At 40.6% G+C, this 144,179-nt stretch overlaps 1 protein-coding gene and 1 long non-coding RNA gene across 5 annotated transcripts; one reads left to right on the forward strand and one right to left on the reverse strand.

Annotated features, from left to right (window-relative positions):
• Positions 1 to 45,872: 45,872 nt before the first annotated feature.
• RGS18 (regulator of G protein signaling 18) lies at positions 45,873 to 67,333 on the reverse strand. 4 transcript variants are annotated; one of them, XM_020790479.3, is made up of 5 exons: positions 66,504 to 67,333; positions 60,602 to 60,700; positions 55,599 to 55,660; positions 50,006 to 50,172; positions 45,873 to 47,338 (listed from the first exon to the last, which is right to left on the reverse strand). In XM_020790479.3, the coding sequence occupies exons 1-5, from the start codon at positions 66,617 to 66,619 to the stop codon at positions 47,081 to 47,083; spliced, it is 702 nt and encodes a 233-aa protein (XP_020646138.1). In that variant the 5' UTR covers positions 66,620 to 67,333; the 3' UTR covers positions 45,873 to 47,080. The 4 variants fall into 4 exon arrangements, with proteins under 4 accessions (XP_020646138.1, XP_020646137.1, XP_078248440.1 ...); XM_020790478.3 differs by having other exon boundaries at positions 55,599 to 55,663; XM_078392314.1 differs by lacking the exon at positions 55,599 to 55,660 and having other exon boundaries at positions 66,504 to 66,819.
• Positions 54,795 to 101,057, forward strand: LOC140706724 (uncharacterized). Its single transcript, XR_013544575.1, has 2 exons — positions 54,795 to 54,888; positions 100,747 to 101,057. It is a non-coding gene; the product is annotated as an uncharacterized LOC140706724 (long non-coding RNA).
• Positions 101,058 to 144,179: the final 43,122 nt, after the last annotated feature.

Consider the following 144,179-nt stretch of genomic DNA (forward strand, 5'->3'; position numbering starts at 1 on the left):
TAATTTGGGGATAAATTCAGTCCATGAGTCATCTCTAATTGGTCCCTCAAATATGGAGCTTGGAGGCCTTTCCCCAGAAAGCCTTTTGACATGCTGGCATGGGGCTTCTGGGATTGCAGCCATATATATATGTCTGCTGAAGGATTTCAGGTACACCAGCACTATCCCAAATCTATCCCTAAACCCCCACTTTTTCTTTGTTTGTTTTGGTTTTCCCCCTTCTTTTTTCAGAATACTTCTTAAAACCAAACATTCTAAAATTCTGGATCCCTTCTCTTCTTTGTGTGTGTGTGTGTGTGTGTGTGTGTGTGTGTGTGTGTGTGTGTGTGAGAGAGAGAGAGAGAGAGAGAGAGAGAGAGAGAGAGAGAAAGAGAAAGAGAGAGAGAGTGAGTGAGTGAGTAAGTGAGTGAGTGATACCCTTATTGTCCATGGATTTGTCTCATCTTCTTTTAAAGTTGCCCAAGTTGATTGGCATTACTACATTTAGAATCAATGTTATAAAACTGGAAATTGAAAAGAAAACATATACAAAGGAAGCAAAAGGCTTCTTGTACACACACACACACACACACACACACACACACACACACACACACACACACACACACACACACACACACACACACACACACACACACACACACACACACACACACACACACACACACACACACACACACAGAGAGTGGTACAAATATATATAGTATAAAATAAAGGCAAGCAGAAAGAAAATAGACATCATTTTTCTCTATCAATGCCCCAGTTGAGTCACAAGTGACTCATTGCCATTTAATTCCTATTTATCCATCAAAGATTACCTATATGCCCATTCTTGCTGGCCAAGACAAGAACAATTTTGTGTAGTTTTCAGAACTGATACTTGAGTTTCCTTGGGTTAAATCTAAATGCAGTGTCTGTGCATTGACAAATCACTATATGGCACACCAGAGTTCTAGGCCCAAAAAAGTAACAAGGGCTTGGAATGATAGCAATTTTTATTGGAAGGCAATATGAAGTTTCTGGATTTCAGAGAAAAGCCCCAACTCCAAAGTGGACTTAAACATAGCTGCCTAGGTTCCTCACAGCAAGTTAATCTCTGAACAAAAGAATGCCTCTCAGTTTTCAAAATGGTATCAGAATGCATGAGCGTTAGTTCTTTGACATTTCAGACATGAGCAAACTGAGGTGTTTTTTTTTAAAAAACAAACAATCGAACAACAACAAAGATAGAATCTATGTTAGCAAATGGTGAGATCCTTTTTCAGGGCTTGGCTTCTTTTACACACAGAAGGATTTCAGCTGTAACTTTCTACCCTTGTTTGCCTATGCTTCCAATTCATTTTCTTATTAATGAAATCCTGCAGATAACAACTTCTCCTAACATAGGCCATGCACCAGAACTAACTGCAGAGCTTACTTATTGCATCTTTCTAAGCCTGTCTTTATCAGAAAAATCAATATTACTCATGGAAGAGGTATTAACCAATCACTTTGGTTCAGTGACCTAATTTCAATTTGAATTTCAACTCTGTCGCTCCCCTTTACTTGACAGCATTAATTCAGAAAAAGGGAGCACAGAGGTTATTTAGGCTGTGTTCTTGGATTATAAAACATAAATGTAACTGAATTGTCCTTAAACGAATCTTGAACGTGTTTCTTTTTCTGGACAGTTACAGACATTTATCTGAAAGACAACTGGTGTGCTCTCTGAAGAAAAGGGATGGGACATTATCTTCTCGTTACACTGGTACAAGGGTGTAAAGCTGCAAATTCTTGGCAGCTCTTTCACTGTTGGAAATATTGTTTGTGGCTGAGAACTCCATTGCCTTCTTAGTCAAGAGACATTAGAAAAGAGCATGTCTATGGACAATTATACATTTAGATAAATGGGTCTCATTCATCATGGCCTCTTGTGTTAATTCACTGTTGCCAATCTTCCACTGAACTCTGGATTTTGCCAAAATGGTTTGGGTCTCAGATGGAAAATTCACATGACACGTATTTCCATTTATGAAATGAGGGAAAAATACAATGCAAGTTAGTCAGTAGGACAAGAAAAACTCCTTGTGGATTGCCTCTTTTGGGTAGACCTACTGTCTTCTATAGCAGACACCGAGTAATTGTTTCATGGGATGCATATATAGTAGATACACAAAAAATGTCAATTATTGGGTGATGAATATATGTAGATATGTGTGCCATAGAGAAGATTCACTTTGGACCCCCTTTCTAGTACCTCAAGAATTGGAATGGTTGAGTTTAAACCACGTCAAGCATAATCCCTCTTGGCTTAGACCAGAAGCCTTGTTTCACCTCCAAAAATGAAAGGCTGTATGTGACTCACTTGACTTAAGTAGGGTTATCAACATTTGTTTGTAACATTTTAGTTCTTGACAGAAATGGATGGCATTTTGGACTATAATGACTGCTTCTGACCAGACAATGCCTGGGGAGGGAGAACAAAAAGATATACAAAGGTTTTGTGCTTAGATGGGGCAGCAGGATTCTGAAAAGGGGAATAATCATATTGGGGAGGGGGGCAACATATATGAAAATATCTCCTATCATAGAGACATCCTTTGACAAGCAACCAAGAAACAAACCCAGGCTTTTAGTCTGGGATGGGCAAAATGTGGGCTGTGACCTCCAAGGTTGTATTTAGGCCCCAATGCCTCTTTTCATGGAGAACATAAAAATTATGCCCCCACTTTCATTTAGGTCACCCTTCTGGCATCATTTAATATCTACAAATCACCATTAAAAAAAAAAAGACTGGAAATTGGCTCCTAGCCACTAAACAGGGTTTCTTTTTCTCATTTTTTTACCAGAGTACATGGCTCTTGGAAGTTTCTAAGGTAGAAAAAAGTTGCCTACCCCTGATTTACTCTTAGGGGAAGGTGTTCAAGCCTTGTGGACAATTTGAAACATGCACAAAAACAAGCCCCCTTTGTTTGAAGGCAGTAAAAGGCACATATTTCATCCTATTTAGTACAACAACAACAACAACAACAACAACAACAACAACAACAACAACAACAACAACAACAACAACAACAACAACAACAACAACAACAACAACAACAACAACAAAGCAAGAAAGGCAAATGAACCCACAAGCCTACAGAAGTGAGCATGGACCAAATGTGGAAGTGGACAAGAGAAGAATGCTGAGGATGCAGATTTTATTGTTATTCATGTTGCCAATCCTGATAAGTCTAGAATTCTTCCATGAGCAATGGAGTCTTTATCCAGATACCTTTAGCATATTTGGAGGGCCTCACTCAGCCAATTAATGTGTGGCTATTCAGGATGTGGCTGGCACACACATCTTCATGGATGGGATAGTTCACGCAGGCCCACAATACAGTCATGTGTACAGTACTTTCAACATGTAATGGGTGACAAGTAGGTTGTGCTTCTATGAGGAGGTTTTGTTTTAAGAGAGTCACATGTGGGGCAGTGCATGTATTTTGTTCATCAAAGTCAAATTGCAAAATGGATGGTTGGCAATAGTCACTAGCTCATAATCTTTTCGGCAACATTACTTTTCTAATCACAAAAGCTATTTTTATAGGGCAGTTTTAGAGGCATTTTGAGTAGAAAATTTCAGCTTCTATGCCTTTCCCTTATGAAGCTTAAGTTGCTGTTGTTGTTTTCCCCTTTAAAAAGATATAGAAAACATGATGAGATACATTTAAAAAACATGTGTTATTAATGGGTAGCTAATCTGACAGCTTTGCAAGAAGATGCATAATTATTATTTTTTGTAAGAAATTAACTTTTCCAGTCTTTGATAGTGATACATTGCATCCTCATACTAAGATTTTTTAAGAACTCTGCAGTTAAATCAAGAGACTGAGAGAAAGGCTATATGTTCTTAATAAATATGTTTTACTTTTCTCATATGAGCAAATAGAAGAAGGGAGTGGTTGCCATAGGTGACATCATTACTTCTGTGCCTGAAGAAACTACCTATCAAGTACCAAGTCTTGTCCTATTGAATCCATCTTGACTTTTGATTTTAAGTCATGCTAAAGAGACACTGTGGTACATTGATAAGAATTAAGGGCATGAAAATACCATGAGCTTCAATTTGGTCCAAGTTACAGTATTTGTTTTACGTGTAGCAAACAATTTGCTTTGAGTCAATTTGTAGCCTGTCCAATTCAATTTTTATCTAAGTACTCCAAAGCATTTGCATTTATTTGATTGGGTCACAATAGTGAAACAATGAAAATGGGGAAAACAATAGCCTCTGACATTGGTCAGAGGGGTGAAAATCAGTGTCATCAACTCTTGCTCAGTCTCCAATGTGCAGGTCAAACTCCCACCTGTTTCTGTTGTTCCTTCATTAGTTCCCTCCATCCTCATCTGAAACTATGCAATTTACTCAAACTTACTCAACAAAACCATTTGTTGAAGGGGAATGAAATACCCCCAGTTATTAACTTCATTGCCTCATAGAGCACCTAATCACTGCTTTATGTGTCATGTTTGTTGGCTGGAACAGAAGCAGTGAAAAAAGAAAACAAATCCAAGGTATTGCAAAACTCAAAACCAGCAAGAGGACTTTGAAGTTCCCTCCTTCCCCCAGGAACATCAAAGATACAATAAGATCATTTGTGACACTACTTATTGCCAAAATAAGTGATGTCATTTGGCATTATCATAGATACTTGGCTTCCTGCCTTTCCCTTTATCTTAAATTTGTTCCTGCAGTAGTTCCCCTGACATTGACCATCAACGGACTCAGTGATGTGCAGTAGTTATCTTTGGAAAACATACAGGCATAAATGGTTACCAAATAAACATTCTTTGCTTATTTTCATTATTGGTTGTTGTCAGCAATGCCAAACGAGAGTTTAGAAGTAAGGTTTCTTGGAGAAGCTCATTAAATTAAAATACATTTAAAAAAAAAAAGTAAAGGCAGCCATGCCGGTTATAAGAAAAATTCCCAAATCCAGATTGCGGTAAAACCTTTAATAGGTAACTACAAGAAGGCACAAAAATGTGTGGAAGCTTAATAATGTGAGATGTTTCAATAAGCAGGATAGGTGGGGGGAGGAAAATGAAGAGAAGACTTTACAGTTGTATCTTCTGTTCACTTTGAGATGTAGTGGAAAGGAAGGATGGGCAGACTTGAACGGGATTTTCCAAATGATGGTATGACATTAGATTTCACCTAGAACAGCCTCTAAGCTTGATGGAAGTGAGGAAGGAAAAAAAAATCTCAATTCGGAAATAACCCCCTCTCCCCCACATGCACAAATTCAACAGCTCTGGCTGCAAACTCAGAACTACTTTCTTTCCATGTGAAGCAAATTTCTATATCTATGTTTCAAGTCTTGGAAATCTTATTTCTTTGGAATACAATTCCCAGAATCCCCCTAGCAGCATGGCTTCTGGCCATAACTTCAGTCCTTGTGTATCAGTCTGCTCCATGACACTGAACTGGGATTACCACCTCTTTTTTCTGTCCCTGACAGGGCTCTTATCTTTAATACTTATATGGCAGACATACACAATATAATAGTCCCTGTGCTGGGAATAGCTGTACATATGAAGTTTACTGATGGAAAATGGGGCAAATATGGTTTCAGTTAATTTTTGAAGAATATAACAACATGCTACACCTGTAGGAAGCAGAGAGCTTAAGAGCAGCAAAATTCCATCTGCAACTTTTATCAGCTTGGCATGTCTTCTGTATGTCTTGTTTTCCACTTACACTGGTGCAATAATTTCATCATTTTTGGTCCTTGTTATAAAATATTTAAAATATTAAATATGTAAAATATTTAAAATATTTAGAACCAACAGGAGAGTGTGTTTGCGAAGTTAATTTTTCATTGGGAATATGCCCTGGGAGCTAAGCTCCTAGAAAGTTAGCAAGTAATTTCTGAACTTTTTTGCCCTTTACAAGATAATTATTTATTGATCTAAAATTCAGTATGATTTTATTGTTTTGTTCTGCCTCAAACAGATAATAAACAGGTCTGGTCCTCTGGCCATTAGCCTACAAAAAGCTGCTAAAAACTATCTTCTCTAGCTGCTTAAGAACCACCTCCAATTCGCTGCATTAAGTTTGGGGTTACTATTTAAACTTATGAACAGGAACTCCTTCACTTGAATGATAAACCCAGTCTTCTCTACTACGCTGCTTGTATGGCAATGGCTCAGCTAAAGGTTGACCTTTTTAAAAGGAAGAAAGTTGTTGGTGGAATAAAGCAAAAGTTAGTCTACTTTGATGACACAACAAAAACCTATAAGAGGTCGTGCATTATGGCACTGATTAGTATTTGTGGGCATGTAATATCTTAGGACTGGATTTTGGTAAAATAATAAGACTTTGTAAACAAATGAATAGCTTTATTTAAAATAAAAAACACAAAGGAATAAAAAGTTTCAATGAACAGGTAATGTGTGTTTAGTCGTTTAGTCGTGTCCGACTCTTCGTGACCCCATGGACCAGAGCACGCCAGGCCCTCCTGTCTTCTACTGCCTCCCGGAGTTGTGTCAGGTTCATGTTGGTTGCTTCGCAGACACTGTCCAGCCATCTCATCCTTGGTCGTCCCCTTCTCCTCTTGCCATCACACCTTCCTAACATCAAGGTTTTTTCTAAGGACTCTTTTCTTCTCATGATATGGCCAAAGTACTGGAGCCTCAGCTTCAGGATCTGTCCTTCCAGTGAGCACTCAGGGTTGATTTCCTTTAGAATTGATAGGTTTGTTCTCTTTGCAGTCCAGGGGATTCTCAAGAGCCTCCTCCAGCACCACAATTCAAAGGCATCAATTCTTCAGCGGTCTGCTTTCTTTATGGTCCAGCTCTCACTTCCATACATCACGACAGGAAAAACAGGTAAACATAAACAGTAAGATTAGTGTTTCAATTGCCAGTTTCTTCAGTCATAAACATTTACTTCCTTTTAACTTTAAACACTTCCACTCTCCCATGGATAGATACTTATGTTGATATAAGTACTTGTGGCATTCACCCTTATTATGTTAAATAGTCATGCGTTATTCATGTTGAATGCTAATGTTGTTGAGAGACAGAGCCTAGAGAGGTAAAAAAGGGTGGAGCCTGAGAGTGAACAGTCAGTCAGAGTCAGGGAGAGAGAGATCAGAGTGGAGTGAGAGATAGAGTGAGATTTAGGAGATCTGGGGTGTGATTAGTCAGAAGAGGGTATAGTAACTGTAAGATCAAATAGAAGATTGTTATTGATGATTTAGAAACCTGAAGAAGATACGTATGAATTATTATAAAAACATCTGTAATCAGATGCACTCAATCTGTTTTATTTAAAATACAGTGATGAATGGACCTTCATCTTTCTTTAGAAAAGTATGTTGACTTAGTGATCAACTGGTGGCAGTGTGTGAAGAGGAGTTTGGTTTGCCTTCATGTGCTCAGTGATTGGAAGATAACCAGGGGTAACTAAGGGCAAACGCCACAGTACTGACAAGACAGCACTTTTATTCACACCTTCTTCTCACAGCCGGATCACACTCAGCTCTGACTAAGGATGTGAACCCTAACCAACACACATATCGTACAAACTCTCTCATATACCCTTAGATATAAAACAGAACCTCTTCAGCCAGGATCTATGCAGACCAACCAGCTGGCAGTTCCATTCACAAACATTATTTCACCATCGCTCCTGGCACACATCTCTTGAACTGCCAATCAACTCCAGTCATCTACCGTGCAAATAAATATAAATCTATACACAAAATATAGAGCGTGCAGAAAATCATCATATGGGATGAGTCTTTTATCTGAGAAAGCTGAAGTTAAACCCATATTGAGTTTATGGTATGCTTCTTACTGTTCTTTGGCTGTTCATCACGAAGAGAAGAATTACTGATCATTATAAGTAACATTTTCTGTCATATAAAATGCCTGTTAGTTGTTTTGATCAAGAAAGTTATAGCATGAAACTAAGTAGAAGAATATAGGCAGAAAACCTGCCATATGGAATTGGTTAGTATTTGCATATATGAAAGTTCTCACCTTGGGACTTATTCTTGAGTAGATACGTACAGAACTGAACTATATTTTGCATGCAAAAATTATATCTGGCCATACCAAGTGTGTTTTGCCCCCTCACTTTGCCCCTGGTCCCTGGTCCATCTCTCTGCCCATAGATACATCCATTGATGGAAGGTGGCCCAAGATCATTCTCAAACTGAAATAGGTAACCCTCTTTAAAAATACTTTTTAAATACTTTTTATCAGCAGATTATTAATCAGTTGTTGTTTAGTTGTTTAGTCGTGTCCAACTCTTCATGACCCCATGGACCAGAGCACTCCAGGATCTCCTGTCTTCCACTGCCACCAACAAATTCATGTTGGTTGCTTCGGTGACACTGTCCAGCCATCTCATCCTCTGTCATCCCCTTCTCCTCCTGCCTTCACACTTTCCTAACATCAGCATCTTTTCCAGGGAGTCTTCTCAGTAGTTCAATAGAAAATGATGCATCATCTCCTTCTGGCCATTGATGGGGATCAAGTGACCGCAGAAGGGCAGAGGAGTGGTGGAAGTCTTTGTCCTTTCTCTTCATACAGGATAAAGTCCTGTTAGGGTAGCTATAGGTCATACGACTTGATTACACATAACAACTACCAGCAGAATTTTTGGATGACCTTTTAAAATGCTCTTGTCTAGCATGACCACTATCAGTTGCACACAGTGCTATTTGTCCAATCTTGAATCATCAGCTCCCAAACCTGGGCCCCCAGATTTTCTAACAATTCTCTGAATCCTATTCCAGCACAGCCAGTGGTTAGGATGTTTGGGTTCTGCAGTCTAAGAACACCTGGGGCTGATATTGACAAGCTACTGCATTAGAAAGAGGAACTTCTCTTCTCCCTGCAGCCTTCCCCAAGCCAAGATATGGTCTAGGTCTTCCTCTCCCTTCAGAGAAGATTTGGTTTGGTTTGGGCATGGCCAGGGGAAGAGAAGGAAGCATTCATCACCCAGCCATTGATGAAATCTGCTCAAATGACATCAGAATGTCACCTTTCAGAGCTGTTTGCTATGCATTGCCTACTGTACACAACAGTGTTATATATGTACAGTATATGCTTATATATGTATAAATAATTTGGATTGAAATAAACTAGTTTTAAAAAGGCGTTTTCTTGCCTGTCAGTTAGAATGGCTGTTCCAGGCAATTTTAGCTGAGTTAACATTTAAAGCAAAGTATTCTGATTTAAACTGATTAAGTACTCAATTCTGGATAGTTCTGGACCATGGGTGTTACTGCTAAAGCCACCAGGGAAAGGAACCTCATTCCCGTACTGGAGCAAGGTCACTTCATTTTCACCTATATTTATCTGTCAGCAGCACACTTCAAGGATGATCACATATGCCCTTTAATCATTCCTGATAGAAAGCAGTGGAGTTTTCTGCTTGATGGTGTGCATATTTTCTGAGGAGTAATCCCAAGGAGAGATTGACAACATGTATAGAAACTCAGTGGCAAACATACCAGCCATGTTTGTGACTTTTCCTTTCTTTTCCTGCCTATGCCAAGCCAGCCTCTTGCCTTGAGCAGAAAGGGGTGAATGGAACACTTATGCGCATGAAACATATGTAGAACTCTACCTACAGTAGCAAACCTTGCTTTTTGGGGCTTGTGATGCTCCTGGCCCACTAATGGGTTGCAGGGCACTCAATCAGAGAGTTCACCAGGCTCTTATCTACCACCTTTGCACTGTGTCAAGTCCTTAGACCTCAGCGGTGCATAAGCATAAGCCCCTTTGAACAAGTCTGACCTAAAAAGAACACTTTACACTTACTTAGCACTTTGCAAGTACAGGCACATGGGCTTTGTGATTCCTTAGAACTCACAACAACTCAGTGAGGTAGGACTCTTAAATGTAGCTAGTTTGTGGCCCTCTCCCTTACTGGATTTAGCCAGACCCTGCTGTTCAAGAGACCAGTCCTCAATAAGGATTTTTAAAGGTTAATTTTTATTAGAAAAATAGAGTTTCATTAGAAAATCAGTTTATATTGCATAAGCATTAGCATTTAAGACATATTCAAAGATCATTGCAGTTAAATAAGTACCTATTTCCCTTTAAAAATAATAAACTACTAATAGCTAATCTAGGGTAGGTTACAGTGGGCTAGCCCCCCCTTCTGCTTCTTTCTGCTTTCTCGCCTTCATGGAATCAAACAACACAAAAAACCATCATCAGTTTCCATCCATCATTGGTAAGAGAGATATTCACATAACTTATCTTCCATGTTCTGCCCTCCTAACTCCTCCCTTCTTTGTGGCCTTTTCGGGCTGTTAACCAATCAACATTTTTAGAGGTCATGCCACCTCTCTCCATCCATTATTCTCACAAGAGCCCAGGTGTTGTTATCTCTTCTCCAAATAGCTTGGAATGTTGAGTCTTCCACAGGCCTCTTGGTTTGGCCTTCACGATATCTCATTCCTGGCTTTAACTGTCTCAGAAAAACATTCTCATGGTGCTAAGAAAACACAATCAAAGTCCTTCCACTCATCTCCACACACAATTATTCTGATGCTATTTTATATTTTTCTGATTACATATCCCATCACCATGAAATGCTTCTAACCACATATCCCATGATCATGACAGGACTTTCTATTGTGGGGTGCTGTCTGTGCCTACATTATTTTTTTCTCAGTGCCTTCCATGGTGATGTATGTAGGACCAACACAGGTGCCCATATTTCCCTAACATGAATTGTCATGATGACTGAACAGAACTTGTATATCCATATAGCTATGCATTACTTTAATGTTCAAATTTTCCTCAAAAGCACGTATGGTAGCCTACATGGTCTCACCCCTCTCAGTTTCATCCCCACAACAACCTTATGAAATAGGATAGACTGACAGTGAGGGACTTACTGATGATTGCCCAGGGAGTTGTTGAGTTGAGTAAGGATCAGTACTATCAAACTATTTTCAAGGTGGCTTGCTCCCATGTAACTTGTTTCAGATTCCAACATGGTAAAAGTGCGTAATTATGATTGGGTTATACCCTTAAGAAGTAGAGGAATGCTGTCTCTCCTACACACCCATTTATCTCAATAGCTGGACTCAAGCCCACCAAATGTTGTGTATGACACATAGAGATGGGAATGAACCTGGAAAGTGGTGGTTTGTGATCGTTTGTGGTTAGCCGCGAACTGTGACCAGCCACGAACCATCTGGGAAACTGAACTAGTCCCTGGTTTGGCTTTCGGTTCCTGCCTGGAGGGGGCTACCTGTTCCTGTTGCTCCACTGCTGCCATTGCCACCATAGCATCGGTGTCATGCTGTTACTGCTACCACCACCAAATATGTATACATACATACATATGTATGTGTGTAATTTCTAATTCCTTATTTTATTTTATTTCTTAATATTGTAGTGGTAATGCTCTTTTGACTGAGCAATAAACATATATCATAAAGTCAAGGGAGTACCAAACAATGCCATGAGAACATGGGTAGGTTCTGCTGTGACCGTACTCTGAATGAGAGCCATTACGGCTGATTTAGCCTTACGTTTAGTGTGTTTAGTGTGAAAGGCAAAAAGCGGTGTGATCTTCATTTTCTCCCCATTTCGTGTGCAGGAGCCACGATCATACGATGAACAATTCCAAAGAGCACCTTCTGAAGAGATGCAGGGCAACTCATTGGTGGCCTTTAGGTGACATTGTTGTGTACCTGCATTTTAATGATTTGCATTTTGCTGTCATTTTGAAGTGCATTTTAGAAAACATGGATGAATGTTAATTTGCAGCACTCCATAGCTAATTCCTCCCCCTCCCCCGCAACTCTTAGTGCCCCACTTTAGAATTCAGTCATGTTCCCTGAGACTCCCACAAAGGTGAATCTACTTCTTGTTGCTTAATAACTTTCCCTCAGTGATGCTGCTTTCTAAACAATGCTTTTTGCATTCCAAGAGCCCTTTGGTGGCTGACATTTTGCTGCATCTGTTCAGTTGCGCTACTCATTAATGCCTCAGCAAAATCATTAACATGTTTACTTGTATCAGGACTATTCAAACAGTGATATAAGGATATTCCCTCCTCCTCCATTGTCAGTTTCATGATGCCCATTGTGTGCAATGTTAAAGGCAAACAGAATCAGCTGGTTCTGATTTTCTTTAGTCACAGCCTTCTAAAGAGCGTTGCCACCATTTAATTAGAAATAAATGTGCTCATCATTCATTATATTTGAAACCATGTCTCTTATGACAACACTGTTTTACATATTGATTTCATGTACAGTAGACGTTCCACAAAGTTAGTTTTACTTTGTTTAACAGGACTTGCTACCTAGGAAGTGTGCATATCATGGTTTAAGCAAAGCCAGGCATTGGGAGTTAGATTCCCCACTGTGCCTTCTTGGCCAGGGGCTTGACTTGAAGATTCATGGGTCCCTTCCTGCTCTGCAGTTCTAAGGTGATGGTGATAAACCAAGACCAGTCTGAGGATAAACAGCAGCCTCAGCAAATAGCATCTTCAATCCACTCCCTCCAACATGATTACGTATTGTTTAAAAATAATTTACAGTGATTGTACTGTTTGTTTTATTTGTAATGCTTCTAGTTCTTGGTATAATGCTTCAGAACAAAGGGATGTTCTGCTGTTGTTAATTTTTTAAATCTAGAATCAATTTTATAAAACTGGAAATTGAAAAGAAAACATATACAAAGAACTTTAGGAAGCAAAAGGCTAAAGACATTTCCTCAAAATATGCTAAGTCAGTGAGCTCAGCCTGGCACACAAGAAAAAGCATTAGGTCACCACCCACTAAGGTTCATCCTGGTATAGCATTAAGCCATTTATTAGCTCAGATCAAAGTGCAATGGAGTCCAGAATTCTGTTTCCACAGTGCCAATCATTTGCTTATGGCAAGCTCACATATAGGCCAGGAGACATCAAAACTCTCCATTCAGGGGCATTGAAAGGCACGTATTCAACGTCGGAGGCGTCATATAATCATTGCTGCTGCTGGTGACTGATACTCTTATTGTCCATGGATTTGTTTCATCTTCTTTTAAAGTTGCCCAAGTTGGTTGGCATCACTACATCTAGAATCAATGTTATAAAACTGGAAATTGAAAAGAAAACATATACAAAGCAAGCAAAAGGCTTCTTTTATTTAATTTTTTAATTAAATTATTTTATTTAAAATAAACACATATATATGTATATGTAGATATGTATATGTGTATACACACACACACACACACACACACACACACACACACACACACACACACACAGTGGTCCATATATATATGGACAAAAGAAAAAATTGTAAAGTGGGCTAGTCTGAATTTGTCAATGTTAGGGAGAACAGCCTTATTTAAAACTTATGTATTACCAAAAAAGATTAATTTTTTCCCCAAAAAACATACTTCTACAACCAGATATATATAAAAAATAAAATTATGGCAATGAAATTTAGAAAAGTTTATTGCGGGAAAGGGAAAGAAGATAAGATTTGTAAATATGGACAAGGGGCAAAATGTGGTAAACATGGACAAGGGGCAAAAGGAGGATTAGGGATACCACATTTGCAAAAATATTATGAAGATTTACAAATAAATCAGATTACTAAATTTATACAGACAGAAGTAGTTTTTGTAGTTGTGGGTCATTCCTTCTTGATACCTGTGAGGTGCCTGGTGATTCTAATAATGTTCACTTCCATCCAAACTAGGCATGATGGGGAAAGTCTTTTTCTTTAAAACAAATAAAATCTTGCCCTGATCATTTGTGAAACAGGTTACTGATTTTGTACGCACAGAGGATCACTGGTGGCTATGTGAAGTGGAACTTCCCTTCCCTTCACCAAACCAAGTGTCCTCTGCCTCCCTCAAAAGAGGCTTATAGGGAAATGTTTTTGAAACGACAACATGTGGTGCAATAAGAGGGCGGGGGAAATCTGCTCCTCTCTACTGTGTGTTCCTTCCGGTTTCAAAGGCAGACTCTCAAAAACACTCCATTTCTAACATGTGCTCAGGGCAGACACATACATTTCAGCATGTGGCAATTCCTTTCTAAGCAGTCAGACCTAACTATTGGCTCCAGATGGCTGTTGCTCATGTTCTTATGTTCTACGTACATATTTATTCTGTATGTCCTAGACCAATAGATCACTGAATCTTTATATTATATATTTGCATCTTTCACCTCACATTGAGTGGCCTATAGGACTGAACATACGAGTCCGGTTTAGAGTAAGTCTCAAGAATATTTATATAACTAGCAATAACCCATGCAGAGTTCTTTCCAGGACAATCATATATCTCTTGAAGCAGAGGGAGCAATCAAGTGAATGATAAAATACCTATGGTAAGAGCAATGTATCCTATGTGCTAGGACAGGTTGTGGAAGGTCATCGTCTAAGGACAGATAGGTGTTTGAAAAAACATCTTTTCACAGGAGATTTGCTGGTAGGCAAATAAAAAATAAACACATGCCTCAATATAGGTCTTGTCTTGTGTAGCCAAATCCTTCTATTTGAATATTGTTTGACCTCCATATTCATATCTTTTCTCCCACTACCCCTACTTTACATAAACCTGTTGACAAACATACAAGAAGCATATGCCAAAACAATTCAGTAACCTTGCAGGCTGAAAATACATCTTTGGGAAAAGGACAGTTTATTGATTGTGACAAGCCAACCTTGAAAGTATGAAAGACAGAAAATATTCTGGGAGCATTCTAAACAGCTGGCAGATGGCGGAGACTGATCCACCAACCTGTTTTAAGCCCAAACACTTGCTGCTCAACTGATTTCTAAAATGAAACCTGGCCAAATTAAGAAATAAGACAAGAAAAATATCAATTATTGCATGATTGTGATGCCACACACATTGTAGTGGTCTAACAGAATAAGGAGAATTTGACTAGCTATGAATATCTAAGCACATTTCCATTTCTCTTTCTCCATCAATTACAGAGATTGAAAAATGTTACTGTTTGGAGTTATCATCCCCAGAATACCCCAGCAAAAAAAAAAGAAAGAAAAATTTCTTATCAATGTATTTGCGAAGGCTTTCGCGCCCAGGATCTAGTGGTTGTTGTGGGTTTTTTGGGCTCTTTGGCCATGTTCTGAAGGTTGTTCTTTCTGATGTTTTGCCAGTTTCTGTGGCCGGCATCTTCAGAGGACAGCACTCTGTGCTCTGGTGTAGTTGGCTAGAGAGTGCAATATTTATGGCTGTGAGATAGGCTTTTGTCTTTTTCTGTAGATGGGTGATTAGTGTGTCTTGTTGTGGGTGTATTGTTGTGCTAAGGAGAAGAGATTATCTGTCACTGTGGTTGATGGGTGTCATTAGCTGGTCTTTTGTGTGTAGTGATCCCTTGTCCTTGTGGCTGGGTGGGGTTTGTCGACCTTTTGCACATTGCATTCTTGAGAGCTGGGAGCCAAGCTTTGTTGAGCTTCACACTTTTCTCTTTTTTTGTTGAAGGTCTGCTGGTGCTTGTGGATTTCAATGGCTTCCCTGTGCAGTCTGACATAATGATTGCTGGTGTTGTCCAGTATTTCAGTATTTTGAAATAGAATTTCATGTCCAGTTTGTTTTAGGGCATGTTCAGCTAGTGCAGATTTTTCCGGTTGTTTTAGTCTGCAGTGTCTCTCATGTTCTTTGATTCTGGTGTGGATGCTTCGTTTTGTGGTTCTAATATATACCTGACCACAACTGCAAGGTATCTGGTATACTCCTGCAGTGGTGAGGGGGCCACATCTTTAAATGGCTCTTGAAAACACCCATGTCAAAAAAGATGTGGATTAGGATGTGAAATGCAACATTAAGTTGCCACTTTGTAATCTTCCCATCCACCCCCCAGGATTTCAGTCTATTAGGTTTTTGTTTTCAGGGTTTGTACTATATTGATAGAGCATTGCCCATGTGTTGTTCTATCTCATGCACTGAATTTGAAGGGTCAGCTCATTTTTGGCATGGATGGTCAGGTGCAGCGTGTGATGCAGGAACACTGCCCATTATTTAGATGACTACCTTTTCTGTGGTGGTAGGGACCCTGGACAGTGCATGTTTATTTTGGAAACCTTCCAGACCATGGCACATGAGTTGGGGCTGCCCTTTGAAGAAAAAACAAAGGGGCCAGCTACTTATCTTACATTTTTAGGAATTGAACTAGATATAGTGCAGCAGGCCTCTCATTTGTCAGATGATGAATTGGAAGTCCTTAGGGACCATATTGGCAGGCTTATGAGGAGTAGGAAAGTATTGTTGAAGGAGTTGCAGGAGATAATAGGTCATTTAAATTTTGCAGGTAAGGTGATTGCCCCAGGTAGGGCATTCCTGCATAAATTATGTGATGTTATGAAAGGTTTGTATCGCCCCTTCCACAGAACTCGGGTCAGAAGGGGTATGCGGCAGGACTTACAGGTCTGGAGTCAGTTCCTGGCTGATTTCAATGGGATGTCTTTTTGGAGGACCTACATCAACCTTACGGCTGATTTTCAGGTTCAGACTGATGCAGGCAGCTCCCTAGGCTTTGGAATTTATTTCAGAGGAAGATGGTGCACAGAGGGGTGGCCTGAGGAATGGCATCAGCTAGGCATTACCAGAGTTCTTACATTTTTTGAATTCTTCCCAATATTAGGTGCACTGTGGTTGTGGGCCTATGAATGGGCTAATTCCACTGTGTGTTTTTGGTGTGAGAGTCAGTTATTTGCAAAATAAACAACCACACATCGCGCTCTGAACATCTTATGGCACTGGTACATGGTTTTACCTTGAGGGCCTTTGCCTTCTGATACAGGCAAGGCATATTCCAGGCTTGGATAATACTTTAGCTGATGCCTTATCATGCCAATAGATTGTGTGGTCCAGGGAGTTGGACCCAGGAGTCAGTGAACTACCAGAGAGTCTGATTGCAGAGGTTTGGAAAATTGGCGGGATGATGCGGAATGAGAAATAGGCTTGGTTTGGCCCTGAGAATGTGGAAGGGGTATCTGGCAGTGAGTACAGAATTCCAGGAGTTTTGGAAACTAATTGGTCTGGATTTGACCTGCCCTACTCCTGTGGAACAGCTTCAATAATTCATAGTATATCTTAATGGGAAGGGTTTAATGCCAGGTTCCATTCAAGGTCGGATGTCCGCCCTAGCTTTTCATTCAAAGATTAGAGGGTATGCAGATTATACATTGGACTATTGGATCAGAAAAATGATTGAAGGTTGGAGTAAGGAAAGAGGTCGGGTTAAGGACGCTAGGGCCCCCATATATCCGGCATTGTTGGGAAAAAAATGTGCCAACAACGGATTAATCTTTGTAGGGATGAGTATGAGGCTGTGCTATTTAGGTCCATTTTCTTATTGACCTTTTTTGGTGTGTTGCAGATTAGTGAGGTTGTAGCCTCAGGTAAAGGTGATTTGACGAGAGCAGCTTTGCAATTGCACGATGTGAGGCTTGATGATGACTTGCTAAAGATTCATATTCGTTGATCGAAGGTGGATCAACAAGGTAGGGGAACTAGTCTTAGTTTGGCATCTTGCTCTCTCAAAGAACTATGTCCCTTTGGGGACAAGAACAGGGTTACTTCTTTATACATAAGGATGAGTCTAGTCTAACGAAATATCAGTTTTGGAGATTAGCAGACCTAGCTTTACAGGGCTTGAAGTTTGGGACTCACTCATTTAGAACTCTTCAACTGCAGGCACTCTTGGCTACCAGCCCGAAGACATTCAACGATTAGGGCAGTGGTCATCTACATCCTATCGCAGATATGGCCAAGCACTCCCTAATGTCTAGGCAGGTGCCTGGTATTTTGTCTTGCAAGTCCAGTGCAAAAAGCAAGAAGGCGACAGGTCATCATACTCGGCCACAGCTTTGTTTTCTGGGTGGCAAAGTATGCAGCTGCCTCTACGTGGGGGAGCAGCTTGGGGCCAGGAGCTAAATCCCAAATCAAGTGGAAAGGTATTCATGGAATGCTATGATGCCAGTTATGTCAAGCAGCAGCATTTGGTGTGCACCCCTGATGTATTGGTTATACATTTGGGTGGCAACAATTTGGCCGAGCTGGGAGGCGAGGCCTTGGTTTTGGATATTGTTCGTGATCTCGTGTATCCTGCTGTGCACATTGTTCGGTCAGCACTCATCCTGAGGATGGTGTGGCAGGATGAGCATCAGGCACAACGTGTTAGCACTTCAAGGAAAAGGGTTAACAGTGTGCAGAGTGTTCAAAATGGATCAGTTATGGGTCACCTGAACATATGGGTGAATAGGCCTGAGCTTTTTTGGCACGTTTGCATGCACTTTTCAGACATTTTGGAGATATTTCTAACAAATCTTAAGGGGGGGCTGCTTTTGGCGCTCAAGAGGCTGGATGGTAGGCATGGGACTTGGTGTTCCTAGTCCCTATGCTGTGGCGGGTAGTGCAGATACAACAGGTTTCGGTGAGTCTCATCACAAACACAGGTAACGTACAGCTAATCTGATCTCCCAGTGCTGCTGATCATGCAATTACAGTGCTTGGGGGGGGGGAGATATGCCAGGGCCACTCCCGGACCAACAGTGAATAATGAGGAGGGGGCTTGAGGTCTGGGGGGGATCAAATTTGGGCCTGTCAGGTTTTCGCTGTCTTCATGACCGCGGGAACTCGGGGCTTGGGACTCGCCCATTATTTTGGTTAGGGGTCCGTTGAGACCCCTCTGCAGAACCACAGGACCCCCCCTTTATTGAAGGCATTAATGAATTATTAATAATTAATAAATAAACAGTGGCCCATGTTTATTTCCATAATAATTGTCTCCCGTCTTTATTCTGGGTTAGGAGGGTAAAGTTCGGTCTGCTGGCAAGCCTCTTCGCCATTATCTCCCTACCTGAATTCAGCATGACTCAGTGGCCTCGTGAGAGCAACCCAGGAAGGGTGAGGAGGAATGGGTTATTTAAGGGCAGCTCCTCCCTATGCTTGTCCTCTTCACTTCTGGCTTCCCACCCTCCCACCCTATATACTAGTGTTGAGTTTTACTGGTTGCCTGTTTTGGGGGCAAGATAGGAATTTTTGACCCGCATCCTGATTGGCTTTTGGATGCGGGGATTTTTTGCCTATCCCACACTGGGAAAGGATTTGGGCATATTGTTCAAGCTTGACTGGTCACACACTGGTGGGTAGTGCGGATACAACAGGTTTCAGTGAGTCCCATAGCAACCACAGATAGGGTCTAATCTCCCTGTGCTGCCAATTGTGCTATTACAGTGCTTGGGGGGGGGGGGAAGATGCACTGGGGCTGCTCCCAGACCAGAACCTGATTCTGTACTACCACAGAAGTGGTCTTCATGACCATGAGAACTTGGGGCTCAGGATTCACCCATTATTTTGGTTTGGGGTCTGTTGAGACCCCTCTGCAAAACTTGATTCCGTACTACCGCAGGACCTCCCTTTATTGAAGGCATGAACGAATAATTAATAAAGTGTGACCCATGTTTATTTCCATAATAATTGTCTTGCATCTTTATTCCAGGGCATGGGGGTAATTGGCTTTGCTGCAGCTTGATTCCCAAATATTTTATGTTTCTATTCAGTTTCAGACATAGAGGCAGAAGATTCTTACAGAATCACTGTCCATATTGGCCCCTCGATCCATTGCAATTTGATCTGCACCACAACAAACAGCCTCTCTTCCTTTGCTCCTGTCCTCTGCTGATCCCTGTCTCTCTTTTTATGGTTCATTATAAAGTTGGCACACTATTTAAAGTGCTGAGAAGAGCATTAGAGAACAGAGACCATTTTCCAAAGTACTTCATAAAGATGTAAATATATACACATATGCTGCAGAAACATAGTAGGTTGCTGTAGCTTGGAGTTGTTTCTAGTTTATATAAATTTTTATCGCTCTCTTTTTGCATTGGGCAGAGTTGGTCTAGTACTAACTAATATATCAATACAGTGGTAAGGGATCTAACACTAAACTGGATAGTTTAAAAGAAAATAAAAATAGGAAGTGCAGGATGACTAGGAAGAAAGGCAGTGAGGTTTGGTGTTGCCACTGTCCAAAACATCACACCCAGCTTGGCCGTATCACCAGATGTTATCCACAGTTATGCTTCTCCTTTTGGAGAACAAAACAACTGAACATGCAGAAAAAACACGACATAAATTGCTCCAGCTTGGGGGAAAAAGAGAGAGAGAGAGAGAGAGAGAGATCCCCAGTGGCAGGGGAAAAAGCCTCTACTTTGGAAACAAAAAAAGCTGGGCTGATTCACTTTGGCCTCTTCAGTGTGTGATCAGTTTTTAAAAAAAATTAAAATAACCATTTTACTTCTGCAGTGAATCCCGTAATATTTACCAGTGTAGTTGCTACCTAAGAAAAGGTGTTAAAACGTCTAACTCCAAGCACAAATTTTATTTTAATGAATAAGGTCTTTGTGAGCTGCAAAGCTATTTGAGTAATATGTTAATTCCATCACCAGGTGTATGTGTTATGCAGTTCAGATGTGAATGGTGAATATTCAGTAGGATTTCATTCATTCTTCTGTTACTGCAAGATTTTCATTTCACTGACTGACCTTTTTTTTCCTGGCATAACCCCTAGAATGAAATTGTGAGGTGGGTTGATTTAGCCCCATGAATCAGTTGCCTTTGTGTGTAAGAAATTTCATACAATAGGGAGTTTTTGATGGTCCTTCAGACATCACTACACATCGTCTTGGAAAGTACATAAAGGTGAAAATTTGCAATAATTGCTACCCTTTGCACTTGCAATTAACAGATACTGTGTTCCCCATTTCGGACATGGAAAAAGTAACTGTCTGGTAACAGTTGTAGATCTTAAGAATGTACATAATTACTTGTTTTCTCATCTCTAGCCCAGTTATTCTCAGAATTGTGCAGAGCAGTGTCGGCTACCTTCACAATAATATGCCAGGTTGATATATTTACCATATTTTTGCTCCATAAGACACACCTCTCCATAAGACACACCAAATTTTTAGGAGAAGAAAACAGGAAAAAAAAATAATCTAGGAATTTCGGCTTGCTCGGCCAGCGGGGGTGAGGGTGGGGGAAGCCTCCAAAGGGTCCGAGAGTGCCTTCCAGGACACTTCAGAGGCTCCCCCCATGGGGCCAATGGGGGCAAAATCGCCAGCTTCTGGGACCCTTCTGAGGCTTCCCAAGTCCCAGTAGCATTTGACTAGGTCTTGTTGAAAGGTCTTGTAGTCTAATATATCTAGAGAACATCAGATTGAACAAGACTTCATTAAGGTTTCTTTTGTAGTTTTAGCTAAATTCCACCTCCGTTTTCTTGGGTTAGCTTTTTTTAAAAAAATTATATTAAAGCTCAGTGCTAAACAGATGTTAGTGAACAGTTTTTTCACAAGCCCTTTTTGACAGTCATAGCCATCTAAAAATTCTCACAATAAAGATAATTTATCTTTTGGTCTTTTTTTGAAGGAAAGAAAAGGGAAGTTAGGTTATTTGAGATGTATTAGGGCTATCTCTGTGTTTAATTATTAATAAAGGGCTTTTAAACATTTAATGGTAATGCTTTAGGTACTTTCTTATTGCTCTCTGGTTTGATGTTTACTACAGAAATAACAACATGCAATTTTGTAGTTGGGGGGAAAGGGCTTGCATCTGGGACCCTTCTGAGGCTTCTCAAGTCTCAGAAGGGTCCTGGAAGCTGGCGATTTTGCTGGCCCCGTGGGAGGGGTTAGCCTCCAAAGGGTCATAGGGTGCATTCCAGGACCCTTCTGAGGCTCCCCCTGCCCCCTGCGGGGCTAGCGGCAATGAAATTGCCACCTTCTGGGACTCTTTTAAGGCTTGGGAAGCCTCAGAAGAGTCCCGGAAGGTGGCGATTTCATCCCCTCTGGGCCCGCAGGGGGCAGGGTGAGCCTCCAAACGGTCCTGGAACACACCCTAGGACCCTTTGGAGGCTTACCCAGCCTCCCCTGTGGGCCAGAGGGGGTGAAATCACCACCTTCAGGGACTCTTCTGAAGCTTCCCAAGTCTTAAAAGAGCCCCTGAAGGTGGTGATTTCACTCCATAAGACACAAACACTTTTCCCCCGATGTTTTTTTGGGGGAAAAAGTGCATCTTATGGAGAGAAAAATATGATACATTTATGCCTGTGAATTGCCTCACAGGCAATGTTATTAGATAGTCATATAAATTTTGTTGAGAAATGAGTAATAAAATATAAAAATCCTTAATTGGGGTCCATCAAATTCCTGAAGGGACAGACAGTGAATACGTGATCTTTTTTGCCATATGCCCAATCTCATGTGTGATGTGAGTGTGCCGGAGTATTATGGGTAGATAATGAATTAGTACAATCATTCAAGAAGAAAGGGTAAAGAAAGGAAAAGAAACTTTTCCTTGGATGAACTCACTATGACTTCTCATTGAATTTAAGATCAGTTTTCAAATCCTAACTGCCATTATCTCCTCCAGCTGCATCTTCAGGGCCTAGGAAATCACTGCTTTGGGAAATTTTGGCAGATGTGGTTCTACAAGACTGCCAGAAGTGAGAGCCAGAGTGAAAATGATATCTCTGTTCATGTCTTCAGTCCTGGGAGTGCTGTGAGATGCTCTTCCTGAACTGCATTATGGGTGTCCTCGTCAGGACTATTACCAAAGGCAGAGTTATATGTTTCCAAACTTCTCAAGTGGGCGGTTATCCTCTCTCACATTTGTGTGCTGACCTGTATAAAGAAATGTGCTGCTTCTCAAAAGAAGTGAAGTTGTGTCATGAAAGGCATGTGAGTAAGAAATTAAAGTAATTTATAAACCACCTGTGAAAGTGCCCTGAGATGAAAACAGGTCTTCTAGATATGATGACTCCACATAATTATTTAAGAAAAGGAGAGTTTTCTTGTTTTACAATAACATCCTTTTCAGTGATAAATCCATTAAACATGACTTGTGTGTTACTTCTTAATATATTTTAATCTTATTCACGATTTCTAGTACTGTGTCTCTACTTAGGTTAATCTAGGTATATCCAATCAAGTGAAACAATAAATATAATTATGGATTCAAAATTAAAATGAGTGGGAATTAATTATATTCATGTATTCCTACCCGCCACCATATGACAAGCAATTAGCAACACATTACCATAGACAGTGAGCTCAAAAAGAAAAAAAAATGGGGTGAAGGAAAAGAAGTTAAGAGTTCAACATGCATATTAAATGCAGATGAAGGACTTCGGGTTTATTTTTTTTTTTCTTTTCCAAATTCAGTTATGAAATGTAGGATTGTGATGGTTTAACAAAACTCTGACACTGTCTCTGAAAAGAAACCCAGTGTTTTGTTATCTATGGGCCAAAATCCTGTTGCATAGCTGTGCTGGCAGAAGGGACATGCCATAACTGGCTTCAGCATGTGATTACTAATTAATGAGTTCTAGCTTCAGTTTTGAGTCAAGCAGTCACCTGACTTATGCACAATGTGCACCATGGCCACTTTGTGGCAGTTTGCCATTGCAATTTTAATTAGTTCCCTTCTGCTACTGTTAAATATGCAACAGGGTTTTGGCTATCGTGGGGGACATTTTAATTGGTGAGATCTTCCTGGTAGGCTGATCCTTTGACCACATGGGCTGAGGGGGCGGGGCTTTGGCTTTAAATTAGTGCCTGCAGAAGCTCTAAGCCCCTTTTCTGAAGAGGAAGCAGAGGCAGGAGGGAGCTGTGTTTGGGGGACATTTTAATTGGTGAGATCTTCCTGGTAGGCTGATCCTTTGACCACATGGTCTGAGGGGGTGGGGCTTTGGCTTTAAATTAGTGCCTGCAGAAATCCTCTCATTCTATTTTTTTTACTCTAATCTCCTAAATAGGATAGCCAAATAGTATTTCATACACCTGGGGGCAGGAATGTTTCAGGTGTAGGATCATACTTCCACACTATTAGGGAGCAGGCTGGGTAGGTGGGACTCGTCAGCCATGTAAGGCAGCCCATCTAGGAGCAGGAAAACTCTGGTTTCAAACCTCCACTGCCTTGTGGCTATATCCACTGATGGAAAAGGCTTCAGGAGATAACCTCGAGGCAAAATCCAGAGCCGGAGTCCTGTAGACAGTTCGTGTTGTTCTGCTAACTCCTGCGACGTCGCTGGAACCAGTTGTATTGGCTCTTGCCTCTCCATTGGACTATTTCAGTGACATGGAGAGGGGGGGATTTGCTGCTTGGGTAACAGCCTATCCTCCATATTATTCTACCCAGGCTTCGTGCTCTGGAGAGGACACTCCAGCTTTGCATACAGTGTCGAAATAACACAGGAATTAGCAGTTACTGGTTATACGTTTTGCTCGATTGGCATAGAGCATGATGCCAGGGGCTACTTCTGATGGTGGGAGAGCCGAAAAACAGATCAATAACCCTGCACCATGCAACAATCAGAAGAAAACATCTGCCCTAAAGTTGGGAACCTGGAATGTTCGGACAATGACCCCTGGCTTTTCTGACAACCTGCAGGAAATAGACGACGTGCGCAAGACAGCTGTTATCAACATTGAACTGAGTAGACTGCGGATGCACATTTTTGCCCTGCAAGAGACGAGATTGCCAGACATGGGATCTGTCAAAGAAAAAAACTTCTCATTCTTCTGGCAGGGAAAACCATTGAACGAGACCAGGTAATATGGTGTTGGCTTTGCGGTCAGAAATACTCTGCTGAGATCCATTGTTCCACCTACTGTGGGGAGTGAAAGAATCCTGTCTCTGGAGCTCCACTCATCAGTGGGAGTGGTCACCCTCATCAGTGCATATGCACCAACACTGTCATCCACAACAGAAGTCAAAGACAAATTCTATGATGATTTGGCGGCTGCTATCAAAAAAGTCCCTGAGAGAGAGCCGCTGTTCATTCTCGGAGACTTTAACGCTAGAGTGGGTGCTGATCACAACTCTTGGCCCACCTGTCTAGGCCGTTTTGGCATTGGGAAGATGAATGAAAATGGCCAACGCTTGCTGGAGTTTTGCTGTTATTATGGTCTTTGTGTCACCAACACGTTCTTTAATACGAAGCCGCAACACAAAGTTTCCTGGAGACATCCAAGATCGAAGCATTGGCATCAGCTTGATTTGATCCTCACTAGACGTTCTAGCCTATCTAGTATTACGATCACATGCAGTTACCAGAATGCTGATTGTGATACTGATCATTCCCTGGTGTGTAGCAGAATAAAACTGCAAACAAAGAGATTGTATCACACTAAAAAGGAAGGAAGACCACATATAGATATCAACAAGATTCACAGTCAAAGAAAAGTGGAGGAATTTGCCCAAGCACTTCAGGAAACCCTTCCAGGCCCGGCTGATGCGAATGCACCTGAACGATGGGAACACTTCAAGAACACTGTTTATAACACTGCCTTGTCCACATTTGGCAAGAAGATCAAAAAGACGGCTGACTGGTTCGAAGCCCATTCGGAGGAGCTGATTCCAGCCATCGAGGATAAGAGGAGAGCTCTAGCAGCATACAAAGCCTGTCCTAGTGAGTACAACTTGCAGGCTCTTCGAGCTGCTCGTAGCCAACAGATTATTGGCTTCAGCTCTGCTCTCAGATACAGACAGCAGCGGACACAGGTAACATCAAGGGAATGTATGACGGTATCAAGCAGGCTTTAGGTCCAATACAGAAGAAATCTGCTCCCTTGAAGTCTGCTACAGGTGTGGTCATCCATGACTGGGCACAGCAGATGGAATGCTGGGTGCAGCACTACTCTGAACTATATTCCAGAGAGAATGTAGTAAATGAAGAGGCATTAAATAACACTGAGTGCCTGCCTGTCTTGGAAGAGCTGGACAGTGAACCAACTTTAGCAGAAATAAAAGTGGTCTTGGATTCCCTCACCTCTGGCAAGGCACCTAGGAAAGATAAGATCCCTGTTGAAGTGCGGTAAAGAGATCACCACAAGTGAGCTGTATGAAGTCTTTTGTCTTTGCTGGAGGGAAGGTGGAGTACCACAGGACATGAAAGATGCAAACATCCTCACATTGTATAAGAGCAAAGACGACGACTGCAATAACTACTGTGACATCTCTCTTCTCAGCATTGTAGGGAAGCTGCTGGCCCGTGTTGTGCTGAAGAGGCTCCAGGTGCTTGCAGACAGAGTCTATCCAGAATCGCAGCATGAATTTCAAGCTAATAGATCCACCACCGACATGGTATTTTCCCTGACAGTTGCAGGAGAAATGTAGGGAACGACAACAGCCACTCTTTGTGGCCTTCATAGATCTCACAAAGGCCTTTGACTTGGTTAGCAGGGATGGACTTTTTAAAATACTTCCCAAGATTGGATGTCCACCTCAACTCCTTAATATCATCAGGTCCTTTCATGAGGAAATGAAGGGCACTGTAGTTTTTGATGGCTCAACATCAGATCCCTTTGACATCCGAAGCGGAGTAAAACAAGACTGTGTCCTTGCGCCGACCCTGTTTGGCATCTTCTTTGCTGTCATGCTGAAGCAGGCCTTTGGAACTGCAACAGAAGGTGTCTATCTCCGGACTAGATCAGATGGAAAGCTCTTTAATCCCACTAGATTGAGAGCGAAGACCAAAGTCCAACTGAAATGCATGTGGGACTTCCTCTTTGCTGATGATGCAGCCATTGTTGCCCACTCTGCTGAAGACCTCCAACAACTCATAAATCATTTTAGCAAGGCCTGCCAAGACTTTGGACTAACTATCAGCCTGAAGAAAACACAAGTCATGTGCCAGGGTGTGGACTCACCTTCCTCTATTACTATCTCCATGCAAGAACTGGAGGTTGTTGATGAATTTGTGTACCTTGGCTCAACAATCTCTGACACTCTCTCCCTAGATGTTGAGCTGGATAAACGCATTGGGAAAGCAGCTACCATGTTCTCTAGACTCACAAAGAGAGTATGGCTTAATAAGAAGTTGACGGCATAGACCAAAATCCAGGTCTATAGAGCCTGTGTCCTGAGCACACTCCTATACTGCAGCGAGTCCTGGACCCTTTGTGCCCGGCAGGAGAGGAAGCTGAACACCTTCCATATGCGTTGTCTCCGACGCATTTTTGGTATCACCTGGCAGGACAAAGTTCCAAATAGAGTAGTCCTAGAACGAGCTGGAATTTTCAGCATGTATACAATATTGAAACAGCGCCGTCTACGTTGGCTTGGGCACGTCGTGAGAATGGCTGATGGTCGGATTCCAAAAGATCTCCTGTATGGAGAATTACTGCAGGGAAGCCACCCCCGAGGGAGACCACAGCTGCGTTACAAGGACATCTGCAAGTGGGATCTGAAGGCCTTAGGAATGGACCTCAACAGATGGGAAACCTTGACGTCTGAGCGTTCAGCCTGGAGGCAGGCGGTGCATCATGGCCTCTCCCAATTTGAAGAGGCACTTGTACAGCAGACCGAGGCAAAGAGGCAGTCCCAAAACAAGCAAAACCAGGGAGCTGGACAGGGGACAGATTGGATTTGTCTCCAGTGTGGAAGGGATTGTCACTCTCGAATTGGCCTTCTCAGCCACACAAGACACTGTTCCAAGACCTCCATACAGAGCACGATACCATAGTCTCTTGAGACTGAAGGATGCCTACACAAAAAAGGTTTGGCACAAAGCAGCTAGCTGGAAAGATTTACTAATTTCATTTGTTGGCTGTCAGGTACCACAAGAAGCCAGTAGCATTTAATGTGATCTTATGCAATCCACAGATTTCCCTCTTGCCCCCCACCCTGACAATCATGAACATGTCTGTTTGGGGTTTTATTGAAGAAACAGACATTAGAGATAGCCCATGCTTGGAAGAGAGAATTTCTTAACTGCTGAAAACAGCTGAATGTACAGAAGGAGCCTATCTTTGTTGCTGTTAGATTACTGTGTAGCTTGGATTACTGTGATGTTGATAGGTCTGCCTTGGATTCGTATTGAAATCATTCTATCATTTTTGAGATTATATCCCATTACAGCTTTTCCCACTCTTTTGTTGACTATGAGGGCTACTCCATTCCTTCTACAGGATTCTTGCCCACAATCGTAGATATGATAATCATCTGAACTGAATTTGCCCATTCCCGTCCACTTTAATCCACTGACGCCCAGGATGTCAATATTTATTCTTGCCATCTCCTGTTTGACCACATGCAGCTTACCAAGGTTCATAGATCTTACCTTCCAGGTTCCTATGCAGTATTCTTCTTTGCAGCATCGGACTTTCCTTTCACTTCCAGGCACATCCACAGCTGAGCGTCCTTTCGGCTTTGGTCCAACCACTTCATTAGCTCTGGAGCTACTTGTACTTGTCCTCCGCTCTTCCTCAGTAGCATGTTGGACACCTTCCAACCTGAGGGGCCCCATCTTCCAGTGTCATATCTTTTAGCCTTTTGTTTCTGTTCATGGGCTTTTCTTGGCAAAGATACTGAAGTGGCATTGCCATTCCTACTCCATGTGGATTGCGTTCAGTCAGAACTCTCCACTATGACCTGTCCATCTTGGGTGTCCCTGCACGGCATAGCCCATAGCTTCTCTGAATTACTCAAGCCCCTTCGCCATGACAAGGCAGCAGTCCGTGGTTTGCAAACTAGGTAAGAGAGCCTATCTTACCTAGGTTACAAATCAGTTTGCTTTGCTTTGTGACTGCTGTTCATGATTTAAGAATAAGATTCCTTTGTGAAGTCTGAAGACATTTATAATACGTTTAAAACTCTAAACACAGGTTATTCATAATGTCTGTTTCTGCCCTTAATCTGACAGGAGTTTAGACTTCTCATTGAAACAAGCTAGTTGAACACTGTCTAGATGTGGAGAACTAAATCAATAAATAGAATCCATAGAAATAAGGATGAATCCAACTCCCTTTCACCAGCTTACTTCCCTACTGAACACAATGATGGCAAATGAATGAGGAAGCCACCATAGGTGACAGATGTTGGAGAAGATGGTGACAATGAGTGTGTTAGTGAGTTGTTCAGATAGAGTACCGTGCATGCTATGTAACCTATACTACACAGCTAGTTTGATGTCTTCTGGTATGGTAGGAAATTCTGACATTCTGCCAGTGTGGTCGCAAACTCAGCAATCACTCCAGTTGGCCTCTGTATGAATTGAAGTTGTATCATTTTGTGCTTCTGCTCACGCTGCAAAATAGGTTGGCCCAATCCTAGTATAAAGTCTGTATGCTGTCTTCTGCAGCAATCACTGTTTACTCACTACCAAATAAATGATTGCTAGCCATATGAGTTTGACTGCTGTGTTGCTCTTGTCTTGCATTATTAAGGTTAGAAATCCTAGCTCTGGCGTATCTCTGTGTAGCAGAGATGGGTTTTTTTTTGGGGGGGGGAGTTGTTTTTTGTTTTGTTTTGTTTTTGCTCCTCTGCTAGCATGTATTTCTTGCTACAGTAGCTGAAAGATGGGGATCATTTTTCTAACCTTCCACTAACAGGCACCAAACTATTAAATAATATATCTGTATTGTCTTTGTTTAGTTGTGCAGTGCTTCTTGCTGCTGTCCATTTCACATTCCTTGGAGTAAAACAGAAGCAGGTCTAGCTTCCTTTTAAAATCCTGTCTTCTCAAATATCATCCTCTGCTTATCCTCACACTTCATTCATTTTACATGATGACGATTTCAGTCCTTGTGCAGGAGTGCAGCCAGTGCTATAGTTTCCTTGGCCAAAATGTAATCTAATGTCACCCTTGTATCACGTTACTCAGCTGAGTTTCTCTTGTCTCCCTTCTGCATTAAGCAATCTATGCAAACATTGCCACACTTATTGGTGGTTTGATATGTGCTGGCCTACCTTGTGTTTGTTGCTTGTGTTCTCCAAGAGGGGCTTCTAAGTAAAGAAAGGGAAGGCCTTTCTACACATTATGCACATCCATTTCAGTGGGACGAAGCCCAATAAGCCAGATAGTTATGGCACTTCTATGGAAGAATTATAACACTGTGACTACATGGTCAAATACCACAGGATTTTTTCTGCTTATAAATTGGGTGAATTTGAAATACTTTTGTAGAGACCACATTATCATTGTTGTTTAGTCACTTAGTAGTGTCTGAATCTTCATGACCCAATGGACCAGAGCACGCCAAGCACTCCTATCTTCCACTGCCTCCCGGAGATGGGTCAAATTCATGTTGGTAGCTTTGGTGACACTGTCCGACCATCTCATCCTCTGTCGCCCCCTTCTCCTCTTGCTTCACACATTCCTAACATCAGTGTCTTTTCCAGGGAGTCTTCTCCTCTCATCAGTTGGCCAAAGCATTGGAGCCTTAGCTTCAGGATCAGTCCTTCCAGTGAGCACTCACAGTTTATTTCCTTTAGAATGGATAGGTTTGTTCTCCTTGCAGTCCAGGGGACTCTCAAGAGCCTCCTCCAGCATCACAATTCAAAAGTATCAATTCTTCGGCGGTCTGCTTTCTTTATGGTCCAGCTCTCACTTCCATACATCAATACAGGAAAAAACATAGCTTTGACTATGTGCACCTTTGTTGGCAAGGTGATGTCACTGCTTTTTAAGATGCTGTCGAGATTTGTCATCGCTTTCCTCCCAAGAAGCAGGCGTCTTTTAATTTTGTGGCTGTTGTCACCATCTGCAGTGATCATGGAGCCCAAGAAAGTAAAATCTTTCACTGCCTCCATATCTTCCCCTTCAATTTGCCAGGAGGTGATAGGACCAGTGGCCATGATCTTAGTTTTTTTGATGTTGAGTTTCAGACCTTTTTTGCACTTGCCTCTTTCACCCTCATTACAAGGTTCTTTAATTCCTCCTCACTTTCTGCCATCAGAGTTGTATCATCTGCATATCGGAGGTTGTTGATATTTCTTCCGGCAATCTTACTTCCAGTTTGGGATTCCTCCAGTCCGGCCTTTCGCATGATGTATTCTGCATATAAGTTAAATAAGCCGGGGGACAATATACAGCCTTGTTGTACTCCTTTCCCAATTTTGAACCAATCAGTTGTTCCATATCCAGTTCAAACTGTTGCTTCCTGTCCCACATATAGGTTTGTCAGGAGATAGATAAGGTGGTGAGGCACTCCCATTTCTTTAAGGACTTGCCATAGTTTGCTGTGGTCCACACAGTCAAAGGTTTTTGCATAGTCAATGAAGCAGAAATAAATGTTTCTCTGGAACTCTCTGGCTTTCTCCATAATCCAGCGCATGTTAGCAATTTGGTCTTTAGTTCCTCTGCCCCTTTGAAATCCAGCTTGTACTTCTGGGAGTTCTCAGTCCACATACTGCTGAAGCCTACCTTGGAGGATTTTGAGCATAACCTTGCTAGTGTGTAAAATGAGTGCAATTGTACAGTAGCTGGAGCATTCTTTGGCACTGCCCTTCTTTGGAAATGGGATGTAGACTGATCTTTTCCAATCCTCTGGCCACTGCTGAGTTTTCTAAACTTGCTGGCATATTGAGTGTAGCACCTTAACAGCGTCATCTTTTAAGATTTTAAATAGTTCAACTGGAATGCCATCACCTCCACTGGCCTTGTTGTTAGCCATGCTTTCTAAGGCCCACTTGACTTCACTCTCCAGGATGTCTGGCTCAAGGTCAGCAACCACATTATCTGGGTTGTCCAGGATATCCAAATCTTTCTGGTATAATTCCTCTGTGTATTCTTGCCACCTCTTCTTGATGTCTCCTGCTTCTGTGAGGTCCCTACCATTTTTCTCCTTTATCATGTCCATCTTTGCACAAAATGTTCCTTTTATATTTCCAGTTTTCCGGAACAGATCTCTGGTTTTTACTTTTCTATTATTTTCCTCTATTTCTTTCCATTTTTCATTTAAGAAGGCCCTCTTGTCTCTCCTTGCTATTCTTTGGAAGTCTGCATTCCATTTTCTGTAACTTTCCCTATCTCCTTTGCATTTTGTTTCCCTTCTCTTCTCTGCTATTTCTAAGGCCTCGTTGGACAGTCACTTTGCTTTCTTGCATTTCCTTTTCTTTGAGATGGTTTTTATTGCTGCCTCCTGTACAATGTTACAAGCCTCTATCCAAAGTTTTTCAGGCACTCTGTCTACCAAATCTAGTTCCTTAAATCTGTTCTTCACTTCCAGTGTGTATTCATAAGGGATTTGGTTTAGATTATACCTGACAAGCCCAGTGGCTTTTCCTACTCTCTTCAGTTTAAGCTTGAATTTTGCTATGAGAAGCTGATGATCAGAGCCACAATAAGCTCCAAGTCTTGTTTTTGCTGACTGTATAGAGCTTCTCCATCTTTGGCTACAGAGAATATAGTCAATCTGCTTTTTCAATCTGATTATTTTCTGCTTATAAAATGGGTGAATTAGAAATACTTTTGTAGAGGCCACATGACACACAGGCTGAATTGAATTGGTCTAGCCCTTTTTGTTCCCAAAGTGGCTTTTTTCCTTTGCTGCTAGGGTGGGGCAGGAGGGCTTCCGCTTCTTCAAGCCAAAAGGATTTGACCAGGCTTTCCCCCATGCACTTAGTTGTGATATGTTCTTGTAAAGATGGGAGTCACATCTCTAGGTGGTATTATGGTAATAAAGTCAGTTGGAGTATGATGTTCAGGCCCAAAGGGGGGACATGCCAAAGCAAAACACTGCAGTTTTAATGTGAGAAATTAGGTGCTGGTCTTGAATCCTATCAGATTGTGTGGGAAAGCCCTTTTGGTATGAAGCAAAAGCTTAGTGCTGTAAATTACTTACTTGACAGGACTGTCATTAAAATCACCTTCCCCTTCCCATCTATTACTCTTTCCCCCTTACTTTCATGTAAAACATGCAGGAATTATCTCATCTCTGTTACCAAATAGTTTTAAACTATTTGTATGATAAACTGTGACCAGAGATGAGGTAATTCTTGCATGTGTTATCTGAAAGTAAGGGAAAAGATTAATGGCTGGGAAAGGGATGATCTCTGTTATCGAATCATTCTGACATGTGAATTATAATGTATTTTGAAAAAAATATTCTTCAAACTTTTGTTCTATATTCTTACACTGTTAAGTACCTTTCCATGTTATTTTGCTGTAGAAAAAGTTTTCAGAAATGCAGTAGTCTGAAACTCTAAATGAGGAAGTATTTTCACAGCAAACCATAAAAAGATAAGCAGAGGAAAGATGAGAGGAAGGAAGGGAGGGAGGGAGGGAAGGAAGGAAGGAAGGAAGGGAGCTGTGGGTTGGAATGTGATTCATGTCCCATTCAGTATGAAGGATGAACTCCCAAAACAATCCATCACCTCTGTGTGAGTGTTGATTGTGATTTCAAATGTAATACAAGCTGCAAATCAAATGGCAGCAAAGTGCCATTTCCATTGTAGTTGCACCCTAAGTTCCTTGCATATATCTGTAAAACATAGAAAGAAAGAAAGAAAGAAAGAGAGAGAGAGAGAGAGAGAGAGAGAGAGAGAGAAAGAAAGAAAGAAAGAAAGAAAGAAAGAAAGAAAGAAAAAGATAAGAAAGATAGCATAAATATGAATCTGTCTGAAAATAATATCCACCTCCTAACATCTTCTAAATGATGATTTTGTGGTGGAGATCCTGGCATTTAGTTTCCTTTACCTAGTAATGTTTTGAGAGCTGCAGTTAGCAGAGAGTTGCTCATTATGGGGAAGGACATTAATCTTGTAAATTTCACTCTTTGAGTGTCCTCGCTAACTCAACAACTGCATCCAGGCATCATTATGCATAGTGAAACATAATGAGAAGAGGAGAGCACCACTCCTCTATCATCACTTCATGTGCCCTCCTAAGCATGGATAGCAATGAATCTGAAAAGAGAGGACTCATGTGACAGTGAGAACCCTGGGGGCAAAGGGGGTCAGGACTAGATAACTCTCCTCTTGTTCTGATCAGAATTCATAATAGTAAGTGAATAGAGTTCTAGCCCTCTTGGATAATAATTTAGGAGTAGAACTTCAATATGAATTTGCAGTGTACAATTGTTTCCTGGACATGCTGCCAACTCTGCTTTTCAAATTTCTGATGCTGCATGTTTTTTTTTATGCTACAAAAAACAGGTAGATTATTCCTACTTGCAACCTCTTCTTTTTTCTTTTGTTTTTCCAGCCAGAGTGTGTTGAATCAGGATTGTGCCATGGAGAGAAAAAGTTAATACTTTCTCTTTGGAATGTTTTCCCACTAAGGATTGCCCCCAGAGGAGTTTTTTATAGCAAAGATCATATGGGGGTTTTACTGGATGGTGCTGATTTTTACAGAGAAAACAGAACAAGGTAGAAACAGCTAATCTCCCTACTTATGCCAGTCTTCAACCAGACAGGTCTTACACCTTAATTGGTTTCAGTGAAAATGAGGGAAGAGTCTGGAAGACCGTGCTTTAGTTTAAACTCCATCCACCACTTTGTTTTCCCTTGATGATCTGATAAGCAACTTATTTATCTGCAACAGCCAGTGTAGTGGTTGTTTTACTTTGAGAGTGGAAAACTGCAGATCTTGGCAGCATCATTACTAATTGAAGGTTTGTCAATAGCTACACCTAAGTGTTATTTTCCTTCGCTTTGCAAATATTCATGACTCCATCAGTTAAAGTGGGTTGGGTACAGAATATTTAAGTGGAACTGAATAAAGTTAGAGAAAATATGTTAGCTGTGGCCTTCAGTTTAAAATCCTCTGAATGTGCTGATGTAAGAAGTCATCATGATGTCAAGGAAAAGAGGGATGAAAGTTGATTTGCAGTTGTGCTATGTAAATAATGCAGTCTTGCTGGGAAATAGCTTAAATAATCTATGTATAAAAACATAACCCTACACACATTAATATTTACCATAATATTATTTAGCATAATTTTTACCAACCCTATATGGGCTGACAATGTTTTGCCCAGAAATCTGATAATCCAGACTGAGACTGCATATCTATCATTCCTTAACTGGCTGTTATTAATGCTTTATTTTTCCATATGCCACCAGCAATGCTTGTGGTGCCTTCTGAGATAGCATAAGTGCATACAAAGAAAAAAGGAAAGAGGGAGAAAGAGAAATTTCCCCTCCCAAGACACCTAAAATCACAACAGTGGACAACGGAAAAACAAGAGAAGGTGAAAGAAAGAAAGAAAGAAAAGAAAGAAAGAAAGAAAGAAAAGAAAGAAAGAAAGAAAGAAAGAAAGAAAGAAAGAAAGAAAGAAAGAAAGAAAGAAAGAAAGAAAGAAAGAAAGAAAGAAAGAAAGAAAGAAAGAAAGAAAGAAAGAAAGAAAGAAAGAAAAAGGTAACAAGGGGAAGATATGAGCAAATAAGTTTAGGGTCAGATCACAGAATCATAGAATCATAGAAAAGTAAAGTTGGAAGGGGCCTACAAAGCCATCAAGTCCAACCCACTGCCCAATGCAGGAATACTATCAAAGCATATCTATAGACTCATAGAAAAATCAAAGGCATTATAGAAAAAATGACTTTTCACCAGGGGAGTAAAAGAGAAAGAGTTTGTGTACATTATTGTTTGGAAAAGAAACCCTACAAACAATGGTTGAGAGAGTTGGTCCAGTTTATTCCAATGAAGAGAAGACTGAGAGGCAGTACAATAGCCATATTCAAATACTCAAAAAGCTGTCACCTGAAAGATGGAGTGAGCATGTTTTCTGCAGTCATAGACGGTGAGACCTGAAGTAATGGATTTAAGTCATGTGAGCATGGAATGAAAGGAAAAAATATCTTTACCAAAAATTAGTCCTGGTGATGAAATTACCAGCTTTCTATAAGTGTAGTTAAGTCAATATACTTTCCATCATTTTTGTTATTTGCATGATTGCTGCATGTCATCTCAGCAATCTCTGTTTTTCACCTCATGCAAGAGACAGACATCTAAGCTGCTATGAGCTTATTAGAGCAAAATTGAGAATCTGCCATCTTCTCATATACAAAGGCTATTTCAGAACAGTAGCTGGTCCTTATAAAAATATCTGGGTTTTTCCCCCCTTACAGCTATCAAAATTCACCAGGCATCTCTCAGCTAGAATTCTGATAGCTTTAGAGGGGGAAAAAAACCAAAGTTCTCAGAGCAGTTAGTGTACAGCTGTGTGCTTTGGCAAGTTTCTCTCTGTAGTGACACCATGAGGCATGAAGAAAAACATAGATGGAGCTTTCTAAGTATCATGGGATCTGTGGGCATTCAGGGACTAGTGGTCTCTCTGTTCATTAAGCAATGTAGTGGATGCTAGAGATGGGGACAAATAGAAAAATGGATCAGTTTTTTCCACTAATATAGCTGATTCGTCATATATTCGTCGATCTCTATTTGTCAAATTTTAAGTAACAAAGAATATGGATCAATGAATATTTTCCCGTTTATATTTGCCCCCATACGAAAAAGCCATCCTATGGCTTTTCCATTCTGCCTACTGGCCCGCCGATCAGCTGATTGGCAGGCCGATAGGCAGCCACCCACCCCCACAGCCACCCACCCCCACAGTATACCCCCACCCCTTCCTCTCCCTACCTTAGCCCCTCTGTCCTCCCACTGACATCTCCTTACCGCAATCGTTACTGCCACCGCCAAGGTCTCCATCAGGCCTCCACAGTGGTAGAAAGGAAAACTGGTTGCCCTTTGCAAACGTGGCAGCTGCGGCTTCATTTAGAGTAGGGAAGCTGCAGCTGCCATCTTTGCAAAGGATAGCCTGGATTCCCTTAAGGCAGGCTAAGGTGTGCTTTTTTTAAAGTAACCTCCATGAATCGACAAATAAATTCATTATTTGTGAGTTCATGGGGGCAACTTAGTGCTTTGTGAGTTGTCAACTTATGAAGGACAACTCACCAAAATGGGGAGTCATCCCCATCTCTAGTGGATGCCTCTCCAAAAAAGAAAACAAAACAAAAAAAACTAGTCCCTAGTACCTTGTAGATTCGTGTCTAGAATTACCTGCTTATGGGCCTTAGAGTTTGTTTTGCTCTTTTGGATGACCATGTCTAACTTTTATTTAGTAAACAGACTGAAAAATCTACTTAAATGTTTTATGGATAATGTACTCAGATTTTCTTCCTGAATGAATTCTTTTCACTTTGACTGGCTTATAAAAGAGGCAGAAAGAGTGAAATGCAATTTCTATGCTGCACTATTGATTATACCAGTGATAGTTGTTATTAAATCCTGTCACTGCTAAATTATTGAATGAAATGTATGTTTAGTAGTTTAGGAATTATCTTGTGCTACAAGATATCCATACAAGACACCCTACAGCAGAAATTGTTGAGTAACTGATGCACACAGACTATGGGACTGGAAACATGACTTGAATGTTAAATATTTAAAGAGAGGGAATCTACTATCCCTGCTGTCAAATCTCAATAGATAGCATACTCAGCAAACATATTAATTTGAAAACTGAAGAGGTAGTCTTTCAGTGGTCTCTCAAAGCCTGAATAATTGTTGCTCAAACTCTCTTTCAAACCACCAACAATTTTATTTTATTTTCAGATTCATTGGCATAAGTATATTATCAAGACTGTGATCAAAACTGAATGGTCCTTTCTGATTCGCTGTGAAAGAATATATGAAAAGTCACCTACTGCAATCCTGTGGCATAGTACAAATACATTACTATTCATTAAAGAGTTCATTTCTTTAAAGAAACACAACTGAGAAATGAAATGAAACTAGGCCAGTCAGCTACCAGCATATGTTTTCTGTCATACATTTGATAGAAATAAAATGTAAAATGAAAAATATTTTTATTGAACATGGATAATGACCCTTATAGGGAAGCAGATTATCTAGTTTGGTTGTCTTAGACAATGGCTATCCTTGACAACTGGTAGTATTGATAATTTTAAACACCAAATACTGGGAAAAGGTATATATAAGATTAATTAAGAGAATAGAAACACTGTTTTTTGTTTAGCTTCTATGCTGGAGAACAACTTCATAATTAAAGGTTAGAAACTAAGCTAATTTCATGTTGGAGTTATAATATATTAAAAAGTAAGGAACCAGATATATCATTTACTTTATATAATTTGTTTACTGATTGTGTGTTTTTCTGTTTCTAAACTTCAGGGGAAAGTGCATGCATTTTGTAACCAACATGACAGCCCCTACACATAACTGGGGAATATTAGAAGTGCATAGGAAAGTGTATGACCAGTCAAAACAGTATTATATAAGGAATTCTTGGTAGGAAGACCGAAACCAAACCAAACAGATTGAATAGGTTTTAAAATCAGGACCACATTTATGTGAGATATTGTAAAAAGTATGGGCTTGCTCTGTGTCAAATTTGAAGAAGATTAGACAAGTATTTTTAAAGTGCTAATTGCTGTTTTTACAAAATCTTCCTATTCCTTTGTGATCACATTTTGATACAATTTTTTTCATGGCTCATAGCAAATCCGGTAGTGTGGGGATAATATTTCTAATGACTGGTAGTGGGGAAAATGCCTCTAATAACTAGACTGTCAGACTCCATGTCAGCAGTCTTTTTATTACTACCCTCACCTGGCATGCAGTTCTTATCTGTGGTTCCAAGTAGCTACACAGTGTTGAGCAGGAGCACCTCAATAAACATCACCACAGAAAAGATAAACCAAATGAAGATAAACCAATGAGCTTGCCCCTCAGGGACTTTATGGGACATATCTCAGCATAGAGAAGACAAAATAAAGGTTCCATTATGAATCAAGTGGGAATTAGGAGCAGTGGCTCAATTAATAATAGCAAAGATGCCTATACACCAAAGCAATGCCAATAATGATGACACCAGAGACAATTTTTTACAATTATCTTGTAAAAATCCTGAATACTGCTGGTAACATTCTGGTGATAATCCTTCTGAATTAGCTCATAAGACACTTGGAAAGAAGCCTCGTACCATAAACTCAGTGTAGCTTCCAGATAAAATGAGTGACTATTGACATGATCATTGCAATGTGACAGCTACAAGTGTCAAGTGAAACATGGAAAACTCTACATAATATTCTTAGATCTGACTAAAGCTCTTCACAGCGTGCAGAGGAGGTCAGTGGAAAATCATGCAGAAATCTGGATGTTCTGAGAAATTCACACATATTGTTCATGAATTTCAAGATGGAGCACAAGCTTGCATTGTTAACAGCAATATCCTCTGTGATCTCTTTCACATTACAAATGGTTCAAAAGAAGGCTATGTTCTTGCTCCAGCTCTTTTCTTTTCTTTTCTTTTTTGTATCACTCTGGGATGCTTATAGGGGGAAAATATCCTGGTCTCAACCTTTGATATTGCGTTGATGGGAAACTGTTCGATGAATGCAGGCCATAACTAAAATCTAATTTTGCACAGCACATGGACATTTATTTTTCATTGATTGTCCTTCTTAATGCACTCACACTTCTGGATATTCAACGAAGCCTTGATCTATTATCTTCTGTAACAATTTTGGCCTGAAGAGATAGTGTTGTAAAGATAGCAGTGTTGTACCTGCCTGCTCTGGGTGTATCTTCTGATGAATCAGTTCTGAAGGTATATGAAACCGCTTTTATTGCAGTGGATAAGTTTATGTATCTTGAGAGACCTGTCTCCTGCTGTTTTCTCATCAACAATGAAGAGACTTCACAGATCTCTAAAGCCAGCTCTGTCTTTAGAAGACTTCGATTTTTCTGTGTGGAAACGACATGGAATCGATCTTCCCATTAAGCTGAAGATGCACAACACTGCTGTTCTCTCCTCTCTACTTTATGGAGAGAGACTTAAACTACCTATCAACACCATGCAAGGATGTCAGACAATCATCTTCCAAACCATATTTTCTACAGAGAGCTTTTTGCAATGCTCAGTTGCATGGTCAACAAAAGAAACAATTCAAGGACATGGTTGTTGTGGGTTTTTCGGGCTCTTTGGCCGTGTTCTGAAGGTTGTTCTTCCTGACATTTTGCCAGTCTCTCTGTGGCCAGCATCTTCAGAGAAGGACACACTGAAGACAATACTGAAATAATTTACTATTGACCATGTCAGTTGGGAAGCTCTCACTCAAGACCAAAATGTATAGTGAAATACCATCAGAAAAGGGGCTGAAATGTTTGAACTGAAAAGAACCAAGAGTGCACAAAGGAAGAGAGAAAGGAGAAAGCAAGGGTGAAACGTCTTAATAGCCCAGGATCAGTTAGGCTTCCTACACTCTTTCTGTATCTTCCAAGCTTGTATTGGGCTAGTTAGTCACCTGCATGGCTGCCACTGTCTACTATTCAAATTCAAAATGGTGAGTCTGATAGAAATGACTTCAAAAATAAAAAACAATCTATATACATACCACGGCTTCCTCAAAAGGAAATGATTCCTGCCACGAGCTTTTCAAAAAAAATTGTAGTTGATATATCTTGTCATTTAGAAAATATAGGACCCAAACAAAGCTTGTTTTACATAGAGAGATTTTCATGAACTCTGGTTACACATGTCTATTGGAATATTCTGTAGTCATTGCTCAAACATCTTTCCAGTACATTAGGAAAATAATGAGTCCCACTGAGGGGTAGGGACTTTACTTCTGAGTAAAAGGGTAGATTGTGACTTCAGCCTTACCACAGGAATAAGTGTCTTTAAACAAATAAACATACAAACAGAGAAACTGAGGAGAAGGGGAGAAGAGAGAAAGCAGGAGCGCAAAGAGAGAAGAGAGTAAAGCTGAGAAAGAGGAAGACTGGCCAGAAGAAGAGAAGGTGCCAGAAGAAGGAGAGACACAGGGCAGGTACAGAGACAGATAGCAGAGCCACACAAAATGAGAGTGAAGGGTCAGGGAGAAATAGAAAGAAACAAGAAGGGGAGAGACACATAAAAAGTGAGGGCGGGCAAGACTGGAGAAAAAGGAGGAAGAGATAGGAGCCAGAGAGGCACTCAGGAGAGAAAGAGAGGATCTAACACACACAGAGAGAATGGAACACTGGAGAAGAAAAGGGAGAGTCAGAGAAAGAGGGAGGGAGGGAAGTAGAAAGAGAGGGAAATGTTGCAGAGGGAGAGAGGAGCTACAAACAGAAAGAGAAATGAGGTGCAGAGAGAGAATGAGAAAAAAAGAAGGAAGGAAGGAAGAACACAAACAGATTGAGAGAGATATCGAGTTCTAGGATCTAGTGGGAGGAATCATGAGAGAGAGAGAAAGGGAGAGAGGAGGCAGAGACAGAAAAGAGATAGAGAGGTGACAAAGAGAGAGAAGGGGCCTTGTGGAAGAGTGAGAAGAGGCAACAGAGTCAGAAAGTCAGCTCCGCCAGGCATAGCGTTGCTGTGGCAGGGATGCTTTTCCCTCCCACCCAGAGATTGGAATCACAGCATGATGATGCTTCTCTTGGGGAGGGGGGATGGACACAGCCTTCAAGAGGCAGCATCCCTCTCACCTGGCCTCTTCTTCGATTGGCTGAGCAAGAGGGAAGCCATGTGGCTCTGTAGAAGTGGTTTCACTTTCCCTGCACACAGCTGGCCTTGGGAACCCACTTTTCAGGTTGGGCAACAGCGCGGCCTGCGGTTTGAAGATTCTGGGGATTCAGGGGGGGAACAGTGAAGAAGTGGGAAGCCCTTACAAGATAAAAGAAATTAATTGGATGAATTTAAAAGAAAAGAGAGAGAAAGAGTAGGGGCAGAATTTAAATAATAATACAATTGATAGGGTGAAGGAAGGAGCAAAGTTCAGATAAGTTAGTCAGTGGATGTAGGGACTGAGTTAAACATTGGTGAGTGACATGAGGAGAGAGAGAGATAGAAGACAGGAGGGAGAGTGTGCTAAAGAGGGAATTAGGAATAAGAAATAATGTTAATATATATATAGGTTCTGGTAAGGGCAAGCAGCCTGCAAAACATAAAGCCCCTGCCAAACCACCTCCAGTAATTTCTTCATTTGAAGACGAGGAGTGGCCAGAATAAAGTGCCATACTGGCAAAGTTGCATGAATTGGAAAGAAAAAGGGGAATGGCTAGGAATGTGGCTAGTACCACTACACTGAGAAGGTTGTGTAGGGAATCCAAGGCTCACAGGATGGCAGAATTGTGACAGTTGGGTGGTGTAACATTGTTGTGTATTGCTCTTTTAGAGAAGGAGAGTACTGGTTCTGCAAGAGCATCTTCAGCGGATGGAGCAAGTTGCAGCCAGCAGATCAGCCATCCTGACATGGAAGAGGACATGAGGTTTGAGCCCCAGACCATTGAGAATACTCAGATGGTAAAGACAGTTGAAGAAGAGCAGACCCATAGAGGTGCAGGAGTGCTGGCAGTAGACAGGCTGTGGTTGACTGCGCCTCAGCAGGACCTACCCAACAAGTGTCAATGCTGCAGGGCCTGCACTGCCAGTGGAAGGTGAATTGGCATCAACATCAAACACGACACACATAGAAGGGATGTGGACTTGGGGAGAAGTTAGCCCATCGGTATTGTCTCAGATGATGGCTAGTTTAATGTCTGCCAGTATAGAAAGGGGTTCACCTACATTGGAAGTGCCTGTACCGACTTTGAAGCCTTGGACAGCACCTTATCCACAGTGGTCTATATCTGATATCAGATATTAAATGGATAAGAACAGATACTAGATCTTAGACAAAAGGCTGAGAAGAGATCCCCACAGTTGTCTTCACCTAGTCAAATGCCAGGGTTTGTTGAAGGATTGTGACAATTCAGTCACCTTACAATATGTCACATTCCCAGGGGTTTTAACAGACAAAAATCCAATAAGCCAGTCCAATGTCAGAAGTCCATTAGATGCAAAACAGATACCGAAATGCCAGAGCCAAAACACAAAACATAGTCTGAAGTCCAAAGCCGAGGGTCCAGAAAACAAAGTCCAAGATGAGCAGGAGTGTGGATATGAGCCAGAGGAATTGACTTGTTGCTTCCAAGAGCTTCCCAGCTGTCTGGGAACTGATTATATAGCAAAACAGTCATTGAACTGCTGGAAGCTTTTTCATCCTGTCAAAACTTAGGACTAGCTGACTGGATGTTTCCGCGGGCAGCATTCAGGCGATCCTCTGACCTTTGCATCATGAGTCTTTGCTGAAGTCTGGCCCTTACCCTGGCTACTGAGGAAGGAGAATCTGGTGGCGATTCAGCTGTCTGTGCTTCCAATTGCTCAGCATTCTCCTCAGCTATAGTTAACCCCTCAGGTTATACATTTCAAAGACAGTGTTTCAGATGGATGACTTACTGGTCTCCAAAGATAGGGTCTTGTTCCATCTTTGCTGGTCCAAGACTAATCAATTAGGAATAGGACAAGTTATAAGTTTAGGGTGTTGTTCCTGGTTGGGGAGTTATGCCTGGTTAGGGCCATTTCCAAATATGTTGAGATGCAGGGGACTTCAGCAGGGGATCTACTTTGCCACAGAGATTACTCACCCCTTACAAGATACCAATTTTGAACAGTTACTGCCCGGGGGCTTCTGGAAGCAGGAATAGTGGGATGGAATTTTGGCACTCAGTTTTTCGCATAGGAGCAGCATCCATAGCAGCAGCTCTAGGATATTGGGAGGAGCAGATTAAAAAGATGGGACGGTGGTCTTTGTAAATGTTCAAGACATATGTATGTTCTCTCCCACAATAGATTCTGGTGTTGTTTAGGGTTTTTTTCAGGATTCAAGTTGGTTACCTCCCAGTTGAGAGTTGTTTTGTATGGTCAGTTACATACAATGGATGGCGAAGTACACTTTGCAGACTGGTTGGGGCCATAATTTATGCCTTGGTGCACAGGCCATGTTGGAATGGAGGGGACGGAGAGATATGCTCTGGGGCAGGTTCTTCAAACTGGTGTCCTAGGGTACTCAAGATGTACCCCCTGATATATTGGTTGTTCACTTGGGAGGATATTACTTGGCTCAAACAATGGGCAAGTCACTTATACTACAGGTGATCAATGATTTACAAGCCTTTAAGGCCAGGTTTCCTGCAACAAAGTTGATTAGGTCAAACATTATACCAAGGATGGTGTGGCAGGCTGATTGTGATCCAAAGTGCATTGACCGTGCATGTTGCGGTGTTAACCATGAAGTATGCAGAGCCATAAGAGCTGGACTGGGGTCAGTGATATAAGAGTTTGTCAACCAGAGTTATATAGGAGTGATGGAGTTCACTTGTCTGATGTGGGACTGGACTTTTTTCTGCACAATCTATAAGGGGGCCCTGGGGCCAAACTTTCCGGCTGTGATGGTGGGCATGGGGCATATGAATAGCCTCTTGTCATGGTGGGTAGTGCAAGGGGAAGAGTTTTCATGACTTCCTGGAGGACACATGGTGCAGAAAAAAATATCCCATCTCCCTGTTTGGTGGAGCCAGCAGTGCTCTGAGGGGAGGTGGCATTTTATAAAGGGAGCTTCCCGGGCAGCAGTTCACCTAGGGTCATGAGGCTTGGTGGACTAAGGCAGTGGGGGGTACCCCTATCATGGGGCACCTGAACACGTGCTGGTTGGAAGACAGCATGATTCAGAAATAGGAACTCACCCTGCTTTGGAATCCGGAGGTAAAGGCTGCACTGGATTTGGATAAGTACTGCACTACATTAGGCCCCCTTGTAGATGGGGAATTGTTTAAATAGTTAATGAAGTTGTGGCCCAAGTTTTAACCCAACAACCTGTGTTGTATCTTTATTTCCGGGCAAAGTAATACAGGAAAAGAGAAAGAAGAGCCAGAGAGAGAATGGGAGACAGAAAAAAGCTTACCTGGAACATTTCTGGCTTCAGGTATCCCTTCCACCATTTCTTTCTCACTTTCTCAGGTATTTAGATAGAGGAAGCCAAGTAGCCCCATTCAGTTTAACAGCAGGAAGTCTCTTTGAGGTAAATGATGTTTAGTTCTGGGCAAGAGAGTATGTTTTGTTTTTTTTAAAAAAGCCAGGAAATTCAGTGTAGTATATTTCTTCTTTGTCCACAATTCAAAACAACAGGAAATGGTCCAACAGTGCTTTGCAATTTCATGGCTGTGTTGCCAGCAGGAAAAACGATGTAAAAATGATCCTTATCAAGAAAAATTGCCTAATTATTTGGTTCCCATGACAACATACTGCCTGCAATTTCTCTAAAAATGGATGGTCAGTTTGGCCAGGTTGAAGCACTCCTTCAGGCCCATAAACCCTCTTCTCTCCAGTCCTTCAATCTTACAAGAGCATCCCGATAAAATTTGGGACTGTCTCTTTGTAGTAAAGGAGGGCTTATTTGTGGGCAAGTGGATACCTTTTGTTTCAGAAAGCCAAACAGTTCAATCCTTTAAAAAAAAACTCTGCCTAATGAATGTGACATATACTTTCTGTGTCAACAATTTGAAACACCAGGAAACAGTATGATACTGCCTTGCAATATCATGCCTGCATTGCCAGCAGGAAAAATGATGTCAAGATTTATATTCAAAGGTCAGGCTGAATGCCGAGGATGCTAATGTCACAAGTTAAGATCGTCTACAGGATGCCCATTTATGCTCATTATTGTTCAGACAGACAAAAAGCAAGGGAAAAATCTCCAAAACCCGATTCTTTTTTGTTGCTTTTCATTAGCCCCACTCACCCAAATACAAAGCAATTGTCATGGTTGTTTTTCAACAAGTTCTCTAGGCATTGTTTGAAGCATAAAGCAATCTGAATGCATAAAAAGAAATCCTCTGTTCAAACAGGAACAAGAGAGAGAAGAAATTAATAAGAAATGCACAAAATTTAAAGAAATTTAAATTGTTGTTTGAAATTAAAAGCAAGCAAAACACTTTCTTTCAATGGGAATTCTGTGTGACCACTACCCCCATGTGACAGCACATATTTTGGGAGCAAAATTTGGTGGCACAGATTCTAAGGGACATGAGGGGTACAGAATTAGCTTTGGAGGGGTATCATGATACTTGCTACTGATATGTGTGAAAGGCTTGGATTATTTCTTCTTGGAGATGAAAGCAGTAAATTTATAGATTATTTTGCACATAAAATGCTTAAAGAGATGGGAACAATGAACTAGCTTTCGTAATGTTGGGATCACCCCACTTACTGAGGGAGTAAGAACTGCCATTTCTAAGATTTGATATTGTTTAGAAAGAGGTCACCAAAACTTTACTGGCATTTTTAAAAATACTTGTGTTTATTTAAAAACAAACAGATTGAGTAGGGATGGAAGCACAGTTTAGACGCTGCAACAAACCACCAAAATCCACGTCCAAGATTTTCAAAGCCATAATCAGCATTCTGACTACCCACCCTAAGATGTGTCCTTCTATGTCAGTTCCCAACCATGTAGGTAGCGGGATTATTACACCCTTTATTGATCATCCTATGATCAGTTCTTTCCAGCTGAGAACATTTTCCTCACATGACCCCATATCAAGATACAATTGCCTAATTATTTAGTTTCCATGACAACTTATTTTCTGCAGTCTCCTTGAGAATGGATATTTTCAGTTAAACTTGGCCAGCTAATTTGGCCAGCTTGGAGCAGTTCTTCAGACTCATCGACCATCCACCCTCAGGTTCTTCAGTCTTATCATCATCTTGTCCCTGCTACCCAAAGCAGTGTGGCCACAGTTGTACCCTACCGGTCTCTCTACTCATTCTACTACAACACTGCCAGGTTTTGCCAGAAGTCATTCCACATATGAATGCAATGCCCTTAAGACTGCAGTCACAATCTTTTCCTGGTCACATGTGGCATGCAAAGTAGGGTTTCTTCACTCATCTTTCAAAGTTGCGTATGTAGAGTATCACTGTTTTCTCTTCTGTATTTAAAAGTGTAGAGTATGAAGATTTTTGCACTCAACATGTTAATATTTTGTGCATTGGTTTATAATATGTAAGGATAGATCAACTGGCAACTTATAGATTGGATAGTAACATATGCCCACTGTCTACCATTATTTATTCAGAAATAAGTCTCCTTGAGTTCAGTGGGTATAGGACTGCAACCAAAAGTCACATATCTTATTTGGGCTTTTTATGTGACATATAAATGTACAGGTATGTATATAATGTATTTGGACATTATGGCTGACTGCACACACTCTGTGGACACAAAATTGCAGTGCCAGTTTTTTTTTGGTATCTGACCCCTCATGGCTATCAAACTACTCTCTGGAGGATAGAATTGACCTTAAAATAAAAAAGCCATCCACACAATGCACGAAAATAAAGACCTTTGAACATTATCAGATGAAATTATATACAAATCTTGAGAAACTGGTAAAGATGCACTATGTCATCCACCTCAGATTATGATCCCCCCCTTGTTGGTAAGAAGATGAACTCTGACTGGCAAAGTCAAAGAAAGACTTTTTTTTTTATAGCCAAATGGAAAAATCTGGCTGGGCATCCTTGAATTCATTGAAGGTAAAAGAGCGTGATCTCCTTCTCAGCGCAGAGTGGCCATGAGGTCTGCCATGGAGCACATCTAAGTAAAAGCTGGACCTCAGGAAGCGTGGGTAACAGTCCTGTTCCATCAGAGCATAGATTTTGGTCTGTGCAGCATCAAAGGTATGGAGTGTTGGGTGACTTATGCTCTCACTAGTACAGAGTTTGGTGTTAAAGTCAAGGTTGACCTAGAAGAAAATAAGGGGTGGGGGGAAAAGCCCAATATCTGGTAAAGTAGAACTTACTTATGGTAGTTCTCAAGATTCACACACAATTCTTGGGTTACCTACTCTCCAAATTTCCACACAGGTACTGTGGATCTAGGCCACACACAGAGATTGAGGCTTAATCTTATCTTTAAGGGTGAGATGCATTATCCCTAATTTCCTCAAAATATTCTACTTCTGAAAACAGTCTATTTACTGCCAGTTTGGAGTAGGAAAGATGCAATTTGGCCCAGATGTTCCATCTGAACTGACCATTTCCCTTCCTTAAATGTACAAGATGGCTAGTGGTTCCCTCCCATGTCTCTTTAAAAAAATGCTTTCAAAAGCTCTTCACCACTCACAATGCACTGCTTGCAGTGTTCCCAGCACCTGCTATTCATAAGTGTACAAGCAATAATTTGGAGGTAGCTTATAGTCATTATGACTAGAAGTCAGTGATGGACTTTCGTTCCATGAAATTGGACTAGGCAATATAAAGAGACTGTTACATTTTTCAGTGGTTCTTGTCAACCCCGTGGGGCAAAATAGACAAGACTATACAAGTGGGAAAGAAGAGCACAACATGTCTCACTTTGACATCCACAAGGCTACAGGAAGGTTTGACTCCATCTCATCAGTAACCTGAGAGCCACCCTTCTTACCTTCTCCAATCTCACAGAACAACTGGCAAGGAAAATGTATCTGATGATTGTTGTGGGTTTTTCCGGCTCTTTGGCCGTGTTCTGAAGGTTGTTCTTCCTGATGTTTCACCAGTCTCTGTGGCCGGCATCTTCAGAGGACAGGAGTAGGAACTCTGTCTGTGCTCTGTTGCAGTTTGTTGGATAGCTGAGTATTTATAGCTGTGGGAACAGCTTTTGTCCAAGACAAAAACAGGACAGCTATAAATACTCAACTGTCCTAAAAACTGCAACAGAGCACGGACAGAGTTCCTACTCCTGTCCTCTAAAGATGCCAACCACAGAGACTGGTGAAATGTCAGGAAGAACAACCTTCAGAACATGGCCAAAGAGCCTGAAAAACCCACAACAACCATCAGATCCCAGCCGTGAAAGCCTTTGAGAAAATGTATCTCTTTCTGGTATGTATATGATGCTTTGCAGCTGAAGCACTTGGCTTGGCTTCCAAGGGCAAACAGACCAAATGCTATACTTGGAGGTCTTTGCCCTGGGGGAATACTATCCTACCATACTTGTCAATAGATGGATGAGCCACCTCTGACAGAGACCAGATGGTGATGGTTATAGCAGAGAGTGGTGTGGTTTGTCTCTGTCAGTGCAGTATATTTTTAAATATGCAGACAACTGCCAGTTTAGCATGAGAAAAAGCTCTCTCATGTTGACTCAAGTTCCACAAAGCCAGGAAATCAGAAGGTAAGCCAGGTGATGCCTTAACAGACGCAACTAGTCATCAGGAATGATCAAGAATGCATGTTATTTTACTTAAACCTCCATGGATTCACACAGGGCTTTACAAGCCCCAGGAAAGATACCCACTTTGTCCTCTTAGTCCTCCATGCCTTATGAAGCATTTGAACCTTACTGTAGTACTAGAGGAATTATCCTTGGAGTTGACACATGCCTGCACATTGCTTATATCTGTAGCTGGGAGGATGGGTTCAAGAGCAAAAGATGTGGATCTCCTCTGACATTATTGAATTCCAATTTATTACTGTTTATAATTTATTAATTTGTTAATAAATAAATTCCAAATTAACAAAAACCTATTTGAAAACATACAGATACTCATAACATTATCCCCACATAACGTCTTTGATAGAATGATGATCACTCTGCTGATGAAAGAGAAATGAGAACCTAGATCCATACATCAGGTGTGTGACATATCACTCGTATGCTATTCTCAGTGCTGCCTCTTGGAACTAATCTTCAGTCAATCTTTTTTTTTTTTTGGCACCTTAGACTATTATGATTATTACTATGAAGCCTGTATTTAAACTTGTGATTTGTTTTATTCATTCAGTTTTATCATCTCCTCTCTTGCCAATATAACAGTCGTTGTTTTCATGTGATAGTACTTAATTATCTATTTAGTAGACTGATGAAGAGTAATTCTGATGTACCAGCATCAAAAATAGGCACATAAATACAATATCTACTTGACCATACTATAATATTTCTGGGCTGTTTTCAAATGGTAGGCTCAGTCCAGAGAAGATTAAGCAGCAAAATCCAGATGAGGTTGAACAGTCCACGTTCAATTAGAAGGAAGCCTCCCCAGGGAAGGGGACTCAAGTCACAGGACTCATTGTCAATTCTTAATTTAGTCACACTGGTGACGCGACTCGGACTCAACTTCTGTGTTTTTTTTTTCAATAACCCAGGTTTGACCTGCAACTCAGAACACACTCCCTTTTTTTCTAGGGAGGAAGCTAGTTTTTAATAGGGACTTGGACTCAGAGCTTGAGACTTGGGACCGAAGACTCAGACTCGGACTTGGTACTTGGTGCCAAAGACTTGGACTTAGACTTGGGACTCGAACCCAAAGACTTGTCAACATCCTTGAGTCTTCCTATATTGAATAGAACTTCACTCCTAATTAAGGTCGGTGTGGTGCTATGCATATGCAGAGACAAGAGAGAAGGCACAAGTGGAACCATTTTTACTGTACCTCTTTTGGAGCCTCTTTTTCAATGAACGTCTCATAGATTGTCTTTGCTTTGAGTGGGAGTTGAGACATATCGTTGCTTTTCTTGTAATCTTCACAAGCCATCCAAAACTCAATGTTCTCTTCACTAAATTCACTTTTGAGGAATGCTGTGAATGCATCTATTCCAGCTATAAAAACAGACAAAACACCATTATAATGTCAAATGTTTACAGCAAAAGTACATTTCCCTCACTATAGTTTTAACACAAACACCTATTTTCAGATTTCTTCTCAGTGGTGCCATCTTCTCAGTGGTACCAACCTATTTCATATCTCCTTAAACTTTGTTTCTTTCGTTGTATTTGTACTTGAGGAAGAGCAGATGCAGTTTGCATGGATCAAAGGAATAGGTCAAAGCATTCTGGAGTGGCTCTTCATTCTGAATAGCCATCCTGGAAAAGTTCATAGCTTATTTATTTATTTATTTATTTATTTATTTATTTATTTATTTATTTATTTATTTATTTATTTATTTATTTATTTATTTATTTATTTATTTATTTATTTATTTACATCCCGCCTATCTGGTCTTATGACCACTTTTAATAACAAGAAGGTAAATTAAGCATCCTTTCCTGTGCTGAGTACAGGAACATGTTCCACTGCATATCGAAGGACCTAAATAGTGATAAAGGTTTATTTGTGCAATATATGTATTAATAACCCACCCTTTTGCAATATTTTATGTTATAAAATATTTGTCTCCCTTGACAGATTCTGACTTCTGTCCCATAAACAAGAGTCTACCTGCCATACAGCTTATAATCTTGGCTAGAGTATGCTGATTAACAGCTTGACAGTCCCATTCCTGTATTTAAAAAAATCTTTACAGCTCTGCCTATTATCCATATCCTTGTCTCAATGTGACACCGTCATGGGAATAGAGATGAGCACTTACCGTGGTTCAGCAGTTCAGCGCACTTTGGTGAATCAGGCCCACAGGTGTTGTGTGGACACCCCAGATTCTGTGTCTTGCCTTCTCCTGCAGGAGGCGGCAGGGTGCTGCTGCTTCTGATAGGGAGGCTGTGGGAGAAGTCAGGGCACGGATTCAGAGTGCCCACACAACACCTGTGGGCCTAATTTGCCAAATCTTGCCAAACTGCCAAACCACAGTAAGTACCCATTGCTTTGTATGGGGCACTTATTTGTATTCTCTGTGCTTTGTGCTTCATCCCTAGAAGCTCACGCTGAAACAAATCTGTTAGTGTTTGAAGTGCTAGTAAATAGTTTGTCTTTGCGTTCTTTCTTTTCTCTCTTTTCTCCCATACCTTTATTTTTGCCAGTGTCCTTTCCTGTGTGTCCTCTCTCTCTCTCTCTCTCTCTCTCTCTCTCTCTCTCTCTCTCTTGCAGTGGGGAGGGACATATTTCTTCTGTGGCAGTTTTGCATGCATGCGTATGTCAATTAGTTTCTGCATTGATTTGCAAGTTTCAAAACTAAATGAACATTTGCATTTGCCTATTGTGAGGAAGATGATAGTGACACAGGTGTCCCTGTGGGTGGGCTGTCTCACCTTCTCCCTGGTTTGGGGAATTTCAAAATTCCCCAAGATTCTCTCTGGGTCAAATGGGTGCTGGGAGAACCCATGACCAAAGAACGCAAGGTGTTAGAATGGGGAACCCAGATGAAGGCCCCAGAGCAGGAGATGCTGGCTGAGGACCTGGGTGAGGAAGAGCAACCCCTGGGGGAGGAGGGGGAGGAGGGACTGTGGGAACTGCAGGATATAAATGAGGTGTTGGAGGCAGAGCAGCAGAGGGCATCAAGAGGAAAGAAGGAGAGCAAGGGGTCCAGACAGGGGACCTACTCCCAGATGTGGTGGTAGAGGAGACAGAGGAAGAATAGCTTGGGGGGACTCCCTAGAAGACCCTGATAATGTCTTCTACAGATGAATTGAAGCCACTGGGTGGCTGGGGATATATACATAAGTATGTATGAATTGGGGTCTTGGTGCAACTGAGAGTGCCAAAAGATGAGCCAGAGGGCAACTTAATTCTTGACCCCCCTCCCTGACTTCATTACTGGGGAGAATAGGAACACTGGGTAGAAAAGCACTGGGCCCAGAAACCCTGGCTGGGAGAGCCATCTGCTATCTAGCTATGACACCGAAGGGGACAGAAGCAACAGGAACAACAGTGTCAGACCTCAGAGAGAAAACAAAACCAGAGAAGCTGGGATTGTCACTGCTGCCCTCAGTGCAGGCATATAAACTCTCCTTGCTGTGGGCACTGAGGTGCTGATTGACATGGAGAACCCACCAGGAGTAAATGGACTTGAGACTTTTGCAGTGATGCTAACTGGAGGGGCCTCAGATTGGAAGTCACACCTGCAGGAGATGCGGGCAGCTAACCTGATGATTGATATGAGTGGTTTGTTTAGCTGCCCCATCCCAGTCGCAATAAACCAGTTTGTGGTGAACTACCTTTGATGCTGTCTATGGATTGAGGCATAGAGGAAGGAACCCCTGTAGGCATGGCTAGGGTCAGCAGAGCTCACACATACGTTTTTAAATCTGCATTTTCTTACAATTTACTAGTTATCATATTTTCTCTTAAAGTGTGCATTCCTAAATGTATTTTATAATACAGATTCCTATATGTTTTTAAGATCTCTTCTAAGCTGAGAAGTGTATTGTAAAAATAGAAGATCCAAAGGATAACTGCATAATAGTTCACACATTACTCTGAAAGTGGATCAGGACAACTGACTTTGAATTGCAGACCAAACAAAATCTTTCAGCTTTCTTATCATTTGATGATATCCTAGGTAAAGGCTGACATGATGCGATGATCCCAATACTATACAGAAATAATAAATGTTCCATGTTGGATAATAGAAGTTGAGAGCTTTTCTCCCAGATATCAGTTTTGGTTTGTGGAGAGAACTAGATTTTGTACAGACAGTTATTTGATTACTCGAACTCTTACATCTGAAGTTGTATAATCAGGAAACAAATTTATTCCTTCAATGAAAACTCATCCAAGTGCTAGGGATATATACTGTAAATCCAGCTTTTGATATAGGAAAATCTGGAAGAAAAGAGAAGCTACCCTTATTTTTTTGATACCTATTGCAGATTAGATTAGGCATCCTTCAGTCTTGAGAGACTATGATAATGTGCTCTGTATGGAGGACTTGGAACAGTGTCTAGTGTGGCTGAGAAGGCCAATTCGAGAGGGACAATCCCTTCCACACTGAAGACAAATACAATCTGTCCCCTGTCCAGCCCCCTGATTTTGCCGCTTTCAGGACTGCCTCTTTGCCTCAGCCTGCTGGACAAGTGTCTCTTCAAAATGGGAGAGGCCACGATGCACTGCCTGCCTCCAGGCTGAACACTCAGATGTCAAGGTTTCTCATCTGTTGAGGTTCATTCCTAAGGCCTTCAGATCCCACTTGTAGATATCCTTGTATTGCAGCTGTGGTCTCCCTCTGGGGCAATTTCCCTGCACTAATTCTCTATACAGGAGATCTTTTGGAATGCGACCATCAGCCATTCTCACTACATGCCCAAGCCAACGTAGACGTCACTGTTTCAGTAATGTATACAGCTCATTCTAGGACTACTCTATTTGGAACTTTGTCCTGCCAGGTGATACCAAAAATCTATCGCAGGCAACACATATGGAAGGTGTTCAGCTTCCTCTCCTGCCATGCACAAAGGGTCCAGGACTCACTGCAGTACAGGAGTGTGCTCAGGACACAGGTTCTATAGACCTGGATCTTGGTATGTGTCGTCAGCTTCTTATTGAGCCATACTCTCTTTGTGAGTCTAGAGAACATGGTAGCTGCTTTGCCAATGCGTTTATCCAGCTCAACATCTAGGGAGAGAGTGTCAGAGATTGTTGAGCCAAGGTACAGAAAGTCATGAACAACCTCCAATTCTTGTGTGGAGATGGAAATAGAGGGAGGTGAGTCAACACCCTGGCCCATGGCTTTTGTTTTCTTCAGGCTGATTGTTAGTCCAAAGTCTTTGCAGGTCTTGCTGAAATGATTCATGAGTTGTTGGAGGTCTTCAGCAGAGTGGGCAACAATGGCTGCATCATCTGCGAAGAGGAAGTGCCACATGCATTTCAGTTGGACTTTGGTCTTTGCTCTCAATCTAGTGAGATTAAAAAGCTTTCCATCTGATCTAGTCCGGAGATAGACACCTTCTGTTGCAGTTCCAAAGTCGTGCTTCAGCATGACAGCAAAAAAGATCCCAAACAGGGTTGGCACGAGGACATAACCCTGTTTCACGCCGCTTCAGATGTCAAAGGGATCTGATGTTGAGCCCTCAAAAACTACGGTGACCCTCATTTCCTCATGAAAGGACCTGGGGACATCCAATCTTAGGAAGTATTTTAAAAGTATTTTGAAAAGGCCATCCCTCGCCTTTGTGAGATCTATGAAGACCACAAAGAGTGGCTGTTGTTGTTCCCTACATTTCTCCTGCAACTGTCTGAGGCAGACTATCATGTCAGTGGTGGATCTATTAGCTCAAAATCCACACTAGAACATATTGCAGGAGGACAATGGAAAGTTGAGGAGAAAATGAAAAAAAAATATTGTAGCTAATTTCTACTCCGTTCACAAGTAACATTATATTGATTGCAGTACAGGTATTCACAGATTTTTTTTCCTTTCTAAAACATGAATTCATTTCTGCATGGTGATGTTGACATTTACATGCTGCCCTTAATCCAAATGTAGGCATGCATAGTAATAATATAGTTACACCACTAAATAGATTCCAACTTATGGTGATTCTTTTCTGGTTTTCTAGGTACAAAGTACTCAGAAGTAGATTGCCATTCCTTTCTCCTGTGGATGCCTTGGACTGTGCAGCTTGGGTCTTCTACTGGGATACATGGTGAGTAATCAAACTCCAACCTCTGTTTCCACAGCCAGATACATAACTCACTGAGCTATGGTGTGCACTGGTGCCAATCTGAAACCAGCATAAATGGCAATGTGCTTTCACTGTAGAGATGTCTAAAGGCACTGTAGCAGAAAAGTTTAGGACATGGTACACACCCACACAAGCCATAGGTTCCATCTTATAAGAATACAATATAAAATGCATATAATGTATGATGACTTGAATGCTCAACAGTACATAAGAACTCCACTTTAATACTCGTCTCTGAAATAACTCTGGTTCAGTTTCCATGCCATCTACCCCCAGCTCTTTATGGCCCAAGTGGTGAATACACTGAGGTGGTTGCATTTCTTTAAAATGTTCTGATGAGCCTTCACCATGCCGTGGAATGTCTGTACTTCCCTTTGACTTTGGGAAGTATAGCACATTGGATCATTTTCTGGAGTACCTCAGTAACTTTTTTAAGTTTCCAAGGTATATTTTCTGATGAGAATTCAGACAATTTCTCACAGCAATCCATTTTTCACGGGCAGTCACATTTAATAGTCTCCTTAACTTTGTACACAACTAGTCCTTCACCACAGAAGAATAGTAATGAGACATTTTGGCACAAAATGTTTCGATCCCTGGTTTGCAGAATGAAAGGAAAGACATAGACCTTCAGTAAAGCATAATGCCAGGTGAAAGGCACACATACTAACCTTTCTGTGTAATCAGGTTGTCAAAAGACTCACCCCACTTCTTAACAGTGTCAGGGGACTCCCTGCTGGTGACAGAAAAAGAGGAAGCATGCTCAGTGTGTACTTTTGAGTCTTTTCCTAACATCTGTTACCTCCTATTGCTATCAATTTGTCATATTTCACAGGGTGTTGAATTGGATTAGTTTACAAAAGAAAGTTCTCCCTCTTGAGCTTTCGAAAACAGGTGGTATCATTTTGTTGTCATTTTTCCCTATTGAATTATACAAAGAACCTCCCTCCCTGTTCAAAGAATTGAAAGGAAATATTGTCCCTTGGTTGTTTCTCTTCTATTCTTCCATCTTTCATGAAAAATTGAACTATTGTGTATGAAAGAGATCATAGGACAGTGTAGTCAGCTGTGTTTTTTCAGTGGTGAATTTTTTTTTACTAAAAATACAAAAGCTTTGGAAGCAAAAGTGAACTGCTTGCACCACAATGGGATTTCAAATAGACCCTGCCTTACCACATGCTAGTTTTAAGTATACAGGAAGCTCTCTGCTGTACACAGAAACAAAGATGTGAAAGAAATGGCCCTAAACAGCATTAACACATGATGCCTGTCATTTTGTCTACAGCAAAAACAAAACAAAACAAAAGTTTTTAAAAAATGTCATGCTTTTTTTGAAGCACAGGGTTTTATTTTACTTTATTTTGGAGGTACAGAAGATTTTTTTTAAAAAAATCAAACTATGGAATAGGTTTATTGATCTCCGGCTTTGTAGTTTATGAAAAAAAGGGAAGCAGATCTCATTCATTTTTCTGGTTCAAAGTTTGAGAAACAATCTTTTTGAATATGTCCTTGATTACTTTTTAGAGCCTTGTGGGACAATGAGCATTATAGGACAGATAGAATGACGTGAGGAGAAGATTATTATTTTTTTCGTCATCTGAAGCCAGCAAAATGAATCTGGACTGTTTGGAGCAGAGGAGACAGCAGAGAGATACTGGGGTGGGAAACAGATAGGAGCAACAAAGAGGTCACAGAGCATGGTAGGGAAAATGTGGCTTTCCCAATATTTTTTGACTTCAACTATCAATAGCCTCAAGCAGCATGCCTAATTATCAGAGATGATGGGAGTCAAATTAACAAATTGGGGGTGAAATGGGGATGCAGATTCTTCAAAATTAGAAAAAAAAACAGAGTGGATTTTTGTTTTAGATGTTTCAGCAAGATTACAATCTTCATGGAGGTCTCAAAGCTGTGTACACAAAAAATGTCCTTTTTATATAAAATGTATAACTATTGCATGTGTCCTAGCCAACCACACATAATATATATGAGAGCTAACACAATTCAAACCATAACAATACCATAAGCACAAAGAAAGAACTAAAGGTGCACAAAAATGAGAGAACAGTATGTAAGGTCAATCATAAACCATCTATGAAGAGAAATGTATTACACACATATATGTACAAGAAATGGGCATGGACCACTGTTTTGTGCCCTTCTCCGGTGTATAAGTTCATAAACACACACGCACTCTTAAGTACATAAAAGACATTTTAAAATAATATCCCTATTTTGCAAAGGGGGAACTTTAACACTAAAACGGCTCTAAAGCAGAGGTTCCCAAACTTGAGTAACCTAGATGTTATTGGATTGCAATTCCCAGAAGCCTTCAACACCAGCTATGCTTGTTAGGGTTTCTGGGAGTTGTGGCCCAAGAATACCTGAGTTACCCAAGGTTGGAAACCAGTGCTCTAAAGCAGTGGTCCCCAACCTTGGGCCTCCAGATGTTCTTAGACTACAACTCCCAGAAGCCTTCACCACCACCTCTGCTGGCCAGGATTTCTGGGAGTTGAAGTCCAAGAACATCTGGAGGCCCAAGGTTGGGGACCACTGCTCTAAAGGATAATCAGTGAAACCATGGTAGAGAATAAAGCCATATTGGAACAGAAACTGAAAACAAACATGACAAACATAGATATCACAGAGCATATCACAAAGTTTCAGTTCAAGTCATGGATATGCATGGTATGTTAAAGGAAGTAAGCTCTGAGAAAACATTTTTAATTTTTCAGGCACAACACTTTACAGAAGAAAGAGACAGGAAGACAAGAGAGCACAGAAAGGCAAAAAACCCAAAGCAGAAAGGACTTGGGAAAATGAGATGTAAGGAAGATGTGGGAGTGGAGGGAGAATTTAGTAATCAGGCCTGAATGCCTGAATCACTGAAAGGCATTTGAAGAGGAGATGGGATGTAAAAAGATCAGGCATTCAAGCAAAGAATATCAAGCAAAACTAGCACGTTGATCATAATACAATGTCTGTTCACTGGTTTGTTTGTTTAACTGTTGATATATTGCCACACAGGGTGTCAGATGTTAGAGTAGTATCCAACATCTGTGTATTGTATGATGATTTCTTTTACTGCTCTATAAAGTGATTACCTATTTTTGCATTTCTATTTTATTTTATTTGGACCACAAGGCTACCCTTATTTCAATTGAATTATCCTTATCTTAAAGAAAACATACTTGTGTTGCTCTCTGAAGTTGGTAATTCATTCCCCATCAGCCTACTTCCTGTAGTGTCCTTCCATAGATAATTGAGGAAGTACACCAGCTGGATATACAGTGGTGCCTCGCTTGACGATGTTAATCCGTTCCAGCAAAATCGTTGTAGAGCGAAATCGTCATCAAGCAAAATAAAAAAGCCCATTGAAATGCATTGAAAACCGTTCAGTGTGTTCCAGTGGGCAAAATAACTGCTTGTCCAGCAAAGAACCTCCATAGGGTGGCCATTTTCTGCTCCCTGTACAGTGAAGAATCCGTCCCTAACACAGCGGGGAGCCATTTTGAACAACGGTCAGCCATTTTGGAAACCTGACGATCAGCTGTTTTGATCATCATAAAGTGAAAAATCGGTTCCCGAAGCAGAGAACCAATCACTGTAAAGCGTTTTTTTCGTATCTAAACATTGTTTTGCAATCGCAAAAGCGATCGCAAAAAACTAATCATTAAGTGGCTTCGTTGTGGAGTAGGGTAATCATTAAGCGGGGCACCACTGTACTGTGGGAGAGCCACACAACAGTTTTTGGAGCTTTGTACTTCCTTTACTAGTTAATGTTATGGCAGTATCACAGTGCTAATTAAATGCCAATTACCACCTCCCCTTCCCATTCACTAAATTTCTTCTGCCTCTTTCCAGTCTTATAGTTCCCCACCAATATTCCTAACAGAGAGATACTTGGAAAATGTTAGAACGTAAAAGTATATGCTTACATGAGAGGCTATAAAATTTGCTTCCCCTGACTTCTAAAATATAACAACATTGATGCCATGCAAACCTCTTTGGGACAGTATTCCAGAACTGAGATACACCACTGTTAAGGAAGTCCTCCTTCCCTCTTTGTAGATTATCATCATGCTATTGATGAAAAAGAAGCATGATGAAGGGACTTATCAATGATCCACAGGTTGATAAGAGTAGGAATTCCTTTGTGAGTCATCCAGTGTGGAACAGTGGATAAAGTGTTGGCCTGGAATTCAAGACACCTGCATTCAAATCTTTGGTCAGTCACGCAAACTCACTAGAAGGTGACAAAACTCCTTAAAAATCTCACATATTGTGAAAAGCTTATGAGGGTAACCATAAGGTAACCTATAACAAAAAGAGCAAATGCTTCCAAGTAATAAAATTCAATGTCCCTACAAGAGCCGGATGTTTGCTTATGAATGTTTTTGATAGGAAAATGTCAAGGTCAAATATAGGACACTCAAACAAAGTCATGTGACTGGGCGAGAATATTGTTAAATAATTTTCATGTCTGTCTGGATATCCTGCTTTCAGTTCTTATGGATTTCATTTTATGCATATGGAATGTAGAAGCAGCTAGATAAATAAAGCCTGTAGATGTTGACAAGTTGAAGTTGGCTGGGATCATTTTTCTCTGCTTCGAAAAAGTAGAATGAATAAAATGTGGATGTCTAGGGACAACATACCTCTCCATGAGTGCAGCAATAAAAAAAACTTGTATCTTGTTACCCAGATGAACATTCAAATGATTGAAAAAGGGATCTGATCTGATCTGATCTCCCACTGGAATTAACCCTATGAGTCATAAATGTCAGCTGATGGACCACACAGGTTCCATCCGCCAAGGAAAATTATGTCTTATGTTGCTCTGAGGACTTTAAGTGTCATATATTTGATCTTGAGATATACAGTGTTTTAGAGAGAGTATCTAAATGTCTCTCCACCTCTTTTTGGCCATGAAACCATATCAAGGTTTTTCTTTAGTGATAATTTACCTGACAACGTCCATGTTTTGGCCATTAATTCTTGACCACTAATCCATCTAATGAACGAGCCTCTCATAATTTCAGGAAGAGAAGAACTCTGCTCAAGAGAAAAAAAAGTTTTTGTTCAAAACAGACTCTGTTTTGGCTCAGTTATGCTCCTCACAGCAGCTACCCCAGCTGCCAAGACCAGTGAAGGATGTCACACCTCTATAATTAAATAGAAAAGGAAACTATGATATGAAGGAAAGGTTGAGTCAGTTTTTGAAAGAAGCCATGAAGCAAGGAACAGTCTGAAGCCTATGTCTTGCTTGCAAAAAGCAATGCAGGATGCCTGTGTTGAACTGTGGTTCATTTAGCATCATGTGGCTTCATTATGTACTCCATGCTTCCCAACTACTCAGTCTCTAAATAGACAGGCATTTTAGGAACGCCATGCAGCTCATGGTAATCACTTTTCACAAGGAAACTGTTCCTACAAATCCACCCCATGGAGATTTTTTTTAATCACTCAGAAAGGCTGGAATGCAAAGCAGTGTAGGATACCTATGCCAAAGAAAAATCTGAATGGAACAAAGGTAGAGGTAGTTCTTGACTGGAAAAAAGGGCACCTGCACATTTTGGTGCAAGCCCCCCTTCCCGGTTCATGAACTGCTCCTTCATACAATTCTTCTTGGCAATTTTACTCTTTATTTTCCACCCACGTATATACTGCTTACCTTGGAGTCTTGATCAATGTCTCAAATTTGTCAAGGCTGTCATTTGGGTACAATTCAGATTTTTGCAGAAGACTTAGACGGTTCCTCTTTTCTGGATTCCTGAAAGAAATTTTAAACCACAGCATGTCATCATTGCAAAAGACTTTAAAAGACTTCCTTTTTGTCAGAGCATAACATTTTGGAAAAGCCAAACTCTTCCTTCTCACATGTGATTGCACTAATGTTGATGTTATTTCTCCCATGTTTGCTATGGAGAATAATGAATTTCTCTCTTATACGTTTGCATACATTTACATGCACAATTATCTGCAGAGGTTAAATGAAAGTCTTTTCATTTTGACACTCTTGCACATAGGCACTGTAGGCAAAAGATGTATGCAAAGGGACTGAGAGTTAACTTTAGTGAGCCTAAGGAGAGGGCTAAGATCTTCTGATGCTATTTCAAAAAAGGCAAAGCAATGTAAGGCTTTATTAATGCAAGGCAGGGCCTTTACTAAAAAAAGAAAACAGGTAACTTAACTAAAAGGAAAGCTTCTGGGCTACCAATTAAACTAGACATAGCATCAGACATGATTGTGATGTGAAAGAACCATCCCATGTCACCTCCCCTTTTCCTTTATAATGACTAATAATCCAAAATGTTTAATACTTATATTTTAAAATCCTTTGTAAGCTGCCTTTCATCTCTCTACTAGAAGAAAGATGGGGAGTAGAAAGATAGTGTGACAGGATATAATGTGATCACAACTGAAGCTCCCCTACTCCCATTATAGTTCATTATCTGTAGGCAGTAGAAATCGTACCTCCCATGATGGCATCTTGTAGCATTAAACACCAGTAGAGGAGTAGAAGGGCTGGGATTTTCAATAAGGTCTGTACAGCCATCAGAATATGTAGTTGTGGAATTAGACAAGACATTTTTCTAAACATTATCATTTTAAAAAGCCTATTGTAATGACCAGGTTTATTGTCTGAAAACCCTCAGTTTAATGCAATTAAGTCTATATAGTCCTCAAGCTATTACTGACAAGGACAAAACAAACAAATGGAAAATCAAGAACCCTACAAAGTTGGAAATTCATGTTTTTAAAATGACGAACAATAAATGAATGACCTCTTATCACATTGTTTTGTATCTTTTGCAGCTAAGATGAATGGAAGTGTGAAAATGAACACACCAATATTGCTTTTTATTATTATTTGGATGGAGGCTTGGTTATCACTAGCTCCCCACAGCATTTGGTGGTCTGATTTCAAACCAAGTTTGCTGTTATCAGCCAGTTTTCAATTAGCATGCACTGGTTGGTTATGGGAACATATATAACAAAGCTAATTATGACTGTTTGCATACATATATCTATATATCTATGTGAATTTCCTGTATTTCTGATTTTCCAAAGGATAGCCATGTTAGTTTGTTCCAATATCAGGCTGGTGCAGTCTAAATAGGGCCACCTGAGGTAAGGGGTGACATGTCATTTGGTATGATCCTTACATCCAAATGACATACTGACCTCAGGCAACAATATTTAGTCAGACTTTCTGCTTCAATTTTGTGAATTATATTATGAAATGGCTTAATAAATGAGCCACTTCAGGACAGCAAATTGGGCAAGGGAAGTGACATTGTTAGTTTTTTGCCTTTGCTAGATTATTGTTGTTGAGTTGAAACACTTAGATTACTTTTTTAAACAAAAAATTATTTGCCTTGTGTGTAGTAGCAGTTGAAAAACTGTCTAGAGCCACAGTTTCAATGAGCACTTTGCACAAACGCAAAGAAAAAAATAGTTTAAAACATTTAATCTAAGTGGTTCAGCACATCAGTGATGGTCTAGCAAAACAAATCTGTAGAGGAGCAGGGGGAGAGTTCAATTTGGCAATATCCTCAAGTGGCTTACTTTTTAAGTCACTTCACAATGTTAGAAATTGACAGTGGAAGGAGCTTTGGCAGCTTTGACACCTGCAAGCTCAAGTATGGTCCATTCTCAGAGTGCTGGAAATGGACCAAATTAGAGTGTACCTATCAGTGTGCACGCATGCACACACACACACACACACACACACACACACACACACACACACACACAGAGAGAGAGAGAGAGAGAGAGAGAGAGAGAGAGAAAGAAAGAAAGAAAGAAAGAAGTCAATGAGAAGGGCTTTAAAAGGTGTGCGTAGAGGCACTGTGGGAACACATTAGTTCGCTTTAGCTGTCAGAATGTCTGATCACTAAAATGAAAACCAACCCAGTCTCATAGCACATCAGACAACAAGATGCCCATCTGATCAAGCCCCCAGCATGAACTTTAATGAGAATCTCTCTCTTTAAAACTTGTAGTGTGCATTGCTAAGGATAGGATATGAATAAAGTGGGATGCAGAAAATGTTGTTTACACTGTCCACCAATGAAACTGATGGTTAGGGTCAATGTATCCTGACAGTAAATAAGTAAGTTAACATTACAGAAGCCTCTGTTATTTCATAATACCATAAAATGTGGAATGTGTGGCTCTCTACCTGTTGTACTTCAACTCCCTTAAGTTCCAATGGTGAGGAATGTTGGGATCTATAGTTCAACAATATCTGAAGGACTACACATCCCTTGTGTCCACACTAGCATGCCCTGCTGTCACAGGTAGTTAATGAAGATTAAACCTCAAAGATACATTGAGGTAATAGTGGTAATACAGTGGTGCCCCGTATAGCGAGGTTAATCTGTTCCGGATTAACCTTCGCTATACGAAAACATCGCTGTGCGGGCAAGGAAAGCCTATTGGAACGCATTAAACTTAGTTTAATGCGTTCCAATAAGCGTCCAAACTTACCCCTCCAGCGATGTTTTCGCGTCCGGTGGCCATTTTGGAGCCACCGATCAGCTGTTCGGCGGCTCCAAAATGGCTGCCGGACGCCCCAATCGTCGCAAAGCGAGTGCGGCGATTGGGGCAGATCCGTATAGCGATCCCCAAAAAGGGATCGCTATACGGATTCTTCGTTAAACGGTGCGCTCGTTAAGCGAGGCACCACTGTATTTGTTTAGGCCTTCTTGTCTGACTGGGTATTTAACAACAGGCGCAGCCAAAGAATGGGGACATGCAGAAGTATAGTTTGCTAGACATAACAAGAACATTGCTGGAATACAGAGGGGCAACACAGCATTCTAACTTTCAGATTTTATATATGGCTACAGCTCTGAAGGACTGTGCAGAACATTATTTCTTATACCATCCTGTGGCTTAAGAGAGGGCTGGGCCTTTGTGCTTAGAATTCCACTGCCACCCCCAAATGACTGGCTTGCCAACAGAGATGACAAAAAGGAAGTCAGATAAAAGCTCAGAGCAATAACAAAGTGGCCCTTGACTATATTTAAAAGAAGCTGTTGAAAACCTTTATGAGAGCTGGCCTTTAGGGAAGTAGAAACTACGTATTTCTCAATGAAAATATTCCTTGCTGACCTTAAACCAAAAGAGTGCCCAGGAGCCTAGAGCTTTTGGTTGGAATTCATGAGCAAATTGATTCCATCACACTTGAACCCACTCAGGACACTCTGGCATAGAGACATCTCTTAATTCTGAGAGGTTGGCAGGAAGTAACAGCTTCAAGTGGCTGCATGAGAAGGAGAAAAGGGCTCTTGCACTTTTAATAATTGAGGAAGAGGGAATTTCAGCATATATGCCTTGTCATGTGAGCTACATCTGCTAACATTTCCTCTTCTGCTGCCATTGTTAGAGATGGAGGAGCTCTATCCATGCTATTATTGCTCCTTCCATCTTCACCTTAGTAAGAACTATGATTCCTACTACCTTGCAAAGCTAAAAGCATTCTGTATCTCAAAGCTAGCATACTAATAAATACTAACTTCCTTATTTTCCTAGAGTGCTATTTAGAGGACTGAGTCCACTAGTGAACTCAAATTCAACTCACTGTGTGGCAGAACAGGCAAGGACAGAAGGAGAAGCAAGAGAGGCCAGGGGGCTCCAAACATTTTCTATAGGTCTCTTGCTATATGTGCCATGGCAAGTATCTAGAAATGTTTACTTTTCATGTTAGTCCTAACTACAGCTAGCTGATTAAGCTTTATTTGCCCTTACCTAAGTGAACTGAATACCTTATAGTAGCAGAAGGGGAGGGAAGGGGAGCCTTACTACTGTAATGTGCTCTACGTGGGGCTGCCCTTGAGATTGATGCAGAAACTACAAATGGCCCAGAACACGACCACCAGATTATTAACTGGAGTGAAAAAATATCATCACATTTTCCCCACTCTGGCAACCTTACACTGGTTGCACATTCATTTATGCATTGACTTCAAGGTGTTAATGCTTACATATAAAGCCCTAAACAGTTTAGGACCTCAACACCTGACAGAGCGCCTGCTCCCACCTAGCTCTACTCCTTGATATAGCCAGGCTTGGTGGCTGAGGGCCTTGACCCTGAGAGAGCCCCGGAAGGAGAGGACTAGAAACTGGGCCTTCTTGGCGGTGACCCCTCATCTCTGGAACACCTTGCCCCTTGAGATTCGCCTGGCACCCTCGCTGGGAGTTTTTAAGAACAAGCTGAAGACTTGGTTCTCCAGGCAGGCGTTCCCTCCCTCCATTTCTTAGTTTTCTATGTCTTACCATCTTGGACTTTGCGTATCTCTATGTTGTTTGATATTGTTGTTTTAATTTTTGTTTTATACTCAGACTGTAAACCACCCAGAGTAGATTCATTGAATCTAGATGAGCAGGGTAAAAGCCAGAAAAATAAAATAAATAAATACTTGCAATGAGTCCTATATTTAGTGTCAATATGGATGGAATCAGATGCTATAGTCAGCCTGGCATTAGAAGAAAAACACATTATGGGTTCTGCCACACTACCCTCTCTAAGTACTGCACCTGAGCAATTAGGATACACCTCAAGCAGGCATTTAGCTCCTTGTAACCAATCTCAAAACAAAACAAGCTGATTTGCAAGCTACAGTGGGGTCTTGACTTGAGAACTTAATCCATATTGGAAGGCGGTTCTCAAGTCAAAAAGTCTGTAAGTCAAGTCTCCATTGACCTACAATGCATTGAAAACCGATTAATCCCGTAACAGGCCGTTTTTGTTCCATTTTGGTTTTTTCTGGTCTGTAAGTCAAATCTCAGTCTGCAAGTCAAACCTAAATTTTGCAGCCAAAGAAGTCTGTAACTCAAAAAGTCTGTAAGTCAAGCCGTCTGTAAGTCAAGGGTCCACTGTATAGATGTTCAGCAAAATTTGTGCGATTCCAGATGGTCAACCCTTAACACTTAGGGCATTGCTCTTTCTTACAGTGTCTTCCCAGTATGGTCCAGATCAGCCTTGTGCATGTCAACTGCAATCTCCTTTGGGTTACAGTTATATAAGCCACTGCTCAGCTTGGTGCGGCTAAGCTAATTTGTTTTCAATCGAATATCCATGTCTCACTGTGGTTTGGTGTATGGCTTCCTTTAAAAATAATAATAACCTAAACCCATGTAGATATTATGGTGAAATTTCAAATCCATACACTTGACAAAGTGGGCTCCCAGTTGTGAAAGTGTATACTATAAAAAAAAAAAAACACATTGATTATCTTTTAAGCCATGTCTAGAGACTGTTATTTTAGCTACCGTAAATATGCATTCTAGTATTTTCTGAGTGTTTGGAACAAGAATATCTTGTTGTAAAGAAACAAAGTCATGATCCATCCTCTTACATCTCACTCCTTGCCACGAAAGGTCAATGAACAGCACTCCTTAATATGCACCCACCCTTCCCTCCCATTTTCAGAGTTCCAGTTCACAAGTGATTTATGATCTGAGCTGGATGTGTGAGAGAAGACACATCATGTTCAATATATTACCATTTTTCACATTTCCAAAACATGTAATATACTAATACACTGACAAGAAAAACCCCTTACCTGCTTTTCGTTTCTGTCTTTCCTCCATCTTTACTCATGGACTTCATTATTTTATACAGTGATCTTATTCTTGAAGCAGTATTTAGCTGAGGGGATAAAATCAATGGATTCTCCATTTTACTCTCGAGAGGTCTGTTGAATTCTGCCTCACACTTCTCTTTCCTCAGTTCTGCATAAGGCACCTTCAAAGCCTGGTTTCTCACCCACAAGTTCTCACTCAGTTCAGATCATTATTTGGTGTGGGTTAGAGGTCTGTTCAGTCTGGGGAAAGCAAGTCTTTTTTTTATTCCCATTGGTTCAGCTAACACAGCAAGTGATCTTTCACGGAAGTCTCTTTTTAACTGCTGTTTCCGTTTAAAGTGAAATTAGTGATAGGCCCACATTTTGCAAGTCATCCAGATAAACAGAGGGTTGCCCACAGATGTAGTTTGTGGCTAGTATGTTCAGATCATGTGCTTCAGCCCAACATTTGATAAAAAGTGTAGTGAAAACAAAAACAAAGCCCAGAAAAACAATTTCAGCCATATGGAATCACAGAGCTAGAAGAGACGACTAAGGCATTCTTTATTTATTTGCAACATATTCTTATTTTATAAATATCAGAATAGCTTAAATAGCACCTCTGAAGACTATGTTTACTTAGTTTAGCAAGGCTATGGTTTCAGAAGCTCCCCAATGAGTCAATATATTTGTATCTAGTCCCTTCTTCATCAGCTGAAGACCACGTGCATGGGATTAGGTCCTTTTCTACATGCAACAACCCAGGCTAGAATTCAGCACTGTACATCTGCTACTGGAATTGCTTTTGTCAGTGGAATCAACAGAGGATATTTCTTTCCCACTGTTTGAGGCACTCAAGAACCTCTACTGGAGATATGAGAGCTACTTTCTGAGTAGAACTGGGGGATACAGGGGGAAGAAGGGATAAAAGATATTTTCTGATACAACGGAACATTTAATCCCCTGTCTGGTAGATTAGGCTGAACCTACCTCACAGGGTAGGTAAGTTTAAGGTGGTTGAGCAAAACTGGCCTTCAGTCAGAAAACATCTTGCCTGACAGGAGATTTGAACAATACCTCCTCAGTCACCTTCCAACACTCGATATACAACTTCAGGGTGGCTTTTACTGACATTTCCTCCGATGCGCCATTGTAACACAAGGACATCAATCAACCTGACGTCCTCCTCCACCACCAACTGACATTCTGCTGGAAACACAACATTTGTATCTACAAACGTTTACAATAACTACAGACTTAGATGGGCTGGGAACTATTTAAAATCAAGCCATTTTTTGAAAAAAAAAATGGGCAAGTGAGGAATGGTGTTGTTTTTAACATCAGTTTTTGTTCTGCTGATCTTGTCTGTTTCACATCCTGAAAGTTGAACCTAGCCACAGAAACATATTTTAAAAATACTTGTCTCATCCAGAGCTGTGGTGGGGGTGAGGGGAAATCAGGTCTCCATTCATCCACCTCTTCTACATTCAATGTTGATGCTTTCTGGCTAAATATTGTATTTTTTAATTTTATTTCTCGTACTGATATTTCTCACACATTTCTGCTGTTTTCAAAGGAATAAAACATGTGCACAGTGGAACTTGTGCACTGCTATAAGAATACCTTTTACATCACTTCCCCTCTTTTATCTTTGTACAGTTCTGAGTGAGGTTTTTTCCTGTGGAAGACTTGACCTACCATTAGGCAGACTGAGGCAGCTACACCATGCAGCAGATGCACAGGAAGCAGTCATGATGCTGTAGGCCAGAACAGCATATGCCTTGCAGTCTGCTTTGTACTGCTATTACGTCTGCTACCCACAAGTGAAATGAAGAAGGATGAGTTCTTGTTCATTTTCAGGTAGAAATTCTACTTCTAGCTACCTATCTCTTTTGGAGTGCCTGTTGAAAGCTTCCAACCAGAGGTTTCATTACAGACATCAACTGCATATGGGAGGGGCTTCATTTCAGCCTTGCCCTCAGCACTGTTTGAAAAATAAACCATGTTTTCAGGGAGGATCAAAAAGGGGTAGAAAGTCATGGGGGAAAAGCAGTGGATGAAATGAGATAAGGTGAATATCATATGGAAGGTGTGGGGGAAAAATATCAGTAACATCAGTGCAGAATCTGATATTCATAAGAACAGTGTTGGGAGAGCTCTCAGAAAGAAAATAGTTGGCATTGGTTGTATGCCAATCTGGTTAAAAACCTTCACTTTAAAAATAAACTAGGTAGCCTTCCTCAGTTATTAATCCAGTTTGTAAAATCACCTCAGTAAAATTTATAAACACCAGGATGTTTACCAATGGTTGTGTCTAGCTTGCTTTCAACATTAATCTGCAATTTAAAAAACACAAACAAACCCAAACCTTGGAAAAAGTCCTTGAAATATACATTCAACATGTATGTAAATGTGTTTTCTTGCAAATTCCATGTGTAGTCTCCTCTCAAAACAAATCTCTCTCTGTATAAGTATATAAATGAATGTTTCAGTATTTATATGTGTATTTGTAGACACCGCTAAGGGCATTCTTACAACATTCGGAAAATGACACAATTTGTTGAGATATCTAGGATCCTGTCTACCCATTAGGTGGAGATTGGGTCACTTTTCAGTGTGAAGAGAGGCAACACTACTGAAGTTTGAATGAAGCAATTGAAACATAGGAACTTGCTTATACCCCCAATGAAATTCTTTGTCCCCATAACATTGGTTGCTCTGATTGGTAGTAGCTTGCCAAGCCTATGTGTAGGTTTCTTTCATATAAACTCCCCCCTACTGGACATGGCATTAAAATCAAGAATGATCTGAATGTATTGAATGATAGGTCCCTCACTTTAGGGGTGAGGTGGGCATCTGGCATCCCTAAGATCACATATATGGGCTTTGGCTTGATCTTCTAAACCCTTTGGCTTCAAGAGTGAGCTGTCCCTTCCTTTTCAGTGTAAGTGGGGATGAAGAAGGAGAAAGAATAGTAAGAGTAGATTAGCCTCAGCCGGGCTTTAGTCCTGTCTAGAGATGGATGTGTTTATATTCGAATACGAATATCCCCATGCAGCTGGACTTAATGAGTGTCCTGCCCCCGGGGCATCCACTCATGTGTCCTGCTGTGGCAACAGCCCCACTCATCCTCCCAATTGTGCCCAGAGTTCTGCTCACTTCCCGCTTGGCTAGCAACTTGGCAGCCATGCACTGAGACTCGTCTTCCCTCCCCCTGCCTGGAGTGACCACCTGAGCAGGAAGACAGTAGCACTCTGGGTATGTTTGGAAGGATGAGCGGGGCCACCACTTCAGCAGGACCCGTGAGTAAACAGGGGCCGGACCCCTGTTAAGTCCAGCTATGCAGGGATATTCGTATTTGTATACAAATACGAATACCCCCATCTCTATCCCTGTCCACCAGAATCTTTTGTCTCTGCCAGTGGTGACATGAAGTCCATTCAGATTTCTCTCAAGAAAGAACCAAAGTACTAGAAGCACACAACTGTGTTCTATTACAAAAATGTGAGGATGAATGCAAAAGGAGATTGTAACATCCAGAATATAAATATCATAGTACTGTAGTTGATGAGTACGCACTGGCCAAACATGGCTACCTCTTTTCAGTTTGAGTACTTCGAAGTTCATTGTGATTTGTTTCTGATGACATATATGTATTGAGATTGAAGGAGAAAACCGGAACAGAATATTTTTTATCTCGAAGTCCTGTTTCATATTTCTCAGTTTGATAAAGCACTTGTTTTTGTACTGAGTGTGTGACTTTCTTTTTCTGGCCAAAATCCTTTTGTGCAATTTACAGTTATGAAAGTGTGATGATATAATCATTAGGATAGAGATTTTTTCATAATTAAAGACTTCCTACTTCTGCCCTATGGCTTGTTGAACTAAAGTATAATCAGTTCTATTGTAAGCAAGCTGTGGAAACCCTGGAGCTGAAAGAGGAAGTATTTAATTACTAATAGTCTCCCTTCCAGGATTTTGGCCAGTAAACAACTGTACATTCTGAAACAGCCTTTTGCTTTTATATTTGTACTGAATATATGCCCTTATAATAGTTGGTTAAAATTGGACTTTACAATCTGTTCTTACATGCATTCTCACATTTCCTTGCTGGGTGTTTTTAAGAGTCATTTAAAGACTTGGCTCTTTAGGCAGGCCTTTCCTCCAGTCAACACTTGATTCTTTTCTTTTTAATTTTCCTTTGTCTCCATCTTGAATTTCTAAATTTGTTGATTTAATTATGTGATTGTTTTATGATGATTATATTTATGATGTTTTATAATTGTTTGTAAGCCGCCCCAAGTAGACTCTGTCTAGAGGGGTGGGGTAGAAATCAAATAATAAATAAATAAATAAATAAATAAATAAATAAATAAATAAATAAATAAATAAATAAATAAATAAATAAATAAATAAAATTTCCATAATGTAATACAGTTGTGCAGTTCTTCTTATACAGGTGTTGCCTTCCCATGTTTTGTAGACTTCACCCAGGGAAAAGACAGGTTCTGTCTCTGCTTATAGCCAGCTATAACTGCTTCTAGGGTCACAATTTCGAAAACATTTAATTCCAACTGGAAGAAATCAGTATCAGAGGTACATAGCTTGGATGAATATAACAGTACCAGAAGTCAAGGACTGGTAGTGGCTATTACAAATTAAGTAATTAATTGAGCACCATTAGTATAAATAAGACTTTAGAGAGCAAGAACACTAATACCTGAGACTATTCCCCAATGATCTTAGACTGGATTCTCTTAACTTGCAGTAGATGAGGTGAAGATTTCTGATTGGCAATTGCTTAAGGATGTGGTGGCGCTGCGGGTTAAACCGCAGAAGCCTCTGTGCTGTAAGGTCTGTAGATCTTCAGCTGTAAGATCAAATCCATGTGACAGAGTGAGCGCCCATTGCTTGTCCCAGCTCCTGCCAACCTAGCGGTTCGAAAGCATGCAAATGCAAGTAGATAAATAGGGACCACCTCGGTGGGAAGGTAACAGTGTTCCGTGTCTAAGTCGCACTGGCCATGTGACCACGGAAGATTGTCTTCAGACAAACGCTGGCTCTATGGCTTGGAAACTGGGATGAGCACCACCCCCTAGAGTCGAACACGACTGGACAAAAAAATTGTAAAGGGAAACCTTTACTTTTACCTTTAAGAGCAATTAAAAAGGGGGGAATTATTTTTCCAAATTAAGCTGTGCCAAAAAGGGGATGCTTTGTATATTTTAGTGGGTCAGAGTACCAGGAGCCAGGAATTTGAATGCTTACTGTGTTTCCTGGGAGGGAGGCCAGCTGAGACCATCCAGAGCTAGAGCTTGTGTGGTTGATGAAGTTATTTGCTCAGCCACCTGTGCAGCTTTGGGCAAGCTGAAGTCCCAGAATGCCATGAGAAGGATGGACTAAAAAAAACACTTCTAAGTATGAACCCTGAGAGGGTTCCCATAAATTGGTATCAACATGATGACATATTATTATAATTATAAATAAGAAAAGCTTATGGGAAAACAAGGAAGTAATTTCTATGAGGAAACATTGTCAACTACATTCTGGCATTTGGGACCCTGTTCCTAGGCTCTGAAACACTGTGGTCCTAAACTCAGTGGGTACAGTTGGCTGACTTTAGACATCTAATTAGAAACAAGGTAGATACCAGAATTCTTAAGTCTGCCCACTTCTGTCATCAAAACTAAATGTAAGCAGTGATGAAGGATGTGAGGGGGAGAGGAGGGGCGGGGCTTCAAACAGCGAGCAGCAAGGAATCTGAGGCTCTCCAGATTTCTGCTGTATGTCGAGAATCCAGAGCCCCCCTGAACAATTGAGGAAAGAAGGGGGGCAAGGAGATGCCCCCTTTTAGGTCGTAAGAAAGCGGAGGACTTTGGGGGTTGGGAAAGCAATCCACCCCCGCGATTTCACTCCTTCTCTAGACAAAGGATTCCGCCGACGCCATTTTATGGCGTCTCAGCTGTAAAAGCCCCGCGGCAGAGGGAGAAGCACAAGGATTTATGAAGGACTGCATCAACAGAGCCAATTAGTTTCAACGTTTGTAAGTATTGTACAAATAAACTTTAAATGACTGATTTTGAGGAGATAAGGCAATCGGAAGCGGCAAAAAAGCGTGAAACCCAAATAGACTGTTTTCAACTATTTGTGCTATGCTGAAAAGAGGAGCTGGAGCGATCAAGGACAGTGATTTTTGTTATTTACTTCCTGTCCTCGATGGGAACACACTCACAGTAACTTTAATGAACTTTTAAACCGAAGCTGGAGAAAGCTGGAGTCTGAGACAGCATAAATCATCAGCTCTGTTGAGGAACTGATGTTTACAACCTTTAAGTACTTTATGACTTTCGGCTGGGAGAAGCAAACAAACAGCAAGCTGTGTCTCTCCAAGTGAGGTCTATTTTTTGAAATTAGGGATTGGAAAGCATTTTTGTTCACCTACCTTTTATTAAGGATGGATATCATTGGGCAGATTTTAGACGCTATTCAGAATACGAAAGTGAACATTATGAACTGTATTCAAGAGCAGTTTGCGGAACTTCACATTGTTCTTTTGGATTTGAGGAAAAGAACACAGAAATGGGAATCCCCGCAGGAACAGAGTGCTGGAGCAGAAGCAGACCAGCTCACTTTGGAAGCACAGGAAGGAGAGAACTTGTTGGTTTTTGGAAAGCAGTGCAAAAGCATTAAAAAGCAGTTTAAGAAAACTGAGAGACATTGTCAGGAGGTGAACCAGAGGAATGGAAATGAAATGTGTCCTGATTTGGTGGGTGAATGTGGAAATCAGAAAAATAAAAAAAAAAGCACAAGGGGAGATGGGACGATTGCAAACTAGGCACTCCTTGGCTTCAATGGCAAGCTATGACGTTTGGGAACAATCCAAATAATCCAAATCAGAGACAAAATAGCTTAACTGGGTTCCACAGATGGCATTATAAAACTAGGAAAAAGGAATAATTGATGATGATAACAGTAAATGATTCTGATTATATTTGGAGATAAATGATGATTAAGAATTATTAATGGTGTGATCTGGTATATGTATGTTGAATATAATATTAGAAATCGAGGTTTTTTAAGGTACACTTTAAGACCTAAATTAACTATAGGTTAATAATGTTATGAGAGATCTGGATAATAGAACATGGCAGATTATTAAGCTGGATAAATATAACTTGTGACTCTGTTTATGATGAATATAATATTAGAAATTGATGACTTTAAGGCATATATTTTATAGAAATGAAGTGTAATATGTTGAAACTTAGAAGGCAAGATATTTGAGCATACCTACTCTCTGAAACATTGATACTATATGAAACCTTGATGTGGAATACATACTTGTATGGATTCTAATTCTAATTTTTCTTTCTTTTCCTGTTTTTGCTTTTTACGATGCTAGTAGGGATATTCTGAGGAATGATGGGAAGCCAAGGATGCAAGAGAAATAATTGTTATAATTTAGTACGATTTTTTAGGATGGATCACATTTGGAATGTCTATAGAATAATTAGGTTGATGCAGCCAGATTCTTAAGAATGGAAATTTTGTATGGAATGCCTCTCCCCTGCCAAAACATGTGGGGTTTTGTTTTTGTTTTTTGTTTTTGTTTTTGTTTCTGATTTTGTTAGTATTGCTTTGTCTTGTTTTTTTTCTTTCTTTTTTAATTTTTTTTATTTATAACTATAACAAAAACAAATCATATACATAAAACATATACACTTACAACACAATAACAGTGTTCCCCACCACCATATACGGGACCTCTTGCCATATTCTTCTTTTTTTCTTCTTCTCATTCTTCTTCTTCTATTGTCCTCCTCTCCAGAACTGCATAGATTCTTGATTTGGAGCTTTCCCTTTCCCCCTTATTAGCACATATTCCAAAAATTTGCCCCATATTACATAAAAATTGTTCTTTTTCAACTCTCCTTTCTTCATCTTTAAATTACAAGTTAATTTATCATTTAATGCTATATTCCATATTTCTTTATACCATTCTTCAATTTGTAATTCAGTCTTTAATTTCCATTGTCTAGCAATAATCAATCTAGCTGCTGTTATTAGATTAGTTATCAATTCTTTAATCATTTTGTCATATTCCACGTTCTCATATATTGATAACAAAGCAATCTCAGCCTTACATTCTATATCTTTTCCACAGATACAACTTAATTCTTTGAAAATTTGTTTCCAAAATCTTTGTACCTTTTCACATTCATACCACATATGAAAGTATGTACCAACTTCTTTCTCACATTTCCAACAGACATTCGGATGACTGGTGTTAATTTTGTTGAATTTTACCGGTGTTAAATACCATCTTAAACAAAGTTTTAAAATTTTTTCCTTTATTCTTACTGACATAAATCTTAAAACCCTCATTTTCCATATCCTCCTCCATTCTTCTTCATTTATTCTTTTCCCAATATCTTGTTCCCACACCAATTTCAATCCTTCTTTCTCACTTTCTTCTTCCTCTAAATTAAGAAGTGAATAAATTTTACTCACTGTACCTTTTACTGAGTCAGTCATCTGAATGTCCTCATATGAGAATAGAAATTGCTCAAATTTTGTGTGTTCTCTACCTTTATTATATTTATTTGCCCATTCCTTAGTCCATCTTTCCAGTTGTACATAGTTCAGCCATGAGATAGTCTTGTTTTGAAATACTTGTTTCATTTGGTCTATCAATCTCATTTTATACAGCCAATCTTTCAGTCTAATCACTTTTTCTTCTTTAAATAAATCCATATACACCTTCATATTGGTAGGAAAATCTTCTATTTCTGTCACTAATCCAAATGGAGAGTATGATGAACATAAATTCTTTTTATACTTATACCATATATTTAACAGTGTCTTTAAAAAAGGATTATTAACTTGACTTATTTTGTCTTTCTTACCTTTAGTAAATAAATATTTTTCTATATTTCCTTGTAATTCTGATGATTCCATTTCCCACCAAATTAACCTTTCCGGATTATATATAATTTCACCAATAAACCTGAGTTGGTTAGCTAAATAATAGTTTCTTATATTTGGTAAACCTATACCACCTTTTTTTGTTGTTTTATACCAATACTTTTTATTTATTCTAGATTTCTTCCCTTCATTACAATATTTGTTAACTATTCCTTGCCAATATTTCAAATCATCCTCTGTTAACTGCATTGGTAACATTCTGAATAGAAAATTAATTTTTGGTAAAATTTTCATTTTTACCAATGCAATCTTTCCAAACCAAGATAACTTGAACTTATCATATTCTTGTAGTTTCTTATTAATTACTTCCTTTAGTTTGTTATAATTATAATCCTTTATCTTTTGAATATTTTTTGCTAAATCTATTCCTAAGTATTTAATTGTTTTACATATTTTAAAATCGTGTTTTTCGGCAAATTTTTCTTGTTCTATTCTACTATAATTAAACAACATTAAGTCAGATTTTTGCCAGTTTATGTTTAATCCGGTTATTTTTCCAAATTTTTCTAAGTGTGTTTTAATTTTATCTATACATTCTAACGGGTTTTTCACTGACAATAAGGAATCATCCGCAAATAAATTAATCTTTGTCTTCTTTTCTCCTATACCTTCAATTAAGTCATCATTCCTAATTACATTTGCCAACATTTCAATAACCAGGCAAAACAGAACTGGAGAGAGAGGGCAACCTTGCCTAGTACCTCGGCCAAGAACTATTTGATCTGTCATCCCATCATTAACTATTACTACAGAGGTATTCTCTAAATATAATTGATCTATTATCCCCCTAAACTTTTTTCCAAAACCCCAACCCTTTAACAAAGTCTTTAATGTTGGCCATTCCACACAATCAAATGCTTTAAATATATCTAATGATAAAATGCCTGCCTTCAGTTTATTTTTTCAATATTGTGTATAATATTCAAAACCCTCCTAGTCAAGTTTTCCATTTGCCTACCTTTCAAAAAACCATTCTGATCCTCTTTGATATATTTTATAGTAAATTTATTAATTCTATTTGCAAGTATTGCTGTAAATATCTTTGCGTCCTGATTTAGTAAAGAAATAGGCCTATATGAACTTGGGTCTGTTAGATCTTTATTAGGTTTTGGGATAAGAGTTATCAATGAATGTTTCCATGAATCTGGTATTCTCTCTCCTTCCAAGATTTCATTATAAAGCACTTTTAATTTAGGGATCAATATTGATTTAAAGGTTTTATAGTATTCCGAACCTAATCCATCAAAACCTGGGGTTTTACCATATTTTAGTTTATTAATTATCTCTATAATCTCTTCCTCTTTTATTTCTTTATCTAAGTCTTTTTTATCGTTCTCTGATATTTCACTCTTAACATTTTCTTTAATATAAGTTTCTATATCTTCTTTTGATGCACTATTACTTTTATATAAATTTTGATAAAAATCTTGTATAATCTTTAATTTTTCTTTCATTAAACTGCAGTTTTTTCCTGTTTTATCTTTAATCACACCAATGATAGTTTTTGTTCTTTTGGTATGAACCATTCTAGCTAAAAGTTTTGAATTTTTATTACTATGTTCAAAAAAATTCCTTTTAGTGTATATCAGGTCCCTCTGCACTTTTTCTAATTCTAAGCTTTCCAATTCCTTTCTTTTAGCTTGTATCTCTAATAATTGTTCATTATCTCTATCTATAAAATATTTAGTTTCTAAATCCTTTAATGATTCTTCAATCCTTTTTACATTTTCTTCTCTCAATCTTTTTAATCTACAAGATTCTCTTATAGCAATTCCTCTTATAACAGATTTCATGGTGTCCCATAACACGCCTATTTTGTTCCCACCCGCTTCATTAAATGACCATATTTCCAACCATTCTTTCTTGACTTTGTCTATCACCTCTGTATGTTGAAGAATATTGGAGTCTATCCTCCATCTCCTAGCTTCTCTATAATCTTTCTTCACTTTTATTTCCATCACCATCAATGCATGGTCTGTTATCTTCATCACATTAATATTTGTGTCTACTACTTTTGAAATTAAATTTTGTGATATAAACATAAAATCTATTCTAGAGTAACTTTTATGTACCGCAGAATAATATGTAAACCTTCTTTCATCTCCCTTCAATTCTCTCCATCTATCTTTCAGATCGGTAGTATTTATTATCTTAGTTAGCGGGGGTATCCCTTTTATGCAATTCGTCTTTTTTATGTGTAGATTTATCTTTCAACTTATCTAAGACTATGTTGAAATCTCCTGCCATAATCACATATCCTTTCCTAACCTTTTCCATTTCTTTAATGACATGTTTGTAAAATTCTCCTTGGTTCATATTCGGTGCATACACATTTACTAATGTGTATTCTTCTTCCCCCATTTGTCCTTGGATTATCAAATATCTGCCATTACTATCTTTTATTACTTCTTTTACTACAAATTCACAATGTTTAGATATTAATATTGCTACCCCTCTAGATTTGGATGTCCCAAATGTTTTTTCATATATATGTATATTTTGCAATTTCAATTCATTGACTCCATCCTTTAATTGATGTGTCTCTTGTAGATAGATAATGTCAACTCTACTTTTTTTTAATAATAGTTCTATTTTCCTTCTCTTTAATACAGCTCCTAGGCCTTTCACATTTAAAGTCGCTACTCTTATGTTTTTCCCCATGTCTGTTCAGTCTTTTGCTTCTTAGTCGGTCCCTTTGTGCAATTCCCAAAACATAAACAAAAACAACTAAAAAAATTAAATTCACCTCTTTCTAATTCTCTATCCCTACCCTTCTTCCCTACATATAAACATTTTTCCTCCCTCCAGTTTCCCCGCGTCTCACTAATGTTGGACGCGCGATCTGGGAGGGGGGGAGATGCCACTCCCACCAGTCCAGACCCCAGCTGAACCTCCACCTCCTTTCCACCCCACATCATATATTTATTCACATATATATATCCGAATGCCTTCCCTTTTAACTTTAAACATATTTTCTTCTTCTTCTTTTCTTCTCATTTATTTATTTATTTATTCAACCCCATCTTAATCGAATAATCCAAAACAATAACAAAAAAACAAACCAATGACAAAAACCAAAAGTTCCCCCCTTTCTTATTTTTTTCTTTCTTTATGAGTGTATGTCTTTGTATGTAGTAAAAAAAATAAAAAAATAAAAAAAAAGGATGTGAGGGAGAGACATGAGAAAACACATGAAGCTTATGTCAGAAATACCACAGAGTGTTAACTTCAGGAAGGAAGGGACAGGTAACCTCCATGCTGAACTGGTGAGTCAGAATTAACAAAGTAGGCTCTTCAAAAAGGGTAAAAAAGTAACTAAGAATCTCTGAATCTCTGAATCCCAGAGATTAAGTCCTCTTTCACAGAAATCAGGAAAGCAAAATCTGTTAGGGTCAAAATTAGACTGTATATTTGACTACCTATCAAGTGACTCAGTACAATTTATTACCTGGCAGTCACATGATATATGGGGCATTGCACTCCAGCCTGACCCCAGTCCATGCCCAGGACATACCGTTTTGGTCAAGCTGCATAGTTACTACTTTTGGGGTCCAGGCTGGAAATATTTCCTGACAGAAGGAAAGGTCCCTTTAAGGGAGATCACACCTTGCATGGCAGCTCTTTCCGGTGCAACCAGGCACGTGCTTTTTATGCTGTCTGATCGCCCCCTTGCACATCCTTGCATCTCAAAAGACAGTACTGTATTTTCCCTCCTTCATGTAAGCATCATCATTTTGTATGTCACAGAGGGCTTCCCCTTCTCAGCCTCTAATTTGCTTGAATGAAGCAAAAGCCTACTTCAGTAGCCCTTCCTGAATAACTGTAATCCCTGAATCATGATATTAGCTGCTCTCTGCTTGCATCCTATTATACCATTTGTAGACTACAAGGCCTTTCACCATTATCTCACTTAATGAAAACATCACCAAAGAATGCCCAAAATGAAGAATATCTCCACACATGCAGGTCTAATAATAGTTGATAGATAAATCTGTCTGTTTATCTTGCGTCCTGTCCATTTGTCATTTTGAATGAAGAAAACATGGATTGTAAAGGGCCCTTAAAAAAAACTAAACTAAACCAGGAACTAATAGCATCTCACCTGCTCATTTGTTGATACTATCATCGTCGTTTATTCGTTTAGTCATGTCCAACTCTTCGTGACCCAATGGACCAGAGCACGCCAGGCCCTCCTATCTTTCACTGCCTCCCAGAGTTGTGTCAAATTCATGTTGGTGGCTTCGATGACACTGTCCAACCATCTCATCCTATCATCCCCTTCTCCTCTTGCCTTCACACTTTCCCAACATCAGGGTCTTTTCCAGGGGGTCTTCTCTTCTCATCATATGGCCAAAGTATTGGAGCCTCAGCTTCAGGATCTGTCCTTCCAGTGAGCACTTGAGCTTGATTTCCTTTAGAATTGATAGGTTTGTTCTCCTTGCAGTCCAGGGGACTCTCAAGAATCTCCTCCAGCACCACAATTCAAAAGCATCAATTCTTTGGCGGTCAGCTTTCTTTAGGGTCCAGTTCTCTCTTCCATACATCACTACAGGAAAAACCATAGCTTTGACTATTCGGACTTTTGTTGGCAAGGTGATGTCTCTGCTTTTTAAGATGCTGTCAAGGTTTGTCATCGCTTTCCTCCCAAGAAGTAGGCGTCTTTTAATTTCGTGGCTGCTGTCTCCATCTGCAGTGATCATGGAACCCAAGAAAGTAAAATCTGTCACTGCCTCCATATCTTCCCCTTCTATTTGCCAGGAGGTGATGGGACCAGTGGCCATGATCTTAGCTCTTTTTGATGCTGAGTTTCAGACCATTTTTTGCACTCTCCTCTTTCACCCTCATTTTGAGGTTCTTTAATTCCTCCTCACTTTCTGCCATCAGAGTGGTAATACCTGCATATGTGAGGTTGTTGATATTTCTTCCAGCAGTCTTAATTCCGGCTTGGGATTCCTCCAGTCCAGCCTTCCACATGATGTATTCTGCATATGTTAAATAAGCTGGGGGACAATATACAGCCTTGACGTACTCCTTTCCCAATTTTGAACCAATCAGTTGTTCCATATCCAGTTCTAACTGTTGCTTCCTGTTCCACGTATAGGTTTCTCAGGAGATAGATAAGGTGGTCAGGCACTCCCATTTCTTTAAGGACTTGCCATAGTTTGCTGTGGTCCACACAGTCAAAGGCTTTTGCATAGTCAATGAAGCAGAAGTAGATATTTTTCTGGAACTCTCTGGCTTTCTCCATAATCCAGTGCATGTGAGCAATTTGGTCTCTATCTACTCTGCCCCTTCAGAATCCAGCTTGTACTTTTGGGAGTTCTCGGTCAACATACTGCTGAAGCCTAGCCTGGAGGATTTTGAGCATAACCTTGCTAGCGTGTGAAATGAGTGCAACTGTACGGTAGTTGGAGCATTCTTCGGCACTGCCCTTCTTTGGGATTGGGATGTAGACTGATCTTTTCCAGTCCTCTGACCACTGTTGAGTTTTCCAAATTTGCTGGCATATTGAATGTAGCACCTTAACAGCATCATCTTTTAAGATATTAAATAGTTCCACTGGAATGCCATCACCTCCACTGGCCTTGTTGTTAGCCATGCTTTCTAAGGCCCACTTGACTTCACTCTCCAGGATGTCTGGCTCAAGTTCAGTAACCACATTATCTGGGTTGTCCGGGATATCCAAATCTTTCTGATATAATTCCTCTGTGTATTCTTGCCACCTCTTCTTGATGTCTTCTGCTTCTGTGAGGTCCCTTCCATTTTTGTCCTTTATCATGTCCATCCTTGCACAAAATGTTCCTCTAATATCTCCAGTTTTCCAGAACAGATCTCTGGTTTTTCCTTTTCTATTATTTTCCTCTATTTCTTTGCATTGTTCATTTAAGAAGGCCCTCTTGTCTCTCCTTGCTATTCTTTGGAAGTCTGCATTCCATTTTCTGTAGCTTTCCCTATCTCCCTTGCATTTTGTTTCCCTTCTTTTCTCTGCTATTTGTAAGGCCTTGTTGGACAGCCACTTTGCTTTTTTGCATTTCCTTTTCTTTGGAATGGTTTTTGCTGCTGCCTCCTGTACAATGTTACGAGCCTCTGTCCAAAGTTCTTCAGGCACTCTGTCCACCAAATCGAGTTCCTTAGATCTGTTCTTCACTTCCACTGTGTATTCGTAAGGGATTTGGTTTAGGTTATACCTGAGTAGCCCAGTGGTTTTTCCTACTCTCTTCAGCCTAAGCTTGAATTTTGCTATGAGAAGCTAATGATGAGAGCCACAATCAGCTCCAGGTCTTGTTTTTGCTGACTGTATAGAGCTTCTCCATCTTTGGCTGCAGAGAATATAATCAATCTGATTTCAATATTGCCCATCTGGTGATTTCCATGTATAGAGTCTCCTCTTGTGTCTTTGGAAAAGACTGTTTGTGAAGACCAGCTTGTTTTCTTGACAAAAACCTATTAGCCTTTGCTTTGCTTTGTTTTGAACTCCAACGCCAAACTTACCTGTTGTTCCTTTTATCTCTTGACTCCCTACTTTAGTATTCCAGTTCCCTATAATGAGAAGAATATCTTTCTTTGGTGTCAGTTCTAGAAGATGTTGTAAGTATTTGTAGAATTGGCCAATTTCAGCCTCTTCAGCATTGGTGGTTGATGCATAAACTTGGATTACTGTGATATTGAATGGTCTGCCTTGGCTTCGCATTGACATCATTCTATCATTTTTGAGATTATATCCCATTACAGCTTTCCCCCCTCTTTTTTTGACTATGAGGGCTACTCCATTCCTTCTACGGGATTCTTGCCCGCAATAGTAGATATGATAATCATCTGAGTTGAATTCACTCATTCCTGTCCATTTTAGTTCACTGACACCCAGGATGTCAATGTTTATTCTTGCCATCTCCTGTTTGACACATCCAGCTTACCAAGATTCATAGATCTTATATTCCAAGTTCCCATGCAGTATTTTTCTTTACAGCATCAGACTTTCCTTTCATTTCCAGGCACGTCCACAGCTGAGCGTCCTTTCGGCTTTGGCCCAACCACTTTATTAGCTCAAACCCCTTCACCACAACAAATCAGCAATCCATGAAGGGGTGTTGATACTATGGAACATACTTTATCACATCTTAGAACCAGCCTTACCCACTATCTGTACATAGCACTAATGAAGAGATTAGTGATCACATTTCTTACAAAATGAAATACCAGCTAGTCAGTAGACCTTCACTGTCACCAGCATGGAAGGGAGATTTTAGCTTTTCTTTCTCAGTTGTAATATCAGTAATAAATAAATAAATCCCCATCCCATTATAATAGCTATGAAAGCAACATACAGAGCCAAGCAAACTCCAAGACAAATCAATGAGAGGTTGTTTCCTAAGATTAATGAGTGAATGGCAACATTTACAAGAAGTGCAAAAAAGGGACACATGTTGCTTGGATTCAGAGAAGGATTTGGAAACATGGCAGTCAGGAACTGAGGGGTGCCTCACCCCCAAAAATTCAGAGGCAAATACACCTCCTGCCTTGACCATGAAACACTCTTGATGGAAGCACTGTTCTGCATACATATATTTGGAGGCAGATGTAATGGCATGAATGTGGACATGTACAATTGTATTATGAGAGCCTTTGATGCAATCCAGCATGGCAAACTGATAGAGCTGTTGATTTGAATCCTTAAATATCCATGTCTAAATAACAGCACACAAATCAGGATCAAGTTCACCTTTTGCCCTTTTTGGCATGCTCCTATCTGAGCCATATCTGTGTCTACACTGGCATCTCTGTGTTACCAAATCTCCGGGAAAACAAAAACAAACCTTCATGCTACATGAATGGTGAAATGCAAAGTACTATAACTTGCACGACGGGACGTGGTGGCACTGCGGACTAAACCGCAGAAGCCTGTGCTGCAGGGTCAGAAGCCCAAGCAGTCGTAAGATCGAATCCACGCGACGGAGTGAGCGCCCGTTGCTTGTCCCAGCTCCCGCCAACCTAGCGGTTCGAAAGCATGCAAATGCAAGTAGATAAATAGGGACCACCTCGGTGGGAAGGTAACAGCGTTCCGTGTCTAAAGTCGCACTGGCCAAGTGACCACGGAAGATTGTCTTCGGACAAAACACTGGCTCTATGGCTTGGAAACGGGGATGAGCACCGCCCCCTAGATTCGAACACGACTGGACAAAAATTGTCAAGGGGAACCTTTACCTTTTTACCTTTTATAACTTGCACAGTGCCACCAGAATTATTTGCCTGCCTGCCCTGCAATAAACATTAAAAAGCAGGAGACAGCTATCATGAACATTGCAATATAAAGAAAAAGAAAAGAAAGAGGGAGGGAGGGAGGGGAAGGGAGGCACATAGACAGAGCCTGAGATCCTAAAGTGAAGTTCTGCCCTAACTACTAGGCTGGAGTACAAGAATCCAAATAAGAGTTGGATGAACCGAACTGTCTGTTGTCTCTGATACACATGCAGTGTTGCCTCCAAATTGTGGGAGTTCCTGGGCTAGGGAGCTCAGTGTCCTCTCCTCCCTCAGCATGTCCATCTGCTTTCTGCTGTTATCCTGCCCCCACTTTTCAGCCTCTTTTCTTTGAGGTCCAAACTTCATGGCTATCCACAGGGTGATAGCAAGGTAAATGCAAGGGGTGGGGCTCCTCCTTGCTTCTCTTACTGTTGATTTAACATTCATGTGACCAAGTGGACTCCTAGCATGCCCTCCTTTTCTTGATATATTTTTAAGACACTGCCATTTCTGACATTACTGTGTGTGTGTGTTCTGAAACCTTTAATGGCATTTACAAGTTACAACAACACAAGCAAAATAGGAAAAGTAAAATTACACAGATTTCACAAATTAGGAGCGAGAAGCAGGGGACAATTTCAAAATTGCAGATAAGAAACCTGCAATAGCAGCGGTCAGGGCATTACATTCATCGTTCATGAAAATAGAAAGAATTGACACAGAAGAATTGGAAAAATAAGAGATCCAAGGTTCAAGAAAAAAATTTTGGAGGTGGGAATGAGCAGGGCATTGAAACAGTATATGAACCAGGGTGTCAGGTGTTTCTAAGCAAAAAAAAAGAACCAAAGTCTTTTTTCACGAGGGATATTGAGAACTCGACCGGCATGGGTGGCCGAAGGAAAAATGTTAAAACGGGCTAACATAAAAGCTCTTCTTAGATGTGGATTTACTAGGGAGTGGTAATATTTGGGAGAGTGATCCTGAGATGGAAAATATTACTGCATGTATCCTTTGTCCTAGAGATCAGCCTGTTTGCTCTAGGTACAGAATTACTGAAACACACAACCATCCCTTTGGAAGTTGTTCCACGGACATGTTGCCTTTGGTGTTAGAACAGCCATGAGCCACCTTGCTTTTTCAAGAGCTCATTAGCTCTGAGCCCTTCCACTTTGTTCTCCCTATGGAGCATGCATGCAGCAAGCAGATATATCTGCTTCTTTCCTTTTATCCAAATGTCTGTACTGCTTATCAGCAACATATTTATGAACAGAAGAGGCCTGCAGATATTTTAATTCAGATCTGAGCATACCAACGGCTTCACCCCTGCTACCACGCTTTTCTGACAGAAAATAAAATGTATTTTACACAGAGATACAGAGTGTCTCTTGTAGGATGACAATAACAAGTAAAAGAAGCTCTCATGAGAAGATCAGCTTCTTTGTGTTCTCATTATTCATTCACCTCCTACATCCCACTCCACTTTTCAAATTGGAATGCAATTATCAGCTAGGTATTGGTGGCATTTGGAAAACCAAGCCTTCAGACCAACTTCATGTGGAGACTGCCTTTCAGAAGCTTTCCATAGGTTGCTCTGGAGGGTGTGCATTATTGTTCAATCCTATTACAGTTACTGTGCGAAGATTATTAAGGCACTGTTCTGAAAAAGTTTGCTGTCATTGTTCAAGGATTATTTAAATGAGCACAAATTTGGTCACCATGTAGACAAATCCTTTCAGAACATCTCCAATTTCTGGGGAAAGATGCCTAAAGAGAATTTAAAATGACTCCCTGTGTTCCTTAGTATGACCCTCTCTGTTAACGGGAACTTGAATCTTTGTCTGAGTGAGTTGAAGACAGCTGGAAGAACAGATTGTGAATTGTGTTGCATTCATCTCATGTTCTCTTTTAGCAAACAGGTTTTGATTGACAACTTTTACAATGTATCACAAACCAGGGGTGACAATGGCACAAAAGGAATGTGTGCACAGAACTGCAAGTATTGTCTTTCAAAATACTCACTTCTCCTAAAATTATCTCTCTGGAAAGCTGCTAGGGATATAATGAGCATTTGACACTTCCTCCCTGCATTTTTTAAAAAAGCTGTTCCACCTCCATTGCTGTCAACGGGAAAAAAGTCTTTATGCCAGTTAACCTTGGATCATGGGGTGTGATTTTGTACTGTCTACCACATTGGGAAGACATAAAAAGCATATAAGAATATTTTAATAAAGGAGTAACGAAATAATACCAGTACAATCCAAAGCAATATGAAGAATAACCAATTACTCCAATTTAAACTCTGTAATGTATCTGGGCAGAGAGAAAGGAGGAACTATAAGAAAATCTAGGAGCAATGGGTAGGTGCTGGCTTCATTTTCGGAAAGTTCTTTATCAAAAGGACAGTGAAAGGGATCTGCTATCAGATCCAGTTCAAGAGCAGAGATAAGGACAGTACAAGTCATTGGGGGAGGAGGGAGAAAGACAAAGGTCATGTTCATAGTATAAAGTTACTCTATCTCCAAGTTGGGCAAACAAGTGAACAAGCCAGACTTCAAAGCTCTCTCTCCCCCATTCCTTCTCACATCTTTATCCGGTTGTTAAATTCTGAGCAGGTAATAATACAACTGCATCCCACAATATCCCAAGTAATGTTGATTAGACTAAGGCTGTGACTACACAGCCAGGGAAATGCAAATCAGCTTGCCTTCTCTTGCTGTGAAGTTGCACTGGGGTACAAAACCAGAGCAGGAGAAAAGCCTGCTACTAGCAGTTCCATTTGAAGTGTCTGTAGGTGGCATGGTTCAAAGGAACTGCCTTAAGAAGGCTTTACTTCATTCCAGTTATTTCTGTATCTTATCTTGCTGGTGAGAGTTCCTAAAGCAATTTAAAAACAAATGAATAAGCAAGGGAGTTGTTAAAAAAGAAGTGGAGGCTTTGCAGAAAAAGGCAAGTAGTCGCAATCTCTCTCTCTCTCTCTCTCTCTCTCTCTCTCTCTCTCTCTCTCTCTCTGTGTGTGTGTGTGAGAGAGAGAGAGAGAATGCATACACACTCTCCCCTACTTTTAGTCCCTCACCCTTGCTCTCTTTCACTGCCTGTCTCTCACTCCCTCTCTTTTCTCCTGGCTGGCACTTTTTCCACTCCTCTTCTTCTTCTATAGATTGTTGTTTACTCACTTAGTTGTGTCTGACTCTTTGTGACCCCATGGACCAGAGCACATCAGGCTCTGGTCTTATAGATAAGACATTTTAGATCCTTCTAGAAAAAAATGAAAAAAGGAAAAAAAAGAGTTCTAAGGCAGGAGAGGGAAAAAACTGGTTTGCATGGAAAAAAGGGATGGATGGACTTGATTCAGCCTTTGCATCATGTAGGCAGGGAAAAGTACTTCAAATTCACCCATTTTACAAATAGAACAAATACTATATGTAGGGGGTAACGTCTCGGTGTTTCTTTATTTAATTTTATATGTGGGGCTCTTGTATTGAGATTTTAATTATAATACCGTATAATATTGTATTTATTTTTGTATTTGTATTTGTTCTGCACTTTTCTTTAAGTTGTGGTATTATTTAGGGTTCTGTTCTTTTCTTTCTTTTCTTTTTTATTGATATGGAATGGAAGACCTGTTTGCCCAGCGAGGGGCCTTTTAACATCCCGGTGATCACAGGTAGAGGGATATATGTTGTTGGCGCAATCCCTACTCGTGTCAGAAGAATAACAAACAGATGTTTGAAGGCTGTCTGTTGTTCTGAGACTGTAACCAACCCTCAGTATCGAGGTAGCCAGCCCAGCCTGCCCTCCACTCTAACTCTGGTACTGTTGAATGCCAGGTCTATAGCCAACAAGCTTCAGGTGATTCATGATCTTATCCTGGAGGAGAATGCAGACCTGGCATGCATAACCGAGATGTGGATCAGCGGGGAGGGGGGTCCTCCCCTGGCTCTTGGCTATCTGCCTGGTTATGCTGTCCAGCACCAGGGTAGACTGGAGGGGCGGGGGGAGGAGTAGCCATTGTTTATAAATCCAGCTTGGAGGTTACTAGGCGCTCCTCGGTGGTAAAACTGGGTCTAGAGGCATTCCATGTGTCGATTGGGGCCAGGGAAGGTATTGGGATTTTGCTGGGTTACCGCGCTCCCTGCGATCCAGCCACTTCCCTTCCGGAGTTCACTGACTTTGTCTCCGCAGCACTATTGGGATCCCCAAGGCTTTTGGTTTTGGGTGATTTCAATGTGCACGTGGGGGCAGAGCCATCTGGGTCAGCTCTTGAGTTCTTGGAAACCATGGCTTCCTTGAACATGTCCCAACATGTCAACAGCCCCACCCACGTGGGTGGTCACACACTGGACCTGGTCTTTTCCTCCAGTTGGAGCAAGTATGATCTAGTGGTGATGGACCTCATGTCAGTCCCCTTGTCATGGTCAGATCACCACCTAATAAAATGTAACCTCACGGTGGCTCTCCCCCCTCGCAGGGAGCAGGGACCTATTTCTATGGTCTGCCCTGAAAGGCTACTGGATCCGGCTGGATTCCAGGACGTCATGAGAGGGGTCACAGTGGACCTGGCTAGCGCTCCTGTTGATGCTCTGGTTGATAGCTGGTCCACCTTCGCAACCAGGGCTATAGACACAATCGCACCTAAACGCCCTCTCCATCGTAGAACTTGTCCAGCGCCCTGGTTTAACCAGGAGCTTTGAGCGCTGAAGTGACATAGGAGAAGACTAGAGCGTAGGTGGAGGAAGAACCCGATGGATTATAATAGGATAGCTGTCAGGGTCGCAACTAACCTTTACCTGTCTAAGGTAAAGGCTGCTTGTCAAACTTACTTCGCTAACCAGATAAGCGAAGCGTCCAAACAGCAGGCAGAATTATTCCGTATAGTGCATGACCTATCCGGAACTGGTCTGGATGATAGGCCTCCCCCTAGTTTTTCACCTGATCAGTTTGCAGCCTTTTAAAAATCTAAAGTGGAGGCCATCCGACAGGACCTCTCTCCTTTTTTGAACACAGTAAGTCGAGCAGAGATGTCCAGCGCTCCGCCTTGCCCGGTAACCCTTGACTCCTTTCAGCCTGTCACGCCTGATTCTGTGGCCAGAGTGCTTGACCGCTGTCAAGCCACCACCTCCTCCTTGGACCCTTGCCCGGCCTGGCTAATCAAAGCAGCCAGGCTGATAACAACAGAATAGGCCACTGCAATAATAAATGGGTCTTTCCTTGAGGGCAGGTTTCCCTCTGCCCTCAAAGAGACACTCATTAGGCCCATAAGAAAGAAACCTAGTTTGGCGGTGGACGAAATTGGCAATTATAGGCCTGTCGCCAATATTTCTTTCATGAGCAAAGTGGTTGAGAGGGTGGTGGCTGACCAGCTTCAGGCACATCTGGATGAAACAGATGCCCTGGATCCTTTTCAGTAGGGCTTCAGGCCATGCCACAGAACAGAGACGGCATTGGTCGCCCTGTACGATGACTTGTTGAGGGAGGCTGGCAGCGGTAAAATTTCTTTGTTGGTCCTCCTCGACATCTCGGCGGCCTTCGATACTGTCAACCACGGTATCCTCCTGGGGAGGCTCTCTGAGTTGGGTATCAGTGGCTTGGCTCTGGCCTGGTTCCATTCCTTCTTGGAGGACCACCCCCAGAGAGTGCAGCTTGGGGAGAGTATTTCGGCCCCGTGGAGTCTCAATTGTGGGGTTCCACAGGGGTCGATCATCTCCCCAATGCTGTTTAACATCTATATGAGACTGCTGGGTGGGGTCATCAGGGGGTATGGAGCATCGTGTCATCAATAAGCTGATGACACCCAGCTCTATATTTCCTTTTCACCAACTGCAGGTGATGCCGTCCTGTCCCTCCAGCGCTGCCTGGGGGCCGTACAGCAATGGATGCAGGAGAATGGGCTGAGGCTGAACCCGGACAAGACGGAAGTTCTGAGGGTGGATGGCCCTGTGGATGGTGGCTTCGGAAACTCCCTCATGTTTGCGGGGGGTGGCCCTGGCCGCGAAGAGTGGGGTCCGCAGCCTGGGGATACACCTGGACCCGATGCTCACCATGTAAACGCAGGTGGCGTCGGTAGTCCGCACCACCTTTTTGCACCTTTGGCGGATTGCCCGGCTGCGACCTTACCTAGACATGGGGGCACTCACTACCTTAGTACATGTGCTCGTAATTTCTACATTAGACTACTATAATGCGCTCTACGTGGGGCTTCCTTTGAGGCTGATGCGGAAACTTCAAGTGGTGCAGAATGCGGCGGACAGACTCCTTGCTGGAGTGAGAAAATACCAACATATCTCTCCTACTCTGGCCATGCTGCATTGGCTGCCCATCCGTTTCCGCATTGACTTCAAAGTGTTAATGCTTACATATAAAGCCCTAAACGGTTTAGGACCTCAATACTTGGCGGAACGCTTACTCCCAACTAGTTCTACCCGTGTCACCTGCGCGAGCCAGGAGGTGAGGCTGAGGAGCCTGATGCCGAGGGAGGCCCGGAAGGAAAGAAATAGAAACCGGGCCTTCTTGGCGGTGGCTCCTGGCCTCTGGAATAACCTACCTCCGGAGATTTGCGCTGCACCCTCGCTGGGTACTTTTAAGAACCAACTAAAAACATGGATGTATAGGCAGGCCTTCCCTTCCAGTTAATTCCTGTCCTCTTTCCTTTTTTCCCCCTCTTTATTTGATTTATTTTGTATTTTTCCCATCTTGCAGAATCATTTAATTAATTAATTTGTTATAAATTTTTCTTGAACTTGTTATGCTTTATGTTGTAAGCCGCCTAGAGTGGTTGAAATGACTAAATAGGCGGGGTATAAATACAATAAATAAATAAATAAATAAATAAACAAACAAACAAACAAATAAATAAATAAATAAATAAACAAACAAATAAATAAATAAATAAATAAATAAATAAATAAATAAATAAATAAATAAATAAATAAATAAAAATAGAACAAATTCCAAGGTGTAGTCGGGCTCTAAGTGTTAGTAACTAGCTTGTAGTTGTCCAGTGCAACTCATGACTGAATAAGAATTTGACTATTGTCATCTTAATCTTAGAAGTGAAGAGCTGGAACAGACCCAGTGAATCTATGATTCCAGATATTGTCAAGGAAGCACAGTGGGGAGTCAAACCCCCAACCTCTGGTTAAACCACTGAACTATCTAGCAGTTCATGGCCTGCCCACCATTATTAGAGTAGATGTGTGAAATCTTCAGGCAAATGTGCAAATTGTGCAAAGGGATGTCTGAGCAATTCTGGAACAAATACTGGACAGGTCAAGGAACTCCACAAAGGTGATACAACACTGTAATAGATCCTTTTTATACATTTGGCATTGACAGGTTAAAGAGAGGGTCAGTTATCTGAACTTGCAAAAGAAGAAATAAAAAAATCTTACAGAAATAGTAGGCAACAGCTGAAACTAAACAAGAAGGCAGATCCCCTCCCTCCTGCACCACCAGATCACAAGATCTCTCCTGGAACTCCAACCACCACTGCACTAGGGAAGGTCTAGACCAATCATACAAAACAAGTCTGGATTTTCATCCATGATCTGCCTGTAGATATTGCTTGCTGCAGGTTGTAGGTGGCTGTTAGAAAGAACATGAAGATAGATTTTCACCTGAATAGCCTATACAGTATTTTCAAAGCATTTGTAATATTCAGTTAACAAAATGTGATGTAATGTTGGAGATGCCCCCAAGGAAGCATGTTCCAAATGCATTTCATTAAATGCCGAGTTGCCTCAGTGAAGATACAGGCCTCTCATCAACTCATCAAGCAGGTTCATTTAGGATGTTATGAAGAAGGAGCTTTAAGATCTCTCCTTTTTTACTTCTTTCCCTCTTCTTACTGCAGTGGGAGATGAAGAGTTGAAAATTAAAACTGCTTATTTTGAATGCATTTGCATGTGAAAATTAATTTGGCAGCTTGCAAGAAACATTTCTACAATTTATCAAAATCAGATGAATATTTATAATGATTTTGCTCGGTCTTGGAAGGAAGTGTAATTGGACCAACCATTTTGTAATGATACAATAAGCAATGAACTGACGACATATGGCTGCTTTATTTAATCTTTGGAGGAAACCCATTTCTACTTCACAGAACAATTTATGCCTATGTGAAAATACATAATTTTATTGTATCCCTAAATGTGAGCACATTCACTTAAGGTAATTTTGCAAACCAACCAGGAAGACCATATGGCTTAGCTACTAAGCACTGAGGCCAATTGTCAGAAAGAAGCAGAGGTTTTCCCCTTCCATAGTCCTTTTTGTAAAAATGAACTGCTTTTAAGTTAACTTAATTCCCCCCCCCCCAAAAAAAAAGACTGTTTTCCTTAAGGGCTACTCTCTTAGGGTTGCATGATAGTGGTAGGAGGGGCTAAAGCTAGTGGGGTCAAAGCCCAAACTCATTCTTCTGCTCTTTCTTTTCCTCCCCACCTATTAGGCTGATGAAGAAGATACAAATTGCTTTTGTAGGACCCTGAAGTGATCATTTGGACAGGTCTTTTCAAAGCTGGCTGAGGTAAACATGTGACCTTTCAACCACAGGAAGAACTTGCTAACTACTTTTTTTGAACTCCAGCTGCTAGAATGCACTAGCTTGTGGGAAGATTCTTGAAGCTGTTGTCCCAAAAGGTAAAGTTAGCAAGATCTGGCAGATTGCCTAAACCTAAATGAATAGCTTTTGTGTCAAAGAATCACAGAATATTTGAGTTGGAAAGGGCATGTAAGGCCATTGAATCCAGCTCCCTGCTCAATGTGGGTCCGATGGCAATTTTATATATATTTTAATTGTATTTTAATTGCTACATATCTTTATTGTATTTTAAATGCTGTAAACCGCCCAGAGACCTTTGGGTAGTGTGGGCGGCATATAAATTAAATAAATAAATAAATAATAAATAAATGCAGGAATCCAAATCAAAGCAGATCTGAAAGATGGTTGTCCAATTTTCTCTTGAATGCCTCTAATGCTAGAGTGCTTACCAGCTCCTGAGGTAATTGGTTCCATTGTCATACTGTTCTAACTATTAGGATTCCCCCCCCCCCAGCCACACCATATTCAACTAAAATCTGGCTTCTTGTAACTTGAGCCGATTATTATGTGTCATGCACTCTAGAAAGACTGACAGATCTGTCCCTCCTCTGTATGACAATCTTTCAAGTACAGTGGTGCCTTGCATAACGAGTGCACCGTTTAACGATGAATCCGCATAGTGATCTATTTTTTGGGATCGCTAATGCGATTGCATTGCAATGTTGTAATAGCCTAATGTAATAGCCCGATGTTTGCGGAACAGCTGATCGGCAGTTCCAAAATGGCCGCCGGGTGCCCAAAATGGCCGCTACAACCATTTTCGTGCAATTTCCTCGCTTACTGAGGCAGTGAAAATGGCGGTGCTATGTAGGATCTTCGCATAACGGCGAGTTTTTGCCCCATAGGAACGCATTAAATGAAGTTTAATGCGTTTCTATGGGGTTCCCCCCCCGCATTGCGATGCTTCCGGATAGCGACGATTAATCCGGAATGGATTAACGTCGCTATCTGGGGCACCACTGTATATGAAAAGTGCTATCCTAGACTTCTTTTCTGAAGGCAAAACATGCCCAGTTCTTTCAGTCTTTCCTCATAGTCTTTACAGTCCCTTGATCATCCTCGTTGCCCTCCTCTGGAATTGTTTGAGTTTGTTGACATTCTTCTTGAAGTAAGGTTTTCAGAACTGCACACCATACTCAAAATGAGGCTTAACCAGTTCTGAATAGAAGGGACTCACTTCTTGGACTATATACTTCTATTAATGCAACATAAAATAACATGTTTTGGAGCCATGTCACACTGTTGGCTCACATTCAGCTTGTAATCCACAACAATTTAAAGATCCTTCTTGCATGTACTGTTACTGACTGAAGTATCCCCCATCTTGAATCTGTGTGTTTGTTTCTTTTTTCCCTTAGGTGCAGAAAGTTGCACTAATTCCTATTAAATTTCATTATGTTATTTTCAGTCCAGTGCTCAAGTTTATTAAGATCTTGTTGAATTTTGTTTCTGTTTTCTATGGTATTATCTGTTGCATCCATTTTTCTGTCATCTGCCAATTTAATCTTTAATAATTAATCATTAAGTTATTAGTAAAATATATTGACAAACATTATGCCCAGGACTGAATCTTGTAGTACATCACTAGCTACCACTTCCCAGTGAGAGAATGAGATATTCATAAACACTCTCTGAGTATGATTCTGTAACAACTGTGTATCTACCTGACAATTGTTCTGTCTAGCCCACACCCAGTTATCAAATTATTATGGGGCACTTTATCAAAAGGTTTGTTGAACCCAAGATATACTACATCTACAGCCATCCTACCACCCACTGGGGAAGTTATCTAACAAAAAAAAAAAAAAAAAAAAAACAAGATTAATCTGGCAAAGGTTTTTCTTCACAAATCCATGCTGGCATCTAGTTATTACTGCATTGTTTTCAAGGTGCTTGAAGAGTGACCACTTTATAATCTGATCTAGAATTTTCCCTGGGATTGATGTACAACTGACTAACCTGTAGTCCTCAGATTCCTCCTTCCCCCTTTTTTTGGAAGAGAGGGGAAAATTAGTCCTCCCCCAATCATCTAGCACTTCACCCATCTTCGAAAATTTCAATAACATAATAGACAGTGGTTCTGAGAGTTGTTCAGCTAGTTCCTTCAATATTCTTGGATTCACCTCATAAGGCCAAGAAGATTTGAACTTGTTCAAAGTAATGAGGTATTCCTTGGCTATTAGTTTATCTATCTCAAGCTCTAATCCTGTCCTTCCCACTTGTATTTTGCATTTGCCTGGAGGACCATAGACTGTTTTTCTGGAAAAGACTGAGCTAAAGTAGGAGAAAAGCACTTCTGCATTTTCTTTGTCATCTGCTATCATTTTCCCATCATTATTGAGGGTTTTTTTTGTGAAGCATATAGGTCTCTTTTTTTGCTATCTTCCACCTTCTTTTTCTTGCTGTAATTGTTTGCAGTTACTGTATTCTTCAGAATTTCCTACCCATCTTGAACTCCTTTTCTTGTTAGGATCTCCTGCTATGGGATCTTACTTATCATTGTTCTGAGTTGATTATTAAAGTATTAATATTAAAATTGACTTTCCTAAAATCTTGCATACATGTGTGATTACACTTTGCCTTTGTTTCCTTTGAAATAAAAAACTCAGTGAGAATATGGTCACTTTTGCCCAGAGTTTTAGTTCTTCCACCAAGTCATCTTTATTGTATAAAAACAATTTGAGGATAGCTAATCCTCTAGGTTCTTCCTCGACTTTTTGTAGGAGAAAATTATCAGCATCCCAAGCCAGCCATTTCTTGGAAAGGCCAAACTGGCAGAATTTGCCTTCCAGCAGGTATCTGGAAAATTGAAATTTCCTATTGCTACTACACTCTCTCTTTGAAATTCTTGCAATTTGTTTTTTAAAGATTTCATCTGTATCTACTATTTGATTTGACAGTTGGTAGTAGACTGCAAGTCATGCATTCCAGTCATGGGAGTTGTCCCACCAAGTTACAGTTATCCTTATTATTGTATTGTATTATTTTATTTACCCTCCTGAACTAAAATTTCCAATTCTTCTTGTTTGTTTCCCATATTCCTGGCATTCATATATAGGCACATAAATTGTGTGATTTGTGGCCTGCTTTCCTTGCTATATTTTTATGAAGACCCTATTACAGCTGCTCATTCTCTTCCTCTTACTTGCACAAGTCTTCATCTCTCTTTCTTCTGAGCATGCTTCTCCCTGCCCTTCCAATTCAGTTTAAAGCCCTCTTGTGAACAAACACATTTTTCCCAATCCTTGTTGGGAAACAACATACCCAGTTGTTTACCCAGAGTATTTCCCTTTCCCTTTCTGTTCCTCTTCTGAGTACTGGTAGGATGGATGAAAAAACTATCTGGGTCCAAAATGGTCCTGGAGTTTCCTTCCCAGAGCTTCAAAATCTGATCTAATTTCCTCATAGCTCCTCTTGGCTGTGTCATTCGTTCCCACATGGATGAGAGGGAAGGAATATGAATCTTTGGGCTTTACAAACAATGGCCATCCTTCCATATTGATCATCATCTCTGGATGCAAAAAAAATGCTGTCTTCTATTCTGCTGCATCCTGTTCTGGTCTCTACCCCGAAGACCAGGTTGGAGGGGGGAGTGTGCTTTTCCCACATCCCACAGAGGGGCCAGATTTGATTTGATTAAGTTTGATTTCAAGAACTGGCCACCTTGCTTTTGCACCACTGATGGCTTGCTTTTCAGCAATAATTCTTATACTGTATCTATAATGCTGAGATACACTTACAGCTTCTATTGTCAGAGATCCTTTAAAATGGACAAACCTCATTTATGTTATGTGAATCTTACCATAATGTGAACAAAATACTGGTGCTTTTGATAGCTTTCATTCTGAAGAAAACCTTTAAGGCTAAGTGATTGTGAAAGCCACAGCTACCTTTCAGTCTATAGTGAACTATACCCTTCATCTATATTGAGGAGCCTTGCATTGGGAGATTTCACAGTCAGTTCACCACAACATTAGTGTGTCATTATATGAACCCATCCATCTCTTGAGAAATATAAATGAACTGAGCCAGTGGTGAAAAATATTCTCCCTTCTCTAGATACTCATCACTGAAAAAGGCCTGATCTAGAAGGGGATAAGAGCAAGATAGCTTTATTAGCATATTTACAAGTTACTTGTTGGAGTTCAGCAAGGATTTCTGGCTCCCAGAGGACTAACAATAGGAAGAAGAAACAGCTGAGATGAAGAATCCAGAGTGCAAAATGTGTCTACCACACGGGCCATTTTAGAAATACAGACCAGGACAAGTTGGTGAAGCTTGGACTGAAATGAGACTCTTCTGCATTGTGAGGGTGAGCCAGTCCTGCAGGAGAATATTCAGAAAATGTGTTCCCACTTTCACTGGTAAAAGGGCACTTTCCGCCCTTGGGGGTGAGTGGTCAAAATACATAAAGTATTCAAGAATTGGGAGGGATTTATAATTTGTTGCACTTTTCAGAATTATGAATTGATTTGACTGTCTTGTCCCAAAAGTTTACTTGCCCTTCAGATCATGATATGGCATCAGTGAAACAACATCAGCAACATTTACAACCTAGAGAAAGCAGGTACTGTACAGAGTTTGGGTTCTCTGCCAAGGAAGATATGCAAATAAGCATAAATAATGACCCTTAGAATGATTGGCGCTTATTGGGTTAAAATCATTAATAAAGCCTCTGCCTTGTCTGGCTAGAGTGAGAAAGAAGAGCTAGTGGCATGTGCCAAAAATTATGAAAAGGAAACAAAGAGGGAAGAGAGGCAAAGGCAGAATCAGACTGCAATGAGGAATTGACTTGAATAACACAAAGATTTTCTTTGCAGCTGGTGTGAGTAATTGCTCAGAATTAGTTTTCTCTAAACTGTTAGACATGGCGCAAAAGACAAAGAGTATTTAGATTACTATACATTGAGTACATGTAGCTCATCACAACATAGCTTCAAAAATGACTTTCTTGGACAACAACTCTGAATTCCCGCAGTGGTATGACCATATAGGGTGTGTGCCTGTGTGTATTAATGAACCTATAGAGACAGAAAGTTTTTCACCATCTGTATTATGGAAATGGAATGGTATTTTGATGCACAAGTAAGTTTATAACAGAGATTTGCCCATCCCTTTTCCAGTCCACCAATGGGAAGCACCCTGAATTGCAACAAAGATGTGCAAAGTTCTCTCCAGATCTTTGGGTTTTTTATTTGCTTTGTTTCAGTGTACGTTTGACATGCCAATAAAGTTTGCAAGAAAGCATATGAATGTTTATTGGAAGCCCGCCTGAGCACAGTTTGAAACACTATAAGCAGATTTATGGATTTTTATTAGAGTTGAGCCAAATATTAGCATTGAAGTTCGTGTCCCTCTAATGCACCAGATTTCAGCGTCTTGAATCCAAATGGGAAATCCTTTCCTATTCTGCATGCTTTGCAAGCACAATTCTCCTGGGCTTGTATTGAATGTCACCCAAGCAAGCTAGATAAACATAACCAAATAGCCAACTGAAATAACTAACTTACACCTGCAAGGGAATAAACTCTGCTTGGTTGATTTGATCAAGTGCCCTAAACTTGTGATGCCTAATGATGTTTTGCCACTTAATACAGATGGGAATTTGTCTAATACATAAAATGCTTTAACGATGCAGAATTTATATTCAGAGATATAACAAAATATTTTAAGAAGATGCCAAGATCTATCTCTAGATACCTCTGTCTGTCTGTTGCCTGTCTAATGGATGCAACTTTTTATTTGGCACAGGTGATGGTAGGAATGAAATTGTAAGTGTTGCTATTTTTTGAAAGGTACATTTGATACATCATTATTATATGTTTTTAACTTCTACAAATCACCCAGAATAGTGCATGGCACTAATGGGGTGGCATATAAATCAATCAATCAGTCAACCAGTCAATCAGTAAATTATCATAGTTGATGGTCAGTTAAAAGCTTTAGCTTATTAATAGCAGAGGATAATATTAACTGGAGAAAGGAAATTTAAACTGGATAATCAGTGAGTTAACCATACATTCCTGACATGTTTTTGGTTCTTGTGTGTTACTGGAATTAGCCAGTGAAATTAAAATTCACATTTTTAACATCTGTCAAGTTTGCATGTGTTATATATTTGTATCTGCTTATCATTTTGACTTTTGCCATCATTGCTGTTTTTGAAAATCATAGGCTAAAATCCTGTTGCTTAGCATAATAAGTTACAACAAGAATAGGCTCACTGAATTAGTGGGGATTTAGCGAGTCTACTTCTCTATATGTTCCATTGATTCAAAGGGCCTCCATAAGTTGTGGCCTATTATAGTGTAGGAAGCTGCAAGTGGAATAATCCCATCTTCCTAAATGGAATTTATGAAGGAGTTGACTCATTAAATCTCCACTGATTCTTTGGGCCTACCGTAGTGCAACTTATTTCACAAAACAACAGGATTTCAGCCACAGGATGTCAGATTCTATTAAACAGTCAACATTATTGAATGTTGTGTATCGCCAAAATGATACAAAATATTATATGCCAAGTGTTATAGGCAATCAAGTATAAACAGCTGTGACGGACAGCTCACACGTCACTCCTGTCCATCAGGTTAGAGCTCTGGTGTGGAAGCCTATGACAGGACAGGAGGGGCGGAACCAACAGAACTAGGGGAGAAAAAAGACAGTTAGGGCAGTTAGAGAGTTAGAGAGAAGAAGAGAGATATATATAGAGAGAGACTGAAAGAGTTAAGAGGGATAGTTAGGGAAGGAGTGAAAACAAGAACTTGGAAAGTTGGTGTGGTTAAGATTGGAAAGAGTTAAAAGTGTTAAGAAATAAATAAATGGAAAAAATATGTTTTGCTTCATTATAATTAAAAATGCAAGACTGGAATCCAGAATAAATTGTTTAATGTGACATTATGGAAGTTTTCCATTCTCCCCCGTCTTGAACCAAACCCTTCTGTGGCCCATAGGATCAGTATTCAAGGTGATGGTACTGCAACACTAAACCAAGACCTTTTCATTCTGTATCTCTGCTGGCTGGTTCAGGGCAGAACCTGGAAAGTGTTCAGGAAGTACTGTAGCTGGCTGGTAAAATAACAAGGATCTTGATCCAGCTCTCATCTCCAGGTAGGCTGGGAAGGACTCTAGTCTGAAACTGAAGATAGGTTTTGCAGGCAGACAATACCAGGCTACATAGAAAAGGAGTATTTTTGTCTCTTTCTTTGCACAAGAAACTGCCAAATTCTGCATAGCCTTAACCAAGCATTGCCTTTTCAGTAAGTCTTGTGTAGGAAATGTACCATTTTGTGCAGAAATTGGAATAATTTGGTGCAGATTGGTATTTCCTCCAGAAAATGAAAATAAGCATGAACCATTTGAAAAATCCCACAAGATGTCCATGAGATTTCTCAGAAAGAAACCATTTTTTTCTCTACATGTGAGAGGTTGTGAGATTCACATCCCTAGCATGAGGTAACTTCCTCTGTCACCTGCCTTTCAAATGAAGGTATATGAAATGTTGCTGTTAGCAGTACTTGATGATTTAAACAAAGGGGTGCCCTGCCCCCACCTCTAATTAGGGTAAAGCGCCTCCCCATGCTCAGTTCATCACCTGCCTATGGCCACTGTGATGGTTCCAGGCGATATGTACAAACTGCTCATGTGGCTTGCTTGGATGAATATGCAAACAGGAATTGATTCCTCATATTTGAAAATGCAAAATCCAGCTGCTACCTAGATGCAGCCAATTGGCTTTTTATATAACTTAGAAACCCTAGAGGATATCAAATAAAATATGAAAACAATGAATAGAAAAGTTCACATTTTGCTTAACCTGTATAATTACGAGTGCACAATAATACAGTACCATCTGTCTGTCTGTCTATCTTTCCATCTACCTAAATGTCCTTGAGTATTTTTCTCTGCAGCAGATTTAGAATTCTGAGACTGCCAGATGTAACCTCCCACTCATTATTATTATGGAAATAAGCTTGACATTTTGATGACTAAATATTAAGGGAAAGAGACAAATAAAAAATAGACAACTTCTTTGTATTGCCCACTTCATAAACTCACACACCAAGCATTTTCATCTGGGTATAACATTTTTAGACTGAGGATAATAAATATGTCCCATCAGATCAAATCTGCCTTATGGTAACTCTTCTCAGGGTTTTCTAGGTACAGAGTATTTAGAAATAGGGTAACATTCCCTTTAGTTCAGGGCACTGTGAGACCATGCAACTTGCACAAGGCTACAGAGGCTGTCTGTTCTTCACAGTGGGGAACTGAATGCCTTTGCAGCCAGATGCCCTAATTCACTGAGCTATCCATCCAGTTCTAAGCATGTGCCACTAAGTTGTTTCTCACTTAAAATAACCTTCCTCAGGTTTTTTTCTGGGCATCTAGTACTCAGATGTATTTTACCATTCCCTTTTTCCTGAGGTGCTCTGGGACCATGCTCTTCGCCCAAGGCTACACAGGCAGGATTTTCTCCTGGGAGGTAGAATGGAGAATGGGACCTACCAACCTCCACCTCCACAGCCAGATGTCAAGCTCCAGCCAGCTAAGGATACTCTGGAATAATTTCTACATGTCTTCCATATTCCCGGAACAATTGTAAGATTACATTCAACAACTTGTAGCTATGGCACTTCAGTGACTTAGATCTGAGACGTAGCCATGCATAGAATCTATCCATTGAAATGTATTGGCTTATGTTGTCCGTGATTAAATTAAATTCTCAGTGGATAGGATCCAGACATGTCATACTTATTTATTTATGTTATTTATTTTTGGACTTATATACCGCCCCATAGTGCTACAGGCACTCTCCGGGCGGTTTACAATTTCATTATACAGGCTACACATTGCCCCCCCAGCAAGCTGGGTACTCATTTTACCGACCTCGGAAGGATGGAATGCTGAGTCAACCTTGAGCCGGCTACCTGGGATTTGAACCCCAGCTCGTGAGCACAGTTTTAGCTGCAGTACAGTTTTAACCACTGCGCCACGAGGCTCTTAGAGCATACACACTGAAATACATGATGCCCAAATTAGTTAGGCTTTAAACGATCCATTGACTCTAGTCTATGTACTCAAGAAATAATTAAATCTGGATGGGAGTTTGATTCCCTACTGTGCCTCTTTGCAGGAACTGGATTCAATGATCCATTGGGTCCCTTCCAGCTCTGCAGTTCTAAGATGATGATGATGATGATGATGATGATGATGATGATGATGATGATGATGATGATGATGATGATGATGATGATGTTCTACCCCATTGTTCTTATGAGACTCACATAATGGGATAAGTTATCTGCAATTCTCCCACTCTGAAGCATGTGAACAGTTTTACTTGCATAAGGATGGGGACAGGAGCCAAATTAATGCAGACTATATTAGGAGGTTCCTTCCCTTACTGAAGTGAGTTTTATGTCACAATTGTTTCTCTTCTCAGTATATTTAATCTCTCATCTAAACCTCTGAGGACCTGAAGCCAAATGAGCCTCATTTCCTTCTTTCAACATACAAGAGTACATTATATCTTGATAAAGGTGCCTGTCTGTATATTTAATGAATAGTACTTAATAGGAGTATTAAAATAATTTTGCTTTATAAGGAAAGAGATTATCTATATGCAGCTGTAACCACACACACACACAAAAGATCTGAATCTTCTGCCACATTGAGGGAATGTTAGAATTTTCTTCCCCAGGTGTAATTCTGACTCGTAGCAGGTCTTGTGCTGCACATTTATAGCTTACTATTGAATTATTGATTCTTACAATAGCTCATCCAATGGCATTAAATCTGCTAAGCAAAATTGTCATTCTCAATGGGCTATAATTGGCTTACTTGACTCTTTATGAAATTCCCAGGGGAGGGGAGGTGCAAAATCAAAGGCCTCCATGAAGATTCATGACAAAAGCAGAAAACAAAGACCCACATTTTCCTGACCCCTTTATTTGGACCAACTAGAATATCACAAAAGTGTGCAGGTTTTTGAGTTCTTCAGAACTCGTTGTCAAACTAGGTGATAACCAAACAGGAGCAGAAAAGGCTGAAAATGAGTCAGGATGTTACAGCCATGAGCTCTGAAGCTGGAACGAAACACAAGGAGGATACTGTAGACCCATCAGGCCTTCAGCCCTCAGGCCACTAGCTAGAGTTTCCAGGAATTACTATAGTTCTGTGATTCTCCCAGGGTGAGACAGATTTCAGGGCAAGTAGTGCTGGAGGAGAACAATGTGTGAAATATCCAAGTGAAGTGTCTTTAAAGCCAGAATATACATCTTCACCCATTCCCAGCTGGTTCAAGGAGTTACTGGCTCTCCACAGTCAGAGGCATTTGTACATGTACTGCACTTGCACAATGTTCATGCACCAAAACAAGAACAAAAACAGAGGAGAAAGCGAAAGCTGGTGGGTATAACCACTCCCCCCCCCATTCAGACCAAAGCAAGGAAGTGGAGAGCCGTGTGCCCATTTCCAGAATCGGCTGGCCCACCTCTGCAACATTATAAAGGCCCACCTTTCTGACGTCACAAGGGCCTAGCATCTAGTCTCAAATTTTGACCCTGAAATTTCAAGGAGTGGGACATTGTTGACTTGGTAACCCTAAAACAGAATGAATCACTGGTAGTTATGCAAGAATCAAATTACAGTATATCTAGAACTGTATATCACTTCAACAAAACTGTAGCTGCTCTCCATTACTGAAAACACAGAGCCAGGCTTAGCCTGCAAGATCTATTTCTTGCTTCAGGCAAAACACACAAATTTCTGTGTCAGCACAAAGGAGAAAGACAGAGAAACACGACAGTCCTTATAGAAATAAAGCCAGATATAAAATATTAGATAGTACACTAGAGCATGAAAAGCAAATGAAGCCATATAGTGAATATTCTATGGTGGTAAGCTGTTCACCAACACATCATCTAAAGAAGGAGAAGGATCCAAAACAGGGGCATTTGTCATAAAAAAGGAGAATGTTTTTGCAATAATTGTATATGCTAGTTTATGCAAATATAGCCATAATTTTTGTAATCCTGTCTAACTTTATTGACTTCTAATTAGATATGGGGGTATTTGTATGCAAATATGAATATCGCTGGCATCGGACCATTCACTCACATGTCCGCCAGCACTGGCAGCCTTGCTCATCCTTCCAATCACTCCCAGAGGCCCACTCTCTTCCTGCTAAGCTAGCCACTCCAGGCAGAGGGAGGGAGGACGAGTCTCCCTGCAGGGCTTCCGAGTTGCTAGTTGAGCAGGAAGAGAGCAGGATTCTGCATGAGGATATTTGTATTTGTATATGAATATCCCCACCTCTACTTCTAATCCATCAATAAACCAGTTGCTAGCTTGCTTTTTAATTTTTCTTTGATGGAATAAACTGGAAAATATGGAGGATAGTCTCAGTCTCAACATTTTTGCCTCCAGAGATAGTTTAGGCTTGATCTGCTCTAGGACCTAATTGTTCATCTTTCTGGCAGTCTAGGATACTGACAAAGCTCTCCTCCAGCACCATATTTTGAATGAATAAGTTTTTTTTCCCTGCCAGCTTTCTTTACTGTCCAGCTTTCATAGCCATACGTGGTGATTGGGAATGCAAAACTGTGGATGATTTGGTTCTGTTTTCCAGTGACACATTTCAATGATCTTTACTAATTCCTTCATTGCCACCTTTCCAAATCTCTGTCTTCTGATTTCTTGGGTGGATTGATGACTGTACCAAAATATACAATATCTTCCACTAAAGTTCTGTAGCTTTTCTGTATTCATGATTTTTGTCTTCTTCATGTTCAACTGCAGCCCTGCTTTGCAAGTGTTTTCTTTCACTTCCACTAAAATCATTTCAAGTCATTGCTGCTTTCTGCCAGTAAGATGGTGTCATCTGCATATTTTAAATACTGATCTGTCTTCCACCAATTTTCACACCTCCTCCATCTGTATGATGTTTTATGCACAGATTGAACAGATAAGGGGATAAAATGTCCCCTTGTTTGACAGACTTACTTATAGGAAACCCTTCTGTCTCTCCATATTCTTCCCACAATACAGGCTATGCATCAGGACAATCAGGTGCTGAGGCATACCATTCACTTTCAGAACTACCCATAGTTTCTCATGATCCAGACAGTCAAAGGCTTTGGAGTAGTCTATGAATCATAGACTAATATTCTTCTGAAATTCTTTGGTGCTTTCCAGTAGCCAGTGGATATTTACAATTTAATCTCAAGTGCCTTTTCCTTTTCAGAACCCAGCTTGAACACCAGGCATTTCTCCCTCCATATAAGGTAAAAGCCTTTGTTGCAACATCTAAAGTATCAGTTCACTTTAATGGGTAATTAAAGCAATGGTTTATAGTTACTGTACTCCTTGGCATCTCCTGTCTTGGGAACTGGAATGTATATTGAGCATTTCTGTTTACGGGCCATTATTTTGCTTTCTATATATGTTAGAATTTTGACAGATTCAGACTCTGCGGCTTGAAATAGTTCTATTGGTATTCAATCTACCCCTGGTGATTTATTTCTTCCTCGTGCTTTCAGAACAGCCTTCACTTCATTTTTTGGAACTGCATGTTCTACATCATAGGATTCCTCTTCAAAGAAGTCTGTCATCCTTTTATCTCTTCATTGTTGGCCTTCAGTGTGCTGCTCCAATGTTCTCTTTATTTTTTCCTGATCAGATAGTGTGCTTCCCTGTTGATCATTCAACATTTGTAATCTAGGCTTAAATTTCCATTTGATTTCTTGGATCATCTGGAACAAATCTCTTGTTGTCTTTTTTGCTTATGCTGTTATCCTCTATTTCTTGCACTGGTTGTAATAGTAGCTCTCTTTGTCTGTGACAGTTACTGAAAAACTGTATTCAGGATTCTGACCATAATTTCTATCATCCATTACTTTTGCTTCTCATCTGTCCTTTGTGATTTTAAATGCTTCTTCTTTCGTCCATCGATTTTTTTTTCTCTTTTACTACTAGAATTGTCTTTTTGCATTCTTCTTAATAACGTTTCTCATTCCAATCCACAGGTCTTTGGGCTCACAGAATTCACACTCAATTGAGTTTAGAAATGCATACATGTTCCTTTAAATTAATCAAGAATGTTATTTAAATTATATTTTGGCACTATGATACTTATAGTGTTCTTTTTCAGATTTACTCTTATTTTGCATATTATCAGTTCCTGACTAGTGTGTCAGTCACCTATGATTATAAACATCTTGATAAATTTTGTTTTTGATGCTTGCATAAAAGCTTTCAATTTCATCTTCTTCAGTATCTGTAGTTGGAGCATAGACTTGAATGATGGTTATGTTGATAGGTTTTCCATGGAATCTGATTGATAGTATTCAGTCATACCTTGCATTATATCCCCTAACTGCCAGTGATACATATTGCCTCAATATTAAAACCACTCCCTTTCTTGTGAGTTTATTTCCAGAGTAGATTTGTAGTTGTCTGACTGAAAATATCCTGTTTCAATCCACTTTAGTCCACTGCAATGCTTATACATTGCAGTGCAATGCTTATACATTCCATTTCTTGCTTTATGGTTTCCAGTTTACCTAGATTCATATTTCTCATGTTCCATGGTCCAACTGTATGAGTTGTGCAATATTGGACTTTCCTTTGATTTCTATGCATGCCAGCCACAAAAAATCCTTTCAACTTTAATTTAATTGCATTGTTTGTGACAGAGATATTTATACTTTTTCTTAGCTCTTCCCCAGTAGCTGACCAAGTACTTTCCAACTTAAGAATATAATGTTCCAGCACTATTTATCACTTCATTTTAGACTGTCTTCTCATTGGGTTTTCATGGTAAGGATAGTTTAGCAGGGGTATACCGTTGCCACCTTCTGCATAGTACTAACAAAAGTTAGCTTAAGTATTACTGTCATTCTTCCTCCTCCAGTGTCACCTTCAGCTATTGCTGTTGCAAAGTAGCTCCCTTCAAGAGGGTGGATACAACGTAGACTGGTGTTTCAGCTGTGACCATTCCACCTTGAGTAAATCTCCTGAGAGTCCAGGCTTGTAATGGAATCTGGCCTCCTGATGGCAATGCTCTCAGCTTCAATGACACACTCAACCCCCTTCATCATATTAAATGTTATAATGTAGAGAATTTGAAATTAAAAAAATTAAAAAGCAGCCTACGGGTGCTAACAAGTCAAAAGCAATTTGCTTTCTTCCTCAAAAATTGAAATTAAAGTCAAGCACTTAAATTTTACATCCACCTTTTCATTTGAAATTCGAATGATAAAATCAAAACCTCAGCATTTGTTACCAATGAGTCCAATTCTAAATGTGTCTATTTGGAGTATAGAATTCTAATTTGTTTGCATGGGGTTTTGAACTAACACAACTGTTAGGATCCTATTCCTTTTTTAAATTATCAAAATCATACCATTTGCAGCTAGATTTCTTTGAAAAAAATGCATATTTATGTGATCTAAATATAGCAGAACTTGCATTATCTAAATGTCTCCAATACCTATTTATCTTTTTACTGCAACATCAAGTGTTGACTTGTATATGGATTTGCATATGTGAATAAGCTGTCAAGCTTCTAAGCCCAAAGACAGAACAGTTATATCACCTAATGTAACCTAAAATGCAGTAATCTTCAAAGAGTCAATTCACAAGATCAGCTGCCAGTCATGAAATATGAAGTCATCTATTAATATACAGTACATGCTTGTATAAATCAGACTTAATTAAGTTCAATTCTTTTTCTCCCTGCATTGTTTCTATTCCACTAGTATTCCATCAAATACAGTAAAAAGTTGACCGTTATATGAAAGACCCTATAAGAACTTCAAGCAAACCCTTAAAAAATAGCAAGATGCACGATCCCTGAAAGGATTACTTTGAAGTAATCTAATTGACTTTAGTGGTTTGACACAATTGCAGCCGTAAATCTCATTTTCTAAAATCACATAGGCATTGAAACCTCATTGACTTTCATGGGTTTAACATCTCAAAACAAGAACATTTCTGGAAAATGGGTCTTGCAATCCATTTCTTCCAGGACCCCCAGGAGTATGAGTACTTGAAGGATTAGGCTAAGCTACTTTGGGAAATTTTAACTCTTTACATCAAGAGCAGAGTTGAAAAGCTTCTGCAAACCTAGCCTTCTTTAACACACCAGGAGCAGTATCATTATGGCTGAGACTGAATTCGGCAGGCAATCTAAAGGCAACATTAAACTCTGCTGGAGTAGAGCTATTATGTGATACTATTATCTTTGTTTCTATAGAAACTCTTAGAAATGTCAACTATTTTTAGCCATGTAACCAGGGAAGGCAGCCAATTTTACCTATAAGGGACTAGAAATAAAAGGGCTGTAATACACTGTATTTCAAATGTCTGATTGACGTCTTGTGTATTGTATGGCTTGGCTGCACCAAAGTTCTGTTGAGCGCATGAGGGAATACATAAGTTTTAACATCCCACAGGTTTCAGCTGTCCTAATTTATTGGCGATAGCCACTATTTTCAGCTTTGTGTTTCTTGGGGATATCTGCTCACAGCTGCTTCACCTCCACAGCACAACCACTTCTCAGCCAGTTAAGTACATAATGCCTGATGCTGGAGATGCTCAATCTCAAGGCATTGGAGAAAGGGTGGGGAAAAAATTGTCTGGCATTGTTTGTGCCTCAAACCTTGAAGGAACCAGCAGTTATGGCAGCCATCTCAGAATCTGGAGAGTGGGAGGTGTTTGGAACTTCTGCACTGGCTACAGAGGGGATCTCACCCTGGCTTATGTCCAAGACACACATCCCCATCCTCTGTGCATTAATAAACATCTCAAAAGCCAATACATGGCCAAAGGTTGGAAGATAGCTTCTGAACAGTGAGCAGTTGTAGTTATAATGGAGACAGGGTTACCTCTCTGTTCCCCAAAGAAACTGAATAATTGCTTTCTGTTCCTTTTTACAAAATAAAAATAAAAGTCAGAGGAGTGCCTTTCCCACTTGCTTGGTTTCAGAGGGCTAACAGCAAAATGAGGATGAGGGAATTTTTTTGTTCCAACTCATTTTCTGCATGTGGCAAGTCCAAAGCTTCCAGTGTGTGACTTTTTCAAATCTGGGCTCGAATCCCACACATTCAACCATCTTAGTAGTGCTGAATGAGCTCTACCTGTTTTTGTTTTTGTTTTAAACAGGTGCTCACTTTTAAGAGCCATATGGTGTAAGAGAATTTTGGAAGATTTCTTTTGGGATGAGATTGCAAACCAGCAGGAATGTAACAGTTGCCTTCCCAGTAACTGCAGCACACCAGAAGCAAAATATTCTAAAAAATCAACAGACTGGCCAACAAAAACGAAACTCCAGATATGTACTTCGTTCACAAACCAATTAAAGTCAGCTTTCACTAATTAAAACTTGGCTGCTGCCCATTAATCAACTGAAACCTAGCTGATCAATATTTTGCCTAGACTGATGCCTTTTATGGCAAAGTTCTTTGTTTCCCTTACAATGACAACTGTGGAAAGCAGGGAAGAGAGTAATAATGATAAAAACAGAACAGTGCTTTAAAATGCCAGTGGTTTTCATTCACTGATTTTACCTCAGGATTTTTACATATCTATGACTATTTTTGTTCATGAACAAACTCCAATTTAGAATTGGAATGAAAAAAAAACTTTCCTCTAAAACAAACTAAAAGCAAGCATTCTATCTATAGTGTATTCTAGGCAGGGAAACTTTGAGTCCCCCAAAAGTTCAGCTCCAGCTTCCACCCAGACAGACTGGTCAGAAACAACTTACTCTGCTCAGTCATTTATGCATTTTCAATATATTTTTCACTGTCTGCTCCTCCACACTGATGTGGGTGGCTATAGGACTGCAATGTAATTGCATGAACAGAAGCATCTTCCTACTGTATATACCACCATGGGAATTATATCATCCAGCCTTTAAACATTGATTTATTACCTTCCTTCCTTCTTTCCAAAATGTATAACTCTGGGTTAGTTCAGACACTGAGAAGTACTCACTCAACTATATGCAAGAGGGAACTGTGCTATAGATAGATAGCCTGCTTCATTGTTCTGGACTCAGTAGGAAAGTGCACATAGACACAGACACATGTACACACACACACAAACACAAACACTTTGCTGCAAAATACTGAGGTCTGTCTGTCTGCCTTGGAGAGAAGTTACCCATGTCTGCAACTTATTTTTATGTAGCTTCTCAAATGGAAGAAAGCAAAACATTTTGTTGTTGTTTAGTAATTAAGTAGTATCTGACTCTTTGTGACCCTATGGACCAGAGCATGCCAGGCCCTCCTGTCTTCCACTGCCTCCCGGAGTTGGATCAGTCATATTGGTAGCTTCAATGACACTGTCCAACCATCTCGTCCTCTGTCATCCCCTTCTCCTCCTGCCTTCACACTTTCCCAACATCAGTGTTTTCCAGGGAGTCTTCTCTTCTCATGAGATGGCCAGAGTATTGGAGCCTCAGCTTCAGGATCTGTCCTTCCAGTGAGCATTCAGGTTTGATTTCCTTTAGAATTGATACGTATGTTCTCCTTGCAGTACAGGGGACTCTCAAGAGCCTCCTCCAGCACCACAACTCAAAAGCATCAATTTTTTGGCGGTCAGCCTTCTTTATAGTTCACCTCTTGCTTCCATACATCACTACAGGAAAAACCATAGCTTTGACTATGTGGACCTTTGTCGGCAAGGTGATGTCTCTGCTTTTTAAGATGCTGTCTAGGTTTGTCATCACTTTCCTCCCAAGAAGCAGGCATGTTGTAATTTCGGGGCTGCTGTCACCATCTGCAGTGATCATGGGGCCCAATAAAGTAAAATCTGTCACTGCCTCCATATCTTCCTCTTCAGTTTGCCAGGAGGTGATGGGACCAGTGGCCGTGATCTTAGTTTTTTTGATGTTCAGCTTCAGACCAGTTTTTGAGCTCTCCTCTTTCACCCTCATTAAGAGGTTATTTAATTCCTCCTCACTTTCTGCCATCAGAGTGGTATCTTCTGCATATCTGAGGTTGTTGATATTTCTTCTGGCAATATTATTCTGGCTTGGGAGTCATCCAGTCTAGCCTTTCGCATGATGTATTCTGCATATAACTTAAATAAGCAGGCAGACAATATACAGCCTTGTTCTACTCCTTTCCCAATTTTAAACCAATCAGTTGTTCCATATCCAGTTCTAACTGTTGCTTCCGCTCCCACATATAGATTTCTCAGGAGATAGAAAAGGTGGTCAGGCACTCCCATTTCTTTAAGAACTTGCCATAGTTTGTTGTGGTCCACAGAGTCAAAGGTTTTTGTGTAGTCAATGAAGCAGAAGTAGATGTTTTTCTGGAACTCTCTGGCTTTCTCTATAATCCAGCACATGTTAGCAATTTCGTCTTGAATTCCTCTGCCCCTTCAAAATCCAGCTTATGCTTCTGGGAGTTCTCGATCCACATACTGCTGAAGCCTACCTTGGAGGATTTTGAGCATAACCTTGCTAGCGTGTGAAATGAGTGCAATTGTATGGTAGTTGGAGCATTCTATGGCACTGCCCTTCTTTGGGGTTGGGATGTAGATTGATCTTTTCCAGTCCTCTGGCCACTGTTGAATTTTCCAAACTTGCTGGCATATTGAATGTAGCACCTTAACAGTGTCATCTTTTAGGATTTTAAATAGTTCAACTTGAATGCCATCACCTCCACTGGCCTTGTTGTTAGCCATGCTATTTGTAAGGCCTCGTTGGACAGCCACTTTGCTTTCTTGCATTTTTTTTCTTTGGGATGTTTTTTGTTGCTGCTCCTTGTACAATGTTGCGAGCCTCCATCCATAGTTGTTCAGGCACTCTCTCCACCAAATCTAGTTCCTTAAATTGTTTCTTCACTTCCACTGTGTGTTCATAAGGGATTTGGTTTAGATTATACCTTACTAGCCCATTGGTTTTTCCTACTTTCTTCAGTTTAAGCTTGAATTTTGCTATAAGAAGCTGATGATCAGAGCCATAATCAGCTCCAGGTCTTGTTTTTGCTGACTGTATAGAGCTTTTCCATCTTTGGCTGCAGAGAACATAATCTGATTTCAGTATTGCCCATCTGGTGATGTCCATATGTATTGTCACCTCTTGTGTTGTTGGAAAAGAGTGTTTGTGATGACCAGCTTGTTCTCTTGACAAAACTCTATTAGCCTTTGCTCTGCTTCATTTTGAACTCCAAGACCAAACTTACCTGTGCAAAGTCCATAAATTACAATGAAATAAATGGTGGAGAACTCTCATCATATTAGCACAACCTGTCTTGGTCATAAATGCAATTCTGGCAAAAAATATATCTTCACATGCCTAGCTATAGGTAGTCCTGCAGTTTAGCTGTTGTAATAATGTGTGTGTGTTGGGGGGGGGTGTCCTGCAAAAATGCAACACTAGTAGCTATCAATAATGGGAATTTAAATCCTCACTTTCTTTTTATAAGAAATCAGATTTTTTTCCTCCTCACCTACAAGACAGTAAACTATTTTTTTCTACCTTGGGAAGAGTTTGTATTTCTGAGAAATATTTATATGTGCGTATGAGAGAGAACTGTACAGATTATGATAATTTAGTGGCTAACTACAATAGCTTCTGCCTTGTTGCATAGATTTAAATCAGAATCCATGGCTAATCCATCAAGCCACCTTTCTCTGTTTACACTGTGTGTGTGTTTTAGTTAATATAAAAAATTATACGGTTGCACAGAGAGATTTTACACAAATCACGAATAATTTGCTTGTGGTCTGTCCTCGTGTCAGGAGTGAGAAATCTTGCAAGGGTAAATGAACTTTCAACAGACTTTTTTCAATGGTTTGAGATCCCTGTCCCATCAAGAAGACATAATTTAGTGAGATTTCATTATGTCCATAGTACAATATTTTCTACTCCAAACAATTCCCCACTCTTCATTCAGCAATTGTCAGCCAAACCTTATGACAAAAGAGACAACACAGAAATTACACAGTGATGGCTATCTTTGTTCTGTACTTAAGCAATACTTGGGGAGTTTCAGCATTATTTTCCTTTTCCTTGGATTAACTCAATTTTGGACATCTTTGTTTCTTAAGTACCATTATACAGGTGAGCAGTTCTCATCTGTTTGCTCTGAATTAGCTATGGTGTCCTCCTTCCCACTCTCCTGATAATATATTAATGTACTAATGCTTTTTAATAGTAGAAAACCTCAAAACTGGTTGTAGAATATTTCTTTTTATCTGAATATTTATTAGCATCTTGGGAGGTATTATGCCTGGGACTACATGCATTAATTTGGTAAAGTGCTCAAAATAGGGGAGATTATGTCACATCTGATTCAGTTAGTTCCATTGCTTAATGCGCTAGGATTTAGGGCAACTTGCATGATTTTCCTCATTATGACTGTTAGAGTAATTAAACATTTGAACAGAGTCCTTTGTCATTTATCAATATGGTTTTGGAGTGGGGGACGTGGTGGCGCTGCGGGCTAAACCACAGAAGCCTGTGCTGCAGGGTCAGAAGACCAAGCAGTCGTAAGATTGAATCCATGCGACGGAGTGAGCGCCTGTCGCTTGTCCCAGCTCCCGCCAACGTAGCGGTTCGAAAGCATGCAAGTGCAAGTAGATAAATAGGGACCACTTCGGTGGGAAGGTAACAGCATTCCGTGTCTAAGTTGCACTGGCCATGTGACCACGGAAAGATTGTCTTCGGACAAACGCTGGCTCTATGGCTTGGAAACGGGGATGAGCACCGCCCCCTAGAGTCGAACACGACTGGACAAAAATTGTCAAGGGGAACCTTTGGAGTGGAAGTTGACAAAAGCACCTTGGCTGTTCTAGCAATTTTTCCTACTGGTGGAAATTTAGTGAAGAGAATTAACAAAATATGTCTCCACGCTCCCTACACCTCAAATAAAATCTGTTAGCAAAACTACAAATAACAGGAGTCTTTGTTGTACAGAAAGAGATCAAGCCTAAAAAAGGGAAAAGAATGTCTAAGCATGAAGAGGAAAGGAAATGGATGGAGACAAAGGGCACAGCTACAATAGAAGAGTTTAGTGGTTCTCCATTCTATCTCTTTTTTTCAGTTACAGTGGTGCCTCGCTATACAGTTACCCCGCATGACAGTTTTTTCGCTAGACATTGATTTTTTGTGATCACTATAGTGATTCGCAAAACAGTGATTCCTATGGGGGAATTTCGCTGGACAATGTTTGGTCCCTGCTTCGCAAACCAATTTTCGCTAGATGACAATTTTGACAGCTCCCTCCGCTATCGCAAAAAGTCAATGTCTAGTGAAAAAACTGTCATGCGGGGTAACTGTCTAGCGAGGCACCACTGTATTAGCAGAAAAATAAAGCACATCAGTGGATGCCATCCTACTCCAAGTTGTGCCTGCTCCACTTCATTATTTGCCCCAGTAGATTGGGGGAGATTCTCAAAGCCATCTGATCTGATCCAATCCAGTCTAATCCGATCTGATATATTGAAATATTAAAAGCCCACCTTATATCGTAGGATCTCAGGATGGCTTACAAAACTGTATAAAACATGGAATCATAAAATGATGAAGTTGGAAGGGGCCTATAAGGCCATCAAGGTAAAGATATTTAAAACAATTTAAAGCAACACAAAATTAAAACTTTCAGACATTAAAAACAGCATTAAACATAGTTGAGCCATACTCCTCAGCCCTCAAACACTCTGATAAATAAGTACATTTAGACTTGGCAGCAAATGATTCCAATGTCAGCACCCACCAAGCTATGGCAGAAAAGCTTTCCCCCATGTCTCCACATGGCTGTTTTCAGTGGCAGACACAGGGGGCCTCCCCAGCTGATTTTAGTAATCAGGCAGGTTTATATAGGGAAAGACATTCCTTCAAATTTCTAGGTCCCAAGCCATTTATAATTTAAAAAAGACAATCAACTCTCATTTTTACAGCACAATATACATTTTCAAAGTTTTTTTTTTTACAGTCCCCTTAATTATTTTGTACACAAAATTTCTGCCTTTGAAACCAGAGATTGGGAGTTCAATTTCCCTTTGTGCCTTGTAGGAGAAGAGCCAGGTTGTGTGGCTTGCACAAATTGCATAGGCTTGGGGGCAGAAAGCACAATCCATATGTGTACCACAATGACAGGTAAAGTGGGGAGATGCTAAGACACACCAAACTAGGCTGTAAATACCAAGTTTACAACAATAAGTGGACAAAATTTACTGTACATTAGAAAAGGAAAAACTGTGTACCAGTAATGTCTGAGAAAGCACAGAGAAAGCAAACATCTACTAAGGATGAGGCAGAAAGTTAAGAGCTAACAAAAGTTCACAGAAGACCTAATGTTACAACTTGTTCTAAATAAGGGAAAAAAGTAATGGGGGGGGGGGAATCTAAGGAGTGATTTTATAATTACCACTCCCCAGTGGGTTTCTGTGACCAAGCTGATATTTGAACCCAAATCTCCTAAATTGTAGTCTGTTGATCTATCCACTACACCACACAGTCTGTTTCTTGGCTTCTTAATCACTTGGAAAAAAATAATAAGAAGGAGACGACTAGGCATGGACACTTGTTTTCTTTTCTTTTCTTTCTCTGACAATTGTTTCTTTGTTGTTTGGTTGGTTGGTTTCAAATCCCAAGTTCTTTCCATCAGGTTTATGAAGAAAAACTGTCAGTTTTGGTAAGTTCATATTAAAAATGAAACTAATGAAATTTTCAGCCAACTAGAAAGGCTAAATTCAATCAGCACAGCTATTCCACTGTAGAGGGAATTGTGGGTTTTTTTCCACCCACTGTGTAGCTGTTACAGTGACTGCCAAAAAATGGAGGGAAGTGAGGTGGATACTCTTAATCATCTTAGCAAACTAAATAGTTGAAGACACAGGGTTTCAAAGCTAGGCTTTAAAGAACTCCCAAAGCCTGTATCCTTCTGAATCTTTCAGTCTTCTTTCTTCCAGATTCAGCTGTTTTAATTGTCAAGTTAGTTCTGTGGGGGAAAATCACGCACATTTTGGGAAGTTCTGAGAGACATTGCAAACATTATATTTCTCAGTGCGAAAAGGCAGGACTGTGGCGAATCTCAAAAATTTCCCGTGAAATGAGATATCAAGGTTGGCAGGGGCTGGACCTGATGATGCTCCATAGGGTCCCTTCCACCTCTGCAGTGCTAAGACTATTATTTAAGATTGTATGGGTTAATTTCTATAATTTAGCATGAGCCAAAATTCATTAACTGAGATAACAAGAAATAGTTTATGTATATTGAAATAAAAGTATTTGATGGGGGACCTTATCTCCCCATTTAAGACTTCTTGGCCCTTCTTCAGCAGAAACTCTCCTCTTAGTCCCATTACCATCACAGGCATATTTGATGGAGAAACAGGAGACAGTCTTTTATATGACTGCTTCCATGTTGATGAAAGCTGTCCCTAGCAGCTTAGTTTCGCCCCATCCCTTTTTATCCTTCTGTTGACAGTTGAAGACCCACCTCTTCAGGCAGGGTTTTAAGAACCATAACTGAATCCTAGATGATGTTTTTTAACTAAATAAGTTTTTTTTAAGTTTCAAATATCTTTAATCATGTAATGTATTTTTAATTATTATTATTACAGTTTTTATTGCTTTTTAATGTGTGATTTATTGTCTTTTTAATTTTACTTGTTTTAATGCTATGAGCTGCACTGGGTCCCCTCACTGGGAAAAAGGTGGCTTACAAATGATAATAAATAAAATAAAATAATAAATTAAGTGTAATCAGTGCCAAGCTCTTAAATTCTCATCATCATGCCTTCAGGGTAATTTTTCCCCAAATTACTACAAATGTATAGCTATTTGTTTTCAATTCAAGTCAATGGGAGGCATGGATTTTTTGGTTTCTGAATTGGGCAATCTCTGCATTTATTTGAACCAAATCTGGCTGTTTCCCAATGTGTCAATTTGTTATCTGAACTCTCTTTGACTGTGGCCCAGCTTACGTAAATACCAATAAAAATGACAGCTAAATAATAGCATTTAGCTATTCTATTTATTACAATGTAGCTTGATCCTTGTTTTTTCCACCTCCTGCTAGTATAGTTCAGTGGGATGAAGTACCTGACATGTAAGCCAGAAGCCTGGGGTTCTAATACCCACTGTAACTCTTTGGAATGCATTCAGCAGAGATCACTCACAACATATGACTGAGAGTTTCATGTTGCCTTTCTCTTTAGTGGTCTTGGGCAAGCTGCATGTCCCAGAATGCCATCAGAAGAAGGGACTAGTAAACCATTTCTGAATATTTTATCCTACAAAATCCCTGGAGGGTCCTCATAAATTGGACTTAATAGCAAATTATAGTTATTTAGTAATAGTGCTTTTCAGCTTTGGCCCAACCACTTCATTAGCTCTGGAGATTCTTGTACTTGTCCTTCGCTCTTCCTCTCTGTAGCATGTTGGATGCCATCCGACCTGAGGGGCTCATCTTCCAGTGTCATATCTTTTAGCCTTTTGTTTTTGTCCATGGAGTTTTCTTGGCAAAGATACTGGAGTGGCATTGCCAGTTCCTGCTCCAGGTGGATCATATTTAGTCAGAACTCTCCACTATGTCCTGTCCGTCTTGGGTGTCCCTGCATGGCATAGCCTATAGCTTCTCTGAATTACTCAAGCCCCTTCGACACGACAAGGCAGCAATCTATGAAAGATTTTTGACTAGGCAAAAACTTTTGACTGTGTGGACCACAGCAAACTATGGCAAGTTCTTTAAGAAATAAGAACCTCTTAACCTTACCTATCTCCTGAGAAATCTATAAGTGGGACAGGAAGCAACCGTTAGAACTGGATATGGAACAATGGATTGGTTCAAAATTCGGAAAGGAGTCTGACAAGGCTGTATATTGTCTCGCTGCTTATTTAACCTACATGCAGAATACATCATGCGAAAGGCAGGACTGGAGGAATCCCAAACTGGAATTAAGATTGCCAGAAGAAATATCAACAACCTCACATATGTAGGTATTACCATTCTGATGGCAGAAAGTGAGGAGGAATTAAAGAACCTCTTAAAGAGGGTGAGGGCACAAAAAATGGTCTGAGGCTCAACATAAAAAAAAACCAAGTTCATGGCCACTGGTCCCATCACTGCCTGGGAAATAGAAGGGGAAGATATGGAGGCAGTGATAGATTTTACCTTCTTGGGCTCCATGATCACTGCAGATGGTGACAGCAGCCACGAAATTAAAAGATGTCTGCTTCTTGGGAGGAAAGCAATGACAACCCTTGGTAGCTTCTTAAAAAGCAGAGACATCACCTTGCTGAAAAAAGGTCCGCATAGTCAAGGCTATGGTTTTTCCAGCAGCAATGTATGGAAGTGAGATCTGGACCATAAAGAAGGCTGACCACCGAAAAATTGATGCTTTTGGATTGTGGTGCTGGAGAAGACTCTTGAGAGTCCCCTGTACTGCAAAGAGAACAAACCTATCCATTCTGAAGGAAATCAACCCTGAGTGCTCACTGGAAGGACAGATCCTGAAGCTGAGGCTCCAATACTTTGGCCATCTCATGAGAAGACTCCCTGGAAAAGACCCTAATGTTGGGAAAGTGTGAAGGCAAGAGGAGAAGGGGACAACAGAGGATGAGATTGTTGGACAGTGTCATCAAAGCCACCAAAATGAATTTGACTCAACTCCGGGAGGCAGTGGAAGACAGTAGGGCCTGGCGTGCTCTGGTCCATGGCGTCGCGAAGAGTCTGACACGACTTAACAACTAAACAACAACAACAAATAGTTCTTTTACCCAACTCAGTATAATAAAATCTCTACTTTACCCCCAGAATAAGCTTTTCTACATGCACTCATTTATGACCTCTTCCATATCCCTATTCATGTGTTACTAGATTTGAAATTATGAGCATGCATAACCAAATTGTAGCTCAGTAAAAACTAGATTAAACTCTATGGTTACTCCTATTCCTTGGTATAGTAAACAATAGACTAAGAAAGTAGGAATACAAGCAGCAGAGACTGTGCCTGTTGCTTCTTTCCATAATAATAGAATATATTTGGTTAGATTCATACGTGCCCATGAAGTAGTCCTGGAGGCCAAATTGAGGAGGGGATTTCTTCAGTATATCTCTGCAAGCAGGTACCAAAATTCTCCAACAGTTTTTAAGGACTTCCAAAAATAAAGTTCCCTGAGAAGTCCTCTTGACATTATTTCCTGAGAAATTTTGGCTTGGCTTTAGTGGAAGCAGTGAGACTCCAATTATATGGAAAGTACAATCCTGCTGAGGAAAGAAGCAGCAGAAGACAAGAGGACTTGAGAGTGAAGTTACTAAAGGGCAAAACAACAACTCTCTCCTGCATCAAGGATGATGAGAAAGAGACTGGTAACCTTATGCTCAAGGCACAGTCTATGTAGCAGACCTCTGGGAGATTGCAATGTTCTCTTCAGGAGATACCAGTGTTTCATTGAACAGATATGTTTTCTTTTTGCATCCATATCTGTGCTACAAGATATGCCCAGTGCATTTCTATGAAATCAAGAAATGCTCCTAATGTTGCGGACTCTAGTGTGAAATGACTTGAACGGGAATTGTCAAGTAGAAGATGTTTGCTGAAGTGACATGTATATTTGTGAAAGTTCTTCTAATATCATAGAATAATTGTGTTGGAAAGGGCTGATAATACCATTGAGTCCAGCCCTCTGCTTGATGCAGAAATCCAGTTAAAAGTATACCTGACAGGTGATTGTCTAATTTTCTCTTGAATACCTCCAGTGTTAGAGCACTCACCATCTCCTACGGTAATTGATTCCATTGTCGTACTGCTGCAATAGTTAGGAGGTTTTTCCTGTCCAAAATATAACTTCCTGTAACTTGAACCCATCATTACATGCCCTGCACAGTAGGGTGATTGAGAATAGATCCTGTCCCTCCTCTTTATGGCAATCTTTCAAGTATTTCAGGAGTTCTTTCATACAACTCCTTAGTCTTCTTTTCTCAAGGCTAAACATACCTATTTTCTTTCAGTCTTTCTTCATAGGGCTTGGTTTCCAGTCCCCTCTTCATCTTTGTTGCCCTCCTCTGAACCTGTCCCACTTTGTCAGCATCCTTTTTTAAAGTGTGGTGTCCAGAATTGTGCAGTGTTAGATTTTTCTTTGATATAATTTGCCTATATTGTCAAGGAATCACCATCTAATTGAATGAGGGCAACAAGTAAGATTGAGTTAGTGTGGAGAAGCAATCTGTTTGACTGGTCCCGCCACCTGCTTTGGAACTGGAAAAGCAGATGGGGTGTGGTGAGACAAGAAATTTCTCTGGCACTCCTGTGTGTCTTTTGTCATTGCTGCCTTCCCATAAATTGGATTAATTCTCTTTTAAATTCACATTCCCTGGCATCATTGCAATCTGACAGATACAATTTGAATGTCACCATCTGTGATGAAAGATAAACTATAAAGCACCAGAAGACTGGCAGCAATACTTCATGACTCCACATGAAAGAAGTGGTGAGTTGCTGTGACTGCTACAATATCTCTTCAATGTCAGGTTTCTTCATATTGAAACTTGCTGACTCCATTATTGGAGGTGGAACAGAGCGCTGTGATAATATTTACTGTTATTAGGATATGCAAGAGGCTGAGGCTGTAAGTCTTTGAACATATTTATTTGGGAGTCAAAAACTCTGAACACAGTGGGACTTGCTCCTGAGTGAGTATGCATAAGGTTAGGCAGTGTGTCTGGCAAGACCAGAAGTCGCTTGCCAAAATGGCAGATATTTCCCGTGCTGAATATGATCTAAATTCAATTGTTAGCTCTAGCAGTGAGATTAACTCAAACAGTCATGAAATTGAAATACTTATGCAAACCTCATTGACCCAAGATGGTCTACTCTAATGGGTACATAATTTACATTTATGTAATTGCTAGTGGAGAATACAATTACATTTATGACTATTCCCTCAGTGCAGAGGAGGCTGGCCACCAAGGCCAAGTGGGGCACTAGCCCTATTCAGACACATACCCTGACCTAGCCCACTCCTTGGGCACAAATTGTCTTTCAAAGTCACTTTAAAGCACACATCTTAAAGGAAAAGGTAATTGTTATTCTGTGCCTGTAGATGGCTTTCAGTCCCAAGTTGCATGCAACCCTGGGATGCCATCTGAAAGGATTTTCTATTAAATACATAAAAGCACTCCCAACCCTGCATTGTTGGCTGTGTTGATCACTTCCTACCTCCAGATTAAAGATAATTCAAAGCCCTGAACAGTAATCAAATTGCTCTAAAAGTATGTTGTTGTGTTATCTTTTTTTTTTATTTTACTGTTTGAGACATGCATGTAGAAAAACATCAGCATTTCCTGCAACCAGACAAGGTGAGTGAGCACTTGAAAAGAAAGGCAAAAAGATGCTTTTCATCTGATTATTCAAATATTGGTACTTTGTTGCTTCTGCATACTCTTTGATTTGTGAGTAGATTTGTGTGTAGATTTCTGCAAATTTTGTACTTTGAATTATGCCAGTTTATTTCTAGGGGGAGAAAAATCAGTTCTATGGAAACTGGCTAAAAGTCTGAGAATACAGTACACAGATGGTGTCTGCTAGGGAGAAAACTGCTGCCTACTCCATGGCTTTCAGAAATCTCATTTTCTAAATTAGAAATTGAATGTGGCTTCAGAAAAGAACCTGTAATAAGATGCAAAGATCTCCAGTGTGGTCCTGTGGTCTGAATATTCAACTAGGACTGTGCAGACCACTCTGACTGGCCACATGGCTTCCTGGATGACCTTGAGCTAGTCACCATCTCTCAGCCTAACCTAAATCAAAAGGTTATTATAGGGTACAATGTGTGGAAGAAGGATGAAGGAGAGTCATCTATGCTGCCTTGAGACCTTTGTGCTTATATTCGTGTGCTTATATTTGTGTGCATATATATATATCAGGGACTGAAACTGTATATCTTTCTTAGGTAGATTATATGGAAAACTCTTTCCTTATTTCTGAGTCCTTGTTCAGATCTTATAGATAACTACTGAAGTGTCCTTGGGAAATGCGGACTTGCAGTCAAAAAGTCAGAGACAAAGAAATGTGTTCTGTATCTGAGAAACACAGGTTCCATCTAAGTTAGACTCAAATCTTATATACATTTGCTTGGAAGTAAGTCCCATAGAACACAATGGGACTTTCTTATTAGTAAATGTTATACTAGCATGAAGTGTTCATCTAGCTTATACAGAGCTTCATTGCTTACTGAGGATCCCCCATGTGCATCACTATAAATGAGGACAAAAGATGGTTTGAATTTGCATAAGTAGACCTATTGAATCAATGGGGATTTGCGGAATCAATTTCTCTATATGTTCCATTGATTCAAATAGGCCTACTCCAGTGACAATTTACTTCAGCATAGTAAATCACAGTTACAGGAGGCATGTTGGAATAATAACAGTGGAACTTTTTATGCTTAAAAAGGGAGGTTGTTGAACTGCATGTAAAATGTGTAAGCACTTTAGGTGTTCTGTCAAAGCAGTAACAATTTCTGACTGAGCTGCAATGGAGAAATTTATCAAAGTGTCAGCTGAGGCAAGAGGGTTTCCACTTGCCCGAATCCTATATAAATGTTAAACAGGAGGGACACCGTTTGCATACCAAACATGCGGCCAAATTCTGGAGGAATTAACTTAGAAGGACAAGCATGATGTCTTCAACCAGCAAGTCTTGAGTTCAGATGCATACTCTGTCATGAAACTGACAAGTCAGTCATTTCCTCTCATGGTATAACATACCTACAGGCAGAGATGTGTGAAGCCACTCTCGGTTCCTTTCAGGAATGACAGGGCAATAAATAAGAAACATCCCCTTAAAAACCAGTGGGATTCAAACAAGAGTGCTGGTCCATCCTGTTATATAGAGAGAAGTCATGTCATATGTTTGAAGATGTCTTTCATCCAAAGAATTGCCTAGTCCCAGCATAGTTTAAGATCCACATGAAGGAAGAGCGAAGACTTGCTTATTGATAGAATCAGCAAGGGATTGTATAGAAAAGGATCTGTCTGAAATTTTATAGATACCCCCAGGTTTTATTTAAACAGAATTTTAAAGCTTCCTAAGGCAGTCATAGGGAAAGGAGTGAATGGGAAACTTCAGAAGGACAATGAGAACAATTGCCTGTGATGACTTCTTAAAAGGGCAGTGCAGGATTCTTTCAGTTCTACACTTCTTCTCCTTTCCCTTGGCTCCTACCCACTTTGTTCCTTGGATCTGAAATTAGTGATACTATGGCCACAAGACTTGGAACTTAGTGGTGTTGCATTCACAAAGCTTTGATTACTTTCGGTCAAAGAGCCCCAAAAACCCACAACAACCATTAGATCCCGGCTGTGAAAGCCTTCGCAAATACTTTGATTACTTTGTCAATGCCTTTGCAGCAGGAAGGACAAGGAAGATTCATGTCAAATGTAAAGAACATAATCTCCTTCTCTGCTGCATCTTTTTTAGTTTCTATTTCTCTTCATCCACATCTAATTGCAATGTATGAATGATGGGTGACCTGCACTTCTTTGCTCCATCTCCAGATTGCCCCATAACTGTGCAAATACCAGATGTTTGTCCAAAAAGAGTATACATTACCTTGCTGTAACATTTTTAATTTCTACCAGAAGCAGCTGGCACTGTTAAATGTGTTCTGCATTTAGCACATATAGATTCTACTTCCATAAAGCATATGCTCAATTTTTATCATAGATTTCCTGTTCTCCATGAACAGGAAATAGGTATATGGATAAAATGCATATTACTACAGTATCTGAGATAGTTACTGAAAGAGGTGTCTTATCTGGTTTCAAAAGCCCTCTGCTGTAAGATTAAATTTAGTGGCTATTTGTAGATTCTGTAAACAAAGAGAAGCATGTATACGCTGCAATTAAACACAGTCTTATTGTCCTACTTGTCTGAATGGGTTCTAAGACTACCCCTGCTATGTTAGAAAATAAGTGCAAAAATGGTCTTGTTCTGCTAATGATCTTGGAGGAACATCTAGCATGATCCATACATCCTCAAATGATATTATCATCAGTCATCAGATGGCTTGTGGAAAAGCTTGTAGAAAAACCTGTGTGGCATCTTTCACAAGCAGGATCAAATTATTCACTTTGGCACTTGTGCAAAGGTGAAAACAGGTTTTCTGCAGATGGTAGAAAGTCTGTACTGGTAGAATGACACCGTTGGAGGCAACCCATAGTAACCAATGTAATTTCCCCTGTTATTCTCTTTGCTGCATCCCTGCTGAAAATAACATGTATTTCAGTGCCAAAAAGATTGATAGTTTCTTCTACAGAAGGGTCTCCTGGGCAGACAAAACAGGGAACATTTACCAGTTTGCAGCTCTGATGACAATGATGAAGAACCTTCTCTCAAAGGTGCTCATTGAGGAAAAGTGGATGATCAAGCAATTCTCCCTGGACAGACAAAGAAGTAATCTTGTAAGCAAATATGGGTTACTCACGTCAAGTTCTTGCAGTGTCAGAGAAGTGGTTGCTGAGCATGCAGTTAGTTCGGCATTTAGTGAGATCTGATCAATAAAGACTGACAATGGTTGCATGGTAGAGTGCTCTTGTGCCTAATGTCTGTTCCAGGGAAGATGGTGGAAAGCCTTGTCCAAGATAAAATCTTAAAAGACACAGAAAAAGTCTTGCTGAGGGTTCTGTAAGGGCAAGTCTTGCCTCACAAACCTTTTAGAATTCTTTGGAAAGGTCAACAAACATGCGGATGCGGGCAAACCAGTTGTCTATCTGGATTTTCAGAAGGTCTTTGACACAGTCCCTCACCAAAGGCTGCTGAGAAAACTCCACAGTCAGGGGATAAGAGGGCAGATCCTCTTATGTATTGAGAATTGGTTGAGAACCAGGAAACAGAGAGTAGGTGTCAATAGGCAATTTTCACAATGGAGAGAGGTGAAGAGCGATACACCCGAGGAATCTGTCCTGGGACCAATGCTTTTCAGTCTGTTCACAAATGACCTGGAGACAGGGATAAGCAATGAGGTGAAGTTTGCAGATGACAAAAAACTTTTCTGGGTGGTGAAGACCAGGAGGAATTGTGAAGAGCTCCAGAATTATCTCTCCAAACTGGGAGAATGGGCAGAAAAATGGCAAATGTGTTTCAATATAAGAAAATGTTAAGTAATGCACACTGGGGCAAAAAAATCAAAATGTTAGTTATCAGCTGGTGGGTTCTTCTGAGCTGTCTGTGATGGATCAGGAAAGAGATCTTGGTGTGCTGGTGGACATCTTGAAGAAAGTGTCAGCCTGGTGAGCGGTGGCAGTGAAGAAGGCCTATTCCATGCTGGTATCATTAAAAAGGGGACTGAAAAGAAAACAGCCAATATTATAATGCCATGGTACAAAACTCTGGTAAGGCCACACCTGGAGTATTGTGTACATTTCTGATTGCTGCACCTCAAAAAAGACATAGTGGAACTGGAAAAGATGTAGAAGAAAGGAACTAAAATGATGACTGGGCTGGGACACCTCCCTTATGTGGAAAGGCTACAGTGTTTGGGGCTCTTTAGTCTAGAGAAAAGGCGCCTGAGGGGGGACATGATGGAGATGTATAAAATTATGCAGGGGATGGATAAAGTGGATAGAGGGAAGCTCTTTTCCCTCTCACACTATACTAGAACCAGGGAACATCCACTCAAATTGAGTGTTGGGAGAGTGAGAACAGACAAAAAAAATATTTATTTACTCAGTGTGTTGTTAGTCTATGGAACTCCTTGCCCCAGGATGTGGTGATGACATCTGGCCTAGATGCCTTTAAAAGGGGATTGGACAGAATTGTGGAGGAAAAGTCCATCACAGGTTACAAACCATGGTGGGGATGTATAATCTCCAGGCTTAAAAGAAAGGTAACTCCAAATGCCAGATGCAGGAGAGGGGTATCAGGAGACAGGTATCGAGTTGTCTTGTGTGCTCCCAGAGGCATCTGGTGGGGGCCACTATGAGATACAGGAAGCTGGACTAGATGGGCCCTTGGCCTGATCCAGCAGGGCTTTTCTTATGTTGTTATGTTCTTATGTGCAGTGTTCTAGCCAACCATGGCCATTTTCTGGGAACTCTATTCCATTTTCTCTCCTCTGTAGCTTTCCATCCCTCCATCAAACATCCATTCAGCATTCTGTAGTCACTAAATAGTTTCCTTCCTTCCTTCCTTCCTTCCTTCCTTCCTTCCTTCCTTCCTTCCTTCCTTCCTTCCTTCCTTCCTTCCTTCCTTCCTTCCTTCCTTCCTTGTTTGTTTGTTTGTTTGTTTGTTTGTTTGTTATGGATGAGGTCTTTACAGTCTGTTCCTGTGATGTCATTCCAGCTACTTAATTGAAGTTAGGCACTCATCCTTGGGAACACAGTCAACAATATATATCTCTGCTACTATTGCTGCTATACAATTTATGATAAGGTTTCAAGATTTCTTGCCTAAAGAAGAGAGCAAACTTGTGATGCAGACATTTGTTCCTCCTTTCTTTTCCCTGGGAGTTTCAAAAATGAGAATGTAGTGAAGCCACAAGCCAATTTTTAACTAGTTAGGCCATCTAGCTTGATCAACAAGTTCTGCCTGGTGACTGGTTATTTTTGTGATGGTTCAGGCTCCTGCAAATAATGTCCAGATTATTGTCCATAGTTGGTAAAATCTAGATTTCACATTTGTACTCGAAGCTGAAAGGCTAGACATAAGAAGCCAAGGAAATAGGGCACAAACACATTAGACAAACAAATCAGATTCAAATGTTATTGCTCACTGCCTACTGAAGCTCATTACACCTTGCTGGCATATATTCATAGTTAAAAGATCAGAAGTAGAGATGGGGATGAATCAAAAAAGTGGTGGTTCGCTTTCATCTGTTATTGGTCAAGGTTAATGAATCAATGAATACAGAGGGCATGAATCAGGGGGATGACCTGCCCCAGGCTTGCCGTATAACCACACAAGATGTCTGTAGTTTCCAGAAAGGGTTTGAGCACCCCCACCAATCCATGGCACAGATGCCCACCTCCCCCCCCCCGGCATAATGGGCATGGAGGACCTGATATCCTCCAGAATGGCTTTCTGCTCGACCAGGCGGGACACCATGGTGTAGGTGGAGTTCCACCTGGTGGGCAGGTCTGTCAGGAGAACTTGGTTCTTCTGACCCACTCCTCCTGCCTCTCATGCAGCCGGCGGGCAGCTTTCAGGCTGTGGGAGAAGTGTCCCACTAATTGGCGACATTGCTCCACGAATGCCCCTGTCTCCCGGATGCCTGTGTCCCACTCGGGCTTGTGGCTGCCCAGGCAAAGGGTATCACACACCATAAGGTGTAATTTGTGCACCATGCATACGATGCCCTCAAATCCTGTCACGTTCAATGACACCAACACGTTCCGCCCAGCATCTGTGACCACGTGGCCATGGGTCACCTCCCCCTCTGGTGCCCACTCCTGCATCATGGACAGGAACTCATTGGTGATGTTTCTCCCCATCACCTGAGCTTCCATGTGCTGCACCTGCAGCAGAACGGACCTGTAGCCTGGGGGCAGGGCAAGGGACTCCCCCTGAGGCCCTGTCGCTGATACCCTGCCACTACTCAAGTCCTCTGGCTGCCACTAGTGAGCTGTGAGTGAGAGGTAGCCGTGCTGACCTCCGCCCCACAGGTCCACTGTGAAGTGCACCTTGTGCCCCTGTAGCCATGAAAAAATGATTACGGACCACCTTCCTCCCATACAGTGAGGGCACCAGCACTTTAGAACTGAGAGTTCTCCATGAGGGGAGGTCATACCAAGGAACAAAAAAATGCAGCAACCAGCAGAAGGCTTGGGATTCCAGGATGGACAGTTGTATTGGTGATGAGACAAGTGGCTGCCTGCTATGCCTTGCCCTTTGACTGCCAGCTGAGAGTCATGGCATACCTAACAGGTGTCACTTCATGGAACATGGTCTGCCTCATGCTCCTGGCCCCAGAAACCCCTGTGGCTGCCCTTTTGAAAGGAGGCGCCTCCTCCTGCCTCCCTTCTGCCTCCCCTGAAGCTGCTCTTTTCCCTCTCCCAGACAAATGGATAATTAACTTCTTCTCCTCGAAAATGTCTTTTACCCACTGGAATAGTGTATTGGTGTCAGACTCTCCTCTTGCCTTAACTGTTTGGATGCATCCTTGTGCCAATTCATCTATTTGTTTTAACATAAGATCATCTGCCTCCTTTCCCCCCTTCTTTTCCACCCTGATAGAGTCTAAAGCGTTTTCTGCAACTGCTAACTTTGTCGCCAGGTCAGAAGCATGATCTTCCTTATTTGTTTCTATTACTGAACATCGATACTCAACTGACCAGTCTAGATTGGGGGCTGGTGATGATATCATTGTAATTTCATTGGTATTTTTAGTGTCCTACTCTTTGGGAGAAAAAAAAATGTCATTTTGTTTTGTCTCCCTTTCCTCTCTGCTAATAAGTTTCCATGTATTGGAGAAACCCCATGTTCTTTGTAACCCTGTCTAATAAAAACCATTATCCAACAAGACCAGGTTATTCCTGTACTAGACCAGTGGTTCTTAACCTTTGTTACTCGGATGCTTTTGAACTGCAACTCTCAGAAACCCCAGTCAGAACAGCTGGTGGTGAAGGCTTCTGGGAGTTGTAGTCCAAAACTCCTGAGTAACCCAAGGTTAAGAACCAGTGTACTAGACCATAAGATATATACATATAGTAAAAATGTATATTACTTGTAGGAAGCATATAAATATACCCTACCAGTAATAAAAGAAGATCTCCAGAATTGGTTCAACTTAACAATACTAGCAGTTCTAGGAGCAGAAAAAATCAAATATATATAATGGCAAGCATATATTATGGAATGTACTAATATTGTGCTAATATTCTGTGTCCTCTGGTGAGATAGTCCACTCAGAAAGTCTGGCTTCTTCAATCTTCTAGCAGCTTGCTGGAGCAGGTTTAAAAGTTGGAGAATGGGTTTTGCTCTCAGGCACAGGTCTTTTAGTTTGATTAGCCTGTCACTGCTTGACTTAAACCCAGAGGTAAGTGTGCAGATACAAGCACAAAACAGGCAGGCCCTCAGTTACTTTGGAGTACTTGAAGATTCCACAGTCAAGTGTCTGCCTTAGGCCCCATTCATCCCCATTCATCCAGAAATAAAGCAAATGTGTCTTGGTCTTAGTCTGCTTTAGACTTTTCAGCAATACTTTTAAAAAAGTTAGGAGATGGCGGAGCAGAAATCTCAGTTTGCTTACCACGCCTAATGTTCTTGCACTGCGGAGTCGCTGCTTGATTGTGAGTATTTGCTTAGCAATGAGGCCGTGAGGATGTATGGCTTTCACCTAAAGTTGTAAAGGCAAATACACATCCACTAGCTTCTAAAGACTTGGGAAATCACTAGAATGCAAACTGTAAATCTCTGGCCATGTTTCGCGCTTGCTCTAGTACGAATGAGGAACCACACTTCAAAGGATTCTGACAAATCTAACTACGAGAAAGACATATCCCCAACTACTAATTACTCTTGGCTTTTCTTTAAAAGCTAAATTTAGAGTTCACAAGCTAACTGCTAATTATACAAACAATCTGGGAAACGAAGAGACAGAATTAGTTGGCTGAAGCAAACTATGTCTGCTTACCATTGGCTCATCTGTTAGTATTATGCTGAGTGCCAGTTATGAACAATTACTTTCACTATGAATGTACTGATAAAAATTTACAATTACTAAGAAGTTCACATTATGTTTAAAAATATCTTGCAAAGGTGTGGTCTACATCAAATTTTCATTTGAATTTGGATGCCAGCCCAAACTGGAAGTATGATGGGAAGCACTTACAGTAGTAGGAACAGAATTTAGGAAAAGGTGAACTATACACAGAAAAAATAATTAGCTGTCATGATACCTTCCATCACCCCTGGACAGATAATGGGCATTGTAATCCAAAACATTGAAAGCAAAGAGCATGATGGCCTGCTGTCACTAGTTTTCTTTAAAACGAAGAATGCATCTAGAAATGTTTATGGAGATTGTGGTGAACTACAGGTAGTACTCTTGAGCAGGTGGAGGATCATTGTGGTATGCTACTATGACATGTTTTTCCTTACTACCATGTTTCTCTGAAAATAAGACAGGTTCTTATATCAAATTTTGTTCGAAAAAAAGCATTAGGGCTTATTTTCAGGGAATGTCCTTTTTTTATGTACAAACATGTACATTTATTCAAATACACTCATGTCATCTTCTAGTTGTTGCACAATGGTAGAGGGCGGGGTTTCACTTAACTAGGGCTTATTTTTGGGGTAGGGCTTATATTATGAGCATTCTGAAAAATCATACTAGGGCTTATTTTCAGGTTAGGTCTTATTTTCGGGGAAACAGGGTAGCTGCTCTGTTATAGGGAGACTATATTTCACTTTTCACTTCAATACCTTATTCTATTTACAGTACTTAGATTATGGTTGGGCAATGAACAAACATTAACGGTCAAAATGTGCTTGTCAGCACTCTGACTTCACCATAAGTTACATTTAAAAGGAGGGGAGTCATTTTATGGATCAAGTAATATTCCCTTTTTTCACACACACACACACACACACACACACACACACACACACACACACACACACACACACACACTGGACCTTTGGAGTTGGCCCACACCTGCTGAGTTATGTAGTGGATGAATTCATAAGTGGGGCATAGTCTTCCTGAAAATATGGAAGGCTGCCCAGAATGTAATGTCTGCAGCCCTGTGTAGCATCTTGATAAGCATAGCCGTACAAGTGTAGCTATACAGTATATATTTTTTTAAAGCAACAACTGTATTATGTAGGTTATGAGTCGTTTCTGAAACAGGTAAACAGATCAATGTTCTTTCCCATCCTCTTCTGAAGTTTGATCAACTTCCCCACATGCTAAGAGAATTTAGGCTGAATATAATCTTCAGTGAAAATTGGTTTAACAAGTAACACATTTTCAGCAAATTGCTTCTTCTTTGAACATTCACAACAACATCCTGTTTTTTCCTGTCTTTTAAAAAATCTACTTGAATTCAATCTGTCTCCATTCAGTTCCCTCTATGGGGGCATTCTGAAAGGCTGCCTGTCTAACCCATAGGCACAGACTCCTCTGAACTCACCTTATCCATTTCTTTTCATCAAAGCAACGGCTTGAGTGGAATCTGACATCAGCCTCCGTACCTCTTTCTAAATGTTACAAAATGCAATTTGGACCAAACAGAGCAAATATCAATCTAATCTTTGGAAACATTCCTTTTCACCCCCAGGGAAACTTGCAAAAGCTCCACAGGAAGTAAGTTCGACATTATTTTGTGCTATATATCCTGTCTGAGAAATGATAAAAGGGCCCTGACACGGCAGGGAAGATTTACGTTAGCTCAAGATTTTCTAACAAGCATCAGAGGTGAGTGTTGGATGTCTGGAAAAAATAAGGTAAAATAAAATAAGGAAAGGAAGGCAGTTTAACAGCTTAATCTTGTTGATAACTGCACAGAAGTGCCCACTGAATTCAGTGGGGCTTGATTAAGGGGCTGGAACACTTCTCCTATGGAGAAAGGATCTTGTTACCTAATGAAAAAAGGGTTGGAAATATAGAGATACATAAAATTACACATGATGTGGAGGAAATGTATAGGGAAAAGGTTTGTCCCTCATAATTCTAGTATATGGTGTGAAATCAATGAAGTTGAATGATGAGGGTTCAGGACGAATTGATGCTTCAAGTAGGACACAGTTAAGCTACAAGATGTAGCAGTCATTGTCATCCTGGTGGACAGCTTGAAAAGGGGATTAGACAAATTCACATAGGATAAGGCTATTACAGACTGCAAGTCAGGGTGACTATGTATTTATCTCCAGTGTCAAAGGAAGAGCATCTATGTATAGCAATTGCCAGGGAACACCAAGAAGTTCAGTTGACCATCTCTCTTGGCTGTGGGCTTTTCATGGTCATCTGATTAACTGAAGTGGAAACGATGGCTCTTAGCTGATCTGGTTGAGTAAGCACCTCCCCCTTGCTTGCGGAACTATCTCTGAACTATTAATAGGGATTAATAGGGACTTTCGGTCCAAGTCCCAAGTCTGAGTCTTTAAAAAGAGAGGGTGGGTGGGTTCCAAGTTGCAATATCCCTGACAGAAGAGTTATTTTAGCCAGATGGGTATAATATACTATCCCACACTGTTGTTAGTTCTGACTTTGCCATTTCTTTGGAGCCTAATGATTATCACTGACAGAAGGGCAAACTCAAGTTTCAAAAGTTGCTAATTTCCTGGTATAGATTCATGGAACTTATGCAGATGAAGTCAGCATTCCAAAATCCATGCAGCTCATCAGGACCAAGTACACTTCAATTTTTATAGCCTTCACTTGCCTCTTAATAATTTCTGTTTTTATTACACTATCATCCATGTTTTCCTTGAGTTTCTTTACAAATGTCTTTAATCCACCAGGTGTTTTTGTTATCTCTGGTTAGGCTTTTCCACATTTCTTTCCAAAAGGTTAGAGCATCATCTTTTCTTAGGCCTAATTTCTTTTGCTCTACATTTTCTCCTAGTGATGTATACAATAATTTATATTTATTTTGAAATTGCATGTTTTCTCTATATTGTCTCAAGTGTCCATCATATCTTTCTGTGCTGTAGTTGTTACCCACTGTTTTAATTCTTCCATAGTTTCAACTATTATTTTCCTTTCTGGGTCATATATTTTGCATAGTCTGGCTTTTACTTTTTCATTTTTAAATTTTGAATGTTTCAAGTTGCTAACGTCTGCACATAATTTGTTTATTTTTCTTTCTAGCCAAATTTTCCATTTTAGAGTGCCATACGTTTTCTGGTTCTTTTGCAGCTTGTAACTAAGTTCCATGGTTATAATTGTAGCTGTGCTATACATGAATGAGCTGGTTTGTTTCATTACTGTGTTGGTTGGGACTGTTCTGATTACTACAGTTGCTTCATTCAGTAGATATTTCACTGATTTACTTTGTAATTGACACAAATTAGAGAGCCATTGCTTTTCTGTGTTCTGGCTAATATAAGTTTCTATTTTTCCCCTCAGTGGTGCCTGCCATTCTGTCAACACATAATTTCCGGGTTGTTCCATAAGTTGTTCCTCTATTGATATGTTTTTTCCACTATTGCATCTACCTCTACCCTACATTTGTCTTCCATATTATGGTCATTGTTCTGTGTTGATTTTTCTTTTCCACTTCTTCTAGTTCTTGCACGTCCAGTTCTGAAAACACAGAAAACCAGTTCTGATGAAAACCTGCTCTTAAGCATTGTTCAGTTATGTCACTACTTGTTTTTTTTTCCTTTTCCAGATTTCCATCATTCTTTTTTGAAAACTATGGGCTGTTCAGTTTGCCTCAAAATAACATTTCATAATTTCTCAATTTTCAGCAAGAGTTCAAGTTTTGTGTTTATGTTGTTGGAGTAGCTTTGCAGCAGCCTGTCCTGGTTCTTCAGGTGCTGTGGCCTGTAGCCCATTTGTCACCAGATGTTCAGGGGTTATAGCATCTGAAGCGGTCCTTGTTGACACAGGTGATGACTGATCTGGTAAGGATTTCTGTTTATTTCCTCTCGTCATAATTGGTGGTTGGTGGACACAATTGGTTCAGCTTCTCAGCTGGGACCTATCTGACTTGAGAGACCATTCAGCATAGCTCTCAACCTCACTGAAATGTGCAAGCCCCTCTGACTTAATATGGGCTGTATCCATGGTACGGATGATGATGATGATGATGATGATGATGATGATGATGATGATGATGATGATGATGATGATGATGATGATGATGATGATCATCATCATCATCATCATCATCATCATCATCTAGCAATATGGCAATGGTCACTTTTTTAAAATTTAGACATTATGTCAGTTTTTGGCTTTCAGAAATATATGCAGTAATTGGTTTCTTTAGATGAGCCCTGGAATCTAGTGGGTGGATAATTAGATTTGTATGTGAAAATTAAAGGTATAAAGGGCCCTCTTGCAGCAACATTCCCTTTAGACTTAAAGTAATTCTGTTATTCCCCCCCCACGTGCTTTTCTTATTTCCTCTTTTTGATTTGTGTTATGCCTGCAGAGCAGTTGAAAAACAAGGCCTACCCATTGTTGGTGCACTACAGAGGAAAGTACTGGAGAGATAATTTAAGACAAATATAATTTGAATGTCTGAATACATGCATGCAGAGGAAAGTGGCTTATCCTTCTCTTCTCTTCTTCGGGGCACATTTTGGAGATTTTTCTGCAAGATGGAAAGACACGATGCTGAAGCTTATCTGCAAGATGATTCACACAGAAAGACTACAACTGTTTTGACAACTGCTTCTGCTGCTGTGAGATGCAGATCCTCCCATGTCTCATTTATGTTTGGAAGATCAAGATTCTGCAGACATTTAGTCCTCACCTGAGATCGAGAGATATTTTGTATTGTGGAGCATAACCTACAAGGAAAGATTAGAGCTGCTAGGGAACAGTGCCCCAAAGTCCTAAACTTGAGAGCCTAGTCAGAAGGGTAGTGTAATCAACAGTATTGAAAGCTGTGGAAAGTTCCAACTTGGTTACACTCCCCTTGTCTGTTTCATTGAGGAGACTGTCAGGCAGGCAATCAATGCAGCTTACATTTCATGGCACAGCCTAAACTCCAACTGAAACAGATTAAGACCAACTGTGTGCTCCAGGAACATCTTCAACTGGTCGGCCACCACCCTCTCATTCAACTTGCCCAAGAATGGTATCCGCAATTGGCCTGCAGTTATTGAGTTTGTCCAGTGCTAAGTTTGGTTTCCTAGAAATGGGCTTTATAATGGTCTCGTTTAAAAAGGGAGGCAAATATCCCTCCCAAAGAGATGCATTGATGATATGCATAGCCCATTCCATAGCTGTCTCTTTAGCTGTTTTTGGAAGCCATGAAGGGCAGGAATCTAGAGAGGAAGTGGTGGCTCTGCAGCTGAAAGTGCTTTGTCTGCATCCTCAAGCTATACTGAAACTGACACAGTATAATATAAGATGAAGACACTCCAAACCTGGACACAACTGGACAGAGATCCTCTGATTTTGAGTGAATTTCTGTGGACAACACAGGATTACCTCCATTTCACTGGCTGATGAGACTGGGGCTTGAAGGAGGAGTCATTAAGCATCTGAGGTGCACCTTCTTGTAATTGCCAGTCCTTCAACCAACATCAAACTTACCATACTAATTTTAGTACCTTGTTGTACTAAAACTATTCAGTACAGAGTTTAAATCTGCCAAGTCACACTGCAACTGACACATAATGAATGGTCTCAAGTCATCCTGCAGTGATCTTCATAGCTAAAAGTCAAACTAGATTTTGAGGGCAATATGTATGTCCTCTAATTAATCCATTTCCCTCCCACAACAGGATTTCCTCAAAGATAAATGCCTCTGCTACCAAAGTTGCAAATTCAGCTTGTATGTATGCTTCAGTGACTAAGCTCAAAACAAACCACACAAAATATGAGATATGAATTATGGAAAATGTTGTGCCATGAAATGCCAACAATCTTCCAGCAATCCAAATAATACCTCTACAAAAACAATGCTAAGTGTGTTGTCTAGTTTGCCCCTAAGACTGCATTTTCATGGCACAATTTCAACATTTTATCTGAGGGTGTGATCAAATGGCACTTTATCTCGTGTTTAGGACTGCATTGGAAACAGGCTGGTTTGCTTATCTTCTTGCAACCACATGATGTACAGGCAGTCACAAACCAGCCTGACTCTTATCAATACCTTCTTGCATCTTTCTGAGTCCTTCACATGGGTAGAAGTGCTCCAATTTCATTCTGTTTCTGGTATGTGTGATCACTATTACTGAACCAAAGTGGGACTGGTAGGTGTTTTCCCTCAACAATTCACTGCTGTGTCTCTGGAACAGCAAGCCAGCCAATACAGGGATATATTACTTGCAGAGGAGATGACAGGAAAGGATCCAGTGAGTGACCTTTTTTGCTTGTTTATTTTAACAATACAATGCTTTTCACTTTCATGGCAAACCAATGAAGCAATGACATACCAATAAATGAATAACTAGGTGGGTGGGTGGGTGGGTAGGTAGGTAGGTAAATAAAATAAAATAAAATAAAATAAAATAAAATAAAATAAAATAAAATAAAATAAAATAAAATAAAATAAAATAAAATAAATAAATAAATAAATAAATAAATAAATAAATAAATAAATAAATAAATATCCAGCTTTCCCAGGGTGGAGGGGGAGACAGAAGCTTTTTCTTTCTCCTCCTCCTCCTCCTTTTCTTTACAATCCAGTGCTGTTTCACCAAGCCAATGTAGTGATATGTCGCTTACCAATAAGTGGGACAAAAATTTGCTTTCCTGTGCTACCCCCGAAAGGGAAAACAGGACAGGAGCTGGGGTCATGCAGTCTGAGATGGCGAAATGAGCTAATCTGAGTCACTTCAAGGTGCAGTGTGGCTTCCTGTCCTGAAACCACCCAGTCCTTGTGTGTGTCCAGGAAGCATCCTAAAATCTCAAGTCACACTTTCAAGAAACCCTATTAACCTCATCCTGCCCAGGATAAATTCACTGTCTAGACTCACTCTGACATACTTCCCTTCCACAGAATTCTAGGATTTGTCGCTTGGTAAGGTAAGTAAAATTCTTGATAAAGAGCTCCAGCCCCTCAGCTGAGAGCACCTAACCAGACTACAAACCCCAGGATTCCACTGGATACAGCTATGTCTGATAAAGTAGTATCAAGCGGTTATAACTGTAAAGTATAGAAACATCTGAGTGAGCGTTTGATGCTGGCTTTTCAAGTCTAAGATTCTAGCCATCTGTCATTCTTTGTGCTGAAAAGAACAATACAAGGGGGCAGGACAAGAGTTCCCTGAATATGGCGAAACTCTGCATGCTTAGATAACAGCTGATAGGGCTTTTGTGCACACTTGATTGATTGACTGATTAATCAATCAGCTGCTTTTCTCCCAGTAAGCAACTCAAGGCAGCTCACAGTATTAAAAAGAACAGAAGTAAAAATATGTTATACATTTTTTAAAAACACAATAAAGCGATAAAACTGATTAAAATATTTATCCATGGATCAAGGTGTTTGTTTCCATAACTTTAAGATTAGAACCAGAATCTTGTCCCTTTTCTCTTTTGGAGCACATGCTTTTGCATATAACACCCTGCCCCTCGAATATAGAGTAATCTCCAGTTTATACAACAAATCTGTGTCTTGATGATCAAACAATGGAAAAGCTATCTGTTTGGATTGCATGTCCATGAAAAGCACAGGCTGACAATGGAAGCTGGAAGCTGTATTTCAAAAAGTCCAAAACGTTTCCAAGCTGTGGACCTGAAAGATGAGAGAAGGGACTCCTGGAAGAGCTTAAAAAGGAGATGGAGCTGGGTGTCATCAGCACACTAGTGGTAGCAGATTACAAAATTCTGGACAGCCTCTTTCAGTTTTTTCATGTATATGTGAAATAGTATGGGGAATCATGGAACCCTGAGATGCACCACAGGCTAACGGTCAAGGTGTTAGAAGTCCCTCAGCACCACTACCATCCACAAAGTGACACCACGCAAGGGAAACTCCCAGAAATTGACTCCTTTTTTCATCAGTTCATGACTTCTCACCCAAACACAAAGCAATTGTCAGGGCTGTTGTTCAACAAGGGTGAATGCTAGTGAGCAGAAGAGGGTATCCTGTAGACCATCTTGACTGCTGCCATTGGTGTTCTCAACATTCAGGCTGCCTTTACTGTATAAAGCTTGGCATCCTTTTTCCTGCTGGCAACACAAGCACAATATTATGTAGCAATATTGGTCCATTTCCTGGCTTTTTGAATTATGGGTCCAAAAGCACAATATCCCACATTCATAAACCAGAGGGTTTTTTTAAAAAAGAATTGAATTATATTTTCTATGATGCAGACTAGCTGAAGACATTTTGCTGCTCAGAGTGGAGCCCTCTGCTCTCTACATTCAAACACCCAAACTGAGCTACATGATTTTGACACATGATGTTTCTCCCCATCTCTAGCAAAAAACAACAAATTAAATAACTATCTATTTCCCACCATTTCAGAACACCCAGAATTTTCTGCCTAAGGCAGTCCCCTGACTCTGTCAAATGGTAGACCCGGCACTGCCTTCCTAGACTGTTAGAGATTGTTTTCTTAAAAGGGTATCAGGAACAGCGGGAACCTAATCAAGTTGTGTTTTCCAAGTAAAATCATTTGTCTGTCCAAAGCAGAGGTCTCTGTCAGCTACTTTCTGGATTTCTTGTTTACTTCTGGTGCTGTGGGTGCCCCCTTGCTCACAACTGCTGACATTGGCATCCATGCAAACCTAATTTTTAAAATTGCTGCAGCTGGAAATGATTACTTTGGTGGCTCTTGGGGTGATGTTAACTCACATATTGATTGTTTATTAAAAAGCTTTTATCTGAAGGAAAAGATAACACTTATGAAATGCAGCTAATCATTTACAGTGCATTAATGGAAAGTGCTAATGTGCAATAATATTAGCAAAGCAATTTTTTAAGGGCTGTCAATCAACAGAAAACTACAATAGCATTAAAGTATTCCCTGGAGATTATCCCTTCCCCTTGAATTTCTTTAGAGGGCAGCACATAGGAAGGGAGGGAGACGTGAAATATATAGTATAGAAAACAGCGTGCTGTAAGGACACCAATCTGAGTCTAAAATCTGACAGATTTCTCTCAGTTTGCATTACCCAGACTATCTCTGGGAAAGATGCATTTTTAAAAATCTCTCTCCAGAAAAAAGAGAGAATCTTTCATGAACCACGTGAGCTAATTATTTTATATTAAAGAATAACAACCAGATTAGAAAATGAACTATCCCAGCATGACTGATTTGGTGAGACTGATGATTAAACAAATCATATCTTGTATTCTCAAAGGCTTTCATGGCTGGGATCTGATGGTTGTTGTGGGTTTTTCGGGCTATTTGGCCATGTTCTGATGGTTGTTCTTCCTGACATTTTGCCAGTCTCTGTGGCCGCCATCTTCAGAGGACTGGAGTAGGAACTCCACAACAACCCACAACAACCAAACCATATCTTATTCTGTCCAAATGCTTGGAACCTGGACACATAATAGCTATCACTTCAAAGTGCAAGATCTCCAGCTATTTGGGCAATAATTGTCTTTCCTTCTAAGAATATCAGTGTGATTATAGGTCTGGTACAAATACTACATGTACTGGAATGAATTTGACTAGGAATCTCTTCTGGGCAATGCAAGAATGGGAAGAAGGAAACTGTGTTACAGTAATTCACATAAATATTGGAATAGAACTAAGTCTGTTGATTTCTTTCTTTCTTTTGCTCAAGGACAACAATTTACAGCTTCTTTAAAGTCTGGATCTATCAGCCTCGGCATTGTTTTTCTAAATAATATTAAACATATTGTTTTAGTTCCCTTGTCCCATCCAACCAACCATCCCACAATTCCAAGGACAGTTTTTGGAAGGGTTAATTCTTTGAGAGGAGAGAGTACAATGGCTTATTTACAGGCTGAGAAGGAAGGAGCAGGTAGCCTTCCAGAACACAGCAGTAGCCCATTAAGCATCATCAGTTTTCAAAGAACGGTATACTTGTAACTCTGATTAGCTTCTTTTTCTTGGACTACCAGCTACATTCAAATGGTGCAACAGTTCCCTTCAGTGCCCATTGAAAATGTAAGCACAGCTCCATTTCTAGTGATTTGTAGACACCCATTATCAAAGACTGTTAATGATGTGCTTGATGAATTACCCTAGAGAGAATGCAGCCCTGGACATTAAAAAAAAAACCCTCTCCTTCTTCCTCCCAGTATTTCCAAATACCCTGAAGCATTGAGTGAAAATGCAGCTAAAATGTTTCCCAGCATGTTCCTCTATTAGCTATTTCACCAGCCTATTATGATGGCAAGTAGCCCTTAAGTCTTGCTCTCTGAAAATCAAAGAATTAAACCAGATGGAAAGATCAATGAAGATTGGTGCAGTGCTATTTACCTTTACATGGGCCCTCACACCATTGAAGAGTATGTAATAGATTTCAGCAATGACCTGGTGTAGTGTAGTGTTGGTATATGTCACTAGCACTGCCAAGTCAGAAGGAACCCAGTCCTTGAGGTTTTAGCCCCAAACCAGAGCCCAGTAGACAGGTTCTTGGGATGTAACAAGGAGGGGCCTATGATGTCAAAAAGGTGAGGCAGGTATGGGTTAGGAGGGAGGCTTGTCTTGTCAAAGCTGATGAAGTTCTTTATTAAACAGACAGTAGAACAAGAAACATGAACAGTAATGGAGGAAAGGATGTAGAAAGATCAATCTTATACCCCCCTTTGCTTGCTGGAAGTCCCTGGAGAGCAAGAGCAGCTGACACTTATAATCAGTATTTGTGCAGCACCTCCCAGAATCCAGGCCTATGCTGAAGTTGCCCAAATAAAGACACTCAGGCCTTTTTGAACCTTAAGACATCATACGGCATTGGTCGCCCTGTGTGATGACCTACTGAGAGAGGCCGATGGGGGCAACGTGTCCCTGCTGGTCCTCCTCGACATCTCAGCGGCCTTTGATACCATCGACCATGGTATCCTCCTGGGGAGGCTCTCCGAGTTGGGAATTGGGGGCCTTGCTCTGGCCTGGCTCCGTTCCTTCTTGGAGGACCGTCCCCAGAGAGTTCAGCTTGGGGAGAGTGTCTCGGCCCCGTGGAATCTCAATTGCGGGGTTCCACAGGGGTCGATCATCTCCCCAATGTTGTTTAACATCTATATGAGGCCGCTGGGTGGGGTCATCAGGGGGTGTGGAGCTCGGTGTCATCAGTATGCTGATGATGCTCAGCTCTACATCTCATTTCCACCTTCCGCAGGAGATGCCGTTCTGTCCCTCCAGTGCTGCCTGGGGACCGTACTGCAATGGATGCAGGAGAACGGGCTGAGGCTGAACCCGGACAAGACGGAGGTACTAAGGGTGGGCGCCCCCACAGTCGGGGGCTTGGGAAACTCCCTCTCTTTTGGGGGGGTGACCCTCCCTGCTAAGGATGGGGTCCGCAGCTTGGGGATCCATCTGGACCCCGCGCTCACTATGGAATCCCAGGTGGCGTCGGTGGTCCGAACCGCCTTCTACCATCTTAGGCGGGTAGCCCAGCTGCGGCCCTATCTCGATGTTGGGGCGCTCACCACTCTGGTGCATGCGCTCGTAATCTCAAGATTAGACTACTGTAATGCGCTCTACGTGGGGCTGCCTTTGAGGCTGTTGCGGAAACTTCAGGTGGTGCAGAATGCGGCGGCCAGACTCCTCAGCGGGGTGAAAAAATTCCAACACATCTCACCCACTCTGGCCGCATTGCATTGGCTGCCCATCAGATTCCGCATCGACTTCAAAGTGTTGACGCTTACGTACAAAGCCCTAAACGGTTTAGGGCCTCGATACTTGGCGGAACGCCTTCTACCACCAAGATCTACCCGTGTCACTCGCGCGAGCCAGGAGGTGAGGCTGAGGAGCCTAACGCCGAGGGAGGCCCGGAAAGAAAAGACAAGAAATCGGGCCTTCTCGGCGGTGGCTCCTCGCCTCTGGAACAACCTTCCCCCTGATATTCGCGCGGCCCCCTCGCTCGGTATTTTCAAAAAGCAATTAAAAACATTGATGTTTCGGCAGGCCTTCCCTCCTAATTAATTCCGATCCCCTTCTCTTTTCTTTCCTAATGTTTTAACCCAACGGTTGAAAGTTTTTATTATGTAACTCTTTTGTTTTATAGTGTCACCCCATGTTGTAAGCCGCCTAGAGTGGTCTATCGACTAGATAGGCGGGATATAAATAAAATAAATAAATAAAATAAATAAATAAATAATGATCAGGTGCACCTGTTCTGTGTTTAAGTTTCACTAATTGGCAAAATGATAACAGAGTGCCTCACTAATGATCAAGTTGATAAAAGAATCAGTCATGAAAGCACAAGCACATTCAGGTATGATCTAGCCTGGCACTTATTATCAACAGATGGTCAGCTTTGAACTTCTTACCACAGAACATCAGGAGTAACTAACTTGTATTTTTTGCAAGTGGCTGCTGGTCACACAGCCAGACAAGGCCAGTTGCTACCAGTTCCTAGCAGTTGGTTCTTGCTCAAGTGACCTCTAAGTAACTTCTGGTGTTTACTAGTTTCCAGCACTGCACTAAGCATTGGCCACAATGGAAATTTTGATAAGCACCATACTAAAAGTCCTCACTATGATAAAGATCTTCCACAATGACACTAACAAAGCTAGAACTATTTCTGTCCAGTTGATTATAGAGATGTTTACAAGGGGAAACCGGATAAATGGTCCCAAATCTGCCCTGGTTATCTAGATAAACCTTAGCTATCCAAGTATTATGGGAACTGAACCCATATGTTAGGAAAAAAAGACATTTGCACATAGCAAAATAAGCTCAGCTGTGGAAGTGTTCACTGTCATTCCTATTATGCCTTGCACCTCATCCTGCCTTACTTACAGCATACATGACAGATGAGGTTCTTCCAGATCCTATATTGTTGCTGGTCCTGTGGAAGGCTCTCCATGAACCTATGAAAAATTCTTCTCCAGGTTCCATGTTGTTGCCAGAGTTTCTGCAAAAAGGCTTTTCAATGAATCATAGAATAATGGAGTTGCAAGGCAGCTATAGAACTATTGGATCCTATAGGGAAATCAACATACACCCTACTGAATTAGGGAGAAAGCCCTCTCAGGCTGGACCCTAACGATAGTCCCTGCTTAAACAAAAAAGCCCGGTAACCAATTGGCTCAGCACTGGTCTGGCTTGTGCTTACACACTTTCCCCCTTTCCCTATCCTCCTCTTTGTCATTCTTCTTCTCTTCCAGCTTCCTATTCAATAATTCAAACCATCTACATACTTTTCCTTCCAATTTTTGTTTTTTCAATTGTGGCCAGAAGGAGGTGATCACCTAATGGCAAGGCCTGATCGCCCTTAGGAAGTGCATGGCGAGGCACAACATTGTAGCCTATATCTGGAATAATATTGAGCACTTGCACTGGATTGTTGAGCACTCCCAGGCATGGGTATCATGCTCAAGTTTCCCCCGGCTAGTATGCTTGTGCCATCTGACCTACAGGCAATTTTGCAGGGATCAGCATTGCCCAGCTCCAGGTGCCCCAAGGCCAAATACCTACTTGTCTTGTGCCCAGTGTAGCGGTTCTCTCACCTGGAACTGCCACGTCCACCTGTGCTGGGACTGTATCTCTGCCTCTTGAAACATTGCCTCCCTCCTGCTGCATATGCGTGCTTGTTGCAGCCACCTTCAGCTTCTCAACATGCTGCATTGGAGCCAAGAGTTCCATTTCTCACCTCACTGGTGTGTCCATTGTGGAAGATGCATCAGAAGGACCTGGACGCTCAGCTTCTAAAACAGCAATGCGAGACAGCATAATGTCCTGCAACTCTTTGGTTCTGCCAGCCTGTGTGCTTTGGACTCCCCACATGTCCTACACAACTTGGACAAACCTACAGCTGCCCTCACTTGCACCCTTTTCCTCTCTAAGGCACCAAGCTTTTCCCACATGGCCAGTCCTTCTCATCTGAGGACAAAATTGTTAGGTGGAGCTTGTACAAGTGCCTTGCGCTTTGCAGGCTGCTTCCCTTTATTGCCCCCCATGCCTCTTGGGTGGCATAGTGCCAGAGTTGTACTGTACAGTAGTTCCTGGCCAATGATTTGCCTCCTCACCTTTCCTCCCTTCACTTTCTTACACTTCCTCCTTTAATTTCAATTTAATTATTTAAAAAAATATTTTAAGGGAAGGGTGGGGGGTGGGGACTTCCTTACACCAACTGTACCCCCTTATTACCCCTCCCCCCAGGCCCATCAGCCCCTCCAACTACAGTATCTGTACCAATGCCCTATGGCCTTAAATGCAAATTATTATTTTAATATTATTTTTATTTTATTCATTATTTTTTACAGAGCCCTGGCAATGCTGCCAAGGCACAGCTAAACCAAAGTTCCCCCAAAACCTTGAGGCTATGCTGATACACAGCCGAAAACCCAGCAGGGATCTTCTAGAGCTGCTCCAGCCTTTCTCTCCCCCACACAGGGATGAAATCAAGCATTTTCATCACCTACCACTGCTCTCCTACAGTTTGAGTTCCCAGCTGGACATTTTGGAGAAACAGCAATTTCCTGAGACTTGGGTTTGTCACCTGAGACTTGGCAGGTTTGCTTCTCTGCCACAAGTCTTTAAACCCAGTTCTGGCACCAGCTGTTCTGCTTGTATACATTCATCTCAGATATAGACTCTCTGAAATACATTGTGTCCTGTTCCCCGTTTCCCCTTTTGATTTCAGAATAGTTTATCAGAGACTTACCACAGAAACATTTCAATTTTTAATAATGCATAGATTGAATATTCTTGGGAGGTAGAAAAAAGTTCCAGGCAGGTGGTGTTTAAAGTAGCACAATATGCTTTTAAAACAAGGTGCAGGCTGTCAGAGTCCTGAAGCCTCTTTGTTTTGTTGGTCCACTGAATGACTTCACATTCTGCCTTCTTCACTGGCTATAGTGCAGGCTCCAATTTTTCTCTCTAATCCCCAATCAAGCAAGTTGGAGTGATCTCCAGCTACCTGCCACCAGCTATTAATTGCCATGGAAGAATCAGCTAGCAAACTATTAAGATATTTTGAAAGGCTATCATTTTGCAAGAGGACAGCAGCAACTATATCCTTCAGAATGTCACTTTCAGCTGACTTTCTGGAAAATTGTTTAAGTTACTCTTTTATTTCAGAGGCTCAAGATAAAGGTTAGAATCAGGCCTATGACCTTGAGAATGTTGCCATCCTCTATTTTAATCAGATGGCATCACACAGCTAATGACTCCACATT

Source organism: Pogona vitticeps, chromosome 4 (genome assembly GCF_051106095.1).
Source record: "Pogona vitticeps strain Pit_001003342236 chromosome 4, PviZW2.1, whole genome shotgun sequence".
Lineage (NCBI taxonomy): Eukaryota > Metazoa > Chordata > Lepidosauria > Squamata > Agamidae > Pogona > Pogona vitticeps.

What these genes read in the sequence shown, in the direction of transcription:
- RGS18 (XM_020790478.3), bottom strand. Translation starts at nt 66,619, where the DNA reads ATGGAGAATCCATTGATTTTATCCCCTCAGCTAAATACTGCTTCAAGA. An exon ending in CAACCTGATTACACAGAAAG is followed by an intron (nt 50,173 to 55,598) that starts GTTAGTATGTGT and finishes CTGTTTTTATAG; the next exon opens with CTGGAATAGATGCATTCACA. An exon ending in AAAAAGAGGCTCCAAAAGAG is followed by an intron (nt 47,339 to 50,005) that starts GTACAGTAAAAA and finishes ATTTTCTTCTAG; the next exon opens with GTCAACCTTGACTTTAACAC.